This window comes from Portunus trituberculatus, chromosome 38 (assembly GCF_017591435.1).
Source record: "Portunus trituberculatus isolate SZX2019 chromosome 38, ASM1759143v1, whole genome shotgun sequence".
In the NCBI taxonomy this organism is placed as follows: domain Eukaryota; kingdom Metazoa; phylum Arthropoda; class Malacostraca; order Decapoda; family Portunidae; genus Portunus; species Portunus trituberculatus.
Genome location: NC_059292.1, coordinates 11,000,613 through 11,120,612, shown reverse-complemented (window position 1 = coordinate 11,120,612; position 120,000 = coordinate 11,000,613). Strand labels below are relative to the sequence as shown.

The 120,000-nt window shown below is 39.6% G+C and overlaps 2 protein-coding genes and 1 long non-coding RNA gene across 5 annotated transcripts in view; 2 read left to right on the top strand and 1 right to left on the bottom strand.

Annotated features, from left to right (window-relative positions):
* The window catches only part of LOC123514717 (DNA topoisomerase 2-binding protein 1-A-like), a 61,112-nt gene extending 47,434 nt beyond the window's left edge, over positions 1 to 13,678 (top strand). For both annotated transcript variants that reach the window (XM_045272788.1, XM_045272787.1), the window contains exon 7: positions 13,499 to 13,678. In XM_045272788.1, coding sequence (XP_045128723.1) covers positions 13,499 to 13,541 — 43 coding nt within the window. In that variant the 3' untranslated portion in view covers positions 13,542 to 13,678. The remainder of the gene's footprint in view (positions 1 to 13,498) is intronic.
* Positions 13,679 to 37,757: 24,079 nt separating this feature from the next.
* LOC123514716 lies at positions 37,758 to 105,440 on the top strand. 2 transcript variants are annotated; one of them, XR_006677682.1, is made up of 3 exons: positions 37,758 to 39,450; positions 99,332 to 99,434; positions 101,691 to 105,440. It is a non-coding gene; the product is annotated as an uncharacterized LOC123514716 (long non-coding RNA). The 2 variants fall into 2 exon arrangements; XR_006677683.1 differs by having other exon boundaries at positions 101,687 to 105,440.
* A 5,211-nt stretch (positions 105,441 to 110,651) lies between these two features.
* LOC123514873 (fibrous sheath CABYR-binding protein-like) overlaps positions 110,652 to 120,000 on the bottom strand; it is a 21,608-nt gene continuing 12,259 nt past the window's right edge. Inside the window, exons 7-9 of the mRNA XM_045273134.1 lie at positions 119,574 to 120,000; positions 117,932 to 117,976; positions 110,652 to 112,223 (exon numbers count right to left, since the gene is read on the bottom strand). The exon at positions 119,574 to 120,000 is cut by the window's right edge and continues 17 nt beyond it. Coding sequence (XP_045129069.1) covers positions 112,188 to 112,223; positions 117,932 to 117,976; positions 119,574 to 120,000 — 508 coding nt within the window. The 3' untranslated portion in view covers positions 110,652 to 112,187. The remainder of the gene's footprint in view (positions 112,224 to 117,931; positions 117,977 to 119,573) is intronic.

The following is a 120,000-nucleotide window of genomic DNA, read 5'->3' as shown; positions in this document are numbered from 1 at the left end:
ACGTGGCCTTGCATCCGATTGGGTCCAGCGGCCTTGGCTAGAGCGATAGAAAAAGTGCCCCTTGTATCCTCTCTCTCTCTCTCTCTCTCTCTCTCTCTCTCTCTCTCTCTCTCTCTCTCTCTCTCTCTCTCTCTCTCTCTCTCTCTCTCTCTCTCTCTCTCTCTCACACACACAATCAAAATGTTCATAAAGTGATCTAATTTTTATATTTTTTGCAAAACATATTTAAAATACATACAATAGGAATTGCTGGTATTAATGGTGGAATGTCCTCTCCTTTGGTGGTTGAACCTCCTATATCCGTATCAGAGCCCAGAGCATCACTATCTTCGCTCTCTATTATTGTAGAAACTGTTAATTCCAAAGCCCTTCTGATACCACTCTTATTCAAAAGTTGTCTCCCCGCAACATGTAAGAGACCCAAGGTGTAGAAGTAAGGCGTGCAGGAGAGGTGGCAGATCTTGATCTTGATCTTGATACTACAGGCAACTCGGGATCACTCCTGAGCCGGGCCTTTGGATCGGCAGCTCCTGTAGACGACAAAAAAAAAATAAAAAAGGCACACAGAAAAAAAAGGAAAACAAAAAGAAGAAAAAGGAAACAGGGTCCTTTGCTCTAACCGTCTGTACATCTGGCAAGCCACATTCTCTCCAGAAACTCCTGCACCGCCTCAATCATCCTTTCATTCGTTTCTCTACTCAGTCCCAGCAGCACCACCATCCACTCCCTCCCCGTCTTTTCCACTCTTTCGTTCCTATTATGCCCTAACTCAGTCAACACCACTTGCATCATCTCATACCTGTCTCTGGCATACTTCACACACTCCAGCATCACATGCTCCACCATCTCGTCCTCTCCCGAGTCACACATCTGGCACACTTTACTGCGGGACTCAGACCACCTGTAACTCCTTGCATTCACATCCATACACTGTGCCCTAGCTTTGAAGAGAAAATCACCACCTAGGCTTCCATCGTACCACCTCTCATACATCGGGGCCTCTTTCACCTTGTACCATTCCAGAGTAGTCTTTCGTTCCATCCCATTCCTCCATTCATTCAGTCCCATACTCTTCACATCTCTGTCTATCTCACTCTTCCACTTCTTCGCATCCCATTCTGTTCCCACTCTGCCTCCTTTTGTCACGATCCATTCCAGCTGATTCTGATTCACCCCAGCCATTCTCACTGCCCACCCAACCTGTAGACCATCCCTCTCTGTCATTCTCATACACCTTTTCCTCCATTTGCTTCCACTTTCACTCCACAGATACACCTTCCTTGCTATTCTTTCATCATCCATTCTCTCAAGCCTAATCTTGTACCTAAGTGTCGCTTTTATAAGTCTTTCCCTAAAAGAGCTCCATCCCATATCCCCTCTTAAGGCTTTTACTGCCGTGTACCTCGGTGCATTCAGTGCCAGCCTAGCTACTCTACACTGCCCCACTTCTAACTTGTCAATTTTACTCTCATTCCATGCAATCACATCCATACCATACATTATACTGGGGACAGCCACACTCTTCCACACTTCTCTCAGCACGTCATACTTACTTGCTCTCATCCTTACCGCGCTTCCTAAACGGCCCACCCACTGGTTCACCAAGCTTATTTTTTCATTCTTTGACTTTTCACACCCATTCGGACTCATCCACATCCCTAAGTACTTGTATTCTTGTGCCTGCTTCAACTCATTCTCTCCCAACCTCCATGCTGCATTACATTCATCCTCCGACCTATTCACAATCATCACCTTACTCTTCTCACTACTAAACCTAACTCCAAAATCTCTTCCATACCCATCAACCACATCCAGCAGACTTTGCAGCTCCTCTGCTGACTCACTCATAACCACTACATCATCTGCATAAAGAAGCACACCTATCTTATCATTCCCCACACTCATTCCTGCATTCATCCTTCTCATTCTTGCTGCTAACTCCTCTGTGTACAGGCTGAAAAGGGTTGGTGACAAAATACATCCTTGCCTTACTCCTCTCTCACTCCTCACCCAGTCTGTTTCTATATCTCCTAAACTGTACTTAGCTCTGGTATCAACATACATGCTATGCACTATGTTGACTATCTTGGCACTCAACCCAATCTTTTCTAGGACTCTACCTAGCATTTCTCTATTCACCCTATCATAAGCTTTCTCTATATCCAGGAAACCCAAATACAATTTACCTCCATCCCTCTTTTTTTTCTCAATCATTTCATTCACCACAAACATGTTATCCTCAGCTCTCCTGTCCGTACGGAAACCATTCTGCTCCTCACCTAATACTCCAGCTCTTTCAATCCACTTACACAATCTGGCATTCAACACCGCACTGAACACTTTGCCTACTGTATTGACTAACGCGATCGGCCTGTAATTTTTCAACTCACTCTTACTCTTGTGTCCACCCTTATGCAGCAGAGTCACCCTGCACTCATTCCACATTCTTGGCACCCTCTCCTCCTCCCACACCTGCTTAAAAAGCTCAATCATCCTGTCAATCACATCACCTCCATTTTTATACAGCTCATATGGTATTTCGTCCGTCCCTGCTGCCTTCCTATTCTTCTGCCTTTTCACACACTTCTCCACCTCCTCCCTGCTGATCCTTTCATCCAGTTCATCTGCATTCCTTCTCTCCAGTGTCACACATCCTTCTCTCACACCAAACACCTCACCTACCCCACCCACTTCTTCCCAGAACTGTCTGATTGCCTCTCTCATTCCGTGAAATCACTGTCGCTCCCACCATCCATTGTGGGAGTTGGTGACACAGTGATATATAGCATATGTTTACTCCTGACTTGGAGGCTCGCCATACCTCACAACAGAATGAATTCCAGTTCTTTTCTTGAAATTCACAAACCACCCTTTATTTGCTTTAAAATCATCATTGGAGTCAGATGTAGTATCAGAAATAAGATCACGATCTAGCAGCCAAGCCTTCGCACAAATTATGCCCTCTGACAAAGAATCACCAGCCATCTGCCTTTGGTTTATCCAATCAGCAATTTTTCCATTTCTTCCACTGCCGCAGGTCACTTAAATTGCCTTTTCACACCAATTGCCACATCAGCTCTTTTAATGAGCTGTCTTCTTCAGTATTGTGGCTACTGTAGATTTAGCCATACAATACTCAGCTGCAAGATCGGTTATTCTTCCTCCTTTCTCGTATTTGTCACTAATCTTTTTCCTTTCGATGGTTGTTACTACATTCTTTCTCGTAGGCTTGTTCTCACCACTAACAAACCTCTTTGGTGTCATTGTAAGCTTCTAAATGCAAAAAAAGAAAAAAAAAACTGCAGAGGTAAAACAAAGGACAATGTTATTCTTATGACAGCGAAGGATAAACTATTATAATAGGTATTTTTGAGTACAGTAAAAGTCCTGAAATCCGGAAGTCGGGTTCAGGCATTCCGGATTCTAGGATTTTCTGGATAGTAAGGTTAAGGGTACTATGTAAACCCCACTAAACTAACCCCAACTTGCTATATCTCTTTGTAGTACTGTCATAACATCTTACAGGGATTGCTACTACCACCAGTCCTCTGTGTACTTCCTCACCACACCACAAAAGATTTACGTAGGCTTTTTTTTTTTTTTTTTTTTTTTTTTTTTTTTTTTTTTTTTTTTGCCAGACTATGGGGGGAGTGGCATGGGCCTTTCCAGCCATTATGGTGGCCCATATGTGATGATTGCTCTTTTCCTACTTGTCAACTTGTATTTGTGTAGGTGATTTCACTATTTTACGTAGGCTATTCCACCATCCACATATACTGAGAAGTTTGAGTGATTGTACTGTACTGTACCCCACATAATATGTATACAGTCCACAATACTTATGTCACACTTTATAAAATAATTTTAAGTATAATACAAAACACATTTCATAACGTAAAACATTTACTGATGTCTGATAAAGGGAAACAAAAAGAAAGGAAGGCCTCCAACATCATATGCCAGCCAATCACGTCACCGGCGTCTAGCGTACACCAGCTGGACCACCCACGCAGATAACAGGACTCTGCAACACACACGCATACACGCATGCATGCACGCACATCACCTACAGAAACATAAAACATCACTTATAATACCTCCAAATATTATTCTCATACGAGTTTGTGTTGAACTCAATGTCGGTGATGACATGTTCGGTTTCGGCTATTATTATTATATATTTATTACTATTATTTCTTACTTATTACATATTTAACTCAGCCTTTCAAATTTTCCGGATTATAAGGTTCCGGATTTAAGGACTTTTACTGTATTAAGTCGAACTTTTGCGTTTGACTCTTGAAAAGTTTGACTATTTAGATGTTCGAGTATTGAGTCTCCACTATATATATATATATATATATATATATATATATATATATATATATATATATATATATATATATATGGATAGATTCCTTTTTATTAATACAATTCCTATATTGTCCTAACTTTGAACTTAGAGAAGTTTGAAAAAAAATTTTGGTGCATTTTAAATGGCTGCTCCCATGAGACAATTTTTTCAATGAGGCTCCTCTGTCTGGTTTGAAGGGCTAACTATTGTAGAACATCTCTTATTTGGTACATTTTGAAAAATCCATCTTTAAACTTCAGTATGAATTTTTATACACAAGTTTTATGAAAGTTCTGTGAATTTAAGGGAAAAATTTGTCAGAAATATTTTAAACTAATTATAGATCTTCTGCCAAATAGAATCTATAGAAAATGTTATGTTCTTTGTAACAAAGCAAGAATCACTCAAATCAGATAAAGCTTAGCAGAAAGATAATTTTCCAAATAGCAAAAAAATACTTTGAAGATAATGCCATTTATAGGTCTAAGTGTACCCCAAGGCCCTTTAAGATTCTAATGGCCTTCCATATATCAGTCTATACCTTGTGAGTGGTTTCCTCCCTTTCCCAGTATTACTGGGCTTTTCTTGTCTTGCAGTTGGAGATTGGAGGTATTATATAGCTAATTAATTTTATTGGTAATCTACACTAATATATATATATATATATATATATATATATATATATATATATATATATATATATATATATATATATATATATATATATATATATCCTGTTCTGATAAAAAACGGGCCCTTTGTATCCTCTCTCTCTCTCTCTCTCTCTCTCTCTCTCTCTCTCTCTCTCTCTCTCTCTCTCTCTCTCTCTCTCTCTCTCTCTCTCTCTCTCTCTATTCTGATAAAAAACGGGCCCTCTCTCTCTCTCTCTCTAACATGGCGAGTGACCGGAGGTATAGAAGTAAGGCACGCGGGAGAGGTGGCGGAATCAGACACAGTGAAATCACTGTCGCTCCCACCATCCATTGTTGGTGACACAGTGACGTAGAGCATATGTTTACTCCTGATGAGTGTTGCCAGCTCACAAGCAAAGAAAGATATAGCTGTAAAAAGCCTAAATGTCTATCGATGTGCCCCGCGTCTTGCATGATAAATGTCTATCGACATGTCCTGAGTTTTGCAGGTTAAGTTGTTATTTTGGGAAATATAGTTAATTTATATCATGCATACAATAAACATTGTATTTATCTTATATTAAATATATATTTGGTTGGTATTTAAAGCATGTAAATTTTTGGGGAGGTAAATTCATATCACAAAAACAAATTAATTCTATTTCCATTAATTTGATATACAATTTTTTTTTATATATATATACAACGATTGTCATGGAACAAATTAAATTTGTATGTCGAAGTACCACTGTATAAGTATATACGCCTAACCCTCCGTTATTGCGCCCTTCTGTTATTGTGTCTAGAGATTATCGCGCACTCATGAAAATCTGTAAAATTCAGTTCTAGCACATCTGGAAAGTCGTTATTGAGCACCCATAGTAGTAATAGTAGTAGTAGTAGTAGAAGTTGTAGTACTACCCAAATCCCAACCACACACTGATGAATGTTTAGAGGGGCGAGGAGGAGGAGGAAGAGGCAGAGGGGGAGAAAGATTATGATCATGAGGAAGAGGAGCTAGCAGCCAATTATCGCTGTGTATTCACATAACGTGATTAGAATAAGGGAGCTGATTGGTTCCAGTCACTCCTCACCACCACCACCACCACCACCTCTCAGTCTCACACATGGTATTATGTTGTTCAGAGCTGATTTTTAAGGAAAATTTTTGGGTTGGGCACCAACTTATTTATTTCCTATTTATTCTTCACTTCTGTTATCACGTTTTATGCCATCACATGGTTTTTTAGGCACCAACTTCGCGCGATAACAGAGGGTTAAGTGTACATTAGTGTCCAACCTTACACTCCATCTGGCCCCATTGCTTTTATTACATCCACCTTTTCTAGTAGTTCTTTAATATTTTTTTTGTTTTGTACCACAATGTCTCTTAATCCTTCCATAATCCTTCCTGTATGGCTTGGCTGCTTGGTTTGTGTGTGTGTGTGTGTGTATTTACCTAGTTGTAGTTTTATGGGGCCTGGGCTTTATGCTCATGTGGCCCCGTCTCCATATCTACACTCATCCAATCTTACTTTAAAACTATGTACACTCGTTGCAGACACTACTTCTTCATTTAAACTGTTCCATGTCTCAACACATCTTTGCAGGAAACTATACTTTTTAATATCTCTCAGACATCTTCCTTTTCTCAGCTTTTTACTATGCGATCTTGTGCTTCGATGTCATATTCTTCTCTCAGGATCAGTTTCTCATTATCCACTTGGTCCATTCCGTTGATCAATTTATAAACTTGTATCAGGTCTCCTCTCTCCTTCTCTGTTCCAAGGTTGGTAGATCCATAGCCTTTAGTCTCTCCTCATATATCATCCCTTCAAATTCTGGAACCATTCTTGTAGCCATTTTTGTAGTCTCTCCAATTTCCTTATGTGTTTCTTTTTGTGAGGGGTCCACACTACTCCTGCATATTCCAATCTGGGTCTTATTATAGTACTTATCAATTTCTTCATCATTTCTTTGTCCATGTAGTGAAATGCTATTCCAATATTCCTTAGCAAATTATATGTTTCTCTAAAATTCTATCAATATGGCTTACTGGTTGATTGTTTTCTTCCATCGTCACTCCCAAGTCCTTTTCCTTTTTACTTTCTCCAGTTCTACTCCATCTCCCATCTTATAGATTCCCACTGGTCGTCTTTCACTCTTTCCCATTTCCATGACATGGCTTTTGTTCACATTGAATTCCATTTCCACTTTTACTCCATTCCCAGATCTTATTTAGGTCTTCTTGCAGTATTTCACAATCCTCTTTTGCTTTATAACTCTGCACAGTTTTGCATCATCTGCAAACAGATTTATGTAGCTGTTCACTCCTTCTGGCATGTCGTTAATATAAATGAGGAAAAGTATTGGTGCCAATACTGACCCCTGTGGCACTCCGCTTTCTACTGCTCTCCACTTGGACTTCATATCTTTAACTACCGTCCTTATTTCTCTCCCCCTCAAATAATTTTCTATCCATCTCAATGTGCTTCCTTTTAAGCCACCCTTCTCCTCTAACTTCCACAGTAATCTTGCATGTGGCACTTTATCAAATGCCTTTTTTAAATCCAAATAAATACAGTCAACCCATCCTCTCTCTCTTGTACTCTATCAACTATTCTAGAATAGAAACTCAATAAATTAGTTACACAAGACCGTCCTTTTCTAAAACCAAATTGGCTATTTGATATTAATTTGTTGTCTTCAAGAACTCGATCCATTGTTTCTTTATTATTCTTTCACACATCTTGCATATTACACTAGTTAGTGATACCGGTCTGTAATTTAAAGGTTCTTCTTTCCTTCCACTCTTATATATGGGAACCACCTCAGCTCTTTTCCATTCTACTGGTACTGTTCCATTTTCTATTGAGCATTTTATGATGTTGTATATAGGACTTGCTAGTTCTTCCCTACATTCTTTCAGTATTCTGCCTGAGACTTCATCTGGTCCCATTGCCTTTTCTTCATCCAGTTCCTTCATTAACTCTTTTATTTCAAGCTTGGTTACTTTAATCTCTTTCATATAGATTGTCTCTATTACCCTGTGGTCTTTCAAATTTGGATTCCTTAGTAAAGACCTCCTGGAATTTATTATTTAATAGTTCTGCCATACTTTTGGGTCTTCCACCATCCCATTCTCTCCTTTTAACCTTTCTATTGTTTCTTTTGCCTAATTTTTCCATTTATGAATCTGTAGAACAATTTTGGTTGCTCCTTACATTTTTCGACAATGTCCTTTTCATAGTTCTTTTCCTCTTCCTTCCTCACCTTAACATATTCATTTCTTGCTGCCTTGAAGTTTTCCTTATTTACTGGATTTCTATTTCTCCTCCACCTTTTCCATGCTCCATCTCTTTTCTCCTTTGCCCTAGCACACCTTGCATTAAACCAATCTTTCTTTCCTTCTTCTTTAGGTCTATATTTTGGGACATATTCCTGACTCCTGTTTTGTATATTTCCAAAAATAAGTTATATTTCTCTTGCATCTCTGAGTTTTCCATCTCCTCCCAGTTACGTTTTAAAATAGTTCTTGAGATTCTCAATATCAGCCTTTCTATAATTTAATCGGTCTCCTTTGTATGATTCATCTCTATCTTCCTTTCCCTCTTCTATATCTATTTCTAATATTACATGGTCACTCTTTCCCAATGGGCACTTATATCTTATATCATCATTCATTTGTATACCCCTTGTAAAAACTAGGTCCAATCTTGCCGGCTCATCGTTTCCTCTGAATCTTGTGCATTCCTTTACTCTCTTGGTCCATCATATTGTCTATCATTAGGTTCAGGAATCTTTCTCCCCAGGCTTCTTCCCCCATACCACTTTCATAATTTTCCCAGTCCACTTCTTTACAGTTGAAATCTCCTACTAATATCACTTTTCTCCTTTCTTTAATGATTCTCATTAGACTCCTTATTGTGTCATCTATCATGTCTTTATATTCTTGATTGGTCCATGAATTTGTTTTGGTGGCACATATGTTACAATGATTGTTAACTCTTTTTTATTAATATGCATCTTAACATACAGTACTTCTGCTTTTCCTTCCCCACATTCCACTTGGTTTATCACTATCTCCTTCCTTAACATTATCATGACTCCTCCTCCTCCTTTACCCACTCTGTCTCTTCTCCATACATTATACCTATTATCCAAGTCTATTTTGATTGCCTCATTTAGTTTTGTTTCAGCCAGGCATACAATATCTGGATTTTCTTTCTTTATGTAATCTCTTAATTCTAATTTACTTGATAAAACCCTGTCTATGTTCGTATACATCATTTTTAGTCTCTTGCCTTTATCATTTTAGTTAAACTTGTTCCACTTTTTTCTCTTCCTTCTCTTTTATATACCATTTCCTTATCCTGTCTCCTAGAATTCTCCAAAAAAATCCTTTTTTCCCTCTTCTGACCTTTCATTATTTTTTCCCTTACTGCTGCTGCCAGTTCATTGTATCTCTTCCTTTCTTCCTCATTTCTATTTTTCTTTATATAGATATCCTTGCAGCCTTCTGTTTCTCTAAGTTTTGTTGTTCTATATAATATTTCTTCTGTTGCTGCTTGTGATTTTAGTAGTATTTTAATTGGTCTCTTTTTTCCTTCTTGATATGGTCCCATTCTGTTTATTTCTTCTACTTCCTCTCCTAAATTCTGCCTATCTTCGTCGTTTAGATTTTTTAGTAGGTCTTTGACTGATTTCATTTCTTCTTTTTCTCTTCTTGGTTTATATTTAATTTTTTTCATTTAATCCAAATACAATTACACTTTTTTTCCGCAATTTCTCTAACTAGATTTTCTTTTGTCTTGAGAACTCCTATCATTATGTTTGTCATATTTTATCTCGTTCTTTTAGTTGTTCTTGAATCACCTCCTGAAAGTCATCCTTATCTTTCTTATCTTGGACTCTCCATGCTTGTACTTCTTTTTTAATCACATTCTGTACTCTTCCCTCTTCTTTGTTTACTAGATCTTTCAGCTTCTCTTTTTTTTCTCGGCTTTACCGAGTCCTCCTTCCATCTGCTTCTTGTAGTTAGTTACTTCCTTATTCAGTTCTTCATTTTCCGCTCTTAGCCTAGCTCCGTTTTCTTCCACTTTTTTTTTTATCCTTTCTCTCAGTTTTTTAAACAGTTTGTGTGTGTGTGTGTGTGTGTGTCACCTAGTTGTAATTTTACAGGGCCTGGGTATCATACTCGTGTGGCCCCGTCTCCATATCTACACACATATAACTTTTCTTTAAAACTATGCACACTCCTCACTGACACCACCTCCTCACTCAAACTATTCCACACCTCCACACATCTCTGTGGGAAACTATATTTCTTCACATCCTTCAAGCATATTCCCTTGGCTATCTTTTTACTATGCGATCTCGTAGTTCTATTTAAATTTTCCTCTCTCAACATCATTTGTTCATTATCCACTTCATCCAAACCGTTCAACAGTTTATAAACCTGTATTAAATCTCCTCTTTCTCTTCTTTGTTCCAAGGTAAGCAAATTCATTTCTTTTAATCTCTCCTCATAGGTCATTTCTGCCAATTCCAGAACCATTTTTGTTGCCATTCTCTGCAATCTCTCCAACTTCCTTATATGTTTCTTTTTATAAGGGGACCAAACCATCCCAGCATATTCCAATCTTGGTCTAATTACCGTAATAATTAATTTCTTCATCATATCTTTATCCCTATAATGAAAGGCTAATCCAATATTTCTAATCAAATTATATGTTTCTCCAAACATCTTGTCAATATGAGCCTCAAACTGTCCATGGTCTTGTATTATCACTCCCAAATCCTTGGCCGTCTTCCACTCTTTCCCATCTCCATTACATGACTTTTGCTCAGATTAAATTCCATCTCCCACCTCTTGCTCCACTCCCAAATCCTATCCAGATCTGCCTGTAAAATTTCACAATCTTCTTCACTCTTCACATACTTACACAACTTCACATCATCCGCAAACAAATTAATATAACTGTTTACTCCTTCTGGCATATCATTAATATAGATAAGGAAACGTATTGGTGCCAGCACTGAACCTTGTGGGACTCCACTCTCCACCACCAACCAGTCCGACTTTGCATCCCTTATTACCGTTCTCATCTCCCTCCATCTCAAGTAGTTTTCCATCCACTTTAACACTTTTCCTTCAGTCCTCCATAAATCTCTAATTTCCATAGCAGTCTCATGTGAGGTACCTTGTCAAAAGCTTTTTTAAATCCAAATATACACAGTCCATCCATCCCTCTCTCTCTTGTATTTTGTCAACCACTCTTGAATAAAAGCTCAGTAGATTTGTTACACATGACCTCCCTTTCCTAAAGCCAAATTGATGATCCGATAATAACTTATGATCCTCCAGGAACCGTATCCAATATTTCTTTATCACCCTCTCACAAATCTTACCGACCACACTTGTTAAAGACACAGGTCTATAGTTAAGAGGCTCTTCCTTACTGCCTCCCTTATAAATGGGCACCACTTCAGCTCTTTTCCACTCTACCGGTACTTCCCCGGTTTCTAATGAGCACCTTACAATATCATATAATGGATCTATCAATTCTTCTCTACATTCCTTCAATAATTTGCCTGAAACTTCATCTGGTCCCATCGCTTTATCATCTTTAAGTTCCTCCAACATTTTATATAACTCCTTTTTAGGTATCTTAATGTCATCCATGTACACATTACCTTTACATTCTGAGGCTTTACAAACATTGTTTCTTTAGTAAATACTTGTTTTGTGTGTGTGTGTGTGTGATTCACTGTTTGAGCTGTTGCAGTGTGTGACGAGACAGGCAGACGTTACCCTATGGAACGAGCTCAGAGCTCATTATTTCCAATCTTCGGATAGGCCTGAGACCAGGCACACACCACACACTGGGACAACAAGGTTACAACTCCTCGATTTACATCCCGTACCTACTCACTGCCAGGTGAACAGGAGCTACAAGTGAAAGGAGACACCGCCCAAATATCTCCACCTGACCGGGGAATCGAACCCCGGTCCTCTGGCTTGTGAAGCCAGCGCTGTGTGTGTGTGTGTGTGTTTTACGAAAAAATACCCAGCAAATTTTCCCATGGAGTTGACATCCAGAAAGTTGAGTCCTTCCACATCACCATGGCCTGATCCACACTCACATACAGCTCCTCCTTCAGGCATCTTTTTATTTTCTTGGCCTGCTGAATAGATGGAAGGGACAGTTTGAAGAGCCTGTTCTGTCACATCGCCCTAACCACACCATTCTCCTTGTTTGACATACTATTGAGAAGGTCCAAGCTAGTGAAGAGGTTATCACAAGCTATTTTGGTGCCAGGCACTAAATTGGCATCCCCTAATAGGTTACAAATAACGTTGAGTCCTTGACTGAGGCCTTAAGTAAACAGTTTTGGCACAACCATATGGTTCACAATGGATCATTTTCCCATCAGAGATGCCCAACACCCACACTTTGAAGCCCAAACGAGTTGGCTTTCCCTTGAGGAATTGCTTGAGGGATGGTGCCCAAAGTGCTTGACAACTGACTCGTCTACAAAGATGTAGTCAGACTTCTCAATGTATTACTTGCAGCCCTTTTCAGAGCATTGAACAACAGCCTCACCTTCCAAAAGCAGTCTTTGGCTTCTTATTGTTAGCAAAGTGAATATAGTGCATGATATCATCAAAGGTGTTTCTGGACATGGCCTTCATTACCAGAGGATTTCTCGTGTCTTCTCTCTTTTCCCAGTACATCCTCCCCTGAGCTGGTGAGACATAGCCATTAATGATGTGGCTGGCTATGATGATGTCCCTGTCCACTTTGGCCTGAAAGGCAGGACAATTATGCTGGGCAGCATACCTCTCTGTCTCTGACTAGCTTACCAACCAATTCATCAGAGGTTAATAATTTTGTATAGTCATAGGGAGAATCCACATCATTGATGTTGAAAAAATAGAAACTAATAGGTATGTCTAGTTTCACTCCACTTCTTAGGGACAGTGCTGACACATACTTAGAAGTACGTACATCCAACATTTACTCATAGTATATAACAAGATATATGGAAATATTTTAAGATTCTTTTTACACACAAAATTTGACACCTTTAAACTTTTGAGAACAAAACATATGGGAAAATACAAAAAGCTTACTTTATTTTGTAGAAAAGATTCTTGCAACCACAGCCACCTTCCATCTTTCATCTCTCAGGGAAGCTATCACTTTACTGCCTTCCAGTGTAGAGTTCCCATAAGTTCTCATTTTCTATAATGTACTTCAGGAGAAGCACAAGTCATCCATTGTTTATGAAACAAATTGTAATTTTCATGTTCCTCTCAAACGAAGTAAGAAACATGAAAAATAACACTTTTAATACCCTTTAAAGTATGCTTCATCACTAATGGTTTATAGGATAAGGTCTATGCTACATAAAAAAAAGTATCTTTTTTCTTGTAATATACATGAATAATGTAAATTATTATTATTATTATTATAGTTCTATTTATTTTTCTTATTTCTTTTTGTAGTTCCTGCATACCAAGTCCTCTCAAGCGTGGCCAACGGAACTGAATCCTTGGAACACTTGGATGCACCAAAAGTCTGTTGTTGAACAAAGAGAGTGGCATGTAAAATACATATATGAATGACAAAAAATGCTTACACATTTCACAATGAATATTTGCTAAGATACTTCTTTATGCTGTTTCAAGTTTTCTTTTTTTTCCATTTAAGTGAGAGCAAACTAGCAAACAATTTTTTTTATCACAGCTTTGACACTTCCTGTAAAAAGCATATTTTGGAATTACAAGTGAAGATGTAGTAGTAGCAAAGTTACCCTTATTACCAAGATGGGGATACAAGGTTGCTTGAACATACAAAGATTACATGAAAAATGTTAAGATTGTAGCTGACAATATATATGATGAGAGAAAATTGAGAAAAAATTATCAGCAATGCAGGGATGGGAATCTTATGTCATTCAGTGACACCAACAAAAGCCCTGACTAGAGAGAAGGAAAACAGTTAATCTCAAGTAAGTCTGTAAATATATAAATATACACTAACTTCACTTATGTCCCTGAAATAGGCTTTTCACTAAAGGTATCAAAGCTGTAATTTTAGTTATTGTCTGTTCACTGGAAGCTGAAGTGTCCAAGATGTGTTAACTTGGTAGGTGAGTATAAAAGCCAATGCTGATTGGCTGCTACCACTCAGGTTTAATCATATTTCATAAATAGTAAGAGGTACAGTGGTACCACATGCTAGCAGACTTCACAGTAACACATTTAACTCAATAACAGACTAGTCAGAAGACACTAACCAAATTTTTGGGGACCATAATGGCAGTATTTTTTTTTTTTTTATCTTTGGATTTGTGAGAAAAAAAAAAATACTGCCATTATGAAAAAAATTTTTGGGACCATAATGGCAGTATTTTTTTTTTTCTTTGTCAAAAAGAAAAGAAAAAAAAATACTGCCATTATGGTCCCCAAAAATTTGGTTAGTGTCTGACTAGTCTGTTATTGAGTGAAATGTGTTACTGTGAAGTCTGCTATGTGTACTGTACCTCTTACTATTTATGAAATATGATTAAACCTGAGTGGTAGCCCTGCAGATGAATACACATAAACAAGCCAAAACAGGCCCATCTTTATCTACTCCTGCATGGTAAATATCACTGTAAATTATTTTGTTCATCTACAGTTTACAAAACTTGTAATAAGGTGGACAGCGACAACTGCTTGCCTGTTGGGATCACTGGAGTGACATTCATTGTGAATTGGAGCCATGGCCTGCCCGTGTGAATTGCTAGTTATGCATTTCTGTTGAATGTTGTTAGGAAAGCAGAGATAATGACAGAGAGAGAGAGAGAGAGAGAGAGAGAGAGAGTCAGGGTTGATGAAAGTACAGATGACAAACAAAACAAACAAAAACTTCCCAATCACCTGATTTTTGTCTACATTTACCTGTCCTTGGAGGTCTACAATTTAATTTCTTTCTTTCTTTTAAATGAGGGTAATTTAGTATGAAGTGGTTTTCTTCTAGAAGAACTCTTTTATTTCAGCATTGAGCATAGAATAAGATGATTTAAATGTTCAAAATATTTTTTTGTTATTAAACGAGAATAAATTAATGAAGAAGGGAAAGGGGAGTTTTAAGAGTTTCACACACAAAGAAGACCTGGTCTTGTTAACAAGAAGATGGAAGGACAAGAGGACATGAAAAGAAGATCAGCATGAGGCAGTGTGTGAAGAATATTGGAAAATACAGTTTTCCACACAGAACAGTGGAAAAATGGAATGCATTGGATAATGAAGTTGTTACAGCACATAATGTGCATAACCTCAAGGAAAAATTAGATGAATGGAGATATGGAGGCAGGACACTATGAGCCCCGCTCGAACCCTGTACAATACAACTAGGTAAATACACAAACCACTCTCAGTAATGGACAATCCCTCACCCCTGAAGTGTCTATTATGAGGTACTGCTGTATTGATGATAAAAAATAATCACAAAATATAGGTTTATTGTAAGATATAATGAATATGTAAATCAATTAATGCTCTTTCAGCCTGCCAGCAAGTACTATTAGAAAAGCCCTAACGTGGTATAAAAACCATGAAAAAAGAAAACGAGAAAAAATTTGTCTGACAGTACAAATGTGTTAAGCCTCAGGTAAAGAACACTCTCTCTCTCTCTCTCTCTCTCTCTCTCTCTCTCTCTCTCTCTCTCTCTCTCTCTCTCTCTCTCTCTCTCTCTCTCTCTCGTGATTTGCATGAGTGTTACACTTTTATGCTGGACAGTGCGCCATGCCATAAGGCAAACAAAGTGATGCAAAGTGATGAAATGGCAGTAAGAGCTTGACCTATAGCTCATTAACAGGTCAGGTAACTCCTGAATTTAAACTTCAAATCCAGTTAAGAACTATTGGAGTCTTGCAAAAGATCGTATTGTAACATTACTTTAGTATCACACCTAACTCATGAAATCAAGAAATTGTAGACCACTAGCATAGATCTTAATTATCAAAACTTGCTAATTCCATGTTTAGAAGACTCAAGATATTTATCAAGAAGGGCCAGATGATTAAATACTAATACACAGGAATTAGTGTTTTATTTATCTATTTGTGTGTGAGCTATTGAAATGGGGATTGGACAGTCAATACTTTTTGCAGACGTTATATTCTGGAAACTTGTTGAAACTAGCTTCAAGTTAGATTATTTTTGTAGATAAGTGATGTGTGTCTTTCAGGTAACGTGTATTAGTGTTATGTTACACCACACGCAAACACATTTACACATTCCTTATGCATACACGCAACACTGTACACTAGATGCGGCAACACCGCACAGAGACGAGTTGCCCCACATGTCCTGGTCGGTGGGCTCCACACCACGCTCTGTAACTTTTAGGAGAATACAGAACCTACTACAGTTACTCAGTCTGTTTCTACTACCCCTTAAAGAAGCAGCCCCATGGATACTCCAGATCCACAATCCACATGGCGCAGTGGAGTAGCAGCTCCCTACAGTGACGTGGTTCTTCGGGACGCCGCCCTGACTCCAGTTCTCACCAGCCGCCATTGGCCCACCACCACCACCAAGGCACCGCCAGTTATCTCGCCTCACCAGACTTTTCGAGTGTAGTCCTGCGATCCCCCATACAGTTCGGGCAGTGACAGTGCTTCCACAGTGAGTGTCGTGCAGTGCCAATGCTTTGTGTAGTGACAATGTTTGTGCCGTGCGTTTCCTGCGACTTTGTGGCCTTTGTGTGTACTCTAGCTTCTCTCCTAGCCCCTCCAAAGCTGGAGCGTGGTACCATACACCCTCCCTCATTCATGGCCGCAGGGTAACTGGTGCGAGTGTGAGTGTCTCCCATCGCCCCGCCCCGCACTGCCCACACATGCACGCATGCACACTCACTCAGCTGATGCCCGTGCTACCACTGCAAACTTATACTTTCTTTAAAAACACTGCCTTTGTCGTGCCTTGCTCATTCAGTTCGCTGAGGCCTGACAACTGCATACATCACCATGAGCTTCCAGCCACATCCTGAGGACATCGATGACACCCCAAAGGTACAGGTGGAGGTGGACGACAGCCATCAGGATGAAGCGAGTGGAGCGGTGGGTGGAACGCTGCGTTACCAGATGCTTCCACCTCCACCACTCACACCCCACTACACTCACCCGACTTCTGCCCCGGGAGCGGAACTTCTTCACCTTATCAAGTTCCTGGAACAATCGAGGATACAAGATGAAGCCAGAAGACGCCAGGAGGATGAGCTACGGTGCCGGGAGGAAGCAGACCGCTTCACGACGTTACTTCAATTGTTCACCCCACTCACTACTCAGCCTTCTTCACCTAGCATAGCTCCACCTGCAACCATGGTCTCTTCACCGCCGGGAACTCCACCCAGCACTTCCGCAAGCTCGTCAGTGCCCCCTCCACAGAAGGCGATCGCTCAGAATCCGCCTCCTCTACGTGTTGATGCTATCTTCCAAGTTTTTCGCTAGTGGCGACGGCGCTGGGATGATTATTCAGTCATGGTGGACCTGTCTAAGCTTCCATGCCAGAAACAACTGATCCAGCTCAGAATGTGCTTGACTCTAGACACACAGAGAGTTTTAGAGCACACACATCCCTCCTGACACTGATAAAACTGTGGAAGAAGTCTTAGACGTGCTACAGGACCACATCAAAAGCCTTCGCAACAAAGCCCTTTGCCGCAGAGAACTCCTCAGCGAGGTTTTTCTCCGACTTCTATGTCCGACTGAAGCACATTGCAGAGGAGATAGATGTCTGCCCTGGTGGTTCGTCAGTCTGCCAGGAAACACAGCTCAAAATTATTAATCTCATGGGTGTGAGAGGTGAAGAGTTAGTGCAGAAACTCATTTCTCTCGACTCCACTGCTTCACTACAGGAAGTAATAAACACCTGCAGGTCTTATAAAGCCACCAGAAAGGCCACTTCTGCCATTCATGCCCCACCCCAGCTGTGTGCCACCTCCACTTACAAGAAGCAGAAAGGGCAAGGTAAAGGAACTCCACCCACACCTGCCAAACTTGCTTCACTCTGCCAGTGTTGTGCAAGACCACAGCCCTTCTGACAAGTGCCCAGCTGCAGATAGCACCTGGAACAACTGTGGACGCCAGGGTCAGTGGTCCAGGACACAGAAATGCCCTGCTATCATTGCTCAGTGCCGGCTTTGCAGTCGTTTGGGGCACTTTGACAAGTTCTGCAAACAGAAGCCTAAGTCTGCAAAGAAGCATGGCCCCTCCAGTGCTACACAGAAATCCAGTTGCTGCCGTGTGGGATCTCCTTTCCATACACCCCAACTTGTGTGCATTCTTCTTACCTACGGTAACGTCACTTCCCAGATCCACATGCTGCCTGACACGGGTGCTGATATTACTGTTGTTGGATCCCAGCACCTGGACTCCCTGCAGATACCACGGGACAGCCTGACACCTCCACCTGCCACCACAATGCTGACTGCAGACGGCTCACCCATGACACCTGCCCTGGATACCTTTCAAGCAACTCTCACCTTGGCAAGCGTTCCTGTTCTGCTACGATACAGGTCCACCAAGGTGTCATGACTCCACTGCTGTCCATTGGCCACTGTCAAGAGTTGGCCATCATATCTCCTGACTTCCCCGAGCCAATTTTGGAAGTCAAACATGTGAACAGGTGTGGAGAGCTGCCCCTCCCTCCCATCATGTCCCCTGCCGCGGCCAGAGAGTTCTTCTCATGTGAGTTCAAGGACGTGCTGGTCTACAAGGAGGATCTGAGGACAGCCCCTCTCAAGCCGATGGCAGACCCTCCCATGAGGATTCACCTTAAGGAGAATGCAGTGTCTAGTTATTGAGACAGTACAATTTAGTTTTACTATAATATAGTGTTGCTGTTTTCATTATTATTATCATTATTATTGTTATTTTTATTTCATTTTTGTTACATATATAACTGAGGCAATTTATATCTACACAAGTAACTGAATGGGGAGCTCTCAATAACTAGACATCAGAAATTTACTGCTCAATAACTAGACATCAGAAATTTACTAATGTCTTAAGGTGCAAAATTACCAGGGAAAAAAATGGTTTTCATTTATCACATAGTACATACTACATATATAATACTGATAATTAAAACAGTCACACTCTGCACAACTTGGCATTGTGACCGATGTTGGCGTGGAACAGAGAGAATGAGAGAGAGAGAGAGAGAGAGAGAGAGAGAGAGAGAGAAAAGCACTTGAACACTTACCCAGCAGCTTGTTAACTGAACTTACGTCCCTGCTCAGACCACTTGTGAACCCGCTGACGTCACGGATGCTCATATTAGACCCATTTTGAATGCCTCATAGGTCGACCTTCTATTACATGGGCCTTGGTTGTATCTTGCCAGTCTCGTCTACGCTGTTGACTGTTTCGCATACTGTATCTTAGTGTTGTGTTTGCGATGAATTTTTTTGTTTAAGTAGTGATTTGTTAAGCCCTTACAATGTCGCCTAAGCCCTGTGTCCCTGCGAAAGCTTCCTTTAGTGAGCCCAAGAGGAAGAGGAAGATGATGACCATCAGTGAAAAAGTGAAACTTTTGGATAGGATCAGAGAGGGCAGAAGAGGGTGAGTGTTACGTATTATGTGAGATGGGGGGAGAGAGCGAGAGAGAGAAAGAGAGAGTAAATGTATAATTACTGTATAAGGTTTTATAATTAAATTGATTTAAGTAAAATACTGTATATGTAAAGTATAAATACTGTTTACATATTCTGGTACCCACATACACATACACCAAAATTCTACTTCATGGTTTTTCACCTTTGGTGAGGGGGTTCTGGTATCCATTAACCGCGATAAACGAGGGATTACTGTATGTGTGTGTGTATATATATATATATATATATATATATATATATATATATATATATATATATATATATATATATATATATACAGTAAAGTCCCGGGTTATGTCGGTCTCGAGTTACGTCAAACTTGTAGTTACGCCAGTCCACTATAAGGCAATTTAAGATTAAAAAAATAAAAAATTTATAAATAGTAAAGTGTGGGATTTATTGTTATTGTTGGTGGTTGCCCGCCACACTGCCCGCCTCACGCTTGAATACAATAACACCCTGCCTCAGTTCCACCAGACCATCGCCCCTGGCAAGAGTATTATCCTACTTCTGCGTTTACTGACAAGTTCTTAGTATCTTGCTCAATGGCACCAAAGAAAAAACTTCTTAGTGACAGCAGTGATGCTAAGAAAAGGAAAACCATTATGCTACAAGAAAAGAGGACATAATTAAAAGACATGAGAAGAGAGGCAGCAGCTGTGTGTGAGGGAGGGAAAAAGAAAATGGGAAGCCCGTTACCATGACAACGGGGAGGTTGACGACCTTGAGGGCTCGCACACCCATCACAACAATAACAAATCCGGAGCCTTCGCCTGGGCCACACGACACTCGCAGCAGACTTGCACCGTCTGCGCCTGTCTGCTGATCCCTATTGCATTTCCTGCCCCGCTGCCCACGCTTCTACTCCCACCGCACTGCACTACGCTCCCAGCTGTCCGCCCTGTGGGCGTCACAACATTCGACCTGCCCACCCTCCTGGCGGCCTCAGGCGTCCACCCCTCTAGGCAACCTGCAGTCCTTCGCGTTTGTGGCCCTAATCAACAACAAAAACAAGCTTGTGTTTCATATTCCTACATAGTTGTAAATAATATAACAATATAACCTTTAACTTACCTGAATGACCATAAACAATGATTGGTTGAAAACTCGATAATATGCTTTGAAATGTACAGAAACTCGAGTTACGTACAAAATCGACTTACGTCATGTTTCAGGAACGTAACTCTGACGTAAACCGAGACCTTACTGTGTGTATATATATATATATATATATATATATATATATATATATATATATATATATATATATATATATATATATATAGGTAACTCGATATACACAATAGATGCATTCCAAGAGGCATCACGTATATCAAAATTTGAGTAAAACAAATATGTAATTCTCATAAGAAACAATAGATAATAGGGGGGATGCAGGATGTGGTCCAAAAAAATTAATACAAAATACTCTATTTATTTGGCTAAATTAACATGTTTTTATTATTTTCCATTCTAAATACCAGAAGTGCATTTAACGTAAAGGGAAAAGCAAGAAATAATAAGAGAAAACAACAAAACAAAGAATGCGTAAACACAACACTCACTGCGTCACTGCCTTCACCACTCACACCACAGTCAGTCACCATCTTCCCTTTGAGCTTTATCACTTTATCAAAAATCCACTTATCAAAAATAATCTCACATGCAGAAGTCATGAAGGACGTTTGGGGCCATCTTGGTGATTTATAGGCACTGTACTCAGTGCTGGCAAACTGCAATTGAGGCACAAGAAGAGCGGAGCTCCCACCTATCGGCCAGCTGCGGAACTCTCTGGTGCACAGTTTGAAATTGCGTCTGGCACTCAGTTTGAAAATGGGGTTGGGCCAAATCGCGTATAAGTAAACCGATCACGCAAATTAAATTAACTATAATATATATATATATATATATATATATATATATATATATATATATATATATATATATATACATATATATACAGTAGTACCTCAAGATACGAAAGCTTCTGTATACGAAAATTTCATTCTACGAAATGGTATGCAAAGATTTTTTCGCTTCATATTACGAAAAGTTATTCAGCATACAAAAGATATGAAACAAAACTTGAAATTCCCACGCGCATAAAATTTAAAAATTCACACCACACAAGTTTAATGACTTACCTGAGTAATTTCAGGAACCAGGGGGCCGCCGTGGTACAGTGGAACCATGCGTGCTTTGATGTCCGAGGGGTCTCCAAGCGCACGGGTTCGAATCCTGTCCACGGTCCGAGTGTAGGTTGGGCTTCCTCACTCGGGGCAACGGTTTCCTAGCGGGTGGGCTTTTAGATAAGAGGTACCCCAAAAAGTATCCCCTTTAGCCCATAAATTCTCGTGAAAAACCCACATGGTATAAATAAAAAAAAAAATTTAATTAAAACATTGAAAAGTAGGCAAAAAACAAAGTTCCTTGGATCATTATTTTTGAAAGGTTTCCTGGTCAAGACGGCCCATGACCACGATGGCCCTCCCCAATGGCTCGATTTTTACCATGATGTCCTCATATGTTTACCCTAGCGGCCCCATGTTTACCATGACAACCCCACACCAAATTTTGGGTTATTGTCCTCTTATTTCTTTCATTATGTTAACACGTTAACCGCAGATGGCAACTCAGCATTCCTGAGATAGTGTATTGTAGTATGGAACATTAAAAACCATAACGTATTGGTACACCGGTGTACCCTGCGCATATGTGCATATACATATACAGGGTGTAACATGACTTTCTGTAAATATTGAAAGAGGTGAGAGAACATGCATTTCTAAGCAGAAAATATTATATACGCATATGCATTTTAAGGTTTTGTTTACTCATAAGATGATTTTAAAATTTCTGAGAGGTGCGCGATAGTCCATTGTGTTTTTATGAGGTGGCGACGACTGTTGCTGGCTTGCTGCAGCAGCCGGAGGTGCCACTTGGCTAAATATCGAATGTTTTAATGTTATGTTTTGCAATCTGTGGAATGTTTCAGTATCTTACATTTTAAGACAGATTGTATTAACAAGTATGCACTTTTTTTATAAACATTACACGATAACATTATCACAGTGATTAAAAGTAAGTACTGACATACGTACTATGTGGTACTGTACCTATCACTGGGTGAAGGAGGGGAAGGATGGGGAGTGGTGAGCGACTGATTTGTTAATACAATCTGTCTAAGTATAAGATGTTGTATTAAAAAGTATAATTTCAAACCATCTTATGGGTAAAAAAAAAAAAAGCCGAGGTCATCGTGGTAAACATGGGGCCGTGGGGGAAGGCCGTCGTGGGAGGCTGTCGTGGTCAGGGGCCGTCTTGACCATGACCCTTTTGAAAGAGGCCATTAGTGAGTCAAGGTGAAGATCAATGTGATCTGAAAAAACAGAGAAGGGAAGAAGAATCTGATGAAAATTAGAAACTGAAAAAGAAAAATTGATGAAATTTAGAAACTGAAAAAAAAAATAATAATAACTTAGTGTTTCATAAAGTTAAGTATTAATGTTTCCTGGCATTTTCTATATTTTCTGCCATTTGCCCTCCTCTGTCGCCACTTTCACTTTCGGACATCGCCTCACTCGAAAGGTAAAGTTCCACATTTTCGTATTATTATTTTTAATTTATCACTGCCTTATGTTCTATTATCTACTTCTTTACAGGTATTAACGGTTAGGTTAGGTATATTGAATAATTTAAATGTATTTGGCTCTTATTTCATTCAGGTTTTACCCGTATTATAAAATTTAATGTGGTGTTTTTGTAGGGCTTGGAACGATTTAGGCGATTTACATGTAAAATGCGACTCATTATACGAAAAAATCATGATACGAAAGCCACTCCAGAAAGAATTAATTTCGTATCTAGAGGTATCACTGTATATATATATATATATATATATATATATATATATATATATATATATATATATATATATATATATATATATATACAGGTAACTTGATTTACGCGTGTTCGATTTATGCGTTTTTGTTATAACGCAACCAAAAAAATATTATAATTAATTTAATTTGCGCGATCGGTTTGCTTATAAACGATTTGGCCCAACCGCTTTTTTCAAACTGAGCGCCAGACGTAATTTCAAACTGCATGCCAGAGAGTTCCGCAGCTGGCCGATAGGTGGGAGCTCTGACGCCGGATCCAAGAAGCAGGTTGTTGTCTACGTTGGTACAGACAACCTCCATAGGAACCTCCTGCTCACATACCAACCTTCGTAAAATAGCATCCAAAAAAGATTCGTTGCTGTTGGTGGGTGGAGGTTGGTAGCCCGCTTAAAAGTGCTCATTGGCTGCCAGGAGCTGGATCCAAGAAACTTTAACAGAGCAACCTCCTGCCACGAAATTGCATCCATGAACGCTTGGAGGGACGGTAACGAGGTTGCTCTCAAGTTGCTGGTAACACCACCTCTCCAGGTGGTGTTACTGTCTTATATATGCATTTATGTTCACAAAACAACATTTCTTTTAGCTTTTTACAAATCTTGCCCACAAGAAAGGATTGTTTTGTAATGCATAAAGTGAAATCTTATATGAAATACTAAAAAATAAAGCAGAGATGAGATCGCCCACAGACGAGGCGGAGACTTGCGGCGACTCGGCCGCTTCTTCTTGTGACTCTTTTATCTTGCTTGTTGTCTTTCACGATATTTATGTTTTCACTCCTCTATTGTCTGCTATAATGAATATCATATCTTAGTATTCATATACGCTCATGCCAGGAGGATAACCTCAACTCTGTGGCACTGAGTGATAGTGAATTACTAATGAAATACCGCGGTATTTCATTAGTAAGTTGCTCTTAGCTTGCTGGGAACACCTCTGGAGGTGGTGTTACTGTCTTAGATATGCATTTATGTTCACAAAACAACATTTCTATTATCTTTTTACAAACCTTGTCCCCAAGAAAGGACTGTTTTGTAATGCATAAAGTGAAATCTTACATGAAATACCAAAAAGTAAAGCAGAGATGATGAGATCGGCCACAGACGAAGGGGAGACTCGCGGCGACTTGGCCGCTTCTTCTTCTTCTTGTGACCCTTTTAGTTTGCTTGTTGCTTTCACCACGATATTTGTTTCCATTCCTCTATTGCCTGCTATAATGGATATTATATCTTAGTATTCATATACGGATCACCTTGACTCTGTGGCACTGAGTGATAGTGAATTACTTATGAAATACTGCTTCCTTCAGCATGAACTACTGTACTTGCTTTGGAACTTGATCTGGCAGTGTTGAACTCAGTGACTCAGTGGGGCATGGAATTTTCATTCATACCCAGATTTTGCTTCACTTAATAACTATATGTACACCAAAGCAAATCATTGCTACATAAATGGATGGGTTTTCAACGCTGCCAATACCAATCCATTCTAACCCTCCCTAATCTTAACGCTTCCATTTGACAGCAATGTAAAACAAAGAAATAAAACATATTTCAGCAGTTATGTCAAGAAATAGAATAATACCCATACAAAACACACACAATGTTTGAAAAAGGTGAAGAAAGAGATTTTTTTTTTTAACTCAAAGTAATGTCCAAAACAGATAAATTCCACATGCAATTTGGTTAAGATGAAACAATAAGCAAACAGCTCACTGTGTTTACTACCATATAAGCAAATATTCAAACATTATATATCTCTCTTTTGTCTTGATATTGGTTTACCACCTGCCTGAAATCACACCCCACCAATGTTAAAGCCTCAATGTCGGAGTATCCTTGTGTCCTTGTTTTATTATGGGGTTCACTAGCCATGATGAAAGCACTGTCAGGACTGCCGACTATGCTAAGTAGTAGCTGTGGGCACGTGACGTTGTATCAGTGTTTGAGAACAAAGCCATATGATTTCCTCAGCCCTAGGGTAGGGATAACATAAAGCTGCCTTATGATTGGCTGCCACGGTAGTGACGTATCAGACCTGGCAGCCAATGAGCACTTTTAGGAGGGTTAAGCAAGGTTGATATTTACGATGTTACGACTTACTACCATGGTACGATCTCATGTCGCACGGAATTGGTGCGAAAAACCGTTGGAGCCCGAGAAGTGGCATGAATTTTGGTACGATGGTAAGACCTTGGTACGACCTTAGTATGATTTGGTAAGACTTGTGGTAAGATGCGTGAGACTTTGATGGTACGACATTGGTTAGACTGGTAAGACTGATAGGACATTGGTAAGACCTGCGTTAGACGTCGTACGTGTTGGTGAGACCATGGTTAGACCATGGTACAACTAGTAAGACCTCACCGACTTTGGTTGGAATGTTTCAGAGAACTCGGAGGGGTCTGAGTTGTGTCATGTTCCTGTATAAAAGGAGGGGCCCTGCAATTTGCAAATCACATTCCTCCTGACCTCCCAAGAAGATGGACGACTACAACAACTACCTGGCTGGCCTCATGCTTGCAATTGTTGCCGTGATGGTGATTAATTATCTCCTGGAACCCCCTCCTCAAGCGCCTCCTAGACGTCCTAGACATGGCATGGCAGTGGCTTTTAAGAAGATAAGTATTCGGCGCCTATGACAATCTGCTGGCAGAGCTTCACCAGGAGGATTCCAGAGGCTTCAAGACCTTTGTTCGTATAGCACCTGATTTCTTCGAGGAGATGATTCACAAGATTTCACCAGCGGTCCAGAAGAAGACCAGATTGAGGAAGCCTCTCCCAGTGGGTCTCAAATTAGCCGTGACTCTATGCTTCTTGGCAACTGACAACACATACCAAAGGGAATTCAGCTTTCGAACGTCGAGGAGTGCCATCAGCAGGTTTGTTCCACTGGTTTGCAAATCCCTCATCAAGGCATATCAGCCCCAGGCCCTCAACTGCCAAACTACTGCCGAGGAGTGGAAGGTGGTCAGCTGTGATTTTGCCAAGAGGTGGAACTACCACAACTGTGGAGGCGCGCTGGATGGGAAACACGTCGCCTTAAAGAAGCCAATTGGTGCTGGATCTGTCTACTTCAACTACAAAAAGTTCCAGTGTCATACTGATGGCACTTGCTGATGCAAACTACCAATTCCTCTACGTGGACGTAGGCGCTGAGGGTGGAGCTGGTGATGCTGGAACCTGGGTGCGGTGCAGCCTCCACAGGGCCATCAGGGATGGCTTTCCTGAACCCACACCACTTCCAAACAGCAACCGAGAGATACCCTTTCACCTCGTAGGAGATGATGCATTTGCTTTCAAGACGTGGCTGATGAAACAGTACGCCCACCTGTCCCAGATCCATAATGAGAGAGTATTTAGCTACAGGTTGTCTTGTGCTCGGCATGTGGTGGAGAACGCTTTTGGCTTCTTACAGCAGAGGTGAAGAATCTTCTCAACAACCCTACTTGTGAGACCCAGAGTTGTCCGCCTGATAACCATCTGTGCTTGTCTCCTACACAACCTACAACTCCAGCGCCAACCACCGCAACCTCAGAACTTGGACCTTGAAGATGACAACCACATCATCATTCCTGGCTCATGGAGGGACCAGCTTCAGGCAGGCGGCGTTTCTTTAAGTTCCTCCGGCGTTGTATGGAGGTGATAGACAGACCCGACACGTCACTGGCTTCCGAAGACTCGTGGCCCGAAGAGAAGATCTGCGAGGAGGTGGTTTGTGCATGGGCAATGTGGCCCCTGAAGAAGCCCCACGTGGTCATTATCTCCTGCTCTCTCGCTGTCCTTGCTCGGGCATCTGCACCACTCTTCATATCTGCAGCTTTGATCTTGCCAAACGCCGTCCTCTTCTTCTCAAAGAATTTTCGTACTTGGAGGTAAGAGCAGCCAGGGAACAGCTGCACACACTTCTTCCACAGATCTATCTTGAGTTGATTGTTGTGGTACTCCTTGTCTTTCTTTTTGTATATGCAGGGGTTGTCCTTTAAGTCTATCAGCGTCTGGATCTGGTCATCATTAAAATGGTAGTCCTGGATCTCACTGTGCGAGGGCCGGTATTTTTTCTTGGCCTGTGAAGCAGGGGTGGCGCTTGGGCCTTCCTCCGGTGACGACGATATTGGAGTGGAAGGTACATCCACAGGGGCAGCAGCAGGGGCATCATCCACAGGGGTCTCGACACGTTCCTCCGGCTGCTGATGCTTCTTGGTGTTCTTCAGCTTGTGTACCATGGTGGTTGCTTGTTGAGGTCAGGAAAGTTCTGGAGCGAGTGGTGGTCAAGGTAGAGTGAGTTCAGAGAGTTGACCCCTCTCCTTTTATACCCCATGGTCATGGGTGAGGTAATTTAATGCGTGTCGCATTGAGACGTCCAATGCGTCATACCATAGTCTCATGCATCTAACCACAGGTCATCTCACCACCAGGTACCACAGGTCTCACGCGTCTTGGCAAAAGTCACACATGTCGTACCAAAGTCTCACGCGTCACAAGAAACATGTTTAATGAAACACCGAGGTCTTACTACAACTCTCACGCATCGTACCACAGGTCTCACGCGTCTTGGCAAAAGTCGCTCAAGTCTAACCAAATTCAAAATTGGTAAGACTAGTTGGACTTTTGCCAAGATGCATGAGACCTGTGGTATGACGTGCGAGATTAGTACGACTTCATGTTATGATATAGTGAGACATCTTACCATCGCACGTGGTCGCACCAAGTTTTCTAAAATTCTAGAAAACTTGGTGCGAACTGTTAAGACGTACGACGTCGTACCAATTTTGGCGAGACCTTGGTACGACTAGTGGTTAGACGCATGAGACCTCAGGTCTCACGCGTCTAACTATGGTCGTATGTCATACCGTTGTAAGTGTCAACCTGGCATTACCAACCTCCAGTCGCCAACAGCAACAAATCTTTGTGGATGCTATTTTACGAAGGCTGGTATGTGAGCAGGAGGTTGCTATGGAAGTTGTCCATACCAACATAGTCAACAACCTGCTTCTTGGATCCAGCCCCAGTATGTTTTATATGGGCATTTACCTATTTCTTGACCTAACTGCTGGAATATGTTTTAGTCATTTGTTCTACATTGCTAAGAAATGGAAACGTTAAGATTAGGCTGGATCAAAATGGGTTGGTAATAGGCAGCGTTGAAAACCCATCTATTTATATAAAACAATTAGTTTGCTTTGGTGTACATATAGTCAGTATATAAGTGAAGCAAAATCTGGGTATGAGTGAGAATTGTATACCCTACTGAGTCACTGAATCCTCCTCTGCTAGATAAAGTTCCAAAGCAATTAATTCATGCCGAGGGAAGCGGTATTTCAATTGTAATTCACTATCACTCGGTGCCACAGAGTCAAGGTGATCCTCATGGCATGATCGTATATGAACACAGAGACATGGTATCCATTATAGCAGGCAATAAACGAGTGGGAGCATAAATATCGTGGTGAAAGCGTCACGTAAGCTAGAAGTATCACAAGAAGAAGAAGCGGCCTAGTCACCGCGAGTCCCCGCCATATCTGCAACCAATCTCATCTGTTTTATTTTTGGTATTCCTTGTAACATTTTACTTTATGCATTACAAAACAATCCTTTCTTGGGGGCCAGGTTTGCAAAAGGTAATAAAAATGTTGTTTTGTGAATATAAAGGTATATATATATATATATATATATATATATATATATATATATATATATATATATATATATATATATATATATATATATATATATATATAAAGACAGTAACACCACCTCGAGAGGTGGTACGTGTTCCCAGCAACCTGGTTACTGTCCCTCCAAGCATTCATGGATGCCATTTTGCGGCAGGAGGTTGCTCTGACATTGTTAAAATTCCTTGGATCCAGCTCTGGGAGGGCATGGGAGTAAATGGTGCCGCCTAGCGGGATCGAGGGATCGCTCGCGCGGTAGGTTTGAATACGCTTGGGGGCAGCTCCGGATAGTAGTGAATTCCAGATAATGGCGATCCGGATACATGGGCGATTACTGTATATATATATATATATATATATATATATATATATATATATATATATATATATATATATATATATATATATCCTGGCCTATAGCACCTGTAGGTAATTTGAAGAGTATTGGAAGCACTGTTAAGCTTCCACCCATTAGTGGCACAGGTAATGTTATAGTGGAACCCATATTATGGCCCATATCACCACCGAAGCACATCTTTGGTGTAACCACCTAGAATCTGGGAATCATGGTGCCAAGATTGCTAAGAGTGCTTAAGTTGTGTGTGGTGATCCTACTACTTGTCCTCCCATTCCTGTTCATGGTGCTTCTCCTGTGGCTCTCTCCCAACCCTTTCCTGCCCTTACTGAGTTTGCTCCTCAGGACAACTACATGAAGCTTGTCTTTATCAGGAACTCGTCTGCCAAGTTTTTTTGAGACAGCATTAATACATCTTGAGCGTGTCAAGTTGAGTGAGTTCCTCATTCTGCCTCTTGTTCTGCAGGAGTCTGCTGAAAGGCCCTGCAAGTAACCTCTCTTCCTATTCACTCACTATCCTGTTGATGTGAAACATCGTCTTACTGAGCAGTTCACTAAGAATGGCTCCCCCATCAGCTGCATTGTGTGGAGTCTTCCTGAGCCACCCCATTTACCATTGCCTTTGATTTCTTCCCCTTTTTGCTCCCATTTGAGATGACGAGACTCCACAATGACTGCTTTTTGGTGCCTACCTGGTATACCACCACCTACGAGTCCAGTTAGTGTCCTATCCAAAGCGAGCCCTTGTTTCAGACTGCTTCACCTTCATTTTCAAGCCTACATCTCTGCTGAACTTGTCTTGTACTCTGCCTCACACAAGTGTGCCTGGTATACCACCACCTATGAATCCAAGGAGTGTCCTGTCCAGAGTGTGCCATCGTTTCTGTCTGCTTCAACCTCCATCCTCAACCCTCCATCTCAGCTGAACTTGTCTCGTTGTGCCCTACTGTCTATAGCCAGGTGTCAACACATAACATGGCTATACTCAATGCTGAACCCTCCAACTCAGCACCGCCGCTGCCTCCTTCCCTTCCTGTTACATTATGTTTGTTCCAGTGGCCTTTAAGTAGTTGGGGATTATAGGTTAGAGAGAAACTTGACTATTGCAGTGTCCCTGTTCCAACTGAGAGCTTTATTAAAGACTTTTCAACACAAGGATTTGAGTACTAAGAACTTTGAATAGTTCTTAGGCTGGTACAGGTTTCCCTCATTATTCGATGGTTCACTATCTGATAATTTGATTATCCAATCGTTATCCCTTTTATCCACTTGCTCATTTTCCGATATCAGGGCTTGTGCATCCAACTGTTAACAGATCATCAGAATGTAAACAAATGCACCACAATGGCTTATTTATGAACCTCAGCCACCAGATGGCTCTACAAGTTAAGAGATAACCGAGCGACAAATGACTTTATCCTTAACCGTGATTTACCTACGGTTATAAAAGCAGTTACGTATCAAAGTAACTTCATGCACGAGTTGAGTAATGAAAAAGCTTCGTAAGAAAAATATAGCATAAGAGAAAACATGTCTCTCCTTAATGTATCTCCCTGAGATGTGAAGCCAAAGCTGACAAAACTGGCACTTCTCATCTCACCTTTTTGGCGTTTATAAACAATACAAATGCAAGATCAGCACTGTCAGGCCTCTCTAGATATTTGATTGACATTAGAGTACGGAAAATAAATATACATTTTTAAGTATCAACTCTTTTGGCGGAAATTTAATGTTAATAATACTGAATAGTTCAACAGCGGATATCCGACCTCAGAGACCGTCCGTCATCTGAGATCAAATACAGCTCATATTGGTCTTGATTTCATCCGAAGAGGAGCTCATCACGTCGCTAAGTTTAGGCTGGTAGACTTGGTGTAGTTCAGCTGCATATTAGCCATTTAATTACCCAAATTAGTAAAAAAATATCGCAAACTTACCTTGTTTTGGCCAGCTGTAAACTTGTAAACAAACTTTGCTGCTGGTCTTGGATTAGGGACAGTCTTCTCAGTCTTTTGACTCTTAAGTGGCAAGATTTGCTTCCCTTTTATTTTCGTCAAAATAGAGACTGATACACTCTAAACGTGTACTTTTCTAGCTGAATAGTGCACACTGATTATGGTAAACGGGTGAACAACACAATATTAGCTTAATCTTATTCATAATCGTAAGAACAATGCGAAATGGAATTGCCAGATGTTAAACATTCTGGTCCTGGTTTCAAGAGATATATCACGGTAAACGATTTCCAGTGTACTGCTAAGACGCTATTATACTACTTCACTTGTACATAATGATACGATGCCATATAGTTCCTTGGTTAAGTACAGAAAAATCGCGATAGTAAATATCTTGGTCGGCTCAGCTATCTCTTTTAACTAGCCAGTGATATCTGGAGGCCGCCGATTTCATAAATACCCCATTACAGTGCCACCGAGGCCACAGCAGCCACCCATGAAAAACTTATTCCTGCTAGTTATTCAGTTGTGTTCATTCAGCCAGCCAGTCTCTACATCAATGTTTGTGCTTTGCTAAAATTCATATTCATTATTGGATGGGTATTACAAGTGATATAATCACTGTATATAAAAAAATTTTAAAAATTGGGTTGGCATGGAAAAGTGTTCTATGTCTCTCATACAAGCTAGGTCTGTGTTATTCTCCCCATTAAATTAAATCCTATTGAATCTAAGTTCACAATTCAATAATTCGTTATGCCGTCTGGTTTTCAGGAACGTAACCCAATCATAATACGAGGGAAACCTGTATTCACATTGGAGACAATTTAAGCTTTTATGGATACGAAACATTTCCCTTCTTTTTAATATTACAGTTGTTCATACCTAAACAAATACAAGTCATAAATTCCATAAACATATTGTTGATAATTTTCAACAGTTGCAAACATATTATGTATACAAAACATTTCTTAACAAGAGCAACTATTTGCACTGAAATTTTTCCACAGGTTTTGCAATTCTCCTATATCTCGTAGTTACTGTTGTGTTCAGGGTTGAAAGAGATGAAACTACTATAATATTAAGTGATGTATTGTGTGCAGGAGCTGAAGCAGGTGTTTCAGGTGTGTTACCGGCTTGTAGTGACTCATTTCGTGCGGCGTTTGCTTCGTGTATGTTGTTTGTGTTCGATTGAGTATTTACTTCAAGGATTCTAGGGAGGATATACAGGTTCAATGGGTGGGCTGGAGGAATTGATAGGGAACCTCGCTTCTAATAGATGGCGCGTGTACACGTTTTGGACCTTCGGACGGTTTGATCACAGTTCACACACAGAGTTAGTCACTTGCGATGACCAGTCCACACAGAGCAGCCGCAGTAGTGGCTGTAGTGTGTAGTCCTGTGTGTGTGTTTGGGGGTGGTGGGGGGGCAATAATTAAACTTATGTATGATAAGAGTGTATTAATCAACAATTAATGGGCAACTTCGACAATCTAGGGTAAAATTGACAAAAATCTAGGGTAAGATTTCATCAACTCATGGAAGCACTGGATGAGTGCCGTTACAAGATTCAAACAGTCAGTCAGTCACGGGAAGGAGCACAAGGAACATCAGCCATCGCCCGCCTCCGCCTGGGCCACACTACGCTCAGTGCTCACTTGCACCACCTACGTCTGTCTTGTGACCCCTTCTGCCCTTGGTGTAGGACTACCCCTGAGTCCATGGAACATTTCCTGCTTCAATGCCCACGCCTCCTCTCTCAACATGGTGCATTACGCTCCCGGTTCTCCGCCTTGGCCATCACAACACTCAACCTGCCCATCCTCCTGGCGGCCTCAGGCGTCCACCTCTCCTGGCAACCTGCTGTCCTTCGCCTTATTTGTGCCTTCTTGAGGAAGACTGGCCAGCTACCACGCCTGTGATAACCACACAGGACTACCCCATGGCTCATAAGGATCCATAGATCTTCGTGGCCTCTTTTGGATCCTGTATGAGCCCTGGGGTAGTCCTGTGTGGGTATCACAGGCGTGGTAGCTGGCCGGTTTTCCTCAAGAAGGCACAAATAAGGCGAAGGACAGCAGGTTGCCAGGTAGGGTGGACGCCTGAGGCTGCCAAGAGGGTGGGCAGGTCGAGTGTTGTGATGGCCAGGGCGGAGAGTCGGGAGCGTAATGCAGTATGTTGAGAGAGGAGACGTGGGCATTGAAGTAGGAAATGTTCCATGGCCTCAGGGGTAGTCCTACACCAAGGGCAGAAGTGGTCACGAGACAGTGGACGTATGCGATGCAAGTAAGGAGTATGGTGTGGCCCAGGCGGGCAAAACGCAGAATATATATATATATATATATATATATATATATATATATATATATATATATATATATATATATATATATATATATATATATATATAAATAAACATGTTTTATTTGCCTTATAAGTTCATAACCACGAGAAAATGCAGGGAAAAATAGGGGGTGTTGGGGAGAAAGCATGGGAGAAATTTTAAGCTACTCCTAACAACGTTTTCTATGAAAGTACTCGCTTCCAACAGATGGCAGAACCGTCCCTGTCCTCCAAACTTTAACCCACACCAAAACTTCCTCTCTGTATATTCCTTGATTTACTTATAATTCCTTTGGCTCCAGTGTTTGTCTTGACTGCATGGGAGTGAATAAACACTGGTTGTTTGTGTAGGTATTGCCTGTTTCTTCTTGGTTCTTGACCATCCTTGGTTTTTACCAAATATGAATGACTGGTAATCTTCCGATCCACTATGACTTGTTGCCATTCTCGATCTCTCGTCAGAGGTGAGTGACTGAGTGGTCTTAAAATTTTCACCAGTGTTAAACTACTCCAAAGTATTTCTGTCACTGTAACACTGAGCTATTTTTGCACACATTTCTTCTTTTACCCTTTCGTTAATATTTTGAGATGGTCACAGTTTACTAGGTGGTGTAGGGAGTAACATTCTTGTTCCCTTCCCAAAAATGGCCTCATTGGGGCTGTGTGTTCACTGTTCTCACTAGGGATGTTTCTCTAGTTAAAGAAACCAAGGTATGGATCATCCCCCTGCAGCTGTGGATTTTTTTTTTCACGAGTCTTTTTATGGTCTTGATGGCTCCTACAGCTGCACCATTTGACTTGCTATTGCCTGGACTTATTGTTTCATGGCTAAAATCGCACACTCTTGCAAACTTGGTGAATTCTGCTGAAATGTACTTGTAGCAGTATAACCTACTACACAGGGTAGTATCAAGTGTAAATGGTCCCAGGCAACTCAGATGTACAGTAGAGGTGATGTAAACAAATGGTGACTCACCATCAAAGACTATAGATAAAACAAGACTGGAAAGATTGCTATTCACCATAAAAAATTCGTGTCGCCAGTAAAGATGCCAGATACCGCTAGAATAGTGGATAACAGCGCCATCCATTGAGTGAACCGCAAACTAACGCCTCGGTAAACAAACAGCGCCACGATTTGAATAATCGCTTCCTCCTTCCTCCACACACACACACACACACACACACACACACACACACACACACACACACACACACACACACACACACTATCAATAATGTACTGTAGTACAGTACATATTTACTTCATCTACCTGTGACCCCGTTCTAGCTCCCTTGTATCCAACTTGAGTTATATCATAGAGATATATGTATATTGTACATGTGCGATAACTATTTATAATTAGGGAGGCGACACACACACACACACACACACACACACACGGCGAGGCAAATGGGCAAGCCTCTTAATGTGTGGTCCCTGCTCACCTAGCAGTAAATAGGTACGGGATGTAACTCGAGGGGTTGTGGCCTCGCTTTCCCGGTGTGTGGAGTGTGTTGTGGTCTCAGTCCTACCCCGAAGATCGGTCTATGAGCTCTGAGCTCGCTTCGTAATGGGGAAGACTGGCTGGGTGACCAGCGGGCGACCGAGGTGAAAAAAATTACACATAATGAGCTCTCAGATCGCACCGTAATGGGCAACGTCTGGCTGTCTCGTCAGAGACTGCAGCAGATCAAACAGTGAACACACACACACACACACACACGGAAATAATGAGCTCAGCTCGTTCCGTAGGGTAACGTCTGGCTGTCTCGTCAGAGACTGCAGCAGATCAAACAGTGAATTACACACGTATGTGTGTTGCCTCACTAATTATAAATAGTTATCGCACATGTACAATATACATATATATATCTCTATGATATACTTACAACTCAAGTTGGATACAAGGGAGCTTGAACTGGGTCACAGGTGGATGAAGTAAATATGTACTGTACTAAAGTACATTATTGGTAGTGTGTGTGTGTGTGTGTTTATTTAGCTATAGTTGTGCTGTACAGCATGGCACATTAGCCTGTCTCCATATCTATAGTAACTATGCATCTAGCTTGTCTTTAAAGATGTGTATGGTGGTTGCAGTAACCACCCTTTCACTTATTTCACTTAAGCTATTCCAGATGTCCACTGTTCTGTGTGTGTGTGTGTGTATGTAATTCACTGTTTGATCTGCTGCAGTCTCTGACGAGACAGCCAGACGTTACCCTGCGGAACGAGCTCAGAGCTCATTATTTCCGGTCTTCGGATAGGTCTGAGACCAGGCACACACCACACACCGGGACAACAAGGTCACAACTCCTCGATTTACATCCCGTACCTACTCACTGCTAGGTGAACAGGGGCTACACGTGAAAGGAGACACACTCAAATATCTCCACCCGGCCGGGGAATCGAACCCCGGTCATCTGGCTTGTGAAGCCAGCGCTCTAACCACTGAGCTACCGGGCTGTGTGTGTGTGTGTGTGTGTGTGTGTGTGTGTGTGTGTGTGTGTACTTTCTCTATTTACAATGTACTTTGGTAAATTACATGTCACCTACTTAGTTAAATATTTTCAAATTGGTTCAAATAAGCCAAATTACAGATTATATATATATATATATATATATATATATATATATATATATATATATATATATATATATATATATATATATATATATATATATATATATATATATATATATATATATATATATATATATATATATATATATATATATATATATATATATATATATATATATATATATATATATATATATATATATATATATATATATATATATATATATATATATATATATATATATATATATATATATATATATATATATATATATATATATATATATATATATATATATATATATATATATATATATATATATATATATATATATATATATATATATATATATATATATATATATATATATATATATATATATATATATATACACAAACTCCATTAATTCGGCTCTTAATACTCTCAAAAGGCCAGAAATCCAGATTTTTAAGGCCAAAAAAAAAAAAAAAAAAAAATACCAATTAAAATCAGGAAAAAAATAATAAAAGTTTCACAGAATATGTTTTTTTGCAGTTGAATTCTTTATTTTCTTTCATTTATATGGATATACAGAACAGTGTTTGATATGCATAATTTATGTACTGAAAAGAGAGAAAACAGTATGCTGAAAATATGTAATATTCCTGTGTTTTGTAACTGTTGTGATTGGTGTTTTTTGTTGGCGTTGGGTACTGCACAGTAAGAAAGTAATATGCGTACGTACTGTACCTGCTTGGTGCTCTACACATGGATTACTTCTGCATATTAATGGTAAATACAAACAATGTTTTTGTAAGTCATATTTTTTATTTATTTGCCAATTTTGAGAGCGATGATTTTTTTACATACATACAGAAATCTGGAATTCTCATGAAAGGAAAAACATTATCTAAGCAAGTTTAATAAGTTCATTGGATATTATAAACATAAACAATTACCAAAACAACAGGCCTAGATTTTAGAATGGAAGCTATGTTACAAATATAGCAGAAGCGGGCAAGCAAAAGCAAACAAATATAACGCAGGTTTATACTGATTTGTACAGGTCTCAACCAAATCAAGTATACTACGATCCACATGTTAAACACCAGTACTTACCTGTCATGATCTTTAGGAAAGCGATAGAAGACCAAGTGTGGGTGGGTGCCCTTTGTCCTGCGACAAAATTAACACATGGATGCCCCACTCTAGTGTTCATTTTTGCGGATTTCTTGAGAACATGCGGCGTGTAACCTGTCACTGCTGTGGGCCCACTTGTTTGAGTGTTGACACATGTAAACATGCAGACGGATCAACGGTGCTGATCTTGATCTTAAGCTGCAACAGCAGCGCCATCGCGTGAGTGAACCGCAAACAAGAAGAGTTACCAGTTTGCCTACGCTACACGGTAAATTGACGCTTTCCAGTCTTGTTTATTTATATAGTCTTTGCTCACCATATCCTACAGGACCTACCTCACAGTCAGGAACACTAACATACAACTTAGTGGTGTTTCACATATAATTTTACTTCACCAAGTCACCCTCTGCGGAGTAGAGCTTCCCCATGAGGTACGCTTTGCCACGTCACAGTCAGTAGTTTGCACCCCGTCGCGAAGGGCAGATGTTAGTTGTGTTTGAATTTGGTTTGCTTTTTTTTTTTTTTTTTTTTTTTTTCAGGTAAGGCCACGTCGCCCGTTACGCGGGGACAGTGCCTTCTACCCGTAATCCAATCCTTGGAGCGGGTAGAGCCGTTCAAGTGGCTATATTTATTGTGTGGCAGATGTAGTGAGATTACGGCTCTTGTACCACATAGTGAGGGCCATGTCTTCTGGTGAGGAGTCCGCTGGCCCTTCCTTGGGTTTCCCCCTCGGTTCCAGGACCAGCAGGAACGCCCATAGATAGGGGCGGTGGTCTCTCCCGGCCTGGAAGTTTGCGGGAGACTAAAACCACTCGCCGGGCCATGGCACGCTTGGGCCTGCAGGTGTCAACAAGCTCTCCACTTCGCCACACTTATTTTCCTCACAGGATGCCGTCCCTTGGGACGTGGTTTTGACGGCCCTTGCAGAGTTAAGAGATGAGATGAACAAGTTGAAAAGGGACAGACTGCTGCCTGCGCGCACGCCGGGCAAGGTGAATGAGGGAGCATGTTGTCAAAGTACGCGGCACATTGGTTCACCTGTTCACATTTTCGCTGGATTCCCTGTTCCTGTCTGTGAAGCTGGCGCTCTCACTGAGCAGTACTTTAGTGACAGTATTTTATGCATAATGCTAAGGTTTTTGGACCTCGGGATACAGGACATTGACCAACAGGTAGCAGAAATGGTGAACTTTGTTAACCGACTGAATGCGTGATGAAGATTACAAGCTTACTTGTGAAGATGATATTACTTAGAGGCCGAGGAATTGCCACGCCCAAGCTCCAGTGGATTGCAATCCAGTGGTTTTGGATGCGCTTAGAAGTGACGCAAAGAAGACGGATCACCGTTTACAGGATGTTAGCAAGGACAATCTGCAGGCAACAACAATTGTCACGAAGTCCCATCTGGCGCTGGATAAGGTTCCTCTAGACGGAGATCTGCCAAAAGTAGCTCGAGCTGTGGGTGTGCTTAACGGAGCATTGGCCTTGTTGGGTAATGCTAATTACAAGAACAATTTGGCAAGGCGTTTCGCCATGAAACACGAAATCTATCACAAGCCCGCACACCTTTGTTCCACAAGGTGCCAGTTACTTGTTCCCTGTTCGTTTGTGCTGCTTCTCAGTCTGCCAAGCAAATTGAAGAACAAGTTCATAGCCAAGAAGCTCACCTCTACGTGGTCTTAACGGAGGCCAGAACAAGAGGTTACTGGGGTTCGCCTTCGCACTGGAGTTTCTCCAGGTAGCAGCCTTATGGTCAGCTGCGACACGGGGTAAGAGGTCCTCAGCGGCACTACACTCCGTTCCAAAGAACGCCAGGAGCCGGGGCCAGCACGGGCCCTAGCCACAGTAGAGTCAGGTAAGGTTTTTGAGGCTGGCAGGCTTCACTACTTTATTAATGAATGGCGTAAAATTACCAGTGACCCAGCCATTTTGGATATTGTTACTAGTTGTCACCTGGACATTAACCATTTATTTTCATGGGTATTGGAATAAATTTTCAATGACACTGAGACACATCATTTCGGAGGAAATTGACAGGCTCTTTAAACTTATGGTCATTCAAGTTACGCAGAGAATGGAGGGCCAAGTTATTTCACCAATTTATTTATTTTATTATATTTATATATTTATTTTGAGACTAAAGAAGAATGGTGAATATAGGATGGTGTTAAATTTGGAAAAATTAGATAAACACATTCCATATAAACACTTTCAAATGAGGTAGCATGATTGACACAGAGACTATAACTGTTTCATTACCAGCACGCAGAGTGGATACTATACTCAACAGGTGTCAAGCACTTATGTGTAAAAGTAAGGAAAAAATCCAGGAGGTGACCAGGGTCACTGGTCTGCTGGTGGCGGCTACCCCTGCAAGTGAGTTAGGGAGACTTCACTACAGGAAGTTGGAGACAGCTAAAATTGCAGCATTGCATCAGGTGAATGGGGACTTTGATCAATTTATGGTTCTTGTAGATGACATGAAATCGGACCTTCACTGGTGACTACATAACATGTCTGTACAATGTCGGAAGATTTTCCGAGCAGCTGCTGACATTCACTTGTTCACTGATATTTCTTACATTGGTTGGGGTGGCCAACTCCACCATATGACTGCAGGTGGGAGTTGGTCATCTGAGAAGAAATTGCTGCACATCAATGCGTTAGAGCTCAAAACTATCCTCTTTGCTCATCAAGCATTTACTTTTGAGCTCTGTGGGAAATAGTAAAGTCTTTTGTGATAATACTGCTGATGTCAACTATGTGAATGAGATGGGTGGTACGAAATCACTTATGTGTAACTATCTTTCCACTTTGATTTGGGAATGGTGTGTGAATATTCAGGCATGGGTCATTTGTTCACACATTCCAGGCAGCGAAAACCTTTTGCAGATTGTGCCTCTCGTACGTTTAATGATAAGCACGAGTGGAAGCTTGACAAGCACATCTTTCGTAGCATTTCTTCCGGTTTTGGTACTCCTTCCATTGCCTTATTTGCATCCAGGCTGAATAAGCAAGTGGCTACATTTTGTTCATGGACACCAGATCCAGAAGCAAAATTCTTTGATGCTTTCACATTACACTGGGCACAGTTTGACCTGGCTTAGCCTTTTTCCCCCATTCTTTCTAATTGCTAAGTGCCTTCAGTAGATCTGTGCTGAACAAGCAAGGGTGTGGATGGTGGTGCCATTATGGATGTCTTAACCCTGGATGGGAACTCTCCTATGGCTGTTTGATTTCCCCAGGCTCTTTCCGAGCAGGGCAGATGTACAGATGCACCCTTCCCTTGCTGGGTTGCACCCAGTCATGTGACACACACGGCTCATGGCATGCTTACTATCTGGGAGACCTTATGTGAACGAAGTGTTTCTGCAACAGGTGCGGACATCTTGCTTGTTTCCTGGAAGCCGGGCACAGCTAAACAATACCGACCGCATGTTGCTAGGTGGTACCAGTTTTGTACTAGATGGGGGTGTCAATCCCCTCAGTCATTCTGCCTCCCACATCATTACCTCCTTGACCAAGATGTTTCATCGGAATGTGGGCTATGACAGCATTAACACTGCAAGGGGGGCTCTTCCTTCATTAGGCATTGTAATTGATGGATGCAGAGCGGGGAATCATCCACTGATTTGCAGGTTCATGAAAGGGGTCTTCAATCTCAGACTGTCTACACCCAGGTATACGGCAACATGGGATGTACAACCAGTTTTACAAAAACTTTTATCCATGCATCCCTTGCAGGACCTATCATTAAAAGATCTCACCTTAAAACTTGTCATGTTGATGGCAATCACTCAGGTAGCCAGGGTTCTGACCTTGCATTTATTAGTGCTTCATGGCATGGATGTTAACAGTGATTATATTTCCATACCACTGGGTGGGACTGTTAAGCAATGTAGACTTAACTTTGATATTTGCAGGATGAACTTTCAGGCTTATTCTCAGGATGATAGTTTGTGTGTTTGTAAAACTTTGTTGAAATACATGGCAAGGACCAAGGACCTTAGGCAAGGATTTCAATTTTTTTCTTTTTTTTAGCTTTAACAAGCCGCACAATGCTGTATCCAAAGCCACTATAGCACAATGGGTAAAATCAATGCTTTGTATGTCTGGTGTGGACACAACAATATTCAAGGCATGCCAGCTGTGGCATCAAAGGCCAAGGCTATGGCAGTGCCACTGACGTGCATCATGCAAAAAGCTGGTTGGTCTAGGGCGACCACGTTTGCAAAATTTTATAATTATTATTATTATTATTATTATATAATTACCTATTATTATTATTATTATTATTATTATTATTATTATATAATTACCTATTATTATTATTATTATTATTATTATTATTATTATTATTATTATTATTATTATTATTATTAATATTATTATGGTCCCATTGTAACAGCTTCTGATTTCTTTGTGGATGCAGTGCTCACATTTCATGGTGTTTTCTGTTACTGGGCATCATTAGTAGATCTGTGGAATGTACTAATTGTCAGTATCCATGTATGTTTTGTCCGGGGTCATGTTTGTCCCTTTGGTTCCAGGTGTATCTTTCTGTAATTAACTTCGGTTAATTAAAATTCTGTTCACAATTGGGATTGGTTGCCTTTTCTATTGATTTTATCCATCATTCGAGCTGGACACCCACATGGCTTCAAAGCCTTATGGGGAAGCTTCACTCCGCAGAGGGTGATTTGGTAAAGTAAAATTGATAAAGTACATGAGACTTACCTTGGTCAGTTGAAGTGTGCTTGCAATTTTATGAGGTAAGTCACTCCTGCTGGAGGGGAGCTCTCACATGCCCACCGCTCGCTCCCTGTCTAGTATGTTATGATAATTCCTAGTACTTTTAATTTTATATCATGTGGGTGGTTGTCTCCTTCGAAATCTGACAGCTTGACGTAGCAAAGCGTATCTCATGAGGAAGCTCCCCTCCAGCAGAGGTGACTTGCCTCTTAAAATTACAAGCATGCTTCAACTGACCAAGGTAAGTCTGGTGTACTATATTAATTATTTTAGATTACTGCATTGGTTCACACCAGATATAGGCATGATTATGATTACTACTCAGAAAATCATAATCCATGGCTGTGATTACATTATCATAATCAAATAATAATAAAAAAAAATTGTGTAATCATAATCAGATCATAATCAAAATTTAATCTGCACCGATAATCAAATCATAATTAAATTTTTCTTGATAATAATCATTGATTAAAATCTGATTACTGTGATTATTTATTTGTGATTTCCATGAAACACTTAACTTTCAAGTCAAAGTATGTTTTGAAACCACTGGCACCGTTTCATGTTTTTACTTACTTGTCTACCATGATATAGGGAAAGGTGGGGTAAAGTGGACCAGTGGTGCGAAGTGGACCACAGGGTTTCTCACCAAAAACCAATGATTGGAAATTTCAAACAGTAGGTGCAATATCTTTCAGTAACATTCAACGTAAATTGCCCACGAGCTTTAGTATTGAAAGAAAACTTTATTTTAACTGAAGGAATCTAAGTTGAGACTTTTGTAATACTTGAATTTAGATACCTTTGTAGTTATATCAAGTTTTGTGATAGTTTTTAAAGAAAAGTGGAAATATTGCTAATATAAGCAAGGCTTGTATGAGAAAGGAGAATGCTTAGCCACAGGGCTATACAATATTATTTAAACATGTCTGAGTCTACCACTGTGTGTATTTACCAAGCTGTTTACCTAGTTGTGAGATACAGGAAAAGAGATACACTAGGCTTGTGCTGTCCTCTCTCCCAATCCATTTCTATAAAAATTTTGCTTGAATTTATGTATAGTCTTTGCACACACCATTTCATCATAAAGTTTGCTCCACACTGCAAAACATCTATGAGGAAAGCAATCACTTATTTTTAGTTTCCTTCCATGTCCTCAGGTGCTCATATCAAGTTTGATTAAATCATCTCAGTCCAGCTTCTCTATCCCTTCCAATATCTTATATAGTGCTTTCATATCAACTCTCTCTTCTTTCCTCCAGTGTAGTTAAAGTCAATTTTTCCAGCCCCTCTTCATAAATATATTCACTTGGATGTGCAAGGATTTTGTTGCAGCTTTCTGGATTCTTTCCAGCTTCCTGATGTCTATTTTTAGATTTGGTGATTGCACTAATGCTGCATACTCCAAATGTGGGTGTATCATTATTGTTATCAACTTATTTATCATATCTTCATTGATGCTCTGATATTTCTAAGTAGATTAGAAGTTTCCCTGTGATCTTGTTAATATGCTTTTCAAATGACATGTTAGAAATAACTACTCCCAGGTCCTTTTCTTCTGTCCTTTTATTAATTTCTTGATTTCCCAGGTAATAAGTATCTTTTGTTCTCTTAGTACTCTCTCCAAACCATATCATTAGTTAATATGTGATTTAAACAGTTTTATATATTACTGTGCTCAAATATTTAAAAGTGTACCTAATAGATAAAATTTGCTACTTATTTAGACATTGAACTGTATTTAATCATTAGTTTTATTTTTATAAATAATCACAGTGAAATGTGATTATAAGTATAATCTAATCATAATCATGCACAAAAAGACAAAAAAATAATCATAACAAAAAATAGCAAAACCCAATCATAATCAGAAAAATGAAAAAATAAGTAGTCATAATTTAATCACAAAAAAAGTATTCTAGACCATAATCAAAATCAAATCCTAATCATTTTTCATAATCATGCCCATATCTGGTTCACACTGGGTGCAAGTTCACGTTGCCTACAGCACCCCAACAATACAACCCTGCCTATCCTATCCTACCTAATCAGTGTCACCCAAGCTGGAACACCTCTTAAGTATTCCAGACCATAATCAAAATCAAATTTTATGTAATAATTTTTCATAATCATGCCCATATCTGGTTCACACTGGGTGCAAGTTCATGGTGCCCACAGCACCCCAACACACACAATACAACCCTGCCTGTCCTATCCTACCTATTCAGTGTCACCCAAGCTGGAACACCTCTTAAACTGCAAAGTGCGTCTTCCAGATGAGGATCAAATTGACCTCTGTATAGGATAAGACCCCTAACCTAACTATTTCAGACCATAAGTTATGATACAGGCAAGATAATCCCAGCCATGGTCCCTCTCTGTAAAAGAAACAAAAATTTCAGATTTTTTTCATCCACTTCACCAAGGATAAAATTGGATATGGAACCAGGTCACTATGAGCCCCACTCGAACCCTGTAATGTACAACTAGGTTAATACACCAGAGTGACACATGCCTCGAAGATTGTGACACCTATGTGCAGTACACAGGTGAAGGGAGCATGAGAAACATATGTGGGTGGAGGGATGGGAGGGGGAGGGGTGAGAAGGAGAAAATTCTGACATAATCGAAGCTGATATTTTCGTAAATCATGATTGTTATGTCATGCTTTCCAAAGCACTAAAGTAGAATATCAGATATTGCAAATAAAACTGTACTACCATAAAGTATTACATCAAATAAAGCTGTACTACTGTGAAGTAGTACTTAAAATAAAGCGTATTCATCCTGTATAGAATAGTGATAACCGGAATGGAATGGAGAATAGAAATTAATGAAAGATCAAGTCTGAAGATTACACAAAACCCGAACTCGTTGTGTTTATTTGTTTACTCCACATGTGACACTGATGACGATGCCACAGCCAAAGCACGGGTCCAGATGCAGCCCATGCATGCGCAGCACTTCCCCTCTCGAGCCTGAGGTGAATAAAAGGGGCAAGATGACCACCCCCATGGCAGTCTGCTGGCAGCCCCCAGTCTGGTTGGCAGTAGCAACTTTCCTCCTTCTTCCCTACGTTTGGTGTGACACAGGCTCCATCCCTAGGTGTTTCTCCCTCTCCCTTCCACCTGATGACACAGCTCCTGTCCCCAGGTCTTCCTCCCTCTCCCTTCTTTCTGGTGCAACACAGTATACGTCCCTAGAATTCCTTATTCCTTCCTTCTGGTGAGACCCAATGCACATCCCCAGCAGAGTTCTAACATGGCACAGTACACTGTCCCCAGAGGTTCACCCCATCCTTCCTTCCTTCCCATGCTGCTGACTGGACTTACCTGACTGATGCCACCGCACACGCCCTGCCTGCAGCCGTTGTGTGTTATCTCAAGATCATCACGTCACTCCTGCTGTTGTCAGGAGCCAAGAGGAGTGCTCTGGGACCTGCCTGATTGACACTGCTGCACACGCACTACTTATGGTCGCTGTGGGTCATCACAACCTCATCAAGAGAGAAGTACTCCGGGACCCAGGAGCTTGTTAAGCCACACGCTGCCTTGGCCATTTTTTCCTGCCAATTGCTTCCAAGGATTCTAGGAGGATATACGGGTTCAATAACATATAACATAACATAACATAACATAAATAATAGGATAACAAAGGGCCACCAGGGCCCATCTAGGTTATCCTGTATCAGTCGCACAGCGACCTCGTCATCAGTATCAATGGGAGGGCTGGAGGAATCTATTAGGGATTGGAGCTAGCAACAGATGGCATGCAGGGGGAGAGGGAAGGGGGGTTTCCATCAGTGGGGGAGGACGAGCGCCGTTACAAGATTCAAACAGTCACGGGAAAGAACACAAGCCAGAGCAGCCATCGCCTGCCTCCGCCTGGGACACTCTACACTCAGTGCTCACTTGCACCGCCTTGTACCGCCTACGTCTGTCTCCTGATCCCTTCTGCTCTTGGTGTAGGACTACCTGTGAGACCATCGAACATTTCCTGCTCCACTGCCCATGCTTCCACTCCCACCGCACTGCACTATGCTCCCAGTTGTCCGCCCCGGCCACCACAACACTCAACATGCCCACCCTCCTGGCGGACTCAGGTGTCCAACCCTCACAGCAACCTGCTGTCCTTCACCTTACCTGTGCCTTCTTGAGGAAAACCGGCCAGCTACCATGCCTGTGATGCTCACACAGGACTACTCCAGGGCTCATAAGGATCCATACATGTTCGCGCAGCCTTGACACCAACAACAAAGCAAGCCACGGCAGTTGTTACCTTTTTGGCAAAAGCAAGAAAATGCATATATATATATATATATATATATATATATATATATATATATATATATATATATATATATATATACAGGCAGCTCCTGCTTAATGAAGGGGTTACGTTCCTAAAATAACCTTTGTTAAGCGAAACTTCATTAAGCGAACCAATTATAACAAGTTTGACCCCTAACTGAACTTCCATTGAGAGTAAACAAAGCAAGAGTGCATCATAGTACAGTGAAAGGTTTAATGAAAGTAAAAATTATGAAGTTAAACATTTAAGCAGTTTAATTTAAGACTAAGTCATTATAATGTACACTAATGTAAGTATGTAAGTAGCTTTATAATGATGTTGATCTTAAATTTATGAAGGAAGGGAGAGTGGAGCTGGAAATACGCTAGCTGGCAACCTGTAGAATGTAAACAAAGGGCGCATCATTCTACCGCATACAAAACTTATGTACCACATTTCCACAAGGCTTTACATTTTATCTATTGCAGAGTCACGAGTTCAGGTAGTTCTTTTTATCTTGCAAGGAAGATATGATCTCACCAGCCTTCTTAATAGAGTCTGTTGACTTGAAAATGGTAGACAGTAGATGGAGTCAAGCCATGGTGGGAAGCAATGCTATTAGTTTTCTCGCCTCTCTCGTGTCTGTGAATAATATCCAGCTTCACTTTGAGAGTAAGAGACTTCCTGGTCTTCTTAGTAATGCTAGACGACATTGCTGGGTGTTTTGGTGGCATGTAGAGCGAGGGAAGACGAGCTGCTGCTGACGCTGTTATTGTTTTGAACTAGGGGAGTGAGTGGTGCGCATTTTGTCCATGAGAGGTGCTGGTGTATTCAAAAGCCTGTCGGCTTACGTGATAAAATTCCATTATCAGAAGAGAGTCGTCCCAACACAGCTTTGGGATAGACTCACGTTCCGCCAGGCATCTTGCTTGCCCTCTTTGTCTGACTGGTTATCCTGTCCTGCACAGCCAGTCTGCCTACACACTGTCAGACTCCAGTTGTCTAGACTGTAATTTTTCATCATCACGGCCACTGCTACAAGCCTCACTGTGGCCGCTACCGACTACAAGTTCTCAAGCCTCCTCACGTCTACTTGCTACCAAGCCTCCAAGCTTCAGTACTACTTGTATCACAATAAACACAGGGAACTGGCCCCCAGTGTTTCTTTTTCAACCACACCAGGACAAACTAGGGGAGTGAGTTGTGCGCGTTTTGTCCACGAGAGGTGCTAGTGTATTCAAAAGCCTGTCGGCTTACGTGATACAGTGGGGCTTTCAAACTTGGAAAAAATTACCTGGATAAAATTTTGTTAAAGTGAGTTTGGTGTTCGTTAAACGAGCAGATGGTAGTAAAAGGAAACCTTCGTTGTAGAGAAATTTCGTTGTGTGAACCTTCGTTAAGCAGGGGTTGCCTGTGTACATATATATATATATATATATATATATATATATATATATATATATATATATATATATATATATATATATATATACAGTAAAAGTCCTGAAATCCGGAAGTCATGGGGGCTTCAGGCATTCCAGATTCTAGGATTTTCCAGATTGTAAGATAGTAAGGCTGAAAGTAAGATTAAAATCTTGAGGGTACTATGTAAACCCCACTAAACTAACCCCAACTTGCTATATCTCTTTGTAGTACTGTCATAACATCTTACAGGTTTTTTTTTTTTTTTTTTTTTTTTTAAATATTTGCCAGACTATGGGGGGAGTGGCATGGGCCTTTCCAGCCATTATGGCAGCCCATTATGTGATGATTGCTCTTTTCCTACTTGTCAACTTGTATTTGTGTAGGTGATTTCACTATTTTACATAGGCTATTCCACCATCCACATATACTGAGAAGTTTGAGTGATTGTACTGTACAGTACCCGACATAATATGTATACAGTCCACAATACTTATGTCACACTTTATAAAATAATTTTAAGTATAATACAAAACACATTTCATAACATAAAACATTTACTGATGTCTGATAAAGGGAAACAAAAAGAAAGGAAGGCCAGCCAATCACATCACCGGCGTTGAGCGTACACCAGCTGGACCACCCACTCAAATAACAGGACTCCGCAACACACACACACACACACACACACACACACACACACACACACACACACACACACACACACACACACACACACACGCATGCATGCACGCATATCACCTACAGAAACATAAAACACCACTTATGATACCTCCAAATATTATTCTCTTACGAGTTTTGTATTAAACTCAATGCCGGTGATGACATGTTCGGTTTCAGCTATTATTATTATATATTTATTACTATTATTTCTTACTTTTTACTTATTTAACTCAGCCTTTCAAATTTTCCGGATTATAAGATTCCGGATTTAAGGACTTTTACTGTATATATATATACAGTCAGCGCCCAAAGTGATGGCGCGAAACATCCTGCGCCATAATTTTCGGTGGGAATCAAACCACCCCCTAGCAACAAGGATCAAATCCGCCGATTTTGTTGGCGCGTAAATAGTGGGCTCATACACGTGACCTTGAGCAGCTGATGAAGTGTAACTGTCTCAGTGTGAGGCATTACTTCATACAGGCTGGGTGTGTCTGAGTGTCTATGTTGCACCACATGATTTTTCTTACAAAGTTTGCATTGCTAACCTATCTTGTGCGTAGCAATGGGGCCAAGGAAGGAGCTGGCAAAAGATCAAATTGCAGCTATAAGTACCCTGAGCCAAGTAGGAAAAGGAAATAAAGAAATTGCTGCTATCACGGGTGTTACACTCCGTAGTGTGCAGCGTTGGACGAAAAAATGCAGGGACGCGGGAGGGAGTGTCCCGCCGCCTTCTGAGAAGAAGAGGACTGGGAGGCCTCGTGTCACATCTACGAGGACCCTGAAGATACTGAAGTGTCAAGTGGACAATGAACCATGCATCAGTGCCAAAGAACTCAAGGTAAAGAACTCTAGGCTCCTTCAGGAAGTCTCAGTGCAAACAATTCAGAAACACCTTCGTGGCGACCTAAAATTCCGGTATCATGCACCACGAAAGAAACCCATTTTAACAGCGGTACAAAAGAAGAAAAGGCAGTTGTTTTGCCGTAAACATTTAGCATGGGATCCAGAGAAGTGGAAAACAGTTCTCTGGTCTGATGAGGCAACTTTTACAGTGACTGGCAACCAAGGAGGGAAAATTAGGCTACGTCCTGGCTCAGATCCTTACCTCCCTAAGTACACTGAGAGAACTGTAAAACACCCAGCAAATGTTATGGTATGGGGAGCATTTGGGTATCATGGCACTGGGACATTGGTAGTGTTGCCAAAAAATGTCACTATTAACAAAGATCGCTATCTTGAGCTTCTTGCCGTACACCTTGAGGACTTTTTCACTAAATGCAACAGTGAAATATTTATGCAAGACGGTGCACCAGCTCACACCGCCAAATTGATCAAAAATTGGTTTGACTGGATCAACATTGAATACATTAAAGATTGGCCAGGTAATAGCCCTGATTTAAACCTGATAGAGAACATCTGGAGTTAGATAAAGCGCCGCTTACGTGGCCGTGACACCTCCACAGTGGACAAACTTGTCAACCACATCCAGGAGATTTGGGAAAACCTGGAGCCTTCATTCCTACAAAACCTGGCTTTATCTGTTCCAAAACATTTACAGAGTTGCCTGAAGAGGCATGGTAACCCAACCAAGTACTAGAGGAAAGATAAATACCATGAAAATAACTTTTTCTATTTTTCTTTTGTTGTGAAGCGAAAAAACATGCTGCGCCATCACTTTCGGCGCTGACTGTATATATATATATATATATATATATATATATATATATATATATATATATATATATATATATATATATATATATATATAAGTCCTCATATATATACATATATATATATATATATATATATATATATATATATATATATATATATACATACACAGTAAGTCCTCATTATATGGTACATATGCGTTCCTGAAAACCTTATCGCAAATTGAAATTACCGCATGCCGAACCCATTATAATATGTAATAATAGGGAATGCATTCCAGCACATCAAAAGTCACCCCTACAGAAATTAAAATACATGAAAACAAACAGAAAATGTTTTTATTTACCTTTGAATTGCCATGTATTCTGTCAGATGATGTCCCTCCTGAGGCTAAGGGACAGTAGGGATTTCAGCCCTCACTCATCTCCCGCTGAGTAGGCAGACGAGGACAAGATGTCGTCTTCTGCACTGTCGGAAGCATATGTGAAAGGCCCAGCTGTAGCAGGGTTGGCAAGTTTCACTGGTTTGAAGAAAGGATATAGAGGAAGGGCCAGCTGTAGCAGGGTCGGCATGTTTCACTGGTTTGAAGAAAGAGGATATGGAGGAGTGGTCAGCTGTAGAACCGTCGATAGCGGATGTGGAAGGGCCAGCTGTAGCAGGGTCGGCAGGTGTGACAGGGACGGCATGTCTGACTGGTTTGAAGAACGAGTAGATGGAGGACTGTTTGGTTTTTCTTGTTTTTTCATCATAAATTTCTTGATAAATCTTGACACTTTTCTCTATGTCATGAGCCACTTTGCTACTCCTGACAGGATTTGGGTCACGTTCCTTCAGGGTTTTCAGAGCTTTTCGATACCACTGAGACATTCTCTAAGAGTTTTGATGTCCAGGCAACGCACAGGTTCTTCTTCCTCGTCTCCCTCTTTTACTGCCTCCTGTGATGTCTTGTCTTGCTCTATCAGTTCATCATTTGAGAGAGGTTCAGCATGGCTTTCCAAAAGATGTTGAACATCATCATCATCAACTTCATCAAAGTAATCCCTATGGCACAGATTTACTATGTCATTTCTGATCACACCGCCTTCCCTCCTTCTCGGTTTCATTCTGACACTCACCACATCACACCTCTAGTCGTACAACAATTAACGCTTTATTTTTCCACAGACAGATTTGACAGACGCGTACCGAGGTCTTGGAGTCTCAGGGACTGTGTTCCTCCCCTCCGTCACGAACTGCTTTTATTACTGCTGCTATTACAACTACTATTACTAATGCTGCCAATAATTTTGCTACTACTACTACTACTACTACTACTACTACTACTACTAGGAATACTATATTTTTATTATCACTATCATTAGCAGTTATTACTGTTGTAGTTTGAAAAAAAAAACAATACACAAATAAGAAAACCACATGTAATACATAAAAAAAAAAAAGCAAATCACAGCGGTTTTCTTCAGCGAAGCCTGGGAAGTCATGCGCGCATTCTGGCCATACTTTATTCCACGCCAAGTTCATGGTAGACATCTTCACTTCGTCCCAAAATGACTTGATGTTATCTAAGGCGTGCTTGATGTTATACGACTTCCACCATTCTCTGATAGTGGGTTTGCCAGGCCCATCTGTGCCCTTTATCAGTTGTTGCATGATTTACTGCTGGCTTTAAGTGTTTGCCATGATTATTATGGGGACCTGAGGAGGTATTATGTTGATTTTCCCTGGAATGATTATTGCTTCCATGCCAGAGACCCATCTCTTTGTGCTAAACGCATAACAGAGGTGTTAGTATCTGGCATGGAGGCATACATTCCTCATTCTTTTTCTCAACCTAAACCTTCTAAACCTTGGTTTAACTCAGCCTGTTCTCGTGCTATACATGATAGAGAGGTTGCCCACAAAAGGTACTTGAGCCTTCCATCTCCTGAATCTCATGCACTTTATATCTCTGCCCAGCATTATGCCAAGTCTGTTCTTCAACTTGCCAAACACTCTTTCATAAATAGGAAATGTCAAAATCTTTCAAACTCAAACTCTCCTCGTGACTTCTGGCATCTAGCCAAAAACATCTCAAATAACTTCATTTCTTCATCTTTCCCTCCTTTATTTCATCCTGATGGCACCACTGCCATCTCTTCTGTCTCTAAAGCTGAACTCTTTTCTCAAACCTTTGCTCACAACTCCACCTTGGACGATTCTGGGCTTGTCCTCCTCTCCTCCTCCCTCAGACTATTTCATGTCTACAATCAAAATTCTTCGTAATGATGTTTTCCATGCCCTTGCTGGCCTAAACCCTCGGAAGGCTTATGGACCTGATGGGATCCCTCCTATTGTTCTCAAAAACTGTGCTTCTGTGCTTGCACCTTGCCTGGCCAAACTCTTCCAATTTTGTCTATCGACTTCTACCTTTCCTTCCTGCTGGAAGTTCACCTACATTCAGCCTGTTCCTAAAAAGGGTGACCGTTCTAACCCCTCTAACTACCGTCCTATAGCTTTAATCTCCTGCTTGTCTAAAGTTTTTGAATCTATCCTGAATAGGAAGATTCTCAAACATCTGTCAGTTCACAATCTTCTGTCTGATCGCCAGTATGGCTTCCGTCAAGGTCGCTCTACTGGTGATCTTCTGGCTTTCCTTACTGAGTCTTGGTCATCCTCTTTTAGAGATTTCGGTGAAACTTTTGCTGTTGCGTTAGACATATCAAAAGCTTTTGATAGAGTCTGGCATAAAGCTTTGATTTCAAAACTGCCCTCTTACGGCTTCTATCCTTCTCTCTGCAACTTTATCTCATGTTTCCTTTCCGACCGCTCTATTGCTGCTGTGGTAGACGGCTACTGTTCTTCTCCTAAACCTATTAATAGTGGTGTTCCTCAGGGTTCTGTCCTGTCACCCACTCTCTTTCTATTATTCATTAATGACCTTCTTAACCAAACATCTTGCCCTATCCACTCCTACGCTGATGATACCACCCTACATCTTTCCACGTTCTTTCAGAGACGTCCAACCCTTCAGGAAATTAACAGATCACGCGGGATGCCACGGAACACCTGACTTCCGATCTTTCTAAAATTTTCGATTGGGGCAGAGAAAATCTAGTAGTTTTCAATGCCTCAAAAACTCAATTCCTCCATCTATCAACTCGACACAACCTTCCAGACAACTATCCCCTCTTCTTCAATGACACTCAACTGTCTTCCTATTCCACAATGAATATCCTCGGTCTGTCCTTTGCTCATAATCTTAACTGGAAACTTCACATCTCATCTCTTGCTAAAACAGCTTCTATGAAGTTAGGTGTTCTGAGGCGTCTCCGACAGTTTTTCTCGCCCCTCCAACTGCTTACTCTGTATAAGGGCCTTATCCGTCCCTGTATGGAGTACTCTTCGCATGTTTGGGGGGGTTCCAGTCACACAGCTTTGCTTGATAGGGTGGAATCGAAAGCTCTTCGTCTCATCAACTCCCTCCTCTGACTAACTGTCTTCAGTCTCTTTCTCACTGCCGAAATGTTGCATCCCTTTCTATATTTTATCGCTATTTTCATGGTAACTGTTCTACTGATCTTGCTAACTGCATGCCTCCCTCCTCCTGCAGCCACGCTGCACAAGGCTTTCTTCTTCCTCTCATCCCTATTCTGTCCAACTCTCTAATGCAAGAGTTAACCAGTACGCTCAGTCATTCATCCCTTTCACTGGTAAACTCTGGAACTCCCTCCCTGCATCTGTATTTCCGAATTCCTACAACTTGTCTTCTTTTAAGAGGGAGGTATCGAGGCATTTGCTCCCCTAATTCTGGCTGACGGTTTTGGCACTTTTTGTACTCTTTGGAGAGCCAGCACTCAAGTGGGCTTTTTTCTAACTTTCTTTTTTTTATTTTGCCCTTGGCTGGCCCTCTTCCCTACATAAAAAAAAAAAAAAAAATTGTGCTTACAATAGACCCTACCTGCTTCTGTACTTCAGTCTTACTATGACTTGACTTCTTTTAAGAGGGAGGTTTCAAGACATTTGTTCCTTAATTTTGGCTAATTCTTTACTATTTGAAGGAACCAGCACTTAAATGGGCCTTTTTTTTTTTTTAAGTTTCTTTTTTCATGAAGGAAAAGTAGAAGTTGATATCATTGAAAGAGTTTGGCTAGGCAAGTTGCAAGCACAGAAGTACAGTTTTTGAGAACAATAGGAGGGACCGCATCAGGTCCATAAGCTTAACTAGGGTTTAGGCCAGCGAGGGCATACAAAACATCATAACAAAAAACTTTTTATTGAAAGCATGAAAGTCAGAGGGAGGAGGAGTGGGAGGGACAACCCCAGATTCATTCAAGGTGAAGTTGTTAGCAAAGAGAAGAGTTCAACTTTAGAGACAGATGAGATGGCACTGGTGCCATCAGGATGAAATATGTTAGGGAAAGATGAAGTAAAGTTATTGGAGATGTTTTTATTCAGATGTCAGAAGTCTCAAGGAGAGTTGTAGTTTGAAAGGTTTTGATATTTTCTATTTATGAAGGAGTGTTTGGCAAGTTGAAGAACAGACTTGGCATGATTCTGGGCAGAAATATAAATTGCGTGAGACTCAGGTGATGGAAGGCTCAAGTGCATTTTGTGAGCAACCTCTCCATCATGTATAGCATGAAAACAGGCTGTGTTAAACCAAGGTTTAGAAGATTTAGGTTAACAAAAAGAGTGAGGAATGTACGCTTCCATGCCAGACACTATCACCTCTGTTACGCATTCAGCACTGAGACAAGTCTCTGACACGAAAACAGTAATCATTCCAAGCAAAATCAACATAATAGCTCCTCAGGTTCCTCCAACTGGCAGAGGCAAAATGCCAGAGGCTCCTCTGTTTTGGGGATCCTGAGGAAGGATTGGAATAATATGACAAGATACAGGTATGAGATTATGATCGGAGGAGCCCAACGGAAAAGATAGTGTAACTGCATAAGCATAAGGATTAGAGGTAATGAAAAGGTCAAGAATGGTGAGTGTATCTCTCAAGTCAGTTAGGAATACAAGTAGGGTGTTGCACCAGTTACTCTTGGTCATTGAGTTGAAAGCTAGGTTACCAGGATGGTGAATGAAGGAAAGAAAAGCCAAAGCAGGTGGTGAACATTGAAATCTCCTAGAATGGAGATCTCCGCAAAAGTAAAGAGGGACAGAATGTGCTTCACTTTATAAGTTAAATAGACAAAGAATTTCTTATAGTAAGAGGAGTTAGGGGAGAGATAGACAGCAGAGATAGATTTAGGTAAAGAGTGACTGTTGAGTTCAAGCTAGATGGTGAAAAATTCAGAAGATTCAAGAGTGTGGGCACGAGAGCAAGTTAACTCATTGCGCACGTAGACACAACATCCAGCTTTGGAACGGAAATGAGGATAGAGAAAGAAGGAGGGAACAGCAAAAGGGGCTACTGTCAGTTACCTCAGACAGCTGTGTTTTGGTGAGGAAAAGATGAGATTTAGTAGAGTAGAGATGGTGTTCTACAGATTGAAAATTAAATCTAATACTGCAAATGTTGTAGAAGTGAATGAAGAAAAAGTTGAGGGGTTGTCAAGGCATTTTAGGTTGCTACCAGGAGAGCAGTCTGACCTGGGGTCATTTATGGTCACCTCCACTTGGAGGCCAGATTAGGAGTTGCCATTTACTTATTTATTTATTTATTTATTTTATTTTAATTTTTTTTTTTTATATTATTTTTTTTATTTATTTATTTTTTTTATTTATTTATCTATTTATTTATTTTTATTTATTTATTTATTTTTTTTTTTGGGGGGGGTGTGAAGGGAGTGTGTGTAGTAAGTGCATGTAGTTTTGTGAAAAGGAAGAAAGTTGTTTTTAGAGGGTAGGTTGTGACTGCCCCCTTGAGTTATGAGACACTTAAAGAAATGTGCAGAGAAAAAATAACTAGCTTAGATGGTGAGTTCACAGCACACCCCTGAAGTGATCCAGAACAGAACTAGTGCTATTAGACCTCACTGGTAGTAAGTTATCATTTTAGTAGGTGTGTACTACCTCCTCCAGGTGGATGCTTCTATCACTTGGATGCTGTATCGCTGAATGTCAGCAATGATCTAATGCTCCAAGTGAACTGAGTGGCCTAACAATCTGTCTGTTGCAACATCTGCTACGAAGACTGTGACACCAGGGATGACCAGTGGTGACTGATAAGATTTCTGATATATTTTTCCTAATGATTTTTAGTAAGACTAGAATTAAGTAAAACATTGGATAGTTGATATATTAGGGCTGATGTACACCACAGGGATGTTTGCACTTGTCACAGTCTGCTCTTGGTCTCCAATGATGATATGCATTTAATGATATGAGACTGAAACCATGATTAGAGTATGTCCATCCCTATAGTGTGCAAGGCTCTTTGAGTGGTTACTTGGTTCTGCTGTCATCTATCTTCTAGCACAGTAATGAACTTAGTTATCATGCAACACAAAACTTTTCTCTCCAGAATCCTGCTGGTCATATATGAGAAGCATTATTCTGAATTTTACTCTTCCTCATCACCATATCCAGTTTCGTTTGTGAAAAGAGCACGTCTCAGAATAAATGAGACCATATTACTCTTTTATAATTTTATCAAAGAGACTTGCTTCTCAATCAGTGATCTTGCAAGATTTTGGTTTCAGTGCATGTTTGCTGTTAATTTATAACTAACATTCAGAGATGACCTTTGTAAAAGATTCTATTTTTATTATTTCTTGGGAACTTTCTGAAGGTGGTAGTCACAGTAGATTTCTTTCACAACTCATTATTGCACACTTCAGTCTTCTCCATCTTCCCATAAGGGCAAGTTATTTTTTTGATGTACTAGAACTAAAAGCATACACAGACTCCAGTGAAGTAAGTGGAAGTGAAATTTGCAGTGAGTAATATGTTGTGTGCACCTGTGTAGTGTTGGCGACTTGTACCAATAGCACATAGTGTTGGGATGGGTCAGGTTAAGTATACAGACTACACACTTGAATGCTCTTGGATTTGGTATTTTGGCATGCACAAGGAAGGCAGTGATGGGCTGGATAACAGTAGTTTCTGACTCTGCTGATAGTGGTCTGTGCTCCTTATGACAATGATTATGATTGCCCCATTTTTACAATTTTATTGTTTCTGCATACATTGATATGCATCTTATGTATGCAATTTATGCCTTTTTTTTTCATATTAATATGCATCTTCTTTTTGGCAATCTATTAATTTCTTTTGCACTCACTAATATGTATCTAGATTCATCTTAATGGGTCTTCCTGTTATTTCTTATCTTCTATTTTTCTCATTTCCTTTATCTCCTTTTTTGTTCAGTTTGTGTAGTCAGAGGTGCTGTTCTTGATCAATCACCACCAAGTAGGTTGAATAAGATGAGGCAGCATAATGTCACTAAAGTGAAGCCAGCGTGTTATTGGTCTGCTGCTGTCCCTACCCCCTTTACACCCAAAACATTACCAGCTACCCATTGAAAATACATGGGAATGCCCAGTTTATGCTCCTTATTTTCTGTCTTATATCCATGTTTGAGGCTGCCTACCACATATGTGACCTTAAAAGATCCTCAATAGTCATGGCATACTGTGCCATGAAGATTTAGATGGTAAATCATACATATAAATTAGATAATACAGTGTTATCCAGCTTTAGTGGACTCCGGTGAGAGGTGGGAAGCTGTTTTTAGGGCAAACGTGTGACTGAACAAGGTCATGTAAACATGTAAATATACTACATGTGCATGTAGATGTAAACATGTACATGTACATGTGCATTTAAATGAAGGACAAATAAGCTGTATATCAGGTGGAAGTTGGTCTGAAGGTTGATTTTTCTTGGTTTAGCAATTACTTAACACATGCATGGCATATTCTCTCTCTCTCTCTCTCTCTCTCTCTCTCTCTCTCTCTCTCTCTCTCTCTCTCTCTCTCTCTCTCTCTCTCTCTCTCTCTCTCTCTCTCTCTCTCTCTCTTTAGCTTTTATTTAGAATGATGTGAGATTTTATGTCACTGTGTGGTAGTTGTCGTAAAACAGGGGTAGCATGGAGACACCTGAGTCCATTATGAAAGTGTATTTAAGGTAGCACAATACACAACAAGTGTAAACCGAGCGAAACGAGAGGCAGAGGCGTACGTGTCGCCTCAGGCGGCGGCGAGCGAGGACTCCCGGGGAAAGATGTGACGTCAGACAGAAAGGGAGTATGGGAAAAACAAAGGACATGCTAACATAACTGGACATATCAATCACTGAAATTTTGATTAACTATTTGTTCTTTGCCATGTAATATATGAGAAAAGCCATTTTTTGCCTCAATTTCTCCTGGAAATGGCCTGCTGTATTTCTTTCAATATTGTAATTATTTTTTTAACATTATTATTAATAAATCTACATGACATATTTAGGAAACTGTAATGTGGTTTACATAAGCCAAACCATCAGTTCTTTATAATCTTTCCTCTAGTAATGAAAAAGAAAACAGCAATTTCCCATTGCTCAACACAGGAGAGGCCATTGTTTTAGGTGTACGTTGCAATCGTAAGCTCCTCCCATACCCTTATAAGCTCAGCCCACTGGCTCTGCTTTTTTAGTATGGCGGGATAGGCATGTGCTGCCTCCTTCAGTGTAACCTCCTTGGTCATCATTGTTGCATCATCATGAGGGTTACTCAGCAAACTATACCTTGAACCCATATGCATAGTTTTTACCTCAACATATATGACAGATAGTGTGTAAAGTAAATGTCAGATACTGTCGATATTTGGCTAGCCACACATCATACTACAACATATATCTTCCATATATTGTAGCTATTTAGCTATTTTAAAATACCCCAATATCCAATGCTTCAAGTCCTCCTTATAATTTTGTCTCAGTTAATCCCACAATGTCAGGCTTGTTTTCTCTTAAATAATCATTCAATTTCATTTTTGCTATTAAAATACCATTTACATTTGTGTATGTGGCTTTTAGTACTCTTCTTCTTCTACAGTGATACTTTCTTCACTTTTGTTCTCCTTCATTGTGTACCATTTCCTCCGTCTCCTGTCCAGTAGTCCTTCATTGTGTACCATTTCCTCTGTCTCATGTCCAGTAGTATCTTGTCCTCTCCTCTGCTGCTCTGTTTAAATTTTTTTTTTCTTTGGCTGTTTCCTATAGCTGCCTGACTTTAGCTGTTTCCTCTTCATTTTGATCGCATCTCAACCATACATTTTTATATGCTTCTTTCTTTCCCAGCCTCCATAAGCCTGCCAGGATTTTCTCAGTGCCTGCTTGCGATCTTATTCTAATCTTTAACAGACATGTTTTTCCCTCCTCGTATTTCCCCAGTCTATAGACTTCCTCAATTTCTTCACTCAATCTCTTGCCTTCTTCATCATCCTTCACCTGCATCACTACTTTCTCAGCCTGCTTTTTTCTCATATTTCTCTTTTATGTCAAATTGACATAACTGTTTCCTTTAATAAAAAGATAACAGCACTTTTTCTTTTCGATGGTACACCTAACCAAATTTTTCCTTTTTCTTAATTACCTTTACTACAGTTTTGGCAATCTTGTATTCCCTTTCCTTGGGCAATTCTTCTATAATCTTTTTAAAAGTAACTTTCTGCTGATCCTGGTCCATCTTCCAACAATTTTGCTTTTCACTTATTTTCCTCACTTGATCTTCATTATCCTCCATTTTCTTTTCACTTGCACAAACTTTGTTCTTTAGGTCATCATAGGTCTTCTTAGGCACTTCCATGTTTGCCTTCATGATTTCATTGTCCTTTTCCATGATTTTTAGCCTAGCCTCTAGTTCTTTTACAAGGTCTTCCAGGTGTATGACCCTCTTCCTCAGTAAGCTTTCTCTGGTGTTTTGCTCATCCAACCTATCCTCCAGTCTGAAGCCTGAGAAATCATGTCTAGGAAATTGAAACCTACCAGAGGTAGGTGTAATAAACACTCCCTCCTGTTGTCCATTTTGGATCTCAATTAGTTTCTTGCTTATTTTTTTTATGTTATTGACATATTCACCCTGCCACCTAGATGGAACAACACCAAAACATAGTTCTTACCTTTAGTTAACACTGTGTGTGTGTGTGTGTGTGTGTGTGTGTGTGTGTGTGTGTGTGTGTGTGTGTGTAATTCACTGTTTGATCTGCTGCAGTCTCTGACGAGACAGCCAGACGTTACCCTACAGAACGAGCTCAGAGCTCATTGTTTCCGATCTTCGGATAGGCCTGAGACCAGGCACACACCACACACCAGGACAACAAGGTCACAACTCCTCGATTTACATCCTGTACCTACCCACTGCCTGGTGAACAGGGGCTACACATGAAAGGAGACACACCCAAATATCTCCACCCGGCCGGGGAATCGAACCCCGGTCATCTGGCTTGTGAAACCAGCGCTCTAACCACTGAGCTACCAGGCCGTGTGTGAGCTACCAGGCCGTGTGTGTGTGTGTGTGTGTATTTACCTAGTTGTATTGTACAGGGTTCGAGCGGGGCTCTTAGTGTCCTGTCTCCATATCTCCATTTATCTAATTTTTCTTTAAAGTTATGCACACTATGTGCTGCGACAATTCCATTATCCAATGCATTCCATTTTTCCACTGTTCTGTGTGGAAAACTGTATTTTCCAACATCCTTCACACACTGCCTCATCCTGATCATCTTTTCATGTCATCTTGTCCTTCCATCTTCTTCCGCCAACAGCACCAGGTCTTCTTTGTCTATTTTTTCAATATCATTTACTATTTTATACATTGTTATTAGGTCCCCTCATTCTCTTCTATTTTGTAAGGTTGACAATCCCATTTCCTTCAGTCGTTCTTCATATGTGAGGTCCTTTAATTCCGGCACCATCTTTGTAGCAATCTTTTGTATCCTTTTCAGTTTTCTTGTATCTTTTTTAGAACTTGGAGACCATACCACTGCTGCATATTCCAGCCTTGGGCGTATCATGCTTGTGATGATTTTTTTTCATCATATCTTTATCCATGTAATGAAATACCACTCTTATATTAGTCAACGTCCTATATGATAGTCCAAATATCTTATTTATGTGTTTATCAGGCTCAGATTTTCTTGTATGATCACTCCAAGATCTTTTTCCTCTTTAGTCTTCATTATTTGTTCCTCTCCCATCAAATAGTTCCATACTGGTCTTCTCTTACTCTTTCCTAGTTCCATTATGTGACATTTCTTGACATTAAACTCCAATTTCCACTTCTTGCTCCATTCATATATCTTATTTAAATCTTCCTGTAGCAGTATACAGTCCTCTCTGGTTTTGATAACTTTTAGCAACTTTGCATCATCAGCGAATGAATTCATATAGCTTTTTACTCCAATGTGAATATCGTTTACATAAACTTGAAACATAATGGGGGCTAACACTGACCCTTGTGGCACCCTGCTGGTTACTTTACTCCAAGACAAGTATGTATCTCTGATCACAGTTCTCATTTCTTTATTCTTCAAATAATCTCTTGTCCATTCGAGCAAAGTTCCACGCAGTCCTCCTATGTTCTCTAGTTTCCAAAGAAGTCTTCCATGAGAGACTTTATCAAATGCCTTTTTAATGACCAGGTATACTGTGTCTACCCATCCATCTCTGCTTTCAAGTCCTGCAATAACCCTGGAGTAGAAGCTTAAGGTTGTTATTCGATGACTCGATATCAATATCGGTTTTTTGGCTCTCCCATTGCTATTTTTTCACCGAATTCAATAATATTTATACACAAGGTGTACGTTTATGGTGTACGTCTTCAGTGTTAATTTGGTACACAAATGTGGCGTAGTTTTTTTGCAATAAATATTTTTTTCGGCGATAAGAAAATAATTCAAAATACCATTATAAAATCAAAACTAATAACAGTGTGGCAATTTCCTCTTAACCACATATAATATACATAACAAATAAATGTAAGCATCGGCATACATATAACCTATGTTATAACAATTTCATTACATGCCAAATTGTTACCTTTTTTTTCATCAAAAATTTGAGTTTATAAGCCTATTGTAAATTTATTTGAGTGAGTTCATGCATTATCATGCTGTCATTTGTTAAGATGAGGTTGTTGATCATTTTGCTGCAAAAATTTTTGAAATTGACCAATTACTGAAAAAGTTATTCAACAGTATATGCTGAAAAACTGAAAGTCGAGAAAAATGCATTTTTCTGTGAACATATTCAAAACCCCCACATAACTCACTCCAATATGTACCAAACTCAGATATGTACTTACATAATCCCTTGACAACTGCTTGGAGGCTGGTAGTGGCTGTTTAGATAGTTTCAGGCCATGTTACATCATGGCCTTACACGTGGCATTGTCACAATTTGGGAACCCAACACGTGTAAAATACGATCAACAGGTAGGTTGCACGCGCACTCCCTAAGGCTGTATCGATTGGTACTGAGGGAGTAGCGTCTTCCTCACCCTCACTGCCTGATCCTAAACTATCGTACATCACGCAAAAAAAAATAAAACAGCTCAAAAAAGGAAATAAATACAAGCAAAACAAAGACTAGAAGAAAAAGGGGCGTATGCACGCTTGGGTATTTAAAGGGCCGGCCCTTTAAACCCTCCATTACCAAGTAAGCAGTGCGTTATGTGCCTGGCAACTTCGGCCATGGCTTCCCTCTCCAGAGACGAACCCAAGTACCAAGTTTCCAATTTTTCTATTTTTTTGACCAAATTAACGAATTACCACCTTAATAAGGTTGATACACATGACCACCCTGCCCTGAACCCAAATTGTCTGTTTGATATGACTTGCTCTCTTCTAGAAATTTAACCCATTTTTCTTTGATAATTGTTTCACATAACTTTCCTACGACACTTGTAAGTGACACTGGTCTGTAGTTTAGTGGTACGGTTGCCTTTCCTCCTTTAAATATCGGTATTATGTTGGCTCTCTTCCACTCTAGTGGAACTTTCCCTTCATTTATTGAACTTTTGATTATTTCCCAAATTGGCTCCAGTAATTGCTCTTTTCATTCTTTTAACACCCAGGCTGATACACCATCTGGTCCCATTGCTTTCCTGACTTCCAACTTGTCCAGCAATCTTCCAATATCCTCTTTATGAATTGCAATTTCCTGTAATCCTAGGCAATTCAATATCCTATTAGGTTTTGTGAAGTCATCTTCTTCAGTGAAAACCGTTTTGAAGCTCTCATTCATTATTTCACACATTTCTTTCTCTGTTTGGTATGTCTTTCCTTCTTTAACTATTTTTCAATTGTTTCCTTATTCTTTGTTTTGCCATTTATAAACTTGTAGACTTGCCGGACCATGGAAAATTCCGAACTATAGGTGCCTTTCTGTAATTTAATCAGTCTCCTTTGTATGAATCGTCTCTATCTTCCTTTCCCTCTTCTATATCTATTTCTAATATTGCATGGTCACTCTTTCCCAATGGGCACTTATATCTTATATCGTCATTCATTTGTATACCCCTTGTAAAAACTAGGTCCAATCTCGCTGGCTCGTCGTTTCCTCTGAATCTTGTGCATTCCTTTACTCTCTGGTCCATCATATTGTCTATCATTAGGTTCAAGAATCTTTCTCCCCAGGCTTCTTCCCCTATACCACTTTCATAATTTTCCCAGTCCACTTCTTTACAGTTGAAATTTCCTACTAATATAACTTTTCTCCTTTCTTTAACGATTCTCATTAGACTCCTTATTGTGTCATCTATCATGTCTTTATATTCTTGATTGGTCCATGAATTTGTTTTTGGTGGCACATATGTTACCATGATTGTTATCTCTTTTATTAATATGTGTGTGTATTTACCTAGTTGTATTTACCTAATTGTAGTTTTACAGGGCCTGGGCTTTGTGCTCGTGTGGTCCCGTCTCCATATCTACACTTATCCAATTTTTCTCTAAAATATGTACACTCTTTGCTGATACCACTTCCTCACTCAAACTGTTTCAAGTCTCAACACATCTTTGCGGGAAACTAAATTTTTTAACATTTCTCAGACGTCGTCCCTTCCTTAGTTCCTTACTATGCGATCTTGTGCTTCTAAAGTCATAATCTTCTCTCAGGATCAGTTTCTCATTATCCACTTCATCCATTCCGTTAATCAATTTATAAACTTGTATCAGATCCCCTCTCTCTCTTCTCTGCTCCAAGGTTGGTAGATCCATTGCCTTTAGTCTCTCCTCATATGCCATCCCTTTAAATTCTGGAACCATTCTTGTAGCCATTTTTTGTAGTCTCTCTAATTTTCTTATGTGTTTCTTTTTATGGGGAGTCCACACAACTGCATATTCCAATCTAGGTCTTACTTTAGTACTTATCAATTTCTTCATCATTTCCTTGTCCATATAGTGAAATGCTACTCCAATATTCCTTAGCAAATTATACGTCTCTCTGAAAATTCTATCAATATGGCTTACCGGTTGATTATTTTCTTTCATTGTCACTCCCAAGTCCTTTTCCTATTTTACTTTTTCTAGTTCTACTCCATCTCCCATCTTATAGATTCCCACTGGTCGTCTTTCACTTTTTCCCATTTCCATGATGTCCACATTGAATTCCATCTCCCATTTTTTGCTCCATTTCCAGATCTTGTTTAAGTCTTCCTGTAGTATTTCACAATCCTCTTTTTGTTTAATGACTCTGCACAGTTTCGCATCGTCTGCAAACAGATTTATGTAGCTGTTCACTCCCTCTGGCATGTCATTTATATATACGAGAAAAAGTATTGGTGCCAATACTGACCCCTGTGGCACTCCGCTGTCTACTGTTCTCCACTTGGACTTCATATCTTTAACTATCGTCCTTATTTCTCTCCCCCTTAAGTAATTCTTCATCCATCTCAATGTGCTTCCTTTTAAGCCACCCATCTCCTCTAACTTCCATAGTAATCTTTCATGTGGCACTTTATCAAAAGCCTTTTTTAGATCTAAATAAATACAGTCAACCCATCCTTCTCTCTCTTGTACTTTATCAACTATTCTAGAGTAGAAACTCAATAAATTTGTCACACATGACCGACCTTTTCTAAAACCAAATTGGCTATTTAATAATATTTTGTTGTCTTCAAGAAACTCGATCCATTGCTTCTTTATTACTTTTTCACACATCTTGCATATTACACTAGTTAGTGATACCAGTCTGTTGTTTAAAGGTTCTTCCTTCCTTCCGCTCTTATATATGCGAACAACCTCACCTCTTTTCCACTCCACTGGCACTGTTCCATTTTCTATTGAGCATTTTATGATGTTGTATATTGGACTTGCTAGTTCTTCCCTACATTCTTTCAGTATTCTGCCTGAGACTTCATCCAGTCCCATTGCCTTTTCCTCATCCAATTCCATCATCAACTTTTTTATTTCAAGCTTGGTTACTTTAATCTCTTTCATATAGACAGTCCCTCTATTACCCTGTGGTCTTTCAAATTTGGATTCCTTAGTAAAGACCTCATGAAATTTACTATTTAACAGTTCTGCCATACTTTTTGGGTCTTCCACCATTCCGTTTTCTCCTTATAACCTTTCTATTGTTTCTTTTTGTCTTATTTTTCCATTTATGAATCTGCAGAACAATTTTGGTTGTTCCTTACATTTTTGACAATGTCCTTTTCATAGTTCTTTTCTTCTTCCTTTCTCACCTTAGCATATTCATTTCTTGCTGTTTTGAAGTTTTCCTTATTTTCTGGATTTCTGTTTCTTCTCCACCTTTTCCATGCTCCATCTCGTTTCTCCTTTGCCCTAGCACATCTTGCATTAAACCAATCTTTCTTTCCTTCTTTTTAGGTCTATATTTCGGAACATATTCCTGACCCCAGTTTTGTATATTTCCAAAAATAAGTTATATTTCTCTTGAACCGTTAATGAGTTTTCCATCTCCTCCCAGTTTACGTTTTTAAAATAGTTCTTGAGATTCTCAATATCAGCCTTTCTGTAATTTAATCGGTCTCCTTTCTATGATTCATCTCTATCTTCCTTTCCTTCTTCTATATCCATCTCTAATATTACATGGTCACTCTTTCCCAATGGGCACTTGTATCTTATATCATCGTTAATTGGTATATCCCTTGTAAAAACTAGGTCTAATCTTGCCGGCTCATCGTTTCCTCTGAATCTCGTGTTTTCCTTTACTCTTTGGACCATCAAATTATCTATCATTAGGTTCAGGAATCTATCTCTCCAGGCATCTTCCCCCATACCACTTTCATAATTTTTCCAGTCTACCTCCTTACATTTTAAATCTCCTACCAATATCACTTTTCTCCTTTCCTTAATGATTCTTGTAAGACTCCTTATTGTGTCATCTATCATGTCACTATATTCTTGGTTAGTCCATGAGTGTGTGTGTGTGTGTGTGTGTGTGTGTGTGTGTGTGTGTGTGTGTGTGTGTGTGTGTGTGTGTGTGTGTGTGTATTTACCTAGTTGTATTTACCTAGTTGTAGTTTTACAGGGCCTGGGCTTTATGCTCGTGTGGCCCCGTCTTCATATCTACACTTATCCAATCGTACTTTAAAAGTATGCACACTCGTTGCAGACACTACTTCTTCATTTAAACTGTTCCACGTCTCAATACATCTTTGCAGGAAACAATACTTTTTAATATCTCTTGCACATCTTCTCTTCCTCAGCTTCTTACTATGCGATCTTGTGCTTTGACTGGCATATTCTTCTCTCAGGATCAGATACTCATTGTCCACTTGGTCCATTCTATTTATCAATTTATAAACTTGTATGAGATCCTCTCTCTCCCTTCTCTGCTCCAATGTTGGAAGATCCATAGCCTTTAGTCTCTCCTCATATGTCATCCCTTCAAGTTCTGTGACCATTCTTGTAGCCATTTTTTGTAGTCTCCAGCTTCCTTATGTGTTTCTTTTTGTGAGGGGTCCACACTACTCTTGCATATTCCAATCTGGGTCTTATTATAGTACTTATCAGTTTCTTCATCATTTCTTTGTCCATGTAGTGAAATGCTATTCCAATATTCCTTAGCAAATTGTATGTCTCTGAAAATTCTGTCAATATGGCTTGCCGGTTGATTATTTTCTTCCATCGTCACTCCCAAATTTTTTTTCCTTTTTTACCTTCCCCAGTTCTACTCCATCTCCCAGCTTATAAATTCTCACTGGTCGTCTTTTACTCTTTCCCATTTCCAAGACATGGCTTTTGTCTACATTGAGTTCCATCTCCCACTTTTTACTCCATTCCCAGATCTTACTTAGGTCTTCTTGCAGTATTTCACAATCCTCTTTTTGCTTTATAACTCTGCACAGTTTCGCATCGTCCGCAAACAGGTTTATGTAGCTCTTCACTCCTTTTGGCATGTCATTTATATAAATGAGAAAAAGTGTTGGCGCCAATACTGACCCCTATGGCACTCCGCTTTCTACTTCTCTCCACCTGGACTTCATATCTTTGACTACTGTCCTTATTTCTCTCTCCCTCAAATAATTTTCCATCCATCTCCATGTGTTTCCTTTTAAACCACCCTTCTCATCTAATTTCCACAGTAACCATGCATGCAATCAACCCATCCCTCTCTCTTGTACCCTATCAACTATTCTAGAGTAGAAACTCAGTAAATTTGTTACACATGACCGACTTTTTCTAAAGCCAAATTGGCTATTTGTTAGTAATTTGTTGTCTTCAAGGAACTCGATCCATTGTTTCTTTATTACTCTCTCACACCTCTTATATATTACACTAGTTAGTGATACTGGTCTGTAATTTAGAGGTTCTTCCTTCCTTCTGCTCTTATATATGAGAACCACCTCAGCTCTTTTCCATTCCACTGGTACTGCTTAATTTTCTATTGAGCATTTTATGATGTATATAGGACTTGCTAGTTCTTCCCTACATTCTTTCAGTATTTTGCCTGAGACTTCATCCGGTCCCATTGCCTTTTCTTCATCCAATTCCTTCATTAACTGTTTTATTTCAAGCTTGGTTACTTTAATCTCTTCTATATAGATGGTCTCTATTACCCTGTGGTCTTTCAAATTTGGATTCCTTAGTAAAGACCTCCTGGAACTTATTATTTAACAGTTCTGCCATACTTTTTGGGTCTTCCACCATCCCGTTCTCTCCTTTTAACCTTTCTATTGATTCTTTTTGTCTTATTTTTCTGTTTTTGAATCTAGAATAATTTTGGTTGCTCGTTGCATTTTTCGACTATGTCCTTTTCATAGATTCTCTCCTCTTCCTTCCTCACTTTAACATATTCATTTCTTGCTATCTTGAAGTTTACCTTATTTACTGCATTTCTATTTCTCCTCCACCTTTTCCATGCTCCATCCCTTTTCTCCTTTGCCCTGGCACACTTTGCGTTAAACCAATCTTTCCTTCTTCCTTAGGTCTATATTTCGGGACATATTCCCTAACTCCTGTTTTGTATATTTCCAGAAATAAGTTATATTTCTCTTGCACTCCCTCAGAGTTTTCTGTTTCCTCCCAGTTAGCATATTTAGAATAGTTCTTGAGATTCTCAATATCAGCCTTTCTATAATTTAGTCGGTCCCCTTTGTATGATTCATCTCTATCTTCTTTTCCCTCTTATATATCCATTTCTAATATTACATGATCACTCTTTCCCAATGGGCACTTATATCTTATATCATCGTTCATTTGTATACCCCTAGTAAAAACCAGGTCTAATCTTGCTGGCTTATCATTTCCTCTGAATCTTGTGTTTTCCTTTACTCTTTGGTCCATCATATTATCTATCATTAGATTCAGGAATCTTTCTCCCCAGGCTTCTTCCCCCATACCACTTTCATAATTTTCCCAGTCCACTTCTTTATAGTTGAAATCTCCTACTAATATCACTTTTCTCCTTTTCTTAATGATTCTCGTTAGACTCCTTATTATGTCATCTATCATGTCTTTATATTCTTGATTGGTCCATGAATTTGTTTTTGGTGCCACATATGTTACAATGATTGTTAGCTCTTTTCTATTAATATGCATCTTAATATACAGTACTTCTGCTTTTCCTTCCCCACATTCCACTTGGTTTACCACCATCTCCTTCCTTGACATTATCATGACTCCTCCTCCTCCTTTACCCCCTCTATCTCTCCTCCATACATTATACCTATTATCCAAGTCTATTTTTATTGCCTCATTTAGTTTTGTTTCAGCCAGACATACAATATCCGTTTTTTCTTTCTTTATGTAATCTCTTAATTCTAATTTACTTGATAAAACCCCATCTATGTTCATATACATCATTTTTAGTCTCTTGCCTTTATCACTTTTAGTTAAACTTGTTCCACTTCTTCCTCTTCCTTCTCTTTTATATACCATTTCCTTATCCTAGAATTCTCCAAAAAATGCCCTTTTTTCCTTTTCTGACCTTTCATTATTTTTCTCCCGTACTGCTGCCACCAGTTCATTGTATCTCTTCTTTTCTTCCTCATTTCTATTTTCTTTATATATATATATATATATATATATATATATATATATATATATATATATATATATATATATATATATATATATATATATATATATATATATATATATAGATAGATAGATAGATATATCCTTGCAACCTTCTGTTTCTCTGAGTTTAGTTGTTCTATATAATATTTCTTCTGTTGCTGCTTGTGATTTTAGTAGTATTTTAATTGGTCTCGTTTTTCCTTCTTGATATGGTCCCATTCTGTTTATTTCTTCTACTTCTTCTTCTAAGTTTTGCCTATCTTTGTCGTTTAGATTTTTTAGTAGGTCTTTGACTGATTTCAATTCTTCTTTTTCTCTTTTTGTCTATATTTTATATTTTTTTCTTTTAATCCAAATACGACTACACTCTTTTTTTTCTGCAATTTCTCTAACTAAATTTTCTTTTGTCTTGAGGACTCCTACCATTTTGTTTGTCATATTTTCATATCTTTCTTTTAGTTGTTCTTGAATCATCTCCTGAAAATTATTCTTATCTATCTTATCTTGGACTCTTCATGCTTCTTTTTTAATCACGTTCTGTACTCTTTCCTCTTCTTTGTTTACTAGATCTTTCAGCTTCTCTTTTTCTTTCTTGGCTTTACCGAGTCCTTCTTCCATCTGCTTCTTGTAGTTAGCTACTTCCTTTTTCAGTTCTTCATTTACCGCTCTTAGTCTAGTTTCGTTTTCTTCCACTTTTTTTTATCCTTTCTCTCAATTTTTGAAACTCTTTTTCCTGTTCTTCATTCTCTTTCATTCCCATACTCTCCTTTATCCATTTATCTAGTTTACGTTCAATAGTCAACACTCTTTTAACCCTTAAACAGCTAATTCCTAACTGCTGAATGCTCTGGTGTGCCTAAAATATAAACATCCCATGTCAGAAAAAATATATTTTGAATTGTATGCCATGAATGGCAAACATCCAAAATGCAGTAATACCGAAGTTTTGAATCTGTAAATAAATAAATAGAGCAAGAAATAGGCCTATTTCTGGGCTTTGAAAAGCCAAACTAGTGACACTCATGCACTGTATGGTCCTTAGAGTGACCAAGCTGCACTGTATGGTCCTCTCTCTCTCTCTCTCTCTCTCTCTCTCTCTCTCTCTCTCTCTCTCTCTCTCTCTCTCTCTCTCTCTCTCTCTCTGTGTGTGTGTGTGTGTTTTACCTACCTAGTTGTATTTACCTAGTTGTAGTTTTACAGGGCCTGGGCTTTATGCTCGTGTGGCCCGTCTCCATATCTACACTTATCCAATCTTACTTTAAAAGTGTGCACACTCGTTGCAGACACTACTTCTTCATCTAAACTGTTCCACGTCTCAATACATCTCTGGAAACTATATTTTTTATATCTCTCAGACATCTTCCTTTCTCAGCTTTTTACTATGCGATCTTGTGCTTGGTGTCATATTCTTCTCTCAGGATCAGTTTCTCATTATCCACTTGGTCCATTCCGTTGATCAATTTATAGACTTGTATCAGGTCTCCTCTCTCCTTCTTTGTTCCAAGGTTGGTAGATCCATAGCCTTTAGTCTCTCCTCATATGTCATCCCTTCAAGTTCTGGGACCATTCTTGTAGCCATTTTTGTAGCCTCTCAATTTTCTTATGTGTTTCTTTTTATGAGGGGTCCACACTACTCCTGTATATTCCAATCTGGGTCTTATTATAGTATTTATCAATTTCTTCATCATTTCTTTGTCCATGTAGTGAAATGCTACTCCAATATTTCTTAGCAAATTATATGTTTCTCTAAAAATTCTATCAATATGGCTTACTGGTTGATTGTTTTCTTCCATCGTCACTCCTAAGTCCTTTTCCTTTTTACTTTCTCCAGTTCTACTCCATCTCCCATCTTATAGATTCCCACAGGTCGTCTTTCACTCTTTCCCATTTCCATGACATGGCTTTTGTTCACATTGAATTCCATTTCCACTTCTTACTCCATTCCCAGATCTTATTTAGGTCTTCTTGCAGTATTTCACAATCCTCCTTTTGCTTTATAACTCTGCACAGTTTCGTATCATCCAAAACAAATTTATGTAGCTGTTCACTCCTTCTGGCATGTCGTTAATATAAATGAGGAAAAGTACTGGTGCCAATACTGACCCCTGTGGCACTCCGCTTTCTACTTCTCTCCACTTGGACTTCATATCTTTAACTACCGTCCTTATTTCTCTCCCCCTCAAATAATTTTCTATCCATCTCAATGTGCTTCCTTTTAAGCCACCCTTCTCCTCTAACTTCCACAGTAATCTTGCATGTGGCACTTTGTCAAACGCCTTTTTTAAATCCAAATAGATGCAGTCAACCCATCCCTCTCTCTCTTGTACTCTATCAACTATTCTAGAATAGAAACTCAATAAATTAGTTACACAAGACCGTCCTTGTTTAAAACCAAATTGGCTATTTGATATTAATTTGTTGTCTTCAAGGAACTCGATCCATTGTTTCTTTATTATTCTTTCACACATCTTGCATATTACACTAGTTAGTGATACCGGTCTGTAATATAAAGGTTCTTCTTTCCTTCCGCTCTTATATATGGGAACCACCTCAGCTCTTTTCCATTCTACTGGCACTGTTCCATTTTCTATTGGAGCATTTTATGATGTATATAGGACTTGCTAGTTCTTCCCTACATTCTTTCAGTATTCTGCCTGAGACTTCATCCGGTCCCATTGCCTTCTCTTCATCCAGTGTGTGTGTGTGTGTGTGTGTGTGTGTGTGTGTGTGTGTGTGTGTGTGTGTGTGTGTGTGTGTGTGTGTATTTACCTAGTTGTAGTTTTACAGGGCCTGGGCTTTATGCTCGTGTGGTCCCGTCTCCATATCTACACTTATCCAATTTTTCTTTAAAACTATGTACACTCTTTGCTGACACCACTTCCTCACTCAAACTGTTCCAAGTCTCAACACATCCTTGCGGGAAGCTATATTTTTTAACATCTCTCAGACATCGTCCCTTCCTTAGTTTCTTACTATGCGATCTTGTGCTTCTAAAGTCATATTCTTCTCTCAGGATCAGTTTCTCATTATCCACTTCATCCATTCCGTTAATCAATTTATAAACTTGTATCAGATCCCTTCCCTCTCTTCTCTGCTCCAAGGTTGGTAGATCCATAGCCTTTAGTCTCTCCTCATATGTCATCCCTTTAAATTCTGGAACCATTCTTGTAACCATTTTTTGTAGTCTCTCTAATTTTCTTATGTCTTTCTTTTTATGGGGAGTCCACACAAGTCCTGCATATTCCAATCTAGGTCTTATTTTAGTACTTATCAATTTCTTCATCATTTCCTTGTCCATATAGTGAAATGCTACTCCAATATTCCTTAGCAAGTTATACGTCTCTGAAAATTCTATCAATATGGCTTACCGGTTGATTATTTTCTTCCATTGTCACTCCCAAGTCCTTTTCCTTTTTTCCTTTTTCTTTGTGTGTGTGTGTGTGTGTGTATTTACCTAGTTGTATTTACCTAGTTGTAGTTTTACAGGGCCTGGGCTTTATGCTCGTGTGGTCCCGTCTCCATATCTACACTTATCCAATTTTTCTTTAAAACTATGTACACTCTTTGCTGATACCACTTCCTCACTCAAACTGTTCCAAGTCTCAACACATCTTTGCGGGAAACTAAATTTTTTAACATCTCTCAGACATCGTCCCTTCCTTAGTTTCTTACTATGCGATCTTGTGCTTCTAAAGTCATATTCTTCTCTCAGGATCAGTTTCTCATTATCCACTTCATCCATTCCGTTAATCAATTTATAAACTTGTATCAGATCCCCTCTCTCTCTTCTCTGCTCCAAGGTTGGTAGATCCATTGCCTTTAGTCTCTCCTCATATGCCATCCCTTTAAATTCTGGAACCATTCTTGTAGCCATTTTTGTAGTCTCTCTAATTTTCTTATGTGTTTCTTTTATGGGAGTCCACACAACTCCTGCATATTCCAATCTAGGTCTTATTTTAGTACTTATCAATTTCTTCATCATTTCCTTGTCCATATAGTGAAATGCTACTCCAATATTCCTTAGCAAATTATACGTCTCTGAAAATTCTATCAATATGGCTAACCGGTTGATTATTTTCTTCCATTGTCACTCCCAAGTCCTTTTCCTTTTTTACTTTTTCTAGTTCTACTCCATCTCCCATCTTATAGATTCCCACTGGTCGTCTTTCACTTTTTCCCATTTCCATGACATGGCTTTTGTCCACATTGAATTCCATCTCCCATTTTTTGCTCCATTTCCAGATCTTGTTTAAGTCTTCCTGTAGTATTTCACAATCCTTTTTGTTTAATGACTCTGCACAGTTTCGCATCGTCCGCAAACAGATTTATGTAGCTGTTCACTCCCTCTGGCATGTCATTTATATATACGAGAAAAAGTATTGGTGCCAATACTGACCCCTGTGGCACTCCGCTGTCTACTGTTCTCCACTTGGACTTCATATCTTTAACTATCGTCCTTATTTCTCTCCCTTAAGTAATTCTTCATCCATCTCAATGTGCTTCCTTTTAAGCCACCCTTCTCCTCTAACTTCCATAGTAATCTTTCATGTGGCACTTTATCAAAAGCCTTTTTTAGATCTAAATAAATACAGTCAACCCATCCTCTCTCTCTGTACTTTATCAACTATTCTAGAGTAGAAACTCAATAAATTTGTCACACATGACCGACCTTTTCTAAAACCAAATTGGCTATTTGATAATATTTTGTTGTCTTCAAGAAACTCGATCCATTGCTTCTTTATTACTTTTTCACACATCTTGCATATTACACTAGTTAGTGATACCGGCCTGTAATTTAAAGGTTCTTCCTTCCTTCCGCTCTTATATATGGGAACCACCTCAGCTCTTTTCCACTCCACTGGCACTGTTCCATTTTCTATTGAGCATTTTATGATGTTGTATATTGGACTTGCTAGTTCTTCCCTACATTCTTTCAGTATTCTGCCTGAGACTTCATCCGGTCCCATTGCCTTTTCCTCATCCAATTCCGTCATCAACTTTTTATTTCAAGCTTGGTTACTTTAATCTCTTTCATATAGACAGTCTCTATTACCCTGTGGTCTTTCAAATTTGGATTCCTTAGTAAAGACCTCATGAAATTTACTATTTAACAGTTCTGCCATACTTTTGGGTCTTCCACCATTCCGTTTTCTCCTTTTAACCTTTCTATTGTTTCTTTTTGTCTTATTTTTCCATTTATGAATCTGTAGAACAATTTTGGTTGTTCCTTACATTTTTCGACAATGTCCTTTTCATAGTTCTTTTCTTCTTCCTTTCTCACCTTAGCATATTCATTTCTTGCTGTTTTGAAGTTTTCCTTATTTTCTGGATTTCTGTTTCTTCTCCACCTTTTCCATGCTCCATCTCGTTTCTCCTTTGCCCTAGCACATCTTGCATTAAACCAATCTTTCTTTCCTTCTTCTTTAGGTCTATACTTCGGAACATATTCCCTGACCCCAGTTTTGTATATTTCCAAAAATAAGTTATATTTCTCTTGAACCGTTAATGAGTTTTCCATCTCCTCCCAGTTTACGTTTTTAAAATAGTTCTTGAGATTCTCAATATCAGCCTATCTGTAATTTAATCGGTCTCCTTTGTATGATTCATCTATTTTCCTTTCCTTCTATATCCATTTCTAATATTACATGGTCACTCTTTCCCAATGGGCACTTGTATCTTATATCATCGTTAATTGGTATATCCCTTGTAAAAACTAGGTCTAATCTTGCCGGCTCGTCATTTCCTCTGAATCTCGTGTTTTCCTTTACTCTTTGGACCATCAAATTATCTATCATTAGGTTCAGGAATCTATCTCCCCAGGCATCTTCCCCCATACCACTTTCATAATTTTCCCAGTCTACCTCCTTACATTTGAAATCTCCTACCAATATCACTTTTCTCCTTTCCTTAATGATTCTTTTAAGACTCCTTATTGTGTCATCTATCATGTCTCTATATTCTTGGTTAGTCCATGAGTTTGTTTTTTGGTGGCACATATGTTCCAATGATTGTTAACTCCTTTTTTGTTAATATGCATCTTAACATACAGTGTTTCTGATTTTCCTTCCCCAAACTCCACTTGATTTACCACGATCTCCTTCCTTAACATCATCATGACTCCTCCTCCTTTACCCACTCTGTCTCTCCTCCATATATTATACCTTTTATCTATGTCTATTTTTATTGCCTCATTTAACTTTGTTTCCACCAGGCATACAATATCTGGTTCTTCTTTCTTTATGTAATCTCTTAATTCTAATTTACTAGATAAAATCCCATCTATGTTTGTATACATCATTTTAATCTCTTGTTCTTATCATTTTTAGTTAAACTTGCTCCATTCTTTTCTCTTCTTTCTCTTTTATATACCATTTCCTTATCCTGTCTCCTATAATTCTCCAAAAAAATGCCTTCTTCTCCTCCTCTGACCTTTCATTATTTTTTCTCTTGCTTCTGCCACCAGTTCATTGTGTCTCTTCCTTTCCTCCTCGTTTCTATTTTTCTTTATATATATATCTTTGCAACCTTCTGTTTCTCTGAGTTTTGTTTTTCTATATAGTACTTCTTCTGCTGCTGCTTGTGATTTTAGTAATATCTTAATTGGTCTCACTGTTCCTTCTTGATATGGTCCCATTCTATGGATTTCTTCTACTTCCTCTTCTAAGTTCTGTCTATCCTCATCATTCAGATGTTTTAGTAGGTCTTTACTGATTTCATTTTGTCTTTTCCTTCTTGGTCTATATTTAACATTTTTTTCTTTCAGTCCAAAAATAATTACTCTTCTTTTTTTCCGCAATTTCTCTTACTAAATTTTCTTTTTTCTTGAGGACTCCTATCATTCTGCTTGTCATATTTTCATCTCTTTCTTTTAACTGTTCTTGAAATACTTCTTGAAATGATTCCTTGTCTTTCTTATCTTGGATTCTCCATGCTTGTACTTCTTTTTTAATCACGTCTTGTACTCTTTCTTCTTTGTTAACTAGATCTTTTAGCTTCTCTTTTTCTTTCTCGGCTTTACCGAGTCCTTCTTCGATTAATTTCTTGTAGTTCGCTACTTCCACTTTTAATTCTTCATTTTCGGTTCTTAGCCTAGTTTGTGTGTGTGTGTGTCATGAATCCTCTGTACAGATGTTTTGTACGTTTGATTGAGCTTTGTGTGTGTGTGTGTGTGTGTGTGTGTGTGTGTGCGTGCGTGCGTGCGTGCTGCTGCGTGCGTGCGTGCGTGTGTGTGTGTACGAGAGACACGAATTCACTGTGCAGATGTTTTGTACTATTGTGTATGATAGAGCTGTGTGTGTGTGTGTGTGTGTGTGTGTGTGTGTGTGTGTGTGTGTGTGTGTGTGTGTGTGTGTGTGTGTGTGTGTGTGTGTGTGTGTGTGTGTGTGTGTGTGTGTGTGTGTGTGTGTGTGTGTGTGTTTACCTAATTGTATTTACCTAATTGTAACATACGGAAAAGAGCTATGCTCGTGTTGTCCCGTCTCCATATCTATTAATGTCCAGCTTTTCTTAAAATCATGAATATTCCTTGCGTTGACCACTTCCACGTCTAAACTATTCCATGCTTCCACCCTTCTATGAGGAAGCTATATTTTTCACATCTCTCCTATAAGTGGCCATTTTAGTTTTTCCCATGCCCTCTCGACATTCTTCCATTCCACATACACAGATCTTCCCTATCCATTTTTCCATGCCAATCATCACTCTGTATATTGCTATCAGGTCTCCCCTTTCTCTTCTGTTTTCCAGGGTTGGAAGTTGCATTCTTTTCAGTCTGTCTTCATAAGTCAAATCTCTTAAGTCAGGCACCATTTTCGTTGCAGCCCTCTGTACTTTCTCTAGTTTCCTTATGTGTTTCTTTAAGTTCGGAGCCCACTGTATTGTTGCATATTCAAGCCTCGGTCTTATCATTGCAGTAATTATTTTCTTCATCATTTCTTCATCTAGATATACGAACGCCACTCTTATGTTCCTCAATAAGTTCAATACTTCTCCAATTATTTTGTTTATATGTCTCTCTGGCGATAGGTCATTGGTAATTGTCACCCCAAGGTCTTTTTCTTCATGACTGGTTTTATGTCTTCATTTCCTATCTTGTACATACTCCTGATTCTTCTTTCACTCTTGCCAAACTCTATTTTCTTGCATTTTGTCGTGTTGAACTCCATTTGCCATGTACAGCTCCATTTCCATATTCTGTCCAAGTCTTCCTGGAGTAGTTCGCAATCTTTGTCACATCTCACTTTTCTTAACAATTTTGCATCGTCTGCAAATAGGCTCACATAACTGGACACCCCATCCACCATGTCATTTATGTAGACTGCGAACATTACTGGTGCCAACACTGATCCCTGTGGAACTCCACTCTCCACCAATCCCCATTCTGATGGTCTGTCCTTAATTATTGTTCTCATTTCTCTTCCTACCAAAAGTCTTCCATCCATTTTAGTAAACTGCCATGCACTCCTCCTACCATTTCAAGTTTCCAGATCAGTCTCTGGTGTGGTACCTTATCAAAGGCCTTTTTTAAATCCAGATATATTCCATCAGCCCAACCATCTCTTTCCTGTATTACATCTATCACCCTCGAATAGTAACATATCAGGTTTGTCGTGCATGAACGCCCTTTCCTAAAACCAAATTGACACTCACAAAGTATGTCATTTTTCTCCAAGAAGTCTGTCCATCTAGTCTTCACCACCCTCTCACACATCTTAGCTACCACACTTGTAAGTGACACTGGTCTATAGTTCAATGGGTCTCTCTTGTTACCTGATTTATAGATTGGGACAATGTTAGCTCTTTTCCAGTCTTGGGGCACTACACCTTCCCTTAATGAGGCATCAATTACTTCACAAACTTTTTCTGCCAATTGCTCCCTGCATTCTCTTAAAATCCATCCTGATACCCCATCAGGTCCCACAGCTTTTCTCACTTCTAAACTCCCCATCATGTTCTTGATCTCCTCCACCGTTACTTGAAACTCCTTCATAATCCCTTTCTGTTCCATTACCAGTGGTTTGTCAAAAGCAGTCTCCTTTGTGAATACCTTCCAAAGCATCCATTCATAGCCTCTGCCATTTCCTGGGATCTTCACTGCATACTCCATTTACTTCTAAACTTTCAATACTTTCTCTATTTTTGATGTTGTTGTTCACATGTCTGTAAAAAAGCCTTGGTTGGTCTTTACATTTATCAATTATATCCTTTTCTTGTTTCTTTCTTTCTTCTCTTCTAATCAACACATATTCATTTCTTGCTCTTTTGTAACTTTCCCACTGCTTAATCCGTCTTTTCCTTCTCCACCTCTTCCATGCATCCTCTTTTCTTGTTCTAGCCTTTTCACATCTATCGTTAAACCAGTCCTGCTTTCCAACTTCTCTATGTTGTCTTATTGGTACAAATTTTTCTCACCTTCTTTGTATATTTTATAAATTCCTTCCACTTTTCATTTGCTCCTTAGCACTCTTGAATTTCATCCAATTTGTCTCTTGAAAGAATTTCTTTAGGTTTCCAAAATCTGTCTTGGCATAATTCCATCTTCCCACTTTATATTCTTCATTTCTTCTAGATTTCTCTTCGTCTATCACCTTGAACTCCAAAACTGCATGATCACTCTTTGCTAAAGGGCACTCCACCCTCATCTCCTCAATGACCATTGGCTCTGTACTAAAGACCAAGTCCAGTCTTGACGATGCTCCCTCTCCTCCAAACCTAGTATCTTCTTTGACCCACTGAGTTAACACATTTTCCATTGCCAGTGTCAATAGTGTATTTCCCATGTTGTCTCTGATCCTTCCATTGACCAGTCCTCCCAACACACCTCTTTACAATTAAAATCTCCCATCATTATAGTTCGTTCACAGCCACCCAACATTTCTTCCAGACATGTTCCTGTATCACTTATCATTTCTTCATATTCCTGTACTGACCATGCATTTGTCTTAGGTGGTACGTACACCACTATGTAGTGCCTCTTTTTTCCTTCATTAGTTTCTGCTCTGATCTTTAGCACTTCTGCCTTTCCCATACCTTTTTTCACTTGATCCACCTTTATATCTTTTTTAACCAGCAACATCACTCCTCCTCCCATCTTACCTACTCTATTTCTTTTCCAAACGTTATATTTCCCTTCTCCAACCTTCATCAGGTCTTCTCCTCTCTCAGTTTTGTTTCAGTAAGACCCACAATATCTGGGTTCTTGTCCCTCAAGTAATCGTTGAGTTCTAAAATCCCCGATATCACTCCATTTATGTTGGAATACATTACATTTCGCTCATATGTAAGTTTCTTTAGTCCTTTCTTGCTGTACTTTTCTGGGTTATGAACCACTTCCTCAGTCTCATATCATATGTGTGTGTGTGTGTGTTTCTGTGTGTCCTGCATGACACAAGTCGTCTGTACAATACCACAGCTCAAAATGCTACTAGGATTGTTGCCCCTATGCCATAAGAAGCTGATATAATAACAATAATCTCTTGATTGAGATAGAAGTAATAAACTATAGCATAATTTGGTCTCCCCTATAAAATTTTCTACGTATTGTATGATACTCAAGGTTGGATTCTACCCGACGGGTCAAAAGGATTTGCCAGGTGTCTCCTACTTTTCCGTAAAAACTCAAGTGAGGCCCTTGTTATAGTATCTGGAGCCCTCATGATGGCAACACTAAGTGAGGAGGAGTCATAAGAGGAGATCTGAAGGGAAATGCGCCACGAAAATTCAAAACATTCCCTGCGAAAATTCATGATTACATAAGCGATCGCCGCGTCACAGTACTCGAGAGGCTTGATTATATAAGCAATCGCCGCAGTTTAAGGGTTAAATAGTGAAGTATTTGCTGTATCAAAACCTTGGAATGCGCTTACTCCCTCATCAACATAGTCATCATCTTCTTTCATTCCTTCCCTAGTCTCATACCTGCATTTAGATGGAATCTCTTCTTTGCTCATGATTCTCTAACACTTGATTTCATGAAAAACGAGTCTACACTACTCGCCCAGGCCACTACAAATACTATACAACAGGTAGTGAAGATCAGCTGAGAGCGACGCCACTGCGTCCTTCCTCGACCGTGTATGGTGTGCGTGTGTGTGTTTATTTACCTAGTTGTATTTAGCTAGATGTATTGTACAGGGTTCAAGCAGGGCTTATAGTGTCCTGTCTCCATGTCTCCATTTATCAAATTTTTCCTTAAAGTTATACACATTATGTGCTGTAACAACTCCATTATTCAATGCATTCCACTTTTTCACTTTTCTGTATGAAAAACTGTATTTTGTAATATCCTTCACACTACCTCATCCAATTTTCTGTTACATGACCTCTTGTCCTTTCATCTTCTTCTGTCAACAGCACTAGGTCTTCCTTGCCTATCTTTTTAATGCCATTGACTATCTTGTGTATTATTATTAGATCTCCCTTGTCCTATTCTATCTTTTAAGGTTGGTAGTCCCATTTCCTTTAGCCACTCTTCATATGTTAGCTCCTTTAGTTCTGGTACCATTCGCTTAACGAAGGGTATTTTAGGAACGTAACCCCTTTGTTAAGGGGGGTTTGCCTGTACCCATATCCCAACCACACTGACAAATGTTTAGATGGGGGGAGGAGGAGGAGGAAGAAGAGGAAGAGGTGGAGGGGGAGAAAGATGATGATCATGAGGAGGAGGAGAAGCCAGCACCCAATCATCACTTTGTATTCACGTCACGTGATTTGAATAAGGGAGCTGATTGGTTCCGGTCACTCTGCTCACCACCACCACCACCCCTCAGTCTCGCATGTGGTATTCTGTTGTTCTGAGCTGGTTTTCATTCATTTCAGATTGTCGAATGTTAATAAGCTACTCCAGTATTAATCGTAGTAAATTTAGGGTAACAGGAAAATTTTTTAGGAACATTTTTGGGTTAAGGCACCAATTTATTTATTTCCTATTTATTCTTCAGTTCCGTTATCGCGTTTTCCGCTACCGCTTGTTTTTTTAGGCACCAATTTTGCGTGATAACGGAGGGTTAGGTGTACATAAATTGAAATGCCATTCTTATATTAGTCAACATTTCATATGATATACTAAATATCTTGCTTATATGCTTTTCAGGGTTCAGATTTTCCTGTATAAGCACTCCCAGATCTTTTTCTTCTTTAGACTTTATTATTTGTTCGTCTCCCATTAAATAATCCCATACTGGTCTTCTTTTGTTCTTTCTTAGTTCCATTACGTGACATTTCTTTGACATTGAACTCCAATTTCCACTTCTTACTCCACTTGTAGATCTCGTTTATATCATCTTGTAAGAGCAAACAGTCCTCCTAGGTTTTGATAACTCTTAGTAGCTTTGCATCAGCAAATAGATTAATATAACTGTTTATCCCATTGTGAATGTCATTTACATAAATCTGAAACATAATAGGGGCTAACACTGACCCTTGTGGCATTCTGCTTGTTATTTTATCCTACGATGAGTATGTATCTCTGATCATGGTTCTCATCTCCCTGTCCTTCAAATAATCCCTTATCCACTCGAACAAAGTTCCTCGCAGTCTGCCTATGTTCTCTTAATTTCCAAAGTAGTCTTCCATGAGGGACTTTATCAAAAGCCTTTTTTATGTCCAGGTATACTGTGTCCACCCATCCATCTCTGTTATCCAGTCCTTCTATTACCCTCGAGTAGAAGCTTGATAAATTTGACACACATGACCATCCTGTCCTAAATCCAGATTGTCTGTGTGTTATGACTTGTTCTTCCAGATGTTCAACCCATTTTTCCTAGATAATTATTTCACACAACTTTCCTGTAATGCTTGTAAGTGACACCAGTCTGTAATTTAATGGCTCAGTTGCCTTTCCCCCTTTAAATATCAGCATTATGGTGGCTCTTTTCCATTCCAGTGGAACTTTCCCATCATTTAGTGAACTTGTAATTATATCCTAAACTGGATCCAGTAGTTGCTCTTGTTATGTTCACCGGTTAAACGGGTAAGATTGGCATCGGGGAGCCGGTGAACAATAACAATAAAAAAAAACACTGCAGGTTCAACTGTTGAGGAAATGCAAAGGGGGCACTTTAAAAAGCTATTTTAATAACCCATAATGAAACTGACACACATAGATATAACATGAAACATGAAACACATATATAACATGAAACACAGGAAAATGACATACACATATACATATAACACAGAAATAGATACAACAATAAAGAACCCAACTTAATACCTAACAATAATCCTAATCCTATATGGAGGCAATGTGGAAAACACGGGACGAGGGGAAGTGATACTTATGCGGTGTCGCAGTGGTGAAGTGCTGGGTGATGGTTGATCCCACGGTAGTCCCAAGAGGCGTTGTGTTCACTGGTTGAGGCCTGGACCTCGACTGCACTTTCCAGAAAGCTGAGCTTGCTTTAACACTTCCGCTGGAGTCGAATGGGACCGCGTGAATCCAACTACGGGACAGTAGCGGGGCTTCATGAGACGGTGACGTGGAGGGTTCATGAGACGGTGGCGAACGAGGTAACAAGCGGAGGAGGGGATAGTAGTGGAGTATGTTACAGGCAGGCCGTAACATTTCCTCCCCCCTAAGACCTCCATAATGGGCTCATGAAGGAGGTGAGACGGGAGATCTTGATAAGGCGTCGGCGATGATGTTGTCCACCCCCTTGATATGGTGGACTTCCAAGTTGAAGGGTTGAGTTAACAAGGCCTACCTAAGAATGCATTGGTTTCGGTTCTTCATGGCATGAAGGAAGGCCAGAGGATTGTGATCGGTGAAGACCTTCGTAGTTTGAGGACCAGGATGAAGGTAGCACTCAAAACGTTGGAGCGCCAGGACGAGTGCCAGAGCCTCCTTCTCGATGGTGGAGTAGTTGAGTTGATGTTTCTTCAGCTTGGCGGAGTGATAGGCGATGGGATGGAGGATGCCGCTTGTGGGGTCCGTTTGTAGCAGGACAGCACCCACTCCAACTCCACTCACGTCCACTTGTAGATGGAAGGGCGGGAGTGATCTGGCGTCCAGACCACTGGCTCTGAGGAGAGGAACGCCTTGAGATGTTGGAAGGCTTGGTCACAGGTCGGGGTCCAGTGGAAGGGGACGGAAGTGCTGATAAGGTCCGTCAGGGGGCGGCCAGGGTGGAGAAGTTCCTACAGAATCTTCTGTAGAAACCAGCCATCCCCAAGAACCTCATGAGAGCTTTCCTGGTGGTAGGGACAGGAAAGCCAAGGATGGCCTCCACGTTGGCTCTCTTGGGGCGAACCTTGCCGTTCCCCACCACGTCCCAGGTAGACCACCGTAGACTTCCCAAAGGTGGACTTAGCCAGGTTGATTGTAAGCCCAGCTTCCTGCAACCGACCCATCAGCCTCCGAAGACGGGTCAGATGTGTCACCCAGTCATCTGAAGTCACCACCAGGTCGTCCAGATATGCAGATGTTCCCTCCAAGTCCTGGGTGATGTAATTTATAGCCCTCTGGAAGGTGGCGGGAGTATTAGACAAGCCGAAGGGCATCACTGTGTATTGGTATAGACCGAAGGGGGTGATGAAGGCGGATATTATTCGGCCCTCGTCCGAGAGGGGAATCTGGTAGTAACCCTTAAGTAAATCTATGGTGGTTACAAATTTGGCTACTCCTATGCTATCTATAAGGTTCTCTATCAAGGGCAATGGGTAGGAGTCTGGCACCGTCACTTTATTTAATTTCCTGTAGTCGGTGCAAAATCGACTACTACCCTCTGGCTTAAATGTTAACAGGCAGGGAGAAGCCCAGGGGGATATACTAGGTTCTGCAAGGTGATGACAGAGCAGATAGTCTACCTCTTTTTTCATCAAGTCTCTTTTAATGGGTGAAATGCGATAGACTGATTGTCTTAAAGGCTTGATGTCATTAGATATTAATGTTATGTCATGTTGAATAGTAGTACAAAGTCCTGGAAGGTCACCTGTGATTTCTGAAAAGTCTAGCAATAACTTTTTAAGATCAGATTGTTGTGAAGGTGTTAAGGAAAAAAACACCTCATCAAGGTTGGACATGATTTGACTGTTTGAGGGGCGTCCTTTAGGTGACGAGAAGAGGAATTCGATGTCGGACTCTTCCTCGAGGGGCACAGGACCAGACTCCTTCCCTACCAGACATACAGGTACAGTGCGAGACAAGTCGTCCTCTGGTTCTCTGGAGTGGTAAGGTTTCATTAGATTAATTGGGAATCCTTACGACGGTCAGGAGTGTGGACCACATAATTTAATGGACTTAGTTTTTGAGCCACAACATAAGGTCCCATGAACTTACTGTGAAGAGCATTGCCTGGAGTGGGGAGAAAAAGTAAAACCTTGTCTCCTGGTTTGAAACTTCTCATGACAGATTTGGGAAGAGAATTCTGTTGCATTTTAGTTTGAGATTTGAGGAAGTTTGATTTAGCAAAAGATTTGACTTCACTGATTTTATTCTTAAGGTTACTGATGTAGTCAGACACACTGGGGCTTGAAGGAGTATTTTGAGTAAACCATTGATCCTTTATTATTTTGAGAGGTCCCCTGATCTGTCTACCATAGAGTAATTCAAAAGGGGAGTAACCTAAAGAATCTGGAGGAGATTCTCTTAAAGCGAAGAGAAGAAAAGAGATACTTTCATCCCAGTCTCCTTGATGCTCCAAGCAATACTTCTTCATCATGGATTTTAATGTTTGGTGAAACCGCTCCAGACAGCCTTGGGATTGGGGGTGGTAAGCCGAGGAGGTAACATGGTCGATGATTAGCTCATTCACTATCTGTTGGAAAAAATTGCTAGTGAAATTGCTACCCTTGTTAGACTGAATTTGTTGTGGAATTCCTACCGAGGTGAAAAAATGTATTAGATGTTTTACAATGGTCTTTGATGTGATGTTCTTAAGAGGGAATGCTTCAGGGTACCTGGTAGTGGGATCCTTGAGGGTTAACAAATACTGATTCCCTCGTTTGGTTTTGGGTAAGGGCCCTACGCAGTCTAGAATGATCTTTTCAAGGGCTCCGTCTAAACTGGAATAGGCGTCAGAGGAGCTGGCACAAGGCGTTCGTTAGGCTTACCCACAATTTGACATATGTGACATGTTTTACATAGTGTGACACATCCTTTTCATTCCTGGCCAAAAAAATCTTGAAGAGCCTTCTTGTAGGTTTTTTGGATGCCTAGATGACCTGACAATCCATCATGAGCTAGTTCTATAATGGCTGGTCTTACAGACAAGGGGATGACAACTTGATGTGTTTCTGACCAGGTGTCTAGTTGTTTCAGTTCAGGAGGTCTGTAGGCACGCATCAGGACTCCTTCCTGATAATAAAAACAAGGCAATTTAGACATATCCTTTGTCTCACTGGCAACATGTCTGATCTTAGCCAAAGTGAGATCCTGTTTCTGAGCTTTAATCAAATTCTCCTTTGAAATTATGTTATTGTACAAGTTGTCAGTAGAGGCAATCATTGGTGGAGGAGGTGGTGAAAGGGCAGGGGACTTGGACTGAGACCTGGTGACTGTTCACACTGGGAAGAAGTGAGGGGATGTTTCGTCCAGGGTCTTAGTGGGACTTTCTGTTAAGGAAGAATCAAGAACAATTAAGTTTGGAACAGCCAAGTTACCTACAAGATCGTTACCCAGTACAAGATGTACCCCTGGTACTGGCAGTTCACCAGGTTTAATGGCTACCACAACCTCTCCTGAAATGAAAGGGCACTGTAAGCTAATGTTAGCCAAGGGATAGGAGAGCTGTGATTCGAGACCTGTAAGGATCACCTTCTCTCCAGTGAAAGCCTGTTTGATGTTAGGGATGACATCTTCCCTTAAGATGAATTGAGCAGCACCTGTATCATGCAGAACGTTGACATTTATTGCCTTGTCTTTACCATCAGTCAGGGACACTTTACCTTGATACATGTATGAGTCATAAAGTTCTAGAGGAGAGTTGACAGGGTTAGCTAGGGCCACTGGTTTCTTGTTCTCAAATGTGTTAGGTTTAGAGCAATGTTTAGAAGCAAGAAATAGGGCAAATAGGATCCTGGGTTTTATAAATAGAAATGTTAGTTATAAAAGTAAGGAAGTGGTGCGTAGCTTATATAATTCCTATGTTAGGCCCCATTTAGAGTATTGCATACAGGCCTGGTCACCCCACTATAGGCAGGATATCAACATGTTAGAAGCAGTTCAGAGAAGAGCAACTAGGATGATACCAGCTTTGAAGCGCTTGGAGTATAGAGATAGATTAAAGGAATTAAACATGTTTTCATTTGAGAGGAGATGTATAAGGGGGGATATGATAGAGTTATTTAAAATGTTCTCAGATACAAACTACATAGATGTGAGATCTTTCTTTACCTTAGAGGAGGGAAGTAGGACTAGAAATCGTGGCAGGAAGATTAGAAAGCAAGGTTGCAGGTTAGATATAAGAAAATATTTCTTTAGTCATAGGGTGGTAGACTTCTGGAATGCATTGCCAGAGACGGTTGTAAATAGCACTAGTTTGACAATGTTTAAAAACAGATTAGATAAATACTTAAATTTGTTAGATTTATAATTATGTATAGCGCTGCATGATAGTTTTTATAAGAAATTTACTATAGTTAAACAAGATATGATCCCCATGTATGGGGACCACAAATTGTAGAGGATTTCGCTGCAGGACTTACCCCTGTTAATGGGCCAAATATTTAGAATTAGTATATAATGTATTGTGTACTTGTAAGTGTATCTTTAAGTACTGATGATGAGGGCGCTGTGCGACTGATACAGGATAACCTAGATGGGCCCTGGTGGCCCTTTGTTATCCTGTTATTTATGTTATGTTATGTTATGTTAGGGGCCACAAAAGAAAGTTGACGTTGAAAGGCCTTGCAATTTGGGTGTCTACATTTCTGGATCGTGTGTCCTGGTTTCTTACAGTATGTACGCCAGGGGAATTATATGCATTTGGCGAGAATCCGGTCGGCTTACCACCCGCACCCCCAAAACCTTCCCCAAAGGAGGACCTAACATTAGATAGTGAACCACGACCTCTACTACCCAGGGATCCCATCAACAAAGCAAATGCATCAGCCACTTTAGCGGCAGACATAAGATCACTCTCTCCCCGTTCTTCCACATGCCTCAGAATATTAAAGGGTAACTTGTTCTTCCATTCTTTCAGGACCATTAGATTGAGCAACTCTGAAAAGGTGGTAATGTTAAGGGTAGCTAACCATTTCTTAAATTGTCTTAGTTTCTCACTAGCAAATTCAACATAGGTGTGAGACTCTGGTTTCAAATACTTTCGGAACTGTTGTCTGTATCCGTCAGAAGTGATAGAGTAAGCGTCTAGAATGTTACCTTTGATCTCTTCATATTCTACCTCATCACTAAGGCCGTTGTATACCCTATAAGCTTTTCCTACTAGCTTAGGGACAAGGAGAGACACCCACTGATCCTTGGGCCATTTATTCCTATTAGCAATGCTCTCAAAAGCACGAAATGACCCGTCAACATCAGATTCATCAAAAGGGGGAACTAGCGGAGCAGCTGTAGCGGGATTAAAGCTTGCTAACTTTTTCTTTATATCTATTTCTTCCCCTCTAAACTTAGCGTCATTTCGTAGGGCTAACTCCTGAATTTCTGACTTTTTCTCCTGCCTCTTAAGTTGTAACTGAAATTCTCTCTCTTCCTTTTCTGCCTGTAGTTGCATTTGTTTTTCCTGTAGGTGCATTTGTCTTTCTTGTTCTCTCTCTCTATCTTCTCTTTCTGCCTGCAGTTGCATTTCTTTCACTTCTTTTTCTGCTTGTAGTTGCATTTCTTTCACTTCCTTTTCTGCCTGTAGTTGCATTTGTTTTTCCTGCATCCGGTATTCTAGTCTAAGCTTCTCAATTTCCCACTGACTTATCCTACTTTTATCCTGTTCTTCCTGGGGACTGTGTATTATAGTCCTCGTAGAGGCTGACATGGGAGTTAACTCTTCTATGGCATTTCCTAGCAACTGACCTTCTTGCACTAGATGTTCAACAACTACATTCTTAATGACCTCTTTAGTCATCTGAGACGTGATGGGAACATCAAAATGTTTAGCGATGGTCTTCCACTGGTCCTTTTTGATATTAGCACCTTTAAGTTGTTCCAGAGAAGGGTCAGCACAAAAATCTTCAACGTTAAACTGAGCGGAAGCCATATTAATAGATGTTAAACAACAACAACAAAAAATGATAAGCGAATTACTTAAGTGAGGAACTTGGCAGAGTGATAATAAAGGCAACCTTGGAAATTACCTAGATTATACTTAAGCAAACACTTATGAGTACAATTACTAATGAGGGGGGTAAACTAGAGAATTACGGCATTAAGAGGGATCCAGATTACTCTAGTTACGAGACTTGAGAGTGAGGAGCGAATTGTACTGAGACTTGTTATTGATAAGGAGGCGGATTAGTCTGAGAGACTAGTTAAAATGGCCGATTCTAACTAACGAGAAAAATTATCTGCGAAGTGAGGGGATTGAGGGTTCGCATGAACATATGATGATCCCAACACTTGGATAACACTTATTACACACCTACCTATGTGCAAAAAATAGAGATAAGTGCTATCGATGAACACGCCTTTCTACCTGGTTTCCTGCTCTACCACTGCTATGCGATACCAATGAAAGTCACGAAGCATGTTTAACCCAAAAGGAGCTACTTGATCACACAAAGGTAAATTTAAACCACATGCAGAGTAAGTCACAGAAAAAAAAAAACATCAAAGTCACACCACAGAAACACAAAAAAAATAATGTAATCACAGAAAAAAAATCACTGGAAAAATGGAACACTGAACAAGAGTAAGGGTTATAATAGTCCTGTCATGGTCGCCAATTGTTACGTTCACCGGTTAAACGGGTAAGATTGGCATTGGGGAGCTGGTGAACAATAACAATAAAAAAAACACTGCAGGTTCAACTGGTGAGGAAATGCAAAGGGGGCACTTTAAAAAGCTATTTTAATAACCCATAATGAAACTGACACACATAGATATAACATGAAACACAGGAAAATGACATACACATATACATATAACACAGAAATAAATACAACAATAAAGAACCCAACTTAATACCTAACAATAATCCTAATCCTATATGGAGGCAATGTGGAAAACACGGGACGAGGGGAAGTGATACTTATGCGGTGTCGCAGTGGTGAAGTGCTGGGTGATGGTTGATCCCACGGTAGTCCCAAGAGGCGTTGTGTTCACTGGTTGAGGCCTGGACCTCGACTGCACTTTCCAGAAAGCTGAGCTTGCTTTAACACTTCCGCTGGAGTCGAATGGGGCCGCGTGAATCCAACTACGGGACAGTAGCGGGGCTTCATGAGACGGTGACATGGAGGGTTCATGAGACGGTGGCGAACGAGGTAACAAGTGGAGGAGGGGATGGTAGTGGAGTATGTTACGGGTGGGCCGTAACACTCTTTACATTCTTTTAGCACCCAGCCTGAAACACCATCTGGCCCCATTGCTTTCCTGACATCCAAATTATTCAATAATCTTCTAATATCTTCTTTGTGCACTGTGATTTCCTGTAATCCTTGGCAGTGCAATGTCCTATTTGGTTCTGTAAAATCTTCTACAGTGAGCACCATTTTAAAGCTCTTATTCATTATTTCACACATTTCCTTCTTGATTGGTATGTCTTCCCTCCTATTGTTTTCTTGTTTTTCATTTTGCCATTTATGAATTTGTAGAAAAGCTTGGATTCATCTTTGCTTTTACTCACCACATCTTTCTCAGTTTCTTCTTCTCTCCTTACTCTAATATATTTAATTCTTGCATCCTTATACTGCTGTCTGTTATTGTCATTTCTCTGCTTTATGAGTTTCTTCCAAGTTTTATCTTTTGCCTTTTTCCCGTCTGTGCATCTAGCATTATACCAAGCGTGAATTTTTTTCTTAACTCTATAAAAATGTACATATTTCTTCACTCCTTCGTTATATTTCTGTAAGAATAATTCATATTTTCCTTGTATTGTCCTTTCGTACATAATGTTTCTCCATTCAATGTCACCAAAAAAATTTCTTATTCTTCAAAATCTTCTCTTGCATAATTTAATCTCTTTTTTTGTAGTCCTCTGTGTAACTTACCCCATCCTCCTCCTGTATTTCCAGCTCTAATGTCACATGATCACTTCTTCCCATTGGACTGAGGTATTGTATGCTGGGAGGGGGCTCTGGTTTCTTTGTTAATATTATGTCAAGTAACGATGGTTCTTCTCCCCTATACCTTGTTGACTCCTCCACCCACTGCTCCGTTGTATTTACCATAGTCAACTGCGACACTTCTTCGCTCCACTGTCCAGCATTGTCCATTACTTCCATCTCTCTCCAGTTAATTTTTTTACAGTTAAAGTCTCCAACTAAAAGTATTCTTCCATCTCTTCTCATATTATCTAAGCACTTAATCACCTCTTTTTGCATATCTTTATGTTCCTCAGTTCCCCATGTATTTGTCTTAGGTGGCACATATGTAACTATGATTTTCCTTTTTCCCAATTCCTTTGTTTTGATTGTTACTCTCATTACTTCCACCTTGCCCTCACCACATTGCACATCCTCCTCACATATATTATCACGAACTATTATTAGCACTCCTCCTCCCTCTTTACCCTCCCTGTCTCTTCTCCAGCTATTATAGCCTTCTTCCTTAAAATTAACATAGATTAACAATGCACATTACATTCGGGTTTTTCTCTTTTAAATAATCCTTAACCTCCAACACACTGGATAACAATCCATCTATCTATATTAGTATAAGTCACTCTTAATTTCTTGCCTCCTCCATGACCTCTTTCTTCTTCTGTAGTTACTACTTCTTTAGTCTCATATCCAGAACCCTCCAGTAGAAAGTCTTTTTCTCAATCTGTCCTTTTCTTGTTTTTTCCTAAGTTTAATTTCTTAGCACTGTTACAGCCCGCCCGTAACATACTCCACTACCATCACCTCCTCCGCTTGTTACCTCGTTCGCCACCTCTCCGCCTCCCCTTCCACGTCACCGTCTCGTGAACCTTCCATGGCACCGTCTCATGAACCCTCCACGTCACCGTCTCATGAAGCCCGCTACTGTCCCGAAGTTGGATTCACGTGGTCCCATTCGACTCAACCGGAAGTGTTAAGCCAGCTCTTGACTTTCTGGAAGTCAGTCAAGGTCCAGGCCTCAACCAGTGAACACAACGCCTCTTGGACTACTGTGGGATCAACCATCACCCAGCACTTCACCACTGCGACACCGCATAAGTATCACTTCCCCTCATCCGTTTTTTCCACATTGCCTCCATATAGGATTAGTATTATTGTTAGGTATTGAGTTGGGTTCTTTATTGTTGTATTTATTTCTGTGTTATATGTATATGTGTATGTCAGTTTCATATGTTTCATGTTATATCTATGTGTATGTCAGTTTCATGTTATATCTATGTGTATGTCAGTTTCATTATGGGGTTATTAAAATAGCTTTTTAAAGTGCCCCCCTTTGCATTTCCTCACCAGTTGAACCTGCAGTGTTTTTTTTTTTTTTTTTATTGTTCATCGGCTCTCCGATCCCAATCTTACCCGTTTAACCGGTGAACGTAATAGCACTTTCTCTTTTTCTCCTCTCCTCTAGGTTCATATCTCTTTTTATCCAAATACTATCTTTATGTTCAGTATCATTGGCCAATTTCCCTTTCCTTGTCATAATTTCGTCCACAGCCACTTGGGATCTCATTCTCACTTTCATTGGTCTCCTACCCCCTTCACTAAACCTTCCCAACTTTATCACTTCCTCCACCTCCTGGTCCAGCTGTTGTGTGCTGTCCTGGACCTTTTTGATAATAGTTTGACCAATTCTCTCTCTTCACGTTCTCTCATGAACTTATTTGGATTTTTTTTCCTTCATCCCAAAAATCACGAAACATTTCCTTCTATGCACAGTATCATGCACTAGATCTTTCTCCTTAATTACTTGTATTACAGTATCTTGTGTTTTTACCTGAATTTGTCTCTTTACCACCTCTGAAAATTTTACTTTTTCCTCTTTTTGTTCTTGTTTCTCTGCATTTCATAATTCCTTCAGCTTGTCTTCACCCAATCCACCTTCCACCTTATCCTCAATTCCATCCTGTACTTTTTCCTGCAAGCTCCTTAAGGAGTTTTCGAAGTCTTGACATGTAACTTTATACTTAGTATATCATTTTGTTTCCTTATCTCCTGTACCTCCTTCTTAATCCTTGATTGATTACAATGACCTTCGCACATTCATCTAATCTCAATTTAAGCTCTGTGTTTTCCGTCGTCAGTCTGTCCTGCTTGTCCATTAAACTTGACATCGCATCCTTCAAGTACCTTAATTCTCCTTCTATGTTGATCAATCTCCTCATATTTCCTCTTTCGTCTCTAAGTCCAGAAAATTTTTTATCCATATTGTCCTCAGTCAATCTCTTGAGTCCTACAGGTGTTTCAATAAATCGCAGATTTTCATTCAGTGGCGTTTGTTTTGATTGAGTTGTACATCTGGCCACCACTCGGTTCTGTTCCTCTCTCCATTTTATTTATGTCTGCATATGTGTGTGTGTGTGTGTGTGTGTGTGTGTGTGTGTGTGTGTGTGTGTGTGTGTGTGTGTGTGTGTGTGTGTGTGTGTGTAATTCACCTCGGTCGCCTGCTGGTCAGCCAGTCTTCCCCATTACAGAGCGAGGTCAGAGCTCATAGACCGATCTTCGGGTAGGACTGAGACCACATCAACACACAACACACACCAGGAAAGCAAGGCCAAAACCTCTCGAGTTACATCATGTACCTATTTACTGCTAGGTGAACAGGGGCCACACATTAAGAGGCTTGCCCATTTGCCTCGCCGCTTACCGGGACTCGAACCCGGGCCTCTCGATTGTGAGTCGAACGTGCTAACCACTACACTACACGATGTGTGTGTGTGTGTGTGTGTGTGTGTGTGTGTGTGTGTGTGTGTGTGTGTGTGTGTGTGTGTGTGTGTGTGTGTATTTACCTAGTTGTATTTACCTAGTTGTAGTTTTACAGGGTCTGGGCTTTATGCTCGTGTGGCCCCGTCTCCATATCTACACTTATCCAATCTTACTTTAAAAGTATGCACACTCGTTGCAGACACTACTTCTTCATCTAAACTGTTCCATGTCTCAATACATCTCTGCGGGAAACTATATTTTTTAATATCTCTCAGACATCTTCCTTTTCTCAGCTTTTTACTATGCGATCTTGTGCTTCGGATGTCATATTCTTCTCTCAGGATCAGTTTCTCATTATCCACTTGGTCCATTCCGTTGATCAATTTATAAACTTGTATCAGGTCTCCTCTCTCCCTTCTTTGTTCCAGGGTTGGTAGATCCATAGCCTTTAATCTCTCCTCATATGTCATCCCTTCAAATTCTGGAACCATTCTTGTAGCTATTTTTTGTAGCCTCTCCAATTTCCTTATGTGTTTCTTTTTATGAGGGGTCCACACTACTCCTGCATATTCCAATCTGGGTCTTATTATAGTACTTATCAATTTCTTCATCATTTCTTTGTCCATGTAGTGAAATGCTACTCCAATATTCCTTAGCAAATTATATGTTTCTCTAAAAATTCTATCAATATGGCTTACTGGTTGATTGTTTTCTTCCATCGTCACTCCTAAGTCCTTTTCCTTTTTGACTTTCTCCAGTTCTACTCCATCTCCCATCTTATAAATTCCCACAGGTCGTCTTTCACTCTTTCCCATTTCCATGACATGGCTTTTGTTCACATTGAATTTCATTTCCCACTTCTTACTCCATTCCCAGATCTTATTTAGGTCTTCTTGCAGTATTTCACAATCCTCCTTTTGCTTTATAACTCTGCACAGTTTCGTATCATCCGCAAACAGATTTATGTAGGTGTTCACTCCTTCTGGCATGTCGTAATTAATATAAATGAGGAAAAGTATTGGTGCCAATACTGACCCCTGTACCACTCCGCTTTCTACTGCTCTCCACTTGGGCTTCATATCTTTAACTACTGTCCTTATTTCTCTCCCCCTCAAATACTTTTCTATCCATCTCAATGTGCTTCTTTTTAAGTCACCCTTCTCCTCTAACTTGCACAGTAATCTTGCATGTGGCACTTTGTCAAATGCCTTTTTTAAATCCAAATAAATACAGTCAACCCATCCCTCTCTCTCTTGTACTCTATCAACTATTCTAGAATAGAAACTCAATAAATTAGTTACACAAGACCGTCTTTTTCTAAAACCAAATTGGCTATTTGATATTAATTTGTTGTCTTCAAGGAATTCGATCCATTGTTTCTTTATTATTCTTTCACACATCTTGCATATTACACTAGTTAGTGATACCGGTCTGTAATTTAAGGGTTCTTCCTTCCTTCCACTCTTATATATGGGAACCACCTCAGCTCTTTTCCATTCTACTGGTACTGTTAAATTTTCTATTGAGCATTTTATGATGTTATATATAACACTTCCTAGTTCTTCCCTACATTCTTTCAGTATTCTGCCTGAGACTTCATCCGGTCCCATTGCCTTCTCTTCATCCAGTTCCTTCATTAACTGTTTTATTTAAAGCTTGGTTACTTTAATCTCTTTCATATAGATGGTCTCTCTATTACTCTGTGGCCTCTCAAATTTGGATTCCTTAGTAAAGACCTCCTGGAATTTTTTTATTTAATAGTTCTGCCATACTTTTTGGGTCTTCCACCATCCCGTTCTCTCCTTTTAACCTTTCTATTGTTTCTTTTTGCCTAATTTTTCCATTTATGAATCTAGAACAGTTTTGGTTGCTCCTTACATTTTTCGACAATGTCTTTTTCGAAGTTCTTTTCCTCTTCCTTCCTCACCTTAACATATTCATTTCTCGCTGCTTTGAAGTTTTCCTTATTTGCTGGATTCCTATTTCTCCTCCACCTTTTCCGTGCTCCATCTCTTTTCTCCTTTGCCTTGGCACACTTTGCATTAAACCAATCTTTCTTTCCTTCTGCTTTAGGTCCTATATTTTGGGACATATTCCCTGACTCCTATTTTGTATATTTCCAAAAATAAGTTATATTTGTCTTGCATTGTCTCTGAGTTTTCCATCTCCCAGTCTACGTTTTTAAAATAGTTCTTGAGATTCTCACTATCATCCTTTCTGTAATTTAATCGGTCTCCTTTGTATGAATCGTCTCTTATCTTCCTTTCCCTCTTCTATATCTATTTCTAATATTGCATGGTCACTCTTTCCCAATGGGCACTTATATCTTATATCATCATTCATTTGTATACCCCTTGTAAAAACTAGGTCTAATCTCGCCGGCTCGTCATTTCCTCTGAATCTTGTGCATTCCTTTACTCTCTGGTCCATCATATTGTCTATCATTAGGTTCAAGAATCTTTCTCCCAGGCTTCTTCCCCATACCACTTTCATAATTTTCCCAGTCCACTTCTTTACAGTTGAAATCTCCTACTAATATCACTTTTCTCCTTTCTTTAACGATTCTCGTTAGACTCCTTATTGTGTCATCTATCATGTCTTTATATTCTTGATTGGTCCATGAATTTGTTTTGGTGTGTGTGTGTGTGTGTGTGTGTGTGTGTGTGTGTGTGCACGTGTGTGTACAGAGAGAGAGAGAGAGAGTGCTGATTCTGAAGCATATGATTATTGTTATCATTATTATATTTTTCCTAATGTAAAAGGTTGACTGGCTTATTTCCGTATAAGTCTGAAAGAAATACAGAAGCAAGCAAAGGAGTTCAGGAGTGCTTCAGAGAAAGTAGTGAAGGATTGAGATTACATCTGGTTAATTCATGCACTCAAAACCTAGTAATAACCCCCTCCTTTCCCCCCAATGCCAACACCCTGGCTCCCGCACAAAATTTGTTAAAACAAAGAAATTTCCTTGAAAGTGGAAATACTGTTGCTGGCCTTAGTCTTCTGCCATTACAGGAAGAGTAAGAGAGATATAGGTACTTCCTGTGTGTGTCATGACATTTATTGAAAGGAGAGTAGGGTTTTAGTTATCGTGAGGATAATATTTTTGGTGGTGGTATTGGTTAGTGAGCATCTCTGCCTAGCTAGTGTCTACCTGGGATCTGTGTCACGACTGTGTAATATGTAAGGACGCACAGCAGTAGTGGCACCAAAGGGGCTTTGTGGGACCATTAGATCCCACAATAATAAGCCAATACCCTCAGCACCTCCAATATTGCTAATCTTGCTGTAATATCAATTAAATTTTTGAAGGCCAAACAGCTGGAAATTGATGCTATTATAGGCACACTTGCTGCCAATCATCAGATTTTTTTTACCTATAGCACCTACAGGCATAGTTGAAGAGTATATGTGGGAAGCGTTGTTCAGCTTCCACACATTAGTGGCACAGGCAATTTTATTTATAGTGATACCAATATTAGGGCCCATATCACCAACCAAGCACATCTTTGGTGTTACCACCTAGAACCTGGGTATCATGGTGGTATGTAGGTAACTTTAAACCACTCAACAAAGGGCATAGCTTCAAAGCAGTATTTGGTGGGATTCAAACCTATGTATGGACATCTGTCCGATCCCACGCTCACCACCTTATCCACTACGCCACTGCCATCTTCATTTAAAATTCTTGGGCTGTTTGCCTTATTCTAACTTCTATTCTTTTCCAGATTATTTAACTTCATATAGAATTATTCCTTTCTATCATGTTAACATTAAAAAAAAGGCCCACTTGAATGCAAGTTCCCTAAAAGAATAGTAAAGAATTAGAATTAGAATGTGACAAATGTCTTGAAACCTCCCTCTTAAAAGAAGTCCAAGTCGTAGGAAGAAGGAAATACAGAAGCAAGGAGGAAGTTCGAGAGTTTACCAGAGAAAGGTATGAATAATTGAGAATACTGGTTAACTATTGTATGAGAGAGCTGGACAGAATGGGGATGAGAGGAAGAAGAAAGCCTTGTGCAGCGAGACCGCAGGAGAAGGGGAGGCATGCAGTTAGCAAGATCAGTAGAGCAATGAGCATGAAAATAGCGATAAAAGATAGAAAGAGATGCAACATTTCGGCAGTGAGTAAGAGACTGAAGACAGTCAGTCGGAGGAGGGGAGTTAATAAGATGAAAAGCTTTTGATTCCACCCTATCTAATAAAACTGTGTGAGTGGAACCCTTCCAAACATGTGAAGAGTACTCCATATAAGGACGGATGGATAAGACCCTTGTACAGAGTTAGCAGTTGAAGGGTCAAGAAAAACTGGCGGAGACCCCTCAGAATGCTTAACTTCATAGAAGCTGTTTTAGCAAGAGATGAGAGGTGAAGTTTCCAGTTAAGATTATTAGTAAAGGACAGACCGCGAGGATATTCAGTGTAGAAGAGGGAGACAGTTGAGTGTCATTGAAGAAGAGGGGTTAGTTGTCTGGAAGGTTGTGTCAAGTTGATAGATGGAGGAATTGAGTTTTTCAGACATTGGAATGCTACTAAATTTTCTCTGCCCTGATGAAAAATCTCAGAAAGGTTAGAAGTCAGGCGTTCTTTGGCATCCCTGCATGATCTGTTGATGACCTCCTGAAGGGTCAGTTGTCTCTGAAAGGATGTGGAAAGATGTAGGGTGGTATCATCAGCGTGGTAGTGGATAGGGCAAGAAGCTTGGTAAGAAGATCATTTATGAATAATAGAAAGAGAGTGGGTGACAGGACAGATCCCTGAGGAACACCACTCCTAATAGATTTAGGATAAGAACCTTGGCCGTCTACCATTGCAGCAATGGAATGGTCAGAAAGCAAAGTTAAGATAAAATTCCAGAGAGAAGGATAGAAACCGTAGAAGGGCAGTTTTGAAATCAAAGCTTTGTGCCAGCAGACTCTTTCAAAAGCTTTTGATATGTCTAACACAACAGCAAAAGTTTCACTGAAATCTCTAAAAAAGAATGACCAAGACTCGGGAAGGAATGCCAGAAGATTACCAGTAGAGCAACCTTGACGGAAGCCATACTGTCGATCAGATAGATTATTTTCTTTTTTACGATACTTTTTAAAGTAACAATACTGGTAATAATAATAATAATAATAATAATAATAATAATAATAATAATAATAATAATACCAGCAGTAAAATAATGATGCATGCAGTTAGGGTAGTAGAAGTACTGACAGTAAGCTAGGTTAGTGAGCGTTAGGAAAAAAGATTTGCCTATGGGAGGTCTTAACTTGACATAATAGATGTAGGGTACTTTATTGAGCCAAATTTTTTTGGAAAAGGTGCATCCACAAATATTTCTCTGTGATTGCTGCAGTGCACAGGTTTGATATTTTTTACCAGTTTTGAGTATACAAGTTTAGTAACAATGTAACATTATGTATTTTCTTGGGTAGAATTTTAGATGAGATAAAAAAAAATTGTTATTTGTTAACAATTTTCAAAGAGTACAGGTGTCTGAAATGTACCATAATATTTATACAAAGCAATTTACAACAAATACTTCACTTCAATGACTTTCTGAAGCCTCCCCTTTCTGCCCCCAATGAAAATTTCCTGGTTCTGCCACTGAAGACATGGTGATGTCAGAGGTAGTGAGGGACCACTGGGACATGGTTACTAACTTCATAGTTACAACCCAGGGTCAGGCCTGGAGGCAACAGCTCACTTAGTTGAGGTAAGAAATGATGAATTTGACAGTTTGGCTAATATTTAGTGTGCTTTTAGAGTGTCATTTGATATATAAGAAATATCTAACTCATATAAAAGCCATCAAGCTGATGCATTACACTTCAATACACAGCTGTAGCTTTTATTTTGCATCTTTGGATTGCTGACATCTGAAACTTTGCTATCTACATATATCTAAATTATGTTTTTTGTTTCTGCAATATGCATGTCATTAGAGGTGGCTTGTTATATTCCATGTATGGTAGAACCCATAGAATAAACAAAACTTAGAGTAGTGGCTGTGTTACTTATGGCTGTGGGAGTAAAGTTGCAGCCCAAGACATTCACCAACACCTTCAAAGATGGTATCTTGTATGTACTGCAAGATAGGGAACTTGAGTATGTGTGTGAATGAATGGATGCTGGTGTGTTACATGTTTATTAGTGCTATACAGTAAAACCTCAGCTCACGACCATAATTCGTTCCTAAATCCTGTTCGTCACCTGATTTGTTCGTCCCCTGAATCAATTTTTCCCATAAGAATGTATTGAAATACCATTAATCCGTTCCAGACCAAAAAAAAAAATCATACTTTTGTCCATAAAACCCATTCAAAATAGACCTTTAATGTATGCATGACATGAACGAAATAATTATAAAAAGCCTAAATTGTTTTACTTAACTAAATGCTATCAAAATGATAATAGAATGAATAAAAAAGAAAAGGTTATTTACTTGAGAGACTGGACGTTGATGGCATGATGGAATGGAGGAGAGGAGGATGAGGAGGAAGACAGACAAGATCCGAGAAGACAGTCATGAGAGAGGACTTTGGATGTGCGCAGCGTGCCAGAGCTACACAACAGCTGTGTAGCGTCACAAGTCAGTGCTGCTATGTGGGGCCCCGTTGTAGTGAACATCGGCGTGGGAAACATGGAAAGATTGCCAGTCTTCGTCTCTGCCTTGGAAGACCCTTGCCTGCTGGGGATTGACTTCCTCAAGCGTGTGGGAGCAAGTTTGGACTTCCAAGAAGGGAAGTTAAAGGTATGTGGCCAGGAAGTTCCTTTGATCCTCAGAGGTGATGCTCAGTGTGAGAGGAGCGGGCAGTAGGGCGGTGTTCCTTGCCAGGCGAGCAATGAAACAGCTGCGATGAATGTGCCACAATCTGCAGTACCTGGACATGGCCAGGATGATGGTGACAGCAACGCTGAGAGCCACCAGAGCAAAGAGGATAACGCCGAGGAAGCTACAGTAGAGCGCGCCGGTAACATCACCATGCACAGGGAAAACAGGAGAAAATTTTGGTGGCACGGAGATTGTTATGTAATATTTTTCGTATGTTCCTGTTTCTATTTTCTTTTGTGCTTATGTTTTGTTTTGTTGTTGTGTGATAGCCGGGTTGGCTATCACACAAACGGCTCGCCTGCCGGTGAGCCATTTAACCGTGTTCATCCCCTGAAATATCGTTCATCCCCTGGGTCGATATATTGACAAATTTTTTGGTCGTCTCCCGAATTGTTCATCCTTAGAGACGTTCGTCAAGCGAGGTTTTACTGTACAATCCATTTATCTTAGGAAGCATAGAAAAGCTTGTAAGAAGCTTGAATAAAGGCAAGGTGTACCTGGAGGTGTGTATTCATTCATAATTTGCTTCATTAGGAAAGAGTGTAAGAAAATTAGAAAATGAGAAGCTACAAGAAGCTTTTAATGCTACACATGGCAGTCCTTGCATGAAATATGCCTTCTTATTTTTATTTATCATCCATGAGAAGCTCTTAAATGACTCGGAACTAACTATATGATTGCTGAACCCTTTTCATTAATTCTGTTTTTTTTTTTTTTATCTAACTCAGTACATATGTTTCCAAGTCCAGTAAAAGTATATTTTAAAAGCTTAATGATAGTGAATATGAATCATAAATAGATGATCTGGCTCTGGCTTTGTAATTGAAAAATAAACACTAACAAATTTGAAGATCAAAACAATGCTTTGAATTTATAGATTTCTATGCACAGATAGATAAATTTTATTCATGATCTGAGAATCTATCTATGTGTAGAACACTCCCAAAAAAAGTAGATATAGTAGCATTTTCTCTGTATGGATCTAATAGTGTGTGTGATTACTAGCCTGATGAATATATAGATAGATTCTATTCATGATTTGCTTTATGAAATTAGATATAATGATGTGGATGTAGATAGCGTGAAGTATGATAAATATTTAATACCTTGTCCTCCATGCATGGTAATCTGAGGCAGATGCAGGAGAGGAGAGCATGGCATGGACAGGAGCTGTTGTACTTTTGGTGACTATCCCTACAGTGACTGGTGATGTGTCACTCCACCACAGCTGGGAGACTGGTACCATCATTTGGGAGCTGGATGTGAGTTGAGGGTTTATGCAAGTTCAGCAAGCAACAGTGAATGGCATATCTTACTTAATCTGTAGTGTGTAATTGTGGTGCAATGACAATTGGCCTTTTAACTCCTACAGGCTTTGAAATTGAAATATGAAGGAATTTTTTAAGAAATTTTTGTTAAATGTTTATGCATTATCTTTTTTAGCTACATAATTTTAAAGGAAATGTCAGCCTAGTTTATAGGTAGGAAGTATGTGTGTGAGAAGTGATTACTGGCTGGCCTAATATTAATGCATTCATAAAACATATTGTAAGGGAGATACGCCGTGCTGGCTCTTCCTCCCTTCCTAACTATCTTCTACATGCTTCTATATGCCCAGCCAGCTTCGTTATACCTCCCAGGCAGGCCCTTGTTAAGTTTTGGATCTCCGCCACTATGAGGCTTTGCTACTGGCCATGGCTTCACCCTTTCCGAGTTTACGATGAGAGGGTGGTTTTGAGGCCAAGACACACCAGCCCACCGCCTCCTGGTACACACCTCGTCTCTCTTCGAGCTGGTTCCTCGTCTCTCAGGAAGAGCAGCCAGCCTGGGCTCCTGCTGCTTCTCTCCATATCTGCACCTGCCACTGCTGTCAACTCCCTACTGCACCCCAGCTTCTGGACTTCACCTCCTGGCTTGTTGCTGAGGGTATTTTCACTGGTACGCCTTACCCCAGTGACTCAGCACGCCGTCCTTGCACACAACAGCAGTGGTTCGGTTATTGGTTATGGTTTGTGTTAATACACTCATTCTGTTTTGTCTTATTTTCCTTTCCCAAGGGCTAAACTAACTTATCCTGGCTTAACATCATTTATATTTTGAGGGCGAGAGATCGTGGCCTCCCGTTTCCCTTGCACATATTATATACTATTTGTATTGACTATGAATGTTTCAAATGTTTCAGTGGGTACAGCAAAAGCTAGGTATGTAGTGAAAAGTTGAAGATTATTAAATTTAAGAATTCTCATAGACAAAGATACTTTTTATTTATCCTGGGCTTTTCAGATGGTTAAACTTTAGCACTCACTTATGTCAGGATGTGACTGTGTAGTGAAGTTATGTGAAATGGGTATGCATTATTATTGTGACTCAATATGATTCAAATGAAGGCTGAGGGAATTTAGTGTCTAAATGCAGTGAATCATCATTATTATTGTAATTTAATTTGACTTGTTTGTTTTTCCCTTCTTGGGTGTGTATGATTTTTTGTGTGTGGAGCGTATAATATAATATTAATGTTATAGTTTTGTATCCTCAGTATGAGATTCAGTGCCTCAATTCCATAAATTACAAGGCCAATGGGTGGCTGATAGTGCTGCTGTAGTCACTCATTGGGAGTTGTCAAGATCTGGAGGATGAAACTTGGCAGCAATTAATCAAGAACTGGGTGGAGAAGAGGGACTAAATCAGGTAAGTAGTTTAAAGTGTTGGCCTCGTGTTCCTGGTTGATAAATATTCCTAACATTATTCTTGTATCTCGTATTTGTAGTATTATTGTAATATGATTCTTTATCATTGTTTGCTGTAATGTAGACAGCCATAAAATAGAATGGAAATTTGTTTGATGTTTTATATTCATATAATACAAAAAAGACCTTTCCTTGAGGGTAAGGAAGCTGAACAGAGGAAAATATAAATGAATTGAAAGAGCTTTGATATTTTATCCCCTCTAACAAACTTTAATCTAAGAATCCATCATACCATCACATAACATAAAGAATGGTGGCATGTAAGTATGTTGAGTCTTTAGGAACTATTTCTCCTTGGTTGAATCTGGTGCATAAAATTAGATTATGGATAATGGCTCTCACATGATTACATATTTATCATACCACTCACCAATTCTTACCTGATAAACTCTCCACCAACCCTCTGCCGAACCTGTAATCTTTCTCTTTCAGTTCAGCATATTCTTCTATTTTGCCCCAGATATGCTGCTAGAACAACAACTGGTATTCCCAACTTATCTCCCTTACCAGACAACCCTGCCCTCATGACATCTTTACAGAATCATAATCTTTCTCGTGAGACAATGTCATCTCATATCTACAAAGAACTAATGTTTTTCAACACGAGGATGCATATTTTGAGTCCTCGGAGCACTCAAGACATATCAGAGGACACACATACTCTTCCATAGCTGTGTTCTGCCAAGATTTCTCCCTCCCCCCCACTGTATGAGATCTTTCAGAATGTAGATTGCTTATATGACTTTCATCATTATAACAGACATTTATGATCCATTTATACCAGAAAAAGTACCATTGTGCCATGATGGCTATAGTTTTACTTTATTTATTTTATTTTTTATGAAACCAAATAGATTAGGTTACCATAAAAGTAAATATTTTCTGTTTGTCATCTTTAGAAAATAGCCAAGAACAGGCAAACTATAATTTTTTTCCTTTTAAAATTTGCTCGGGTTTATTTTAAAATGTACGTACCTAATAGGAAAAATCACTTATCCTCGTTACTTCCAGAGACAGAGAGAAAACAAGTCAGAGCAAGCTGCTTCTTGAGTTGGGTATTCTCCCAACACCTCCCAGCCCAGATATGGTACCAGGAGTCATTTTCTATTGTCTGGAGTGAAGAGGTTAAATACCTTCTCATATACACAACTATCTCTACTAATATTTTGCCATAGTGCCATATGACCTCTGATGTCTGGTACTTTTCTTCATTAACCTCATATGTTTGTTATTGTTGCTGTGACTGTGGAAGGAGCGAGGGTATGTAAGGTGACTGGCAATTCCTGCCTCATTACTTTCTAAGCTGCTGTGGAGAGAGGATGCATCACACTTGTTTCCATTCCACTACATCCTGTTTTCCTTCTTTCCTTTCCTAGCCTTCCCATTTTTCTGCCATAACATTTGCATGGCTCCAGCCAACCTTAGCAATGAAGAATAGAAGACTGAAAATGTGCCTTCAAAAGAAATTCAAGACATACAGGATGATATGAAAGCATCATTTGCTGCTTGGTTGTAGTTGCTCACACCCTCCCTCCAGATGCCATACCTCTAAGAAAACCAATGACTGGGAGGTCAAGAAATATATGAATCAGATCTTTCATAATCTCTTGCATCATGGCCTCCCAGATGGTTTTCTTAAAGGCATGGTATCGAGAAATGGCGCAAGCAGCTGAAACCAGCTGGTGAATGTTGCTTTGGTGTTGCCCTGTACATTTGGAAATTTCTTTTGTAGGCATATTTTCAATATTCCATGCCAAAATTCTGGCCTTTTCTTTATTACTGAGGTATCAGTTGGCGGGAGATAACTGTAGTAGGAAAATGAGAAGGCCTGGAAAGAAGTGGGGAAACGGAAACAAATGTGATAAATCCTAGATTTTTCTCCATAGCAGCTCACAGAGTTCAGTATTGAGACAGGCATTATCAGTCACCTTTGGGTGCAATCAACATGGTTGAACAGTGTTCATTGGACAAAAAGTAACCAGTTGAGTGAAAAGCAGAAAGGCCCACTGATACCTCAGAGCTGCGGTGGCGAGTGGTGTTTGTGCTTGGTGTCTGGGTGTGGTGCTTTTGAGTGTTAGTGAAGTGAAAGTGTGTACTGCAAGTGTTAGATTAGAGTGAAATAGTGGTTAGAATCAGTGTTTGTGAGTAGAGCGAGGAGACTAGGCTTGTAACCGTTAAGTTGACCTTGAAAGAGGATTAGTTGACCTCACTTAGGCCCCCACCACCGCGGTTCCCCCACCCCGCCGTCACCAAGTATTTTTATTTGTTTGTTAGCTACGTATAGTGTTCTTGTGAGTTAACAGATTGTAAATTAGTATGGGGGTAGCTACTGAGGTATATCAGAGTGTGATTGAGTGCGTGAAAGAGTGTTTAGGTGGGATTGGGCGAGTTTGTTGTGTGTGAGATGTGTGGGCATGACAGGAAGGTCGTTGACTTTTCTGAGTGTATGGTATGTAGGCTCAAGAGCGAGAATTTAGTTCTTTCTCTTGAGCACCGAGAATTGCGAGAGGAAATGAGAAAGCTAAGTGAGGGGAAAAGTGCGAACGAAGTTCTCATCTTTGAGTTGAAGGAGGAGGTTAAGAGGCTTGGGAGGCAGTGGAAAAAATTAGGCAGGAGATCAGTGTTAGGCCGAAGGTTGGACCTTCTGAGGGCGACAGGGTGGCTTGGCCCTCTGTCGGGAAGAGCAGAGTGGGGAAGAGGGAGCAGGCGAGCCAGACTGGGAAAGATAGTAGTCAGGATGGGCAGAGATGGCAGGTTGCGAGGGAAGGAAAGCGGAGGCAGTTAGGGAGGATAGGACTAAACCTGTTGAGTGTGAAAATAGGTTCGGTTTGTTGGAGGGGAGGGGAGAGTGGAGTGAATGAAGTGGTTGTGGTGAGTGAAAGGAGAGAAGGGGTAGAGGAGAGGAGGAGGAGGGTTGTGCCTAGCACACCTCAGGTGTGTGTGGTGGGTGACTCTCAGGTTAGGTATTTAGATAGCACTTTCTGTGGGAAAGACAGGGATAGGAGGACGAACGTGTGTATGCCTGGTGCAGGTGTGAAGGCAGTGAGTGAGGAGGTGCAGAAGAGGGTTGGGGGATGGAGAGGAGGGTGTAGTAGTTTTGCACGTAGGTGGGAACGATGTCAGAGCAGGTGGGTCGGAGGAGTTAGTGGCAAGATTTCGGAAATGTTAGGCAAGATAAGGGAGAGTGGTAGGTGTGTAGTGTCAGGAATCTTGCCTCGTGTGTATGTTAGCAGGAATGGTTGTCTAGAGCCATTGGTGTGAATGATCGGGTAAAAGGGATGTGTAAGGATGTGGGTGTCAGCTTTGTGGATGTATGGGATAGGTTCTATGGGCGAAGGATTTGTATGCTAGGGATGGTGTGCATCTGAGTAGGAAGGGTGTGGATGTGCTGAGTGGATGTCTGGAGGGGAGTTGGGATGGAGTGTAGGGGTGAGGTAGCAAATGCATTCCAGAAGAAAGATGTTAGATATAAATTAGATAGGATAAACAGAGATAGTGAAAAGATTAGGAAAGATTTCCAGGTGCAAATAGGAGAGAATAAGATTAGGATTCCAAATAAGGAGACAGCATCTAGGAAGGTAGCAGGACTTAAATGTTTTTATGTTAATGCCAGGAGTCTTAGGAACAAGAAGGACAAGTTATCTAGTTATATAGTTGAGGAGGACTTAGATGTTGTACGTGTCACAGAGGCATGGGTAAATAGGAACGAATATGAAGTAGAAGGATACATTATGTATTTACACCAGAGAATTGGTAGGATAGGTGTAGTAGTAGTTATTTATGTAAAAAAAATCCTTCATTTCAAGTCAGGTTAATGGTATTAAGGTAGATAACAGAGTAGTCCTTATGGCTGGATGTTAGAGTAAACAAAAGTAAGGTTATTAGAGTAGGAGCTTTTTATAGACCACCTAACCAGTCAGCAGATGTAGACAACCTTATGGTAGATGAGATAAATAGGGGTGTACTAGTCAGACAATTATCTTAGGGATTTTAATCTTAAGTCAGTAAACTGGGAGAGGATGGTAGGAGATGCTAGTGAAAATAAGTTTATGGAAAGTTTTCAGGATAACTATTTAGTGCAGATGGTAGATAAACCTACTAGGGGAGGAAGGTTTTAGACATAGTACTAACAAATATTGAGCATTGTTTAAAGGAAGTTGAGGTAGGAGAGACTTTAGCAAACAGTGACCATCATATAATTAGATTTATCATTAATTCCAGTAGGGATAATATAGTGAATAAGACTAGAGTCCCAAACTATCAGAAAGGCAATTATGGTAGGTTACGTCAGTTATTAGGAGAGGTAAACTGGGAAGATAGTTTTGGAAATAAAACTGCACAGGAGATGTGGGATATTTTTAAGGTTGTAGTAAAGGGTATAGTGATGCAGTGTATCCCTTACAAAGATATAAGGCAGAGAAACAGGAAGCCATTATGGTGGACTCATGAGATAGGTAGCCAGATCAGAGAGAAGAGGGCATATAGAGAGTTGCAGAAAAGTGGGAAGATGTAGATTTGATTAGGTACAGACAGGTCAGGGATGATTTGAGTAAGGTTATAAAAAAAGTAAAAGGCAGGCAGAGATAAAACTAGCTAGAGCTGGGAGTAAAGATCCCAAAAATTATATAGTTATTACAAGGTCAGTGATAAAAGAAATAAGGATAGGATTGGACCACTCAGAAAAGATGGTGTAGTAGTGGATCAAAATGAAGACATAGTAGAATTATTGAATGAACAATTTTCTTCAGTATTTACTAGGAAAGAATAGGAAATCCTGTTACAAACAGTGCGACGAGTAGTTTAAGAGCTTTAGAAAATATTGATATAAAACCGGGAATTATTAGGAAATTTATTCTTGAACTAGACGATAGGAAAGCTAGTGGTCCTGATGAGCTACATGCCAGAGTACTTAGGGAGGGTGTAGACAGTATTTCTGAAGCACTTAAGTTAATCTTTGAAAGATCACTTAGGTTTGCTGAGATACCTCAGGACTGGAAGTTAGCTAATGTTACTCCAATATTTAAAAAGGTAGGAAGGATGATGCGAATAATTATAGACCGATCAGTTTAACTAGTATAGTATGTAAGATACTAGAGAAAATCATTAAGGGTAGTATTTGGGAGCATTTAAATGAGAATAGATTAATTAGAGATACCCAACATGGCTTTAGATCAGGGAGGTCCTGTCTTACAAATTTGCTCGATATCTTAGAATATATTACCAAGGAGTTAGATGATGGAAATAGCATAGATGTTATATATCTAGATTTTAGCAAGGCGTTTGATAAGGTACCGCATAGGAGGCTAGTGTACAAATTGAGACTACATGGGATAGGGGTAGGTTAGTTGACTGGATTAGTGAATGGCTTTCTGATAGGAAACAGAGAGTAGTATTAAAAGGGGCAATGTCTGTGTGGAAGGAAGTGGTTAGTGGGGTACCCCAAGGATCAGTGCTAGGACCTCTTCTTTTCTTGGTGTACATTAATGATTTAGATATAGAAATTAGTAGCAAAGTATCAAAGTTTGCAGATGATACTAAGATAGCATGTGCAGTACAGGGTGAAAAGGACAATTGCAAAATACGAGACCTGGACAGGCTGATAGCATGGGCAGACAGGTGGTAGATGGAGTTTAATTCTAAAAAGTGTCAGGTTATGCATTTAGGTAAAGACAACACAAACTTTAGCTATGAGAGAGGGATGTTGGCTAGAGGCAGTAGAGGAGGGAAAGGATTTAGGAGTAGTGATAGACAGGACTATGAAATGTTTAGAAGCAAGAAATAGGGAAAGTAGGATCCTGGATTTTATAAATAGAAATGTTAGTTATAAAAGTAAGGAAGTGGTGTGTAGCTTATATAATTCCTGTTAGGCCCCATTTAGAGTATTGCATACAGGCCTGGTCACCCCATTATAGGCAAGATATCAACATGTTAGAAGCAGTTCAGAGAAGAGCAACTAGGATGATACCAGCATTAAAGCGCCTGGAGTATAGAGATAGATTAAAGGAATTAAACATGTTTTCATTTGAAAGGAGATGTATAAGAGGGGATATGATAGAGTTATTTAAAATGTTCTCAGATACAAACTACATAGATGTGAGATCTTTCTTTACCTTAGAGGAGGGAAGTAGGACTAGAAATCATGGCAGGAAGATTAGAAAGCAAGGCTGCAGGTTAGATATAAGAAAATATTTCTTAGTCATAGGGTGGTAGACTTCTGGAATGCATTGCCAGAGACGGTTGTAAATAGCACTAGTTTGACAATGTTTAAAAACAGATTAGATAAGCACTTAAATTTATTAGATTTATAATTATGTATAGCACTGCATGATAGTTTTTATAAGAAATTTACTATAGTTAAACAAGACAGATTGTAGAGGAATTTGCTGCAGGACTTAGCCCTGTTAATGGGCCAAATATTTAGAATTAGTATATAATGTATTGTGTACTTGTAAGTATCTTTAAGTACTGATGACGAGGTTGCTGTGCGACTGATACAGGATAACCTAGATGGGCCCTGGTGGCCCTTTGTTATCCTATTATTTGTTATGTTATGTCACGATGTCAGAAGCAATTAGCCTGGGCTCAGTCTGTATCCCTAAGTCCACAGCAACACTGACTTAAATACCTGTGTTTTGCCAGTGAACATCAACCTCTGAACAGAGTAGGAACTGTGGTTTTACAACTTGATCCCATTTCAGTGCTTATAAACTTGTGCTGCTATGCCTTATGATGTAACAGGGTTTGTCCAACACACACTGTTCAGTTGTGTGGATGCACCCCCTACACAGACACTGTTCAGCTGTATGGATGCACCCCCTACAAACCACTCATTCTTCCCATGCTTGTGGTATAGTAGTACCAGATGCTCCACTACTTTCCATGGACACAGTGTTACAAGAAATGACGTGAGATTACACTTGGTAAAATTGATAATTTATAAATAATGTATAAAAAAAAATATGTTTGGATGTGGTTTCCAGAAAATATAGTGAAAATTGTGTTATATAAATTGAAGGGAGACTAATTTAAACTTGTATATGGTAACTTATACCACCATATACTTGATTTTTTTTTTACTTGGTAGTTTTTTTGTACTTGGTTTATTTTGCAGGGACTTTAGCCAACTCGTCCTGTTTTCCTTCTTCATTACTGTAAGCTGCAGTTTCCTTTAAGCCATACCATGGAGTGTGGCCGAGCTGTCTTGTGTTCCACCTTGCTTTTATAGCATTTGTAATTCCTATTTCCATCATAATTCCTTAACATTGTTATCATGTAAAACTAAAAAGCATATACCTTTTTAAGCAATGTTTTGTACTGATGACATTACAATAGTTACTTCAAACAAAGCATCCCAGGTGTAAACTTTTTAATATATTTATTACACTGCAAATCAGATATCATAAAACAGCAAAGCACCAGTAAAATTTTGCTTATTGCCAATGCCTTAAGATTTGTGCAGAGTGACCTTCTGTATACTGGACAGTGGAAACCCTAATAAAGTAAAAATTTACTCTATCCAGACAAGTGCTTTGTTCCAATGTAAAACTTTATATATAAAAAGATTTATTTCCTAAACATTATATGATAAAAGTAATACATTTGATAGATAAAGATTGCCCCTAAGGTTTATATATATATATATACTGAAAATTCTGAAATACAAAGACTATAAAACTGTCTACTACATCCTTGCAAAAATTTTCCAGAGGCACAAAAGAAAGAATAAAAGTAATGGCATCCCAAGTTCCTGAACTCAGCAGTATGACGCAACAGCAATTTTTATGGTGCTTGGGCCTTATACACTAGCAGGCAGAAGCACATGTCATGGAACAATCAAGGAAACTATACTTAATATATCGGCAGTAATAAAAAGAAAACATTACTACGTGAGCAATACAAATATGCTAATGAGATTGGGTATGCAAGATTCTTCTCTAAATTCATCAAAGTACAAAAGTACCATTAAAGTAGAAGCACTACTGGTACAATAACATCCATTTTTGACTTCTAGAATTTACATTATAGATGCAATCATAATATCTTGTTCTAGCAAAAAATTTCACCCTTATTCACAATACATAATACAAACTATACAAAAAAATTTCCTCATTCACATCCCAGCTACATTCCTCCCTCAGGAAACCAATGAAGAGGACCATGTCTGATAGTGTACACTACCATTCAAGAGAGCCAGGAGGAACCTATATACTGTCTAATAGGAAGAATGTGGCTGGGTTAGTTGGTTTATCACTTCACTCCTGTGGCTACATCATCATCATCTTTGTAGTCATTACAAGCTAACAGGTAGGAGACATGCACAGCTGTGGGGCACTCAAACGACAGTGTCACCTCACGGCCAACTTCTTACACTGTGACTTGCTTCTGCAGTAAAGCTGCAAGTAGTGAAAGTACTCTATTTCATTTTGTCTCCACTTAAGATTATCTAATTTTCAAAAGTTGTGCGCTGGGTAACACAAAATTATTAAGTGGTTGTCTAAAAACGGTTAACCTCTTCCACTCCCAGAAACCTGGCCCACGGGTCCTCCAGACTGGCCATCTGACGGGCCTGACCAGCATCAAGGCACAGCAACACTGCCTACCAACCGTTATCCTTTGCACACGTTTCCAAAATATCCCACTAGATAAACAATTAAAACCTGCTTAAGAACTTTGCTGGTGTATTCTTCCATGAGAACACAAAGTACTACTACATACTAATAATAGCTGGCTAACAAGTGTTCCAGAGCATCCCAGCAGTGATAACTTTAACCCCAAAATTGTCAGAGGATGTTGCTGCTCCTACTTGAGACCTGCACACTCCAGGAGGGGATGGCGCACAACTATACTCGACGGTGGAATGGCTTGTGGCATTGCACAGGTATTAGTTTTACTCTTCCACTTTCTCTGCTTCACCCTCCGCCTTCTGTAAAAAGTAGACAAGTCTTAATTAAGTGTCCTCTAATCAGCCAAACTTGCTGTGAAATAACACTAAATATTAATTTGATGATGCAACAATATTTTCTTAAGTGATTAGTTTTAGCTATATTTCACAATATATAATGTTATGGAAGATGCATGAGAAATATGACTGGTTAACTCTTCATTTGTTGACCCAAACTTTCATAAGTCCTGGCATCCAACTCACTGCTTTAGACGATATAATTACAATAGCATATTATTGAGTACAGAAGCTTTAGTAAGGAAAAAAAGTTAGGTTCTGTAAAATATAAATCAATAAAAATTAATTATTTGTTTCACCCAACTTATTATGGTCAAATATACCAGCCTTCTCAAATATCCTAATGTATGCTCTTTAAATACAGTGGATCCTTGGGCTTCGAACACCCTGTACCTCTTAACAATTAAGACAACAAACAAAAATTTGGATCTTGAAAAAGAAGAAAAAAAAAAAAAAAAAAAAAAAGGAAGGCAGCCGAATCGAATGACGTTGGCGAGAGGCAAACATAAATTCCCTGTTCGTTTTGGTTGCACATTGTTGGTGCCTTGCTCTGATTTCCAGCTGAGGTCAGGACATTTGACCAGGGTCACTTAAACAGGTAGGGTCAGATGGTTGAGTAATATTTCATACAAGTACAGGGGTTTCTTGATTTATGCAAGGGATACATTCTTGAAGGGATCAAGGTTTCACTGGGAACTAAAACAATTTTCACCATAGGAATAAATGTAAAACAACAGATTAATCCATTCCTGGAAGGCCTAGCAACTCAGCACACAACCCGTGCTCCCTGCAGCATGTATCCTATGTAAAACGCTTTTGTGTACCTCTCAGCTGGAATAAACAAAGGATTGTCATTGATATAGTAATAGCATCTAACTGACAGCAAGTTGGCAGTATTCGCTGATCTTCCTGATGACATTTATCATGCATCACTAGCTGTCCTGGAGGTGAAGTGCCTATGTGCTGTGATCAGCTGTGATGATAGCCTTAACAAGCATTTTGCAGAATCTCATAAATCTCAAAATTTACCATACCAGCAAAGCATCTTGACATTGTGTTATTCTAAATAATCTGTAAATGAAAAAAATTACTAGGCTTTTTAGTGTTTATTCCAAAATTGCACATTTTAAACATGCATAAATCAAGAAATCCCTGCCAGTCTTGTCCACTCAAACAATCCTCTACGTGTGCCAAGAAGCTCACTACCAAAGGTAAATAATACCGAGCTTAGTCCAATTCTTATTTACTTAGGCAAGAATCTGGGATCTTGGAATGGATAAAAATTATTTACACTGTTGCCTATGGGGAAAACAGTTTTGGATCTTTAACAATTCAGACATTGAACAGCCTTCTGGAATAAATTATGTCTCAGATCTGAGGGTTCAATGTATTGTTTTTCCATTGGCTGCAGCAACATCCCTACATAATCTTTAATTTTCAATACTTATATAACTTAAGTCATTTTTTTTATGCAAGAAATAACAGCAATTTCAAAATGTCCATGATAAAGATTCAGCTACATTTAAGAAAAAGGATATCTATTATATTAGAATTCTAGAATTCTGTCTCCATGCTTTCTTCCTTTAAATTCTTCCAAGATATTGACATTTTTTTTTTTTAGCCATGTTATGTAGAACATCCGCTTTGTCCTAAGCCATCGATACATCCAGTGATGCATTTGACCAATATGATTCGGTGGCTGGATGTTGTAATGACAATTTTGTGATCCATAGAATTAATTTAACAGCCCATCAATAAAAGCATGCAAACCATATTAGTGATTATTAATGGAATAGGTAGGCAGTTTGTGTTGAGCAAAAGCACCAAAATTTTTAATATATCTGTTCACCAACAAAATTTTTAATATATCTGTTGACCACATTAGTAGTGTAAAATTTGAAGTTTTCGGGTCTTTTATTACACACGCACATTACGTTTGAAAAAACATATTAACAAGATCACAAGAGAAACCTACTATAATCTACTTAGGAAATATCAGAGCAGCATTTACATACATAAAAAATGTGATTAAAAAAAAAAAGTTGATAATGATACGTTTGTGTTTGGAGTATGCAATAAATCTAAAAAAGACACCAGGAAACTGGAAAGAATCCAGAATGCTGCAACAAAAATCCCTACAAATCTAAGTGAATATAGTTATGAAGAGAGGTTGGAAAACCTCGGACTAAATACACTGGAGAAAGGAGGGAGAGGTGTCATATGATAGCACTATGTAGGATACTGGAAGGGATAGAGAAGCTGGACAGAAATGCTAGTGAAACATGATATGAGGAGCACTAGAGAACAGAAGAAAACTGAAAGTGAATGACTGTAAAAGAGAATGTAATACAGCTTTCCTCATAGATGTATATCAGCATGGAACAAACTTGATGAAAAAATGTGTTTGCAAAGACCATACATAAATTTAACACATTCCCTGTGATGTGTACCACTGGTGGTACATCATGCATTCCCAACTGTTGCATGTTGTGCCACCCATGGTACATTTACTTGCATACACAAAAAAAATCACCATATTTTTCAGACTTTTTTCTTTTGAATTAGCATGTAATACAATTTTATTCATGCTAACCAAGGATGTAATTAAAGTATGACAATCAAAACCTTTAGTTATATTTAGTATGAGTGAAAAAACAAAAATCATCCTATATGATAGATTTCCAAGTATTGAGCTTAGTTTGACCTTATAATAGTATATATTTAAACTTATTTCATAAAAAATAAATGTTCATTTGCTATAAATCATGATATCCTTTAACAGCCTTTGAAAGCCACTATATAACTGGTTCACCCTCTGTTGCATTTTCATTTTACTGATAGCTTATTATTGATTGAAAAATTCAGTGAATTTTTTTTATAGAAGAAATGTACTTATTAATTGCAATACATATTGTATCATGTGAAGGTGATGAACATATGTAAAAATCTAAGGAGTAACATCTTTCTCAAGACATTACTCTGGATGCAAAGTTCCCTACATACATGTTTCTCTTTGACCAGTACAGAGGAATCTCAGGCAATGCAACAATTCCCATGTCAATCATCAGACCTATGAATTTTTTGTATTTCATCAAGTGTTGTCATTTTCCAAGATTTTAGCCTAGATCCTTGAGTGACATGTGAAACGCCCCTTTTCTACAGAGCATACCTATTAGTTTGTGTTACAATTAGGACAATAATTTCATTTGTGTCATACCAATCTATAGATGTGAGAGTACATGGATCAGGAGTGAGTTGTTGTTGTTCCCTGTAAATGGAAATGACTTTAGTTTGGAATGTACTGACACAATGTGTTGAGAGAACAATGTAATAGCAGGTTGGGCCATATATGGTACACAAGAAGCATGCTCCACTGGTGGTGCACAATGCAATAGCAAAAATTCAGAACAAGTCAATGGCATAGTGTACCACAGGTGGAGCACGAGTTTTACTGTAGCTATCATTGGCAACTCATAAGCAGGGAGAAGCTACTCATCTCCTCTCAAATCCATGGGTAGCACAGTACTGACACTGCGCCAAGTTGAATCAAACGCAACAGGGAGGAGGTGGCGGGAAATCCAAACGCAATTAATGCGTTAAACAAAATTCTGATTGAAACAGATCAGGAAACAGGACAGCACGAGCCTAGTGTGGCTCTTTTCCTGTATCTCGCCACTAGGTAAACACACACACACACTGAAGTGGTGAGCACACTCGGCTCACAACCAAGAAGGGTTCAAGTCCCGGCTAGGCTAGGCAAATAAAATTATATAAATAAAATCGTCTCCGCTACTAATGGGTGTATGCTTAACAGCGCGCTTTCCCATATTCTTTTTTTTTTTTTTTTTTTTTTTTTTTTTTTTGGGGGGTGTTAGGAGGTGGGGGGGAAAGCATCTTAATGCATGTAGGCTCTTTTCATCTAGCAGTAAATAAGTATGGGGCTATGGCCTTCCTTTCCCAGTGTGTGGAATGTGGTGTGGTTCCAGTCCTACATGAAGATCAGTCTATGAGCTCTGAGCTTGCTCCATAATGGGGGAAGGCTGGCTGGCTGACCAGCAGGTGACTGTGAACACACACACACACACACACACACACACACACACACACACACACAGAGAGCGAGCTTAGCTCGGGCCCTGCAATACACGCACGCACGCACGCACGCACGCACACACACACACACCCGGTAGCTTAGTGGTTAGAGCGCTGGCTTCACAAGCCAGAGGGCCTGGTGTCAGGCCTATCAGGAGATCGGAAATAATGAGCTCTGAGCTCGTTCCGTACGGTAACGTCTGGCTGTATCGTCAGAGACTGCAGCAGATCAAACAGTGAAACACACACAAACACACAACACACACACACACACACGCACACACACACACACACACACACACACTACTACTACTACTACTACTACTACTGTAAACAGTTAAGGATACAATCCCTCAAATTAGTTCATTATCAATACATCCTCTACTTTGGAATTGGGATTGTATTTCCTCAACTCAACTTCAGTTAATGACATAAAAGATAATTGATAATTAAAAATATTGCCATTTCTTGATCATGTACTCTTCCAGGGAAGAGCTCAGAAGCTTAAGACACTGGTCTGCAAGTGAAGTGTTGGAATCTCTCTCTCTCTCTCAGCCATGCCTACAGTAGACGGTTAACTCGTCAGTCAAAAATTCTAGCAGCCCTAGTGAGATATAAACCTATGCTTGTCCAGTGCCACATGAGTATACTAAGAGCAACTCGTACAAGTATATTGCACAAAGCAATATAAACAAAGCTGAAAATGATGGGCTTTTGTATCTAATGGTGGGTTTAATCTACAAATGCTTTACATAGGACATGTACCATACACAAATAATAATTTTTGGTTATTTAAGGCTATTGTTTCAAATGTACAATTTCAATTATTCTCATTAAAAAAAAAAATCAAGCCAACATTCTGTACCAATAACAGATGACATTTTCTTCATTTTGTTCTAGATTTTGTTTTAGAATTTTTTTTTTTTTTTTTTTCCACTATCTACAGCAAAGGTTATTCCAACACTTGTACTTACGAGCAGAAGTATGTATTATAATTATATCAATTACACCTTGCCAGCAAACTCTGAGCCATGCTTCATGACACACGCAAAGCCTCACACACACTGGTAGTGGCACACACTGATTTTGTAGCACAGTGTAGAATGTTTAATAATTTTCATCTTACTGTATCATATTATAAATCTATTGGGTACATGATGCATCGTGCATACTTCCTGGACTACAGATAATCAGGTGCAGCCACAACCCTGACCTTGAGTGATGGAGCTCAACCTTCCTTTTTTCCCCCTCCTGCTAAATTCAGCATGGCCTCCACATCTGAGTCCAGCTGTTTGAACTGCAGACTAGATATTAGCTCTCTGCTCAAGGTGGCTGACTCTTATTACAGAATAAAAATAGAAAATAAAAAATAACCCCTTATTGTCTTAATCACACCCAAATATTTAATTTTTAAAAACATAGGTCATCAAAACAATACTTTTAACCATAAAACATACATTAAGTTGTTAGTGGCTTACTTTGTGATTAATAGCCTGTGATATTCATCATGCAGTCCTTAATATTATTCATCAAGATAGTGGCCTCCTATGTTTGTCACTGGCCATAAACACATTACATACCTTCTCCTTCAAGTCTACTGCTGGCTTGGGAGCAGCTTCTTTGACCTTTAGTGAAAGGAGGAAAAGTTGAGTAGAGTGAGAAAAATGCAGACAAGTAATTTAAGCAAAGATAGAGGATTGAAAAATTCTGCTCTAAATAGTTATGAGTATATTCCAGAAAATATTATGATGACAAGTCATCAATTCGTTCTCCCATAATCTTTCACAGATACAGACTACTTGTGTTGTGTCATGACACTCACAATCACACTCCCAACACACACCCAGCTGTGTTAAATGCAGGAAAAAGAAAAAGAGCAAATCATAAAGATAGGCAACATAATGGCTAGGTGACAATGTACATTTGCAAATAGCAACCATTTCAAAATGCTTAAATATGCATGCAACTACTTCCCAGTCACCTAATACTCCAAATTTACATGCAAAGATGTTTAGTAAGTCAGAAACATTGCAACTGTAAACTAAATAATTAGTTTTAACTTTCTGTACAAATGATGACTATTTGTGATAATGAAATTCACTATAAACCTATACTTGTCGAGTATGAAGTGTTTTATGTTTGGCTGATACTTTCATGTTTCACAGCAGACTGAGGAAAGAATAACCAATACTGTCTATATGAAAACTTGCATATTTATGCAACTGGAAACCACATTCCTTAGTAATTATCCTAATCTTCATGTCCTCCGACTCTTGACCTGGCCATGATTATCTCCTCTCTAAAAAATATGTCCCCAAATGAGCAAATTACCTCAGGATGTTGTGCCTTACTACTCCACACCACTCACTCCCACATACTAAATAGAAGTACATAGTAAAGCTTTTGTATCCATCATATTTTCTGTCTATTTCATATTTCAAATTACACACTTCTCTGATTCCTAAGCATTTGGTGTTAATTTCATGTCTGTATTTTAAATGCATAGTATGGTGATGTCAAAACTGCATGTAACTAAAGTGGAGGACTTGGTAGATGTTGTTGTGGTGCACTGACTAAATGAAAAATTATAAAATTATGGAGATCCCCACTTTCTTCATATTTTTTCCCTCTTCTTCTAGAAGTGTATTTCCTCAAATGTTCTTATGCATTGAAAGCAGTTTTAAGTAAATGCGCTGGAATATCTGCATTTCTACATTAATCAAGAGCCAAATTTTCTCCCGTTTAGTTTGAATCTTATTTTCATGTTAATAAAAAAATTAAAGACTTGTGAATAACTTTTCTTAATATTCATTCCACATACAAACAAAACTTAATTTCAATGCCTCTTGAACAAGATTTAAATCAGAGTTTGTCTCACACAAGCACAATTTGCAAAGAATGATTTGAGGTACAGAGCAAAGCACCCACTTAGGTTGACTTGTCACACAATGTCTAGTATGTACGATTTAAATGAGGAAAGTAATGCAAAAGTATGGAATACTGTACACCTTCCTTTTTCCCATTAATTTTATATGATTGCTGTTGTATTTTTTAAAAGGCAACCTAACACACATAACTGATGAATAAAATTAAAATTCCCTTCAAATCAAAGTTGTGTAAAATGTTTTATACCACCAGATGAAGTAATCATCATTAAATATAAACCCAAGGTATTCTGGAATAGTTTGTGTAGAAAGTCATAGTTTTGGCACCAATGCTCACCTGCTGTGTGGATTCCTTTTCTGCACTCTGTTCAGGTATGGATTCACTGGTATGAACCCCTTCTGACTGTTGTTTGGGCTCTGCTGCACTCCCTGTGGTCTGATCTACAGTTTCCACCAAGGTGGACTCCTGCACTGGTGCCTCCTCACTAACTGGGGCACTTTCCTTCACAGGTACCTCCTCTACAACAGGAGTGCTTTCCTGTGCAGGAACTTCCTCTGCTGGGGATGACTCCTGAACAGCAGCTTTTTCCTGTGTAGAGGACTGGTCCTGAACAGGAGCCTCCTCTACAACAGAACTAACTTCCTGTGCAATAGTCTGGTCCTCAGCAGGAGAAGATTCCTGTACAGTTGTTGCTTCCTCCTTGACTGAGGCATTCTCCTGAGCAGGCTCGGCCAGAGACTCCACAACGGGAGACTCCACACTG